We start from the raw sequence: 142293 nt of genomic DNA on the forward strand, positions 1-142293 counted from the left end.
GTGTGTGTGGTATGCGTGAGTGTTTGCATCCATATCTGGATGGGTAGTGTGTGCTGTATATGCCTGCACCACTGCATGTGTTGGGTGTCTGTGGGTGAACGTATGAGATGGAGTCTGTATCAGCTGCAGTGCAGAGACACTGCCAGCTCACACAACAACTACAGTATTACTTAAATGAGGCTCTTTTTAAGGCAGCTTTGCTAATCATCAACTGAATTAGGCCATAGATCAAAGAATGTTTCTGTGCTTCAAAAGACAACAGATTTTTATAATCACAGCAGAAGCGCACTGCAATAAAATAAAATCCTGCACCTCATGATGGACAATGGAAGGAGAAACTGCATCTTTTAAGCGTTTAGATTTACATTTACACGGTATCTTTACACCCAAAGGTCGAGTTTATCTGGGTAATTATGCATATCCGTGTGTTTCAAACTGACAGTCGAGCCCTCACATTGATTGATAAGCTGAAGTGCCAAGCTGAAGTGCCAAGCTGCTGGACCGCCCACCCTCAGACTGCAGCCTCTTGCTGCAGCTTGCTGCACTGAACCTTTCATGAGATGAAATTCTGTGCTTTGAACGGTCTTCCTCGCCAGCCAATAGCTGACAGGCACACTCTCCGCAGCCACCAATCCCGTTCCTGTTGCTAGGGCTATAATAAGTATCCCTCTATTAGTCTGGCTCCTTGCTGCACTGCTCAGACACCTATTGCATCCTGTAAAAAATGAGAGCTTAAAGCACAGGAGGCATTAGGATTCAGCACCAACCTATCTTCCACCCTGTGTTTTAATGCACTGCTACACTTTCAGGGACACTGGTGTCATCTTTATTGGTAAATGTTGGTGACATTACGCATCCCAAGATACACTGTGGCCTACTGATGGACATGTAATTGAAATTCCAGCAGCTGCAAATTCAATTTAGCACTGTCCATGTCAAATTAAAGTAAAACTAAATAGATATTTCTCATGAAATAACAAATAATTCATGCTGTTTACATTAAATATACGTATCCAGTCAAACCAGTTTATTTTATAGATGTAACCTACATCCCTGGAGAAGATTACGTTATGCAGATATGCACAAAACTGAAAGCTGCTCTGCCATGCTTCAATTCTACTTATACACGAACTGCTCTGTCTGATCACTTTCATCGCATGGAGCATTATTTCCCCGAGGGAGGCCAGGATGACAAGGCACAAGTGCTCATCAAGCCATAATTATGTCACCCAAAGGTGAACGCCCTCTAAATCACCACATCGAATTCCTCGTTAGCATCAGTGGACAGCTGCTGTGATGCCACTTTTCAACAGCATCTTGTCTTAAAAGGTCCCGATGATGTAAAAGAAGTGATTAAAAATAAAATGTGGAAGCCAGGTATATTTTGAAGATGGTACAGGTATGGTTATTTTTGTCCTCTTTGAATTTTATGCGCTCTTTCAAGATTGTAGAAGGGTAGTTGTGCACATATCCCTTCCTCTTTTTAGGTCAGATAGAGGAAAACAGATTCACTGAAGGGAAAATGAAGAGTCCATATGCCCTGGACTCAAAGACATCGTCCCACATTTTGTGAAATATGTTCACTTCCTTTCTTGCTGAGACTTAGATGAGAGGATGGATACCACTCTCATGTCGGTTTGGTAAATAAGAAGCCACTGCCAGGAGCCAGTTAGCTTAGCTTAGCATAAAGACTTGAAACAATGCAAATCAGCTAGCCAGGTTTGGTCTGACAGTCACAAAGTCTGTCTATCAGCACCTTAAGTGTTTGTACATTTTGGGTTTTGTACAGCTAAAACGGAGGTGCAACATGTCAAGCTTTAGATGTTCGTTATCACACAGACAGAGCCAGCTGTTTCCCTCTTTTTCCAGTTTTTAGGCTAAGGCTAACTGGCCACTAGCTGACACTTCATATTTATCATACATATATCAAAGTGCAGTCGATCTTCTCTCAAAACTATTGGAAAGAAAGCAAACGTGTTTTTAATAAAATGTCAAAGTATTCCTGCTCCCAAAACTTAATTGTACTGAAAAAAAAAGCTATGATTCGACCTTGTCTTTTGTCATGTTCACTATTTGCCTGCTTTTTCAGTCCAATGAAGTCAGTGTAAAAATACTTTTTTCTAACTTTCTACTACTTTCTAACTTTCAAGGTTTTTCCCAAATTGTGCCTTTTCCCCCTTCTTCTTAGTTTTAGTAAACTTTTTGAAACATCACTCAGTCCAGCGAGAAGCAGATTTTGATAGAAAAATGTCCATCTTTTTTCCCTGAAGCCCTAACAGCTGTTTTTGTTTGACCAGCTGTTGAAGCTGAAGTTTTTTTTAATACAGTTTTGATTAAAAATGATTCAAACAATAAATCAGTTATTGAAAGTGGTATATGTTCATTTTCTGTCAATCAACTAATTGGTTCATCATTTAAGCTGTAGTGTCCTGGTTGGTTTCTGCATGCCTGAAACTGCCATGCAGTGAGGGTCAAATTTTAGCCCTGGGGGCCCCTAAGAGGTTAATCTGACCATGTCTGTGACTCAGGCTTCTCACACTCATCACTGACCCATTCATCATCAACCAAACCTCAAGGCTGTTGTGGGTAGTTCTGGGGCTCTGGGGCCAAAGTGGCAGCTGTATGGACTAGACAGTGGATGGCAGCAACAAGAGAACAAGTTTGATTTCACATATTTCCTGAAAGAATATTTTGTCTAACTTTAAAACAGGATGGATGGCAGTCCACATCCAATCAGGTGTTAGAAAATAAAACCTTCAATCACTATTCTCCTGCACTGAGATCAGACACGATGAGATTGTATTTTTACGTAGCACACCACAGCACACAACACACACTGATAAAACAGACAAACACACGTCGGATTTTGAAAAGTTTATGATCCAACTCAACGTGATCTGCACCTCAAAGACGCAAAGAAGATAATAGCTGTACAGCTCCAGAAATATCAACCCATTAGAGGGAGAAAAGAGAGATGGAAAGAAAGAGGGGACCGATGTAGAAGCAGAGAACAGAGACAGATCTATAAATAGGCCTCCCTGCAGCCTGTGAGTAGACAGTGAAGAGACCAGAGACATCAATGTGACAGCATCTCCACTATAGAGACTATCTGCTTCTGTATGGACCATGGGAGTTCATATCTTCAGTTAAGAGTCTGATTCATCATGTTTTACCCCCCGCTGAGCAAACACGTTACATGACATGGAATTACACAGGTAATACTTACAATCAACTCTGATATCTGAGCTTTTCCTAAAGTCCACGTTTGTTTTTTTTCTCACAGCATTAAGTTATCATAAGACAAAGAGCACTGCTGACTCTTTCAGGCACAAAGACAGCTGTTATGCATGGCTGCAGCAAAATGAATTATTCAGGCTAACATTTAGACTTTGTATTATTTATCAAAAAGTGCCACAACGTTCAGCTGAAGGTTTTAAGAGACTATTTTAGGGAGCATTTGTCCCAAAACATTGCAGGATACATTGCATCTGTTAGAAAAGCTCTCCATCTCCATTAACACTGCTGTCTTTTCATTTAATTATTTGGCTACATGCTTATTGCTAAACTTACATACTGTAGGTGACAATTGATAACTACAGAGGCTTGTGTGATGAACACAACTTTGTAAAAGGTGAATCTAAAATTAAGTGGCCCCCTACCCCACCCCCTCCCATTCTCACAGTTTCGTCACTGCTTCGTGTTTTTTCAAGGCCTCCCGTTGCTGGAGAATCACAGTCACACCATGTTCCCTGACAAAATAACACAAGTGTCCTCAAACTCCATTATTTACACTCTTTTTTGATGTGTTTTTCTTGGAATACATGAGGATAATTGACTTAAATAATCAATGTGCTCGAGGATATACTTTCAGATGATCTTTTTCCTCCTGCAAACATCCTGCAAACTTTCTGCGAAGAACGGCGCACAAGCTTTAGTTGCGAACGCTCCATGTCATGTTAATAATGCTGTTCTTGCTGTACAAAATTAGATGAGTCGCATCAAATGTGAATCAGACCTCATCCTCTGTTGCTCCAACATTAGAGTCACCAATGTTTGGTAAGTGACTTCTTGGAGCCTAGCGTAAAGTGTCCAACGCCTCCTTGGATCCATGGATCCACAGTCAGCTCACTGTCAGAGGAGGTGACCTATCTGTGTGACCTCCTCTGACAGAGCGCTGACCAGGGGGGCGTCTGCAGCGAGGAGGCCTCACACAGTGAAACAGCTATAATGGTGTGCTAAATTTAGCTGCATCTGTATTAGAAAGTGATTTTTTTTTCTTTCCAGCTGACATGTCCATCTGCTCATTATCATGCTTGTCATAGATGTTCTTACACAGGAAAAAATTAAGAATTGAAAAATTGAGAAAGTGAGAATGAAATGATATTACTTGAATGACTGAAATGTAATATTAAGAAGTTTTGGTAGAGTTAGAGTTACCAGTCTGCGTTGTGTGTTTCTGCTCTTCATCGAGAGGTGCCTGTTTGTTCTTTTTAACAGTGTCTTGCCAGTCATGCTTTGTTTTACAATTAGTTCCTCAGGTGCCAACTGGTTGACAAATTATATCTCCCAGTGTTTGTGGGTCTGCCTGAAGTCTGAGCTGGCGACTCATTATGTATGTGGGCACGGGGGATCCCTAACAGTGCAGGGAAGAAGAAGACAGAGATGAAAAAAAAAAAAAAAAGAAAATAGAAAAGGCTTCCTTCACTTTGCAGCCTGGAGGGCGATGTACAGTCCCGTTGACAGCGGGTCAGTGGGGTCAGCCGTGGTGAATAACAGGCACAGAGAAGAGAGAGAGAGTGAGAGAGAGAGGGGACGGTGACGTGGAGCCGGCTGAGGCTACAGGAGTGAAACGTGGCGTGGTGACAGGAATAGAGGGTTAACGGTGAGATCCAAAGGTCAGTGTTTAACTAAATATCTGAGGCTGAACTGCAGCTGGCTCTGGATGTGGAAACTGAAGGGAGTCTGGGTGTGGAACCAGACGCTGAGGCAAAGTTTCCCCTGCCCATCGATGAAACAATGACACCACAGATACTGCCCAGAAACAAAGACCTTATTATGCATTTGAACATACAGAGAATAGAATAGAATAGAATAGAAGAGAATAGAAGAGAATAGGACATTGCATTACTGCTCAGGCAGTGTGAGCTGAGGAAAAAGAGCAGTCATACAGTGAAGTTACTACTCTGTATGAGCGCAGTATTGTGCTGTTGCATGGCAACAGTTTCCACAGAAATCTTTGCTCAGAAACACTCCTCTTGTTCTTCACATAACTGCAACAAGCAGAAAAATGGGCTGACTGCTGGAATAAAAATGGTCTCACCGACCATTTTAGCTTCCAGGGGCTTAAGAGTTGTTTTAATTTCATTCTGACACATTTACAGGGAAACTAACACAGGAAATGTATTGAAAACCTTTTAGTTTTGGGGCTGCAGTGTTTCACAAGCTGTAAGCCACATCAGCATGTAGGATATTTATCTGTGATAATAAAATACGTACTATTCCAGCTTTTACACTGCCTTATGAAGCCTGAGAGCAGTAACAGTGAAGGCTCATAGCTATGCCTTTTATCCTGATTATTAATCATTGTCACAGACCTTACATTGAACCTCAAAAGACATTTAGACATTTAGATACTAATGTTACACTTTACAGTTTCTACAATACAATGTGGTAATGGTGGATTTGAACTAATTAGTTAAATTAATTAATTTTTTTAAGTACATTTAAATATGTTACTTAAAGGTAGATCACCTCATTAAACCACATGAAATCCACTGGAGCCAGAGGCTAGGCTAGTTAGCATTTAGCAGCAGTAATTCACCCGGTTTTCCATTTTATTTCATTAGGCATTTCATGGTGTAATAATTTCTATGGTAAGGTAAGGTATCAGAAGGTCAGATGGTTTTGATTCAACTTTGACCAAATATGTACAGTTGTTATTGCATTTTGCCTTTGTAAGACAGTATAGATATACAACAGCAGTGAGGAATCACCTGAGCCAACAAATGGCGCTAATATAGCTTTGCTAACCAGCCATATTTGTTACATAATTGGCCACTAACATACTGTTGATACGATGTGTTGACATGATGCTTCAATAACTATACTAACTATAGTTTTACACTTTGGGAAATACACATATTAACTTTATGCAGACAATGAGACAAGAAGTTTAACACCACTCTCATGTCTGAACAGTGAATATAAGCCAAAGCTTGTTAGCTAAATTTAAAAACCCGTCGGGCTATGTTTAAATGTAAAAAAAATCATTAGAGGTGCTGGTGGGCCCATTTTGTAACCTTCAGACAATTTACATTGGCCTGGATTGGCTGTTCACCTGTCCATGATTTTACTCCTCCTCTGTTCTACTAACTTCTCTTACTCCAAAATATCCATTACAATTTGATCTACGTGTTTTAATTCTACATCAGCAGCTGCACAATATCTTCCAGTTAAAAAAAGAAACAAAATCTTGGTGCTTGTTGCCGTTCCCTTTCCATACTGTATTGTTGTCTCAGACCTTCAGAGACTTTGTTCCACCTACTAAACACACCTCCAGAGAAGCTTTCAGGCCCACTCTGGGCTGCCTCTCTAAAAACCAATGTGGTAGCCACAACTCAACCTGATAAACCTGAAATTTGTGCTGATCAGGACACTTGGTGTAAAGTAATGCTGTAATGGTGACTGGCAGCGGTACTCTTGCTCAGGGATTTTACATTTTGCAGCATCATGCCTCCTCCTCATCTTCTGAACTGAAACATCTATTTTTGCAGCAAAATCAAAGGAGGGAAGAAAGCAGTGTTGACAATCAGTTTGTATTTGGATAAAATATCTGGTACTAGTACTTTGAGTATTTCCAATTTATGTTACTTTATACTTCTACTTCACTACATTTCATAGGCAAATTTTGTACATTTTACTTCATTACATTTGTCTGATGGTTGTAGTTACCAGTTACTTTGCAGATTCAGATTATTAATTTAAAACATATTCAACAATAGAGGATTATGTATTATTATAGCTTAAGCTACCAACCCGTATATAGAGCAGTTAATGTTAGCTGCATTCGTAAGTATGACACAAATATAGTGTATATTACTCTGAAATTAGTTGTACTGCATAATGAGTTCTTTTACTTTTGGTACTTTTACTTTAGTAAGAATTTTGAATAGAGGAATTTTACTTGTAACAGCATATTTTCCTACACTTTTACTTTTTCAAATCTGCCACTTTGCCACGAAGAAAATATCTGCTAGGTAACTGAAAATAATACAATACAAGAAACAACACCAATTCCATCCCCTCTGTCTGATATCTTACCCTTATAATTCAGCAGGATATTGTCCTTTCGTTACAATTTTACATATTTCAACTTGTTTCTAGCTGCGCAGTTTTTGAGTCAAATATTTTAAATATACAAATATAACAATAATAAGACATGAATTATTTTCCATGTGAAAGAACAACATGATATATTAAGAGATATTTGCATGAACAGCTGGCAACAAATTCGCACCAGCTGTTCGTATGTTCAAACGTCCAGAAGTGTTATCTTTTACGCAGCAGGCTGCTCCACACAAACTACTTTTTACATTGACTACTGACGTAAGTATCTGACCTGAAATTAGACAAATGCTACATATTTTAAAACATTTACAACAATGACACAACAGACCTCAAATTACAAAATGCTGTGCCAATCACATGAGTAATGATAATTAAGTAACTAGCAGGTTAACATAATCGAATATTCTCACTCATTCTAAACTCTATGAATTCTACTTCTTCTGAAACACACATTTATGTCTGCACACATGTATACTGTTTACATAGCTGATTGCTCTTGATTGGACGGACGGATGTTTCCTAGCAGATGATTTACATTTGGAAAGTCTTTACCAGCTGAGACATTCCTCAAGTTTTATTGGATTGAAACTAACTGGTATGAACATTTAATAAATAGTTCATAACACACAATAGTTGTAAATGCACAGTAACAGCTTCGCTACCTCGATTGGGTTGCACCAGATGTTCTTTGAAGTCTGTACCTTAAGTCGTGTACTGTAGTAAGTCATTTTTGCAAAATCTTTGGTCTAACTCTTGTTTATGAAATCACATCTTCTTCTTTGTTACAACTATCACTGAACCTGCTGTCCACACGTCTGCTGTCCTCAACCTCAAGTGTGTGTAGGTCGCTCCATAGCTGTGCACCTTCTCAAGTTCATTATGGTGCTGTATAGTACAATTATGTCCAATTTGTTGGTCCAATAATGTGAGCATATGCTGCAATGTGATGTTTATATGTATGAATTTCATCATAAATACAATGGGGAAATGTAATTTAACAATGTATTTTTTGGATGCTGGTGTTGAACTTTTTTTTTTTTACACTTGTAAAGGAGACTTGTCAGAGCAGTGAGGGTTGTTGCTGTGAACAAGGGCTTAAACTCCTGGTTTATGGCTGATCTCTTTACTTGCAACACAATGCTGCCCTCTACTGGTCCATAGAATAAAGTGCATTTGATACTGAAACAGGCCTTAAAAATAAAACCAGGATGCAGTTTCAGTGTTTCAGAGTGTGTTATGAGAAGTGAGATACATGATGTATCATGTTTTGGATGCTTAAGAAGAACGGTGATGGTGATTTAGAAGTGCGTATTTACTGTCTGACTGTTGCTGAATGGTTAACTAACAATGAGGCGATCCAAGGACAGAACAAAGAGAAAACAATACACAGCTTGCCACACGGCTGCCATCTAGTGTTTCAGCAATAGACAAAACTATCAGTGGTTTCTCCTACAATGATTCAAAATCACTGTTTGAAATAAGGTTTTTTATTATCTTCAACAGCTGTAGGAAAATGTAAAAATATCTTCTTTATAGAGCATATTTACATTTTTAAGAACAATCCAAAGTAATCAAAATAATATTACATCCATTAACAACATATGCTGTCAACAGTGTCATCTGTAATTCAGAGACAGATGGAACAAAATCTAATCTTACTTGCTATCATTTTATGTATTTAATGCATTATATCACATGACTGTTTTTTTGCACTAAAGTGAGAAAAAAACTACAACCGTGTAATCACAGCAAGCAAGACGCAAAAGCAAAAGTTAGGTGGGAATTTTAATCCGTGTCAATGCATACGTGAATTTAATCTGTACACTCTGTAAATGTGTCATCTTCATACAAGTCCTCCAACTCTCCTTCTCTGCTCCCCTCGTTGCTGACTTTCCTGCGGGCGACAAACGCTCGATCATGTTTCTGAAGGTACTAAGTGAGACTGCTGATAGGGAGGAGGAGAAAGGGGTGGGGCGGTAACACTAGACTAAAAATGTCATAGAGTACATGTCCTCCACAGCACAGCTCATCACTTTTTATCCACAGCAACCTCAAGAGGACACAAGACAAACAGGAAACACAAAGCACTCAACAACAACTGTGTGTGTGCGTGTGTGTGTGTGTGTGTGTGTGTGTTTGTGTGTGTGTGTGTGCGTGCGTGCGTGCGTGTGTGTGTCTATTTATCTTCGGTACAGCTCGTTGATGAGAGATTTGCGTTGTCTTGTCTCTCTTAAATCCTCTTAAGGCTGGACAAACAGCTGATGAGCTGTGCTGGCTGTGGAGCGTATATGAGCTCAACCTAAATGCTTTTGAAAAATTTACCTCAAGGAAGGATGAAGCTGAGGCGAAGACCCCAATAAGCCCCAAGAACCACTGCAAGAAGGAGATGTAATGTAAGAGGCCAGAATTTATAATCCGCTGGCTTGCAACACAGTTAATGATAAACACAGATTTTACTGTAACAGGACTGTAGCAGGAGTAGTCAGACAAAAATGGGAGATGAGCTTATTTGTGATTTTGCAGAGAGTTAGATGAGAAAATTGTTTAATGTGAAGCTATCTTAGCTTGGCATAAAGACTAAACAGGGGGAAATAGCACCTTTAAAGCTTACTGATTAACACTAGGCTATATGTGCCTGATTAAAACTAATTTTGTTCTTTGTATTTTTTTTATATTTTCTACAATATTGTAGAATCAAGATATAACATGTTAATTAGTAAGCTTTAGAGGTGCTGACAGGTACTCACAGGCTAGCTGCTTCCACCTGTTTCCAGTTTTTATGCTAAGCTATGGGCTGCAGGCTGTAGCTTCAAATTTACTGAGCAGATAAGAAAGTGGTATCAAGTGGTATCCAACTATCAGCAAGAAAGCATATAAAAGTATTTATCCAATTGTCAAATTCTTTAACCTTCAGCATTTGAAATAATTTTTATTAGTGTTCTCATCAGAGCAATTGTGCCTGTGCCTTTACTGTGCTTCTGCTCCAAAGAACATATAATATTATTATTAATATTATTATTAATACCATATAATAATATGGAGAGCCAAAGTGCTTAATATTAAATAATTTAAAAAGACATTATGAAGTAAATAATCATGAATAAATACAATGCATTTTTAAAACTCAGCTCAATATTGTGAAATGTTATTTCAGCCTGCTTGTTTTCACAGTAACAAAATTTACTGTAGATTATTTTTTAATGAATTTCAATTTGTATTTCAAAATGACCTCTTTTCAAAACTCAGCTTTTAAATTTCACAATGCAATTTTCCCCAATGACTGTTTTATTACATAATGCCTATTTTCATCACAAACTTTTGTCCATCAATGAAGACAAAGAGGGTTGAGCCAGTTTTGTAATTTGCTGTTACTTGAGCAGATTTGATTTTGAAATGAAAACTGCTAAGACCTGCAACACACTCTGTTACTGTGTAAAGAAGCATACAGTCATAATAATAATGATGAGCTGACTTTTTAAAAAAAACTGATTATTACACAATTTTATGGTTGTATTAAAAATTGTGTCTCCACTCATTTGTATTCACATTACTTCATATTGTCATATTTGTTCATTTATTTAACATCTGGGTCTCCATACAGAATGATGTCCAACCTCTGTGAAAATCAGACCAGAGATCAGATTTGAACATAAAGTCATGTATAAATCATGAATTCAACTGTCCCTACTACTCTAGGCAGAAAAGTTTAATGTTTAATCACTGGACCACAATGCCACAAAACATCATCCCTCCAAGAAGATCAAAATGTAAACATTTTGATCTTCTTCTTCAAGCCAGCTGGAGCAGCAAAATACGCCTTTCAAAACGTGAAATATTTATAATGAACTTTCTTTTTTATGCATTCACATACAACTTGAACATACCCTTTGGCATCTTAAGTGTTTTCAGTTCCACCTGCTGTTGTCTTATATTCCACCATTTATGACGGACAGATCATCTCCACAGATGTCACTGTGTGGGAGACACCAGTGCTGCATACTGTAGTGCTGGTGGCATGTGTCTGTGTGGAGGAGGATGTAGCTGCTGCTGCTCCACATCCCTCTTCACACACGGAGGTGTAATTAGCTGTGCCCCCCACGCCCCCCCCCCCCCCCACCACCACCACTACCCCCACCACCCATAGTTAATGGAAAACAAAAGCAGTGCAGTCACTATTACTGCTGCCGCAGGGGCTTCCATTTAGCTTATCAGGGGATGACGAATGCTTTTATCTGCCTGAGTGCGCCACTAATATAAAGAGCAAAACAAAACAAACAGTATAAGAGCTAGTCAGTATTCAAAGATTAATGGGTTTGATATGATGGTAGATTTAATATGTTCAATATGTGAGAGACACGCTGCTCATGTAAAGTTTGTAACTGACTGATCTATTTTTATCCAAGCATCTGCTCGCTGCTTTGTTTTCTTAGAGGCCTAATCGCAGAGCTGGCAGTTTGGCAGAGCGGAGCAGGCAGGATTTGCAGAGTAGGCTACTTACGTAAGAAGACCTCCAGGGGCAGACATGGACCTCTCTGCCCGTCTGCCCTGATACTCAAAGGGATTACTGAAAGATCGCTTCCTCAGCATGGACTTCACCAGAATCTGCAGTGGACATCAGAGAGAGTCTCAGAGAAAAGACATTTTCATACTGCCAATTAAGTGTCCACATCAAAATAAACACTTTTATATGTGAACTTTTTTAAAATATTAAATCCTGTTAAAAAATCTAGTGGTTATGCCTCTTAGTTTTTAATAATATACCACCCTCACCGATTGTTTATTCATGTCTCCTTCATCTACCATGTCATGTAAATATAGCAATGTCACAACTTTATAGCTAAAATTATATTTTTGTGTCCTCTTTGTGTCTTTCCATGTCTGGTTTTTCCTGCCTGCCAAGTTTTAACAGTATCTCACCAGTTTCTTTTGAAATTATATTTCTAAATGTTAGTAGATCTATATACGTTGAGATTCAAGTGCAAGAGATCTGAAGGATTGAGATTCATCTGAGCCCAACAATCTGAGTCATATGTCTTTCAGATAAAAGAGGAACAGGGATTTTAAGAGAAACCTTCAAGCAATCAGCTGAAAGAATGAAAATATCACATCTGAGATATTTCCACTGGAACACTCAAACCAGCAGCTGTGGTTTTTAAAGTGTCAAATAATGACAACACAAGCAACGTTTTCGGACTCACCACAGCGGAAAGGCTGGGGATGAGTTTGATGCTGTTCTGCACCTCCTCCTCAGTGACCTCCACCGCCGTGCAGTGCTCCTCCTCCAGAGGGAGAGGATTCGAGCCGTTCTCTGTCACCCAGGGATGTAGCTGTAACAACACACACACTAACACCTTCATTATGAAAAACTGTCACAGATTGGTGATGAACACATGGTCTTTTGTCTGATATCAATCAGATGTAATTAATGATTTTTCTTTCTTTGTGACCTTAATTTCAGGGATGGTGATTCTTGTTTCTGGGTTTTTATCCAACATCCATCCAATGAGCTCCTTCAGTTCATTACTAATCAGTGGCCTGAGAAAAAAGCAAAATGGCAACAGGGATTAGGAGTTAAAATGCTGCATTAAACTTTTCACAGCAGAATCAAACACAGATGTAAGTAAAAGCATTATTTTATTTTTGGTGTTATTCTGCTTTCTAAATGTTTCCTGGTGTTTGCTTACGTCTCTGGAAAGTCCACTGGTTTGTTCTTGATTTTGTTGTGCAGAGAGACAATGTATTCATCATAAAAAGGGCACTAGAACAGGGTAAACAAAATTAAATGATTAAAATGTTCAAATCAATTGTTGGACTGGCTTTTGATTTTGCACACATTTTGCTGCGAACTTGCTTACCTTCCCAAACACAAAACAGTAAAGTGTGACTCCCATCGCCCACACGTCTAATGCCTGGTAAACAAACACACTAATTATCAGGGATGTGCCATTCCTGAAAAGCTCTCAGTGGGCGGTTGGACAACAATTCTTGATAATTTCTCACAATTAAGCAAAGCCTGATGTGATGAATCACATCAACAACATATGTAAACCAGTGATTACCGCTGTCTGTGTTTCGTCTCACCTTTCCGCTGAAGCTCTGCTCGTGCTCGGCCATCATCTCTGGGGCCATGAAGGCCGGTGTCCCCGCCGTGCTCGACAGGAGGGCGTCCGTCCCCTCGAACTCGTTGCTCACACCAAAGTCGGCGATCTTGACGTGGCCGTCGTCCCCCAGCAGCAGGTTGGAGGGTTTAATGTCTCTGTGGACGATCTTGTGGTAGTGTACTGGACAGAACGAGACATCAGCTCTGTAGTAGCTGTAGAGCAGCTATGAAGAACTATGGTTTAATTGTGGCAGTATATAATATTGCAATGAAAAAGGTTTAGTTGTCTTCAAATGCCTTGAACTGTATATAAATAAAGCAGTCACTAAGCCACCTGCTGTGCATGCACCAGAATGAGTCCCCATTTTTTTAAAATTCATTATTCAATGTAAATCATGAATGTTTTAAAACATACTATAATGTAGATGTACACAGCTATAAAGACATTTAAAATTTTGATTCATATACAGCATTTGCCAGTAATTATAACCTCTCCTTTGAAGACTGAGTTATAGTTGCTGACAAATACATGAATAAACACTTATATCTCCTTACAACTACATTATAGTGTTAGCGCTTATACATTTTGAAACAGGGGGTCTTAAAGTTAAGTGATGCTGTTTTTACTATGTGATATTTATGATTAAATTCTAACTCTAAACTTACAGTACTCTATTCCCAGGACGATGTCTCTGAAGTAAAAGCGAGCCTGCTCCTCTGTGAAAGGGTCGTCTGTAGGCACCTCCATCACCGGGCTGATCAGCATGAGAGGTGGAGAAAGGCAGTAAAGTCATTAAATATTTATACTGTATCTCATGGTAGTATTACCAACTCTTCAAATGTCTAACTGATCTCCACTTGGATTTTGACAAAATACACAAATGCACAAAAAAACATACCCTTTTGGCACCAATTCGAAGGCTTGAGGATAAATAATCAGATTTTGATGACTTCTTGTCTTTGTGCTTATATTATATTATATTGACACATTAGGAGCTAAATTCAGTAACTGCACTACAGATAAATGAGTCTCTTACCCATGTGAAGTCCATCATCATCGGGATCATCAAGCACCTGCAAGACAAGTTCATTCAGGTCTCTCATGTTCTGCACTATTTTTCTATTTGTACTAAAGGAATAATAGTAATGATAGGCCCTGCACGCCCATGGTACACCCAAACAGATTCTTTCATTATTTTGGTCGATTACAGTTCTTCTCGCTTATCAGTTTAACCCGTCGTTTCATATAGTGTGGTGACAACATGTAATTCCCAGTATAGATTCACCACTGTTAACCTGGTTAACCTGGGTTTGCAAGAGCTTGCTTTTTCTTCTCACCTGTCTTTGGTTGTATTCCCAACTTTTTGTTATATTCCACATATATATTGAAAAATACAATGTTTTTGCACACAGATCAATCAAAACCACCCCTTCTTTTCTTTGCATAATTCATTCATTCACAAAAAACTTGAACTTACCATATTGGACCTACACATCATCACCATGTCCCATTTCTTACAGAGGAACTACAGACTGGCCCTCAGACTGCACTATAATCAGTTTTCCAATGGAGATCGTTCAATTTAAACATTTATGGTAAACATGCATGTTGCATGTTTAAATGCCTGTCAGACATGCTGTAAGATAGAGCTGTCTATGGAGCAGTGAGTCACATCTACTGACCTCCACCAGTTTAACAACATTATGATGGTCCAGTTTCTTCAGGATGGCAATCTCCTTGTAGACTTTCTCCAGAGGCAACACGGCTTTAGGGAACGGATCCAGCTGCTGCGAGTTTGATCCTTGAGGAGTCAGGCGGCCTGAAAGTTCACACACACACACACACACACACACACACACACACATACAAAAACATACAGTATCATTAAAGAAATGATGAACACTCATTAGACATTTAAAGTGTTACTAGGGATGGAGATTTTCACTCACGAAAAAATCCACACTGCCTCATCAGCCTCTTCTTTGAAACAACTTTCATTGCCTGAATGAATGAGCAAATAATGGTTGGACAAACTGTAAAGACTTTGGCCATAAATGCACAATTGAAGAGCTTCAACTTACATAGTACTGTTCAGAATCTTCATTATAAGCTAACTTCACCACTCCATACGAACCCTGGGGTGGAAAAACAACAAATGTAAATAACTTAATTAAAATCCTTGGTCACCACCTCTGTGTCACCTAGATTACTTGGTGATCACATGTTTATTGATCACCTTTCCAATCTCTTCCTTCAGCTTATACTGGTTGAGCTGGACACAGTCCTGCAGAAATTGAAGGGAGAATTCAATCAGTGAAACATCTGAGGAGTAACATGTTGAATGATGCTTCTGTCGGTTCAGGACTCCTCACATCAGCATCTGTGATGGACACACGTTTGGTCTCAATGGTGGGCTGTCGGGCCATGCGGCTCCCTCGCTCCTGCAGAGACAGCTTCCTGTCGGAGAGTCGAGCTCTGTGAGAGCTGGTGGTCCTCGGAGCACCCGGCCTGGAGCCATTAGGCGGGGTCATGCGGTTGGCGGCCACGTTCATGGCTGCCAACAAGTCGGCCAGCTCCCCGTGGTGCTCAGAGTCCAGCTCTCCTCTGCAGACAGTGTCGGCACTCATGATGAGTTGTCCTTGTTCACTCACAGTTGAAAGTCCCAGAGGCGGCTTGGAGGGGGCATCACTGCACTGAAAGGTGTGGGAGCAGAAATGACATGAAAGACATGAAATCGCTCACACACTGACAAATAAAGAGCCGCACAGCTGGGTATGCAGATATTTGAAACTTGCCTGAGTAAGCTGGCTTTCTTTTTGTCAAATTTATGTAGAGACAAAATCCAGACACTGAAGCCTGAGAGTCACCAACCAAACAACAATGTTTTAAATACAAGACACCAGTTTCATATTTGCTCATTATTTGTCTTTTGAGTTGAATCTGAGCATGAAGCTTTTTGGTGGCTCCAGAGGAAACTGCAGGACGTCTGATGAACTGCCTCAAATGATGTCACCTGATTCGGCAACAATTGGGGCAGAGGACTACAAGTTGCATTATGGGTAATATAGGTGCCACGTGTTAACAAGGAAGAGGAATGTGTGAAAAAAGATGATGGCTCTTTGGCTGCTTTTTTTTTTTTTTAAACTGTCCTTCATGAGTCTGACAATGTTCGAGTGCAGAACAAGGGGAATGCTCTTTTAAGACAGTAGTTGGCAGTAAAGTACAGACAATTCATAGTTAATGGGACAAAACATGCAAAGCCACTAGTGGTACAGTTCTGTAACAAAATGAAAGAATTACATGTTTCTCTTAAAGGTGCTGCTCACCCGCACAGGTGTTTTCAATTTCACTGCCTAATTAGACCTCTAGTCAGGTTACTATCCAATACTAGCAACTAATAAGAGTGATCACAGTGCAAACTGCCCTGCCCTAACTGTTTGTACACATGGTGTTCACAACATGTATTGGCTTTTTAAACAACACTGAACACACGGCATTGAATGAGTAAGACAGGAAATTAGGAAGACATTGATATTCATGAGCACAACTCACTGCCTAAAATACAGCCTGGAGATCTGAAAAGCTTCTTATGTAACAAAGTAGAAAGCTTTCACAGGCAAGTAAACCCGCAACACTTACAGCCATACACAACACCGACACAGTGTGTACACATACTTAACACATAAAAAATCTGTCTTTGCAATGATGTAAAGCGAGAATAATGGTATAGGCCTATTAAAAAAGATAAACAGCAGCAAATGCCTGCTATTCATCTGAATCCCCTTTAACATATCACACAAATAAAATACTGTGCAAGATAAAATATGAGGTAAATTGTTGACTGTACTCACAAAGTGGAAGTGTCCTGTGTTGAGGGCGGTTGAGGTTAATCTGCATCTTGTCCTTCTGCTCTCAGGAGGGGAAACTCCTCTATGTCTCAGAGCAGGACTTTCACTGATGAGCAGGGAGGGACCTCAGCAGCGCTCGTCTTAAGGATTAACTCGGGCTACATATAGCCGAGAGAGTTATTCTGAGGGAGGCCGGCAGTCTTCACCTGCATGGTAGAGCTGTGTTGACTCCACCGGGCTCCACCCTGGTCGACACAGAAGAAACACTCACAGGACAGAGCTGGACATCAGGAGATAGTACATAGTCACAAACCAAGGTTCACAGCCCCAAGAGACTGTACAGTGAAAAATGTACAGTTTTAATAAAAATAAAAAACAATAATTAAATAAATAATTTGTGTGTGTGTATATATATATATATATATATATATATATATATATGTATATGTGTGTTCATTGATCCATTTAAAGTTTTCAACCTTGTTAACATATCCATATGATGTTTTTTATACAATAAAAGACATTATATGAGTGAAATAAGCAGTCAACACCATGACTGCGTATTTCCACTTTGGAACTGCAGTAAACCAATGACAGCCTCATAAAAACTGATTCAGACAGCAAAGGTTTCATGCATAATTTAATTAAGGAACCAATGCCTTCAACTTGTAGCTACGGGGGGCGTGAAAAATAACAAGTTTACATTAGCACAACCACTAACACTGTGTCAGCCACTGTCAGCTACAAGCTAACAAACAAAGAAATGCTAACTGCGCTAACCGTTCTTATACATCTGTTAGTCACTGATTTTGGTCACAACAGACTCCTCAACTGACTCTGTGTCTGAATGAGGCTCAAACATGCGGCTCTCCGATGTTTCCTCTAACACTAACCATCTTGATACACACTTCTGGCAGTGGGGCAAGAGGCCTGATCCAGTATTTTTTCAATGAGGAAGTGAGAGTAAATGTGCTTCCAGCCCCTGTTTTCCCTTTTGTTCCCCTTTTTATTTGGGAAAACCATGTTAAACAAAGTATTAATCATAACAGAGTATTTTTACATAGTTTAAAACATGTAATTTAAAACATGACGAACTGTAATAGGAAAATACATTCTGATGTCATTTATTTCCATACTGTGGAGGTGTCTACAGGTACACCACTACAATCCTAACATTAAATGGGGGGCTTCCTTGGGATTTTGATATTGTATAGCCTAGACATAAAGCCCACAGTATAATATAACACATAAACAACCAAACAACTCCTGTAAAGGAGAAATTATACAACATAAGAGCAACTGATACTTAGAACCTATGACCATGGATGGATTACGAAGAGGTCAGGGGGAATCTGTAGAGGTGACAGTTGATATTTCTTGTTTGAAAGTCATAGAACTCAGTGAGAAGACACAACATGTCCACAAAAACATACAGAACAATCCTAAACGGAGGTAAAACAACCATGAAGAGACACAAAATGAACTCAAAGGGATGAAAGACAAACAAAATGCAAAACAAAATGACCTCAGAGAGACAAAATGACCTCAGAGACATAGAATGATTACAAAAGATTGAAAATAGCCATAAGGAAACATAAATTTTAAGCCCGGGGGTCCTAGGTCTACAGAAATGTGTCCTATAACGCTCTAGTTGTATCATAGTGAGTTTTCCGACAGTCCTTGAATGCAGCATCAACAGCTCACCTTGCGCCCCAGCAGGATGCATCAGGTACCAAACTTTGAAGAAGCACAGAGCACCCAGAGAGGAGGGCCACTATGTCTCTGTCGGAGCAGTTTTTTCAGTTTGGAGTCTTTAGGACCAGAGAGCTGCGCGAGCTGCTGGAAGATGAAGACAAACTAAATCACATCATCAGGTGTAGTGAGAAGGTGAGTATCTGACCAAGTGAGGCTGCATTTCTTCAATCAAATTTAAAAAATGTATGTATGGAGATTATATTACTTCTTATTCATTCTAGCGAACAAAATGGAAAAATGGTGAATAAGTGTATAAGTGGTGAATATATTTAGATACATTGGGAAGTACAATTTTAAATTGCTTAAAATATTAATTGATATTACATGTGTAAATGCAGCAATGTGTAAATATACTGTATGTGACCATATGTTAAAATAATGTTACAATAAATAGAGTAGATTCAAAAGATCCAGTAAAGGTTTTGAAAAATAAATATTCACCAATTAGAAATGTCTTTGATTGAGAAAGAAAGGAAACCATGGATGTTTTTGATGGTTAAACTATATGTGGTTATTTGCAGTTTCAGGGACTGCAGAGATCTGCAGAGAAGATGCTGATTTCAAATCAAAGACTGGCCAAAGTCAGTCTCTCCCAAAAACCGAAATTTAGAGATGCTAAGTTGCTGCTTGCAATGAAGTACAGGGAACTGGAGAAACTTAGAAGCCTCATTCAGGCCAAACAAGAACAACTTGGTGAGTTTCGAAATATATTCTGATATGTTTTACACTGGCAAGGTTAAATCTGCATTGCCATTTTACTGTATTTGGTCTTTTTATTTAGTAAAAATCCTTAAAGAAAGTTTTTTTTCTCCCCATTTGTAGCAGAAAAATACAGTGTTCATTATGCACATTTGTGTCTCCTGAGAAAGATAAATCATGCAGAGGAGGAATGTGAGGTAAGGATTTTTATCTCTATAGTCTTTAGTCTATAATCTGTAGTCTACTTTAATACTCTATGGTGTTACAATACAGCATTATATCTAACAAGAAGAGAAATGTTAGTGAAGATAAAGAAGAGAGATAAGTATATCAATAAAAACATGTCAGCCTAGTTTTTTCACAATTAAGAAAGCAAATACCAGCCGAGGAGAGGTGTAATTTACCTTCTGAGAATAATGAAATATTTCTCCTGACAGCTGCTGTTTCAGAGGTTTGCGGAGGGGAAAACGCCGCTGGCAGATTTCTTGGATTCTTTTCTCAGCTTGAGGAAACTCCACCACATCAGGTTGATCCTGGTGAAGAAACTCCAGGAAATGATTCGACACAGAGAGAAAACAAGACAAAGACTCAGTGAGATTCACCCTGAAGCTCAAGGTTTCTCAGTGGGCTTTCCTGAGCAGATGCACAATCCCTGCCGCCCCATCTGCAGTCTAACCACAGCTGTGGTCTTACCCCCTTGCTGCCACCCTCCGTTCTTGCCCTTTGGTGACCATGGAAACTTTGCCCAGTATCTACCACATTTACCATTTTGCTTTGATTACGATGAGTCCCTTCGCCCAGCAGTGCGTGGACGAGGCCCCAGATGGCCGACAATACCCGTCCGTCTTCAGCCACTGAAGGTGCAGCAGAGGAGGGATCAACAGGCACCACAGTGAAGTCTAATCCAGTTTGGTTAACAAAGTTTCAAAGACAGTTGATTATTCAAGGGAAGGTCATCCTGCAACTGTCATATATAATTATTATTATTATTATTGATTATTGAAGTTCAAACCACTTAAGGACCAAGTCTGGAAATGTCTGAACTTTTTCAAACTTGCCTTGTCTTAGTGATTTTCTACATTTCCCAAAGTCTTTCAACACACCGCAGAAACAGGTTCTGAATAAATGAACTTACAGTATATGAAAAAAAATGTAAACATATCTATCATTTACTATAACACTGTGGCAGCAGCAATGAACAAATTTCAAATAGCGGCCTGTGGGCAGTAACTGGTCGTTGAAGATAATATTTGCTAATATTAATATTTTGCTCCCTTAGAAAAAGCTAAAGCTGAACTAAAAATGACATAATTTTTAATTAATCTAAAGTAAATATCAATATAAATACAAGGCTAATGTAAATCCCAATAAATAGCACCTTGTAAAATGTTGTGCAGATAATCTATCAATTAAATATTTAGTATATTTTTGCAACACAAAGCATTTTCAGTATATTCATGTTTGAGTCTTTATGTAAGCTCACTAATAGGAATATGTAATCTGTTCTACAATCCTAAAAAACTGGTCTAATTGAAATTTTAAAAAAAAAAAGGAAAACCCTGCAAAAACATTGGTCCCCAGATGTACAATGCTGTAGAACACATACTACACCAGACAACAAAATCAGCAAAGCATCATCAATAGCTGTTGAGCTTTTGTTTTTTGCCGAGTGCAGGAGTTTCTCAACTGAACCGCCGTCACTAGATGTTCATGAGTTTGTAGCTGACAGTGAGAGAACTGGTTCAGCCTGATCACTGCAGTAACAAACAACCACACAGATAGTTACACACAGGTTGTAAATGGCTGATTGCACAACAGGAAAACATACATCATCATCTCTGGTGAGAACGTTTGTGCTTCCTTGACTCGTAAAAAATACCGAACACTGTTGGTTCAGTGAACCTGAACTGCTCACCGACACTCGATATATCCGATCATTAGTGCGCAGAGACTCCTGCCAAAGTCAGCAAAGAAACATTAACTTTTTTTTTTCTTTAAACTCACCATAACCCCTGTTACCCCTAACGTTCACCTGTACGTCTTTCGATAAAAGTAACAGGGTTATCTCGTAAAACTCATCATTTGTTCAGTATCTCTGAATGTTCCCTCCCCACCCACTGACCTGGGCACTCATGAGGTTTAGCCATGGGTGCCATATGGCCCAGAGAAGCTTGCTATACCAACTGAACCATGGAGAAACCTCACTGGCACGACAGGAGATGATTAGCAAGGTGGAGCATGTTCAAAAGCTTTTGTTACACCACAGACTTCAGTTACATCTTTGTCAGCAGCCTCTTTTGTTCCACAAGACTGAAACTGGGCAATTTTCTTGTCTGTCAGCTGATTGTTTTGTGCTTCTCACCTCATTCACCTCCACGTCTCTGCATTGTTTAGCGGGGAACCTGGTTGTTTTTGCACAGAAATAAGTGCAGACAATTTTTTTTATTTTTTTTTATGAGTTTGTAGACCCAGTATTTTATGATAACAGTTATTAAAATGCAGCAATGAAGGCACCCTATGATGAAAAATATATTTCATTAACTGAATTAAATTACTTTATACAACAAGTGTTTTCTGACATTAGACCATGCTCTAAAAATGTGGCCACACATACTGAGCCATATTCTTACTGTAAGCACAGCTGTTATAGAAATCTAGTCTGAAAAGCACTTGGTTTTTCTGTCATATCTCACAGTTAGGGGGAGTTTTATCATCACACTATTCCCCTGAGAGGTCTCATGTAAAGGGGATTATACAGCAGAGTATCTATAACAGCATTCAGTAGTAGAGCAGGTATGGAGTGATGCTTGGTGGGGTTCATTGTGTATAAATGTGTGTCAGTGTTTGGTTGCCTTCCTTTGTTTTTGAATCTGCTCTTTCAAACAGACAAAACAAAAAACACTGATAGATATTTTTGGTTTGTGAAATGTGTCTTATGGATGTGGTTCCAGTGTCCTGTTTTAATTGTTTGAAATGTCTAGAGTACAAATAAAAACTTCAATATCTATACATTATGTATGTTTCACATATTGCACAGTATTAAAAACTAAAATTATCTTCATTGCAAAACCTAAAATTAACTTTGGCAGTATAAACTGCATAGCTTTGGTTCATTTGTAATAGATCTGAAACAATTAGTTAATTAGTCACTTGACAAAGTAAAAATAATCATCAACTATTTTGATAAGTGATTGTTAAAGAACATTTTCATCTAAAAAAAAAAATAAAATCACACATATTCCCAAGTTCCAGATTCTCAGCTGTGAGGGTTTGCTGCTTTTTCTTTGTCTTATATGACAGTAACTGAATATTTTCTTGGGTGTTTGATGTGCTAGCCAGACAAAACAAGTGATTTGATGAAATTGTGATAAACATTATTCACTATTTTCTGACATTTTATAGACTATAAGACTATGTCATTAATTGTAAAAAAAAAAAAAATCAGCAGGTTAATCCATAATGAAAATAACCGTTTGCTGCCATCCTCATTCTTAAATATGCCTATGAAGGACTTGATTTTTTTTCACACTATCATAAAAACAGCTGAAGGCACACATTAGAAGATACAAAAACCCAACCAAGACAAGCTAGAAAACCAGTGATTTACTGTGCTTAAAGAAAGCATCGCCAGCCACACAGATTTCACAGTACAAATATGCACAGGTGTCACCAGTAACATTAGCAATGGCTCTGTTTCTATTCAAATGTCCCAGTAAAGCTGAGCAGACACTTTGATCATGTAAGATGTGTTAACTCACACTACACGTTTTAATCAGCCTTCCTGCGACTTTTCTGCTCACATTGTACACTGTACTCTGAGCACAAGAAGAAAAATACAGAGCTGCAGATTCTGGAAGATACAGACAGTGTTGTCTGTCTGTTCACCAGTGAGTTCGGCCCAATTCTAAAATTAGTCTAGGGCAAATGATCCAGGGCTTAAAAGATTATTTCTATTACTATTAAGAACATCTATAAAATATCGTGTGCAAGTTAGCAAGACGTCGACATTCGTCTTCCCTGCAGTTTCTCTTTGGAGTCTGGCCTCTTAAATAAGATGTAGATTTATCCCTGAGGCAGAACAGGCCCAGACCAGCAGCAGTCACAACCAAACCGTTAGCTTTAATGCTGGCAGTCCTGGAGTTGCCACAACAGTTGTACCACTCCAGCCAAACCAGCAGTCAGAGAGGTTCAGAGAGGAGACTCCCAGGACCGCTGATATCTCATCACAGCTCTCTTAATCTGCTCGTAGCTCACAAACATCACAATGTTCCAGGAACCCAGACGAAGAAAAGAGGGCACAAATCTAAAAAAAAAAAAGAAAAAGAAGAAAAAAAGATGAAATTATGAAAATGGAAAGTTTCATTTATTTTTATTTCGTTGTTAAAGATAGAATTTTTGCAGTATGGATTCTGACATGCTGCAGTACGTACCCCTTATAGAAAGCTGTGGGCCCCTCTTTAATCAGCATGGTTAAGGCACAGTTAATAGCACCGCTGTACTGTCCGGGCACCGAGTTCATGAAGCGCGTTTTTATCACATCCACCGGAGATGCTACGATGGTGGTGCAGAAACCTGCCGCGAAGGCTGCTGTGAAGTGACACGGCATATTGTCTGCGGAAAACAAAATATCTGATTTGGCCAGGGCTGCAGAGAAGATTGTGTAGAGTAAATTTATTTACTACTTATCTATTTATTCATATCACTGTAACTTCACAGTAATTTCTATATCCTACGGTTTCATTCTATTTTATCTTATTTTCCTCTTCTGTTCTGTTTTACTCTTTAAATGTGTTTTTCCGAATGCCTTTTGTGCACTCTGAATTGACTTGTTGCTGAAAGGCACTATTCAAATAAATTTACCTTGCCCTACAAAAAAAGAGCAATGACAATAAGGGGAAATGAGGCTTCTCAATACTGAGGATTTTATTTGAAGCGACTGAGCTCACCTGTCATCAGGTTGTATTTCAGGATGAGCTCTTTGATGATGTCGTAGGTCACCAGCTCGGAGCAGTTTACGATGGCATTACGAGCTATATTTGGCAGACAACCTGAAAAAACAGTTCAACATTTTAAACAATAAAATTCAACCTGAAGAACCTTAAAAGAATAATCCACCTATATGCACTCCTACAACATGAATCAGATGGACAGTTAAAAAAAAAAAAGGGATCCAAATTCGATGCAGCAGAACCAGAGGTTTTGTCGTATTTTCTTCCATGTCACAACCTGACACAATACCCACAATGCAAATCTAACATCTGACAGTTCGCTGTGAGATTCAAGTGTGCTGTGCTAATAGCAGCTAATGCAGCCTGGAGCAGAGATGATGAGCAGAGGTCTGGTAGACTTTTTTCATTTTTAAAACTACAACTAGCGCTAGGCGGTGTATGGTAAAGCCAAGGCTGTCCACAAGACAGAAAACACAGGTGCTGCTCTTTGTAAAGGAGCAGGCACTTTTTGATTGTATACTCACACAACCTCGTGGCTGTTTCTGTCCATATAAAAAACGTATTGGAGGTCATGGACATTGCAGATTATGGACACATGAAAATAAAGGTGTCACGATACAAAGTGGTGGTAATGACTGGAGATCATAAGCCCGAGGACACGTCTAAACAATTAGAGTGCAATGAGCAGCCGGTACTACACAGTCACTACACCCACTATGCGGTACATCTACAAATTTGTGTTCTTATTTCCCCACTTGCATTTACCTTTCCACAGCCCTTTAACACCCTCGTCCCTGGCAATGGTCTTGTAGGCATCAAAGGTGCCGTTGTATCTCCTCACAGAGCCGCTCTCAGGCCGGCGGACCTGAGCCTGGAACCGGACTTTAACCACATCAGTGGGCTGAGCGAAGGCCACGGCCATCGCTCCTGTGGTGCAGCCTGCCAGCAGCCGGGCCCCGATTCCTGCGGCTGTCATACAAGCAACTCGTATTAGACATTTCTCTTCCAGGCAGAGTGTAGTACATTAATCTATCTATCGATGGAGACATAGAGGAGTGAATTAAGTAGAAAGAAAAGTAGAACTCTGGCTGTGGAGTTCACCTTTCAAAATGTCTGTCCTGGTGAGCAATCAACAAGAAATGATGACATGATGCATCCTACATTTCCCTCAGTTCTGAAGCTTCATTTCAAGCATTTGTGTGATTAAAATAATATATCAGACACTATTGGGACACAAGAGCACTGTCTACTCTAAGAACACAGACACTAAAAAGCTTCAGGCAGAACTCTCTCATTAACATTCGAAACTGGTTTGACGTGTTTTGCTTGTTATCTGCAGAGTTGCACTGGATGAGGATGGTAACCAACGAGGTCATCAGGATGAAATACCAGCTGTGTCTCCAGCTAAAAACAACCGAGTTGACACAATGTGTCATTGATGGAGGAGAACCAGGAAAGGCCTCAGGGATCACAGATCTGTTCCCTCACAGAGGAATCTGCCCTGTGTCCCACATCCTGGTGCTGTTAACTGCAAAATGAGCTCATAACATGCAGCTCTGTCTGTTTTAAACACACTCTGTGCATTGAACTAGTCTGTTATAGATTGTAAATAGTTGTTTGATTGGGATTTTCTATTTATCCTACAGTGTAGTGTATTTATCCTACATTTGGGGGCAGTGTTTTAACAGTCTCAAAATATCTCCTTCAATAAGCTCAGTATAAATTGACCTAACTGGTTGGTATTGGAGACACCAAAGGCATATTTCTTTGTCTAGAACATATTTATTTTTATGTATATTCTTTTTGATGAATTCAAAATACTGTATGACACAGTCTGCCTTGCCACACATGCATTTACAGCTTGGACACCTGTCCCAGTTGTCGTTTAGTCTAGTCGCTGTTTTATGTTTGCAACTGCAGGTCAGAATAAGAAATGATTAAAGCAGCAACAATTAGTTAATTAATTAAATTGGTCAGCCAAGATTAATCAGCAACTACTTTAATAGGATGAATATGGCAGCAGAAACAGATTCTTGACTGTGATGGCACATACTTTCTGATCCCCTGCTGTAGACCTGCTTTATGGTGTCGTAAAGGCCGATGCGGACTGAGGAGAAGCTCATCTGTCTGTGCAGCCCTGCCACCAGTCCACTGTACAGACTCCGAGGGCCCTCAGTTTTCACCATGGTGAAGATGGTGCCGAACACACCTCTGTATATCGCCTTGCCTTCCAGCGTGAGCCTGGATTCACCTTGAATCTGGAGAAAACATAAAATGACAAATCAAAGACTTAAATCCCTAAACAGTGTTTGAGCTGAGATTCGTTTTTCAGCAGTTTCCTGGGAGAATCGGGGCTATGACGTTTATATGCCTATTATCAGTTTCCTTTTTTATTGACTGCAAGTGTTGCATCCTTGATTTGACATACACAGCACCTGTGTTAAGATATTCCTGAAGCAGGGCTGTAAATATCACTGAGGCTGACACCAAGGCCATCTTGTTTCTAGGAATCTGGGGAGTTTTATGACCTGAGGAGGTATTTCTACAATAACACATAAATTACACAAGATGAGTTTTTTATGGTGTAATCTGGTACAAACAGCCATAGATTTGTTTTTTTAGGTCCAAAAATAGATGAAAAGTAGAGAATTATATCTGGGCAAAGTGTTCTGACAGCATTGAGACCATCAAGAAGAGAGATCAGTTTCATAAAAACTATGACACCACCAGTTTGATGTGCTTAATCTGAAATAGCTCGGGGTAATTGTTTGGGGGATTGATGGCCTGGCAATAGTGCATCCTCACCTGCAGTCTGACTTTGGCTGTGTCCAGCGGGAAAGTGACCAGGTCGGCCACACAGCCAGCTGTTCCAGCTGCAAAAAACTTGACAGTGGTTGTAGGGGCCAGATCAGCAGTCCCTCCGACAACAACCATGATCAATGACTGAGCCCAAAGGATCAACCAAATCTTATCCACAAGAAAAACACCGAGCGAGCCCGTGTGCGCAGTAAAGCTTTAGGTCCTTCAACGCAAATATCCGCATAACCGATTCATATGTGCTGTCATGATTTCAAGCCTGAGATCAGAAGCAGGTAGGCAGGCTGCTGCAACCAAACTCAAGTTTCGGGTAATGAGAAGTTTGTCTTGGGAAAAACAAAGTCCTCTTTTTGTGCCATTCGCCATAAAAAAGCTCGTAACTATCATACCACTTTCAAATGTTAAAGAGCAACAACAACAAAAAAAGAAACAAACAAAGAAAGAAAAGGAAAACACTACCGCAGCCGCTTCCTCAAATAACCGCACGGCAGCAGCGGCACAAACGCCTGACTGCTGCACAAGCGACATCCGCCTCTTCGGGACTTGTTGACTGTTTTTAAGCGGAGCTGCTGTTGCTGCACCGCCCTGACACACTACATGTTAATAACCCACGGTCAGTTTGTCCCAGTGTCATCAGGAGTCCGACACATCAGCCTCATGTCTTGGGGCGCCTGTTCAACCGGTTCTACGAAAACAAAAACATATTCAGTTACTTATTTTGGGCATATTTTCTGTAGCAGCACATTCAATTTAAAAATGTTAAAACCACTTTTATACATATTTTACACTCGCTTTACTTGCCACAGTGTGAATTAGTTACTTCTGCTTTGTCACTTCTGAGAAACACATTTGTAGTCTTCAACTTGGGCTTGAGGACTACAAATTGTTAACTGGAAATCCTGAGTTCCAAGCTTTGGTGTGGTGTTGAAAAATATTGTTTTGACCATCCAACGGAAGACTCAAGTTGCATCGTGGAACTGACAGAATCCAGTTTTTCTAAAAATCATAGGGTCTAAAAGTCACGATGTCTCTGCCTCTGCTGCATGGACTTCTACCTATTTTCAAATTGTCTTTTGCAGCTACCCCAACGTCACGAAAATGCAATACTGAATTGCTCAAGTACACCTTGCCTATTTTGTATTTTAAAGCCCTCATGTGAAGGTTTGGAGGACTTCTGACTTAAATGACTCCTGGTGCCATCCAAAGAGAAGCAGAAGCATCACCCCCACATCTATTTTAGAGCTCCTTTTACTCTGCTAATAACCCCAATTTCTTTACAAATATGACCAGAAACCCATACAAGTGAAATTAACATACAATGGTGTATATTTCAGCATACCTACAACACCTCAGCTCTCCACATGTCCAGGTATATCATTACACTGAGAAGCTCCTCGATGAGCGGTGCAGCACAGCACACTTCAGATACAGACTGAGAACACATTTTTGTTTCAACATGTAGGTTTTCTTTGAAATGACTTCACTTCACATGTCAGCGTATTTCTGAGCTATTCGTTAAGCCTTCAAACAGAAATGTGCATCAGCCAAATGAAGCACAGGTTCAGACAGTAAGCCAGTAAATCTCAACATAACCTGAGGCATGTTCCAAGAAACAAGTTCGTGTCACAAGCAGAAAAAATCATATACACTATCAACAAAACAGATAAAACAGCCTTTCAGTGTTTAAAACAGTAAACAGCAAATATTTATTTATAAAATTACAAAATGTTACATTTAATTTACATGATCTTTTCACAGTCTGAAACCACAGAGCAAAAAAAATGTGATTAGAAAAGTTTAGCAAACAAAAACTCCACATACTAATCATTCTCATCAAATCGAGCTGCAAATATTTTTGCTATTCTTTCAGTCTCTTTCCTCATGGATGATGGCGACATGTTGGGGCGCTGCGGACGACCTCTGCGATGAGGAAAGCTCTGAACTGGACAGATCCTCCCCTGGAAAGAGATTAAAAACAAATATGAAGAGCTGCAGCAATAAAACTATGAGCCTAAGAATATTATCCTATACTGTGCTTAATATACAGAACTTGGAATAAATGAATGAATAATGGTGTACTAAGATAACAGACTTACAAGGTGCGACTCTAAACAAACAACCAGACAAATTAATCAAAGAACAATAAAGCATGGCAATGCACCACTCATGGACACAAGGCTTTCTTTGGGTAAACATTCATGAAGATTGTCAAACAGGCTTGTTAGGCTTGTCAGTCTGTAGTACACAGTGCACGGTGCACAGTGTTCAGAGTCATTCACCTCCAGGTTCATACTATGAGACATAATAAGTCCAGCTCTCTCCACACACTCCTTCAAACAGGATCCATTAACACCAGTGTGACGCACAAATACTATCTCTGCAGCTGACTGGAAGTCAGCCAGCCGAACTGTCTGACGCACACATCACAGACGACTGTAGGTAAAGACTGTGTGGATATGTTACTGTGCTTTTTGACTTTTAGTTTTTCATACTGTAAAGTTTCTTTTTCTGTGCAGTGCAGTATGAAGTAGAGTCAAGTGACATAGTGACTAAAAATGTAAGGATGCAGCATTTCCAGCCATCCTGTCAACAGTTTGTTGACATATCTGTAGTGCTTTTTGCCAAGACAAAGATATCATCAGTGTCAGAAATTTCCAATATTTCCGACTCTGAACTAAGGTTAAGAGGCTGACGTGAACAGTTTTTCCCACTCGGGAAATGCAGATTTGCCACAGGGGAACTCAGTCAAGTTGTAGAGAGTTTTCAGGGACACTACAGCAAACAGGACACACCCGAGCACCGTTTGGAGCATGAATACTTCTGTATATTTCAGTTTCTGAATTTTAAAAACCGCATAAAATTAAAATAATGAAAAACTTTTTTCACTTTGTAATTATGAAACATTGCGAGTAAAATTATTTGCCAATAAGAGTAAATGTAATCCATTTATCTGTACAAGTGAAGGGATCTGAATATTTTCTGAAGCCACTGTAGATCACCTGAACAACATATATGCTCACGTGGCACTGGTATACAGAATGTATTATTATTATTATTATTTCCCTTTATTTAACCAGTGAAAAGCTAATGACAGTACATATAAACAACAAAACAGATAAACACAACTGTCACACTGCATAAGAACATAAAATATCTGTAATGGCTGAAATGTGATAGAAATGTGCAAAATATCTACTTGAGATGAAATGAAAGGGTAAAGACATGAAAGACATGTACTATGAGTGAAAATCTTGGGCCATGATCATGTTGTTTCATATTTTTATTTTTGTGTTGACAGATTTTTTATTGTTGTATTCATATTTATATTTGGACGTGATGCTTTTATTTGTCAATGTATTGGTTATCTTATATGCTTATATTTATTTCAATTAAGTTAAATGAAGTTTAACTCATGATGTTAGATTTTTTAACACCTGTTGTCAGGTTTTATTGTGTAACTGTTTGATCAGCACAGACACCTGAGCCCTGACTCACTGATAAGGATGGGGTTAATATTCAGGGCAAAGGGGAGTGTTTTGTTCTTGCAATAAAATGGCCACCTCAGACCTTTAATATATCACAGCAGTGTCTCTGAATAGACTGAACTGAAGGTGACGGATGAAATACAAACACATTATTCTTTTGATCTTATAAACTGTTCAAAGTACTTGTACTTCTGTTCTAAAGCTAAGAAGGTGTGGCAGGGGAAAGCAAGCGTTGCTCCATTAACACAGCATTGACACGGAATAAGAGGTAGACGGATGATACATTTGCTGCAGAGTGGAACAATGAACACCAGGTTGGCCCGGCTTCAACTTCCTAACAACAGTGATCCTGGATAGGTTGGCTATTAAACAGCTCTGTCAACTCAGGTTTATTCTATCCTATGGGTTTATCTTTACCTATCCAGCCACAAGCACGTTCATGTGAAATGAGCTCCAACAGTGATACTAGTGGTAGTTATAGTAACAGCGCAAACTGACATTCAAGAAAGTGAAATAAAATAACTGCATAACTAGAATAGAATAAGAAGCAGTAGAAACACTAGAAGTCATTTCCAAATATTAAATATTTCAGGCTGAGTAACTATAACAGATGAAGATTACTGCTCCTTTTTTTTTTTTTTAGCAGAACTAGATAAGCATTTCTGTATTCTTCATGACTAGATTAAGCAGCTGCCTTGTGTTTGATGGATAAACTACATTTACAAGATGTTAGTTCATGAAATTGGAAATGTTTCAGAAAACGGTTAGAGGAGTAAGTAAATTTAGTTTTAGTCAAGGCTCGCTGGATTTGCTGTTTTAGCTGTGTACCTGATTGGTCGATTCCTTTTTGTTTTGTAACTGCACATTTAACCTCCTGTTGAAAACAAAGTTACGTCATGTTATTTAAGCTGCAGTGATGATATAAGAGTGTAAAAGCATCAACACTGTCAGGAATGAAAGAAACTTGAAATGCAGGTGTAAAGTGTCCATGTAATTAACTCTCCCTCTCTGTTAGGAGCTCTGTTTTAAAGTGGACACACGGAAAGCCTGGAACAGCATCACAATTCAGCTAATCTATAAAAATCTATTCCTCTGTATTACTTATTATTTATTGTATACTGTTTCATTGGGAATGACGACTCAGTATTTCCAGTGATGTGGTCAGTGGTTCAGGCTGTTGGCGGGTTGTGATCTGATCCTCTAAAGTTAACTTCAATATCACTAATAGGTCTTTCTTTTAGTTTTTGTAGCACTGAGATTAACATTTTTCTGTTTACATCAACATGATTTTTTATTTGTGTGAACTTTTCAAGGGTAAAACTGTGTGTACAGCTTCTATTTGAAAAACTTCTGTATACATCAGATTATATAACACTGGGTGGACCTCAACCTGTCCATGCTGCATGAATGAGAGTTAAATTACAGTGAACTCAAGTTGGTACACACTGTCACTATCCTTGACTGGCTTCTGTTCAGAATGCATCATGTGCAACGTGATCTATTAATAACGCGATGATTTTGCATGGCAGTGGGGTAAAATTTTAATGAACAACCAATTTCTCAAAAAATTCTTGGAGAAATTAGTATTACTAATGAATTCTTCAAACAAGAATGCATGGAATTCAAAAGTTATAAATAATACCAAAACATTCAAATTTCCCATGAAACAGGAGTGAAAAGTAAAAGGGGTGGAGAGAGGGATTGTTAATGCCAAAGGAAGAGTTGGTGACAAATACTCACTGGGTCACTGGACGACTGGGAGAAGGAAGGAGCTAATTTTATGGCTCTCATAGATGCCTCCAGTTGGTGAGAGGGGAGGAAGAAATTAGGGACCACCACAGGGACACAGCTTAATGTAAAAGGTTAAAAAAAAACATTCATAGAAAGCATGATGGCATCATACAGGCCAGTTAAGATCAAAGACTCATGAGATGAAACTGGTAAATGGTAAAAAAGACATTTTAAAAATCAGAGATGATTTTTACAATTTGAAAAAACTGTCATTCATGCAAAAATATGATCGCTGTGTGCCGATGCCGTTTGTGTACAGATGTTGGCTGTAAATGGACTGTCTAAAATTTGCCTACTGTTCTGTCTTAACACACGATGATTTGGATGTTTAGATTCTCATCCATCACACAATACAACCAGGGAGGTGTCTGATGATTCACAAATTCATTTTACAGCAGCATAACTACCCCAAATATATAAAGAATTATCTTCAGTGACAAGAAGAACAAAGAGTCCTACAACAGATGGTCTGGGGCCCCAGAGCGCTGATCGCAGCATCATGGTGTCAGTCTGGGACAGTGAGACAGCCTAAATCCACAGAAGAACTGTGGCAGGTTCTGATAAATGTATGAAGTTCAGTGAAAAATAAAAACTATTCATGGCAATATTTTTGAAAGTATCCTTACTTTATTTTTAGTGCCTGAAACTTTTGCACAGTAGCGCCACCCAAAGAATAAGTGACAGAGGGTGGCTGCCTGCATCTGTTCCTGTAATTGTATCTGCACGTCAAAGATACAAAAATGGATTTGGAACCGACTGAGTGTTGACTTTCACTCTTTGAAGATGGCAAAAGCCATCAGCCTAAAGTAACCCAATCAGAGTTGTTCAGTCCATTTATATTTCACTTAAAATACTGACATTAAACAAATATATCATTATCATATAAACTCCAGTTTATTAGGAACACCTAGCTAAAACTAAGGCAGGCTTATACGAAAGTCCTGCAACAAATCCTCACTTCATAAAAGGTTACAATGTTCAGTTTGTTTTTGTTTTTGTTTTTTTTTTTAGAGGAGTTGATGCAACTGTATGGTCATTTTGGCAGATGTAGTTTTTGGTGCTGTTGAACTATATTGTGTTGTACAGAGACTTATTTCTGTTATTTAGCCCACCCTCAATGATATAAATGTGGTGAAATAAAATACAATTCAACAGCACCACAAACTCCAGTTGAAGTGACCCCACACTGAACTAGTTTGGTCATGAATCTTTGATCTAACCTGGGCTTCTGAATCAAAAACTAATGTGACAGGCAGAAACACATCAATAAATACCAATCAAGGATACGGTTGGAGCTGTGAACCTTGATCATCCAAGGAAACATCAGGGGGATCTGTGGTGTGCTGTACGGTGGGTGATGGTCTAGCGTCACCTGACCCCTTGTTGGGGCTGTGAGGCCATATTGCTCGTCTCTGATCTAAAGCTTGTTGTGTTCTTTCATCATCTCTCTCTGTGTCTGAAACATCTCCTGCTGATCCATTAAAACTGTCACTTTCCTCTTGTCTAGTACATTTGTGTTTCCTACTAGAGTCACGAGTTTCCAGATTCACCATCAGCCTCTTCTCGTCCTCATCTTGGCTCAGGTCCGGCTCCTCTGGTACCTCAAGGCTCTCCAAAGCAACAATTTCAGGGTCTGACAGGATGCTGGTCCAGGGACTGGTTTTGTCCGTTAAAGAGGTGACCTCATTTAGATGCCTCGGCTTCACGACAACCTCCTCATAATCTTCATCTTCCCCTTCTTCATCATCACTTCCCTCGTTCCGTATGCAGTCTGTTCCATCTTCATCATCATCTGTTTTTTCTTCCTTTTCATCCTCAGTCTCAGTAACTTTGTAGTTTTGTCCATGCTTTTCTTCCTCAGCCTCAGAGTCTGTATGATCTTCAGACATCTTTGGAAGAGGCGAGTGCAGAGGAGACACGTCTTCTTGGGAAGAATTTGAATCTCTGTGTAGACAGGAGATACTCTCAGGGATAGTTTGAAGGTTCCTATCAACAACAGAGGAAGTTGTTGAGTGGCTCTGGGGGTTGGAGGGAATCGTTTCCAGGTGGTGTTCTTGCAGGCCTGTGTGAACAGGATGGTGAAGATTTTAGCCAAGAAGATTTTTTTTATTTAAATAAAATGAAAATAAAATCTTCTCGGCTATAAAATTACAGTAAAAAAGTAAAAAATCACAGGGAAAAACATCAAATCCTCATATTTAAGAAACTAGAAACAGCAAATATTTGACATTTTTAAAAATTACTGTAACAATTATTCCATCACTGTTGAAAAAGCAGGTTAATTGTCCGTTGATCGATTAATAGATGAATTGATTAATCATTGCAACTCTAGACAAAACAATAAATTGATTAATCAAGAAAATTAACCAAAATTAACGTTTAATTAATATTACTATATATTAAATTATATACTATACTATATATTACTATATAAATAGCAGGAGCACTTTCTGAGTGACAGCAATGCAGTGTTGACCTGATTCCATTATTCCTTCTTAAGAGGACTGAAGGAGGACCACTGATGCCTCCTTTTATGGTAGCGGTGTGCAAGCTAAACAGTAGACTGTGTCCACAATGAACTGTGGGTCAACTGCCAAGGCTGGGTAAAGTTTACCTGCCAAGAATGAACTGTAAATGGTAAAATTTTAAATGCTCAAATGATGTATTCACTCAAGACTATTGATGGAAAAAATGGTGCTGAATTTGTCGCATGTGGCTGGTAATTTCATACACATTAAGTGAACACCCTTCATGAATAAGCAGCTCACCACTTATGATATTGTTGACTTCTCCGACTAATTGATTGGACTTGAGAAGAAGCTGAGTTGTGTCTGTCTCAGACTCCCTCTGTTCCTCGTGTATGGTGTGACAATCCTGCTCAGTCACAGACGGGAACATGGGAGTGGAAATTTTACGACTGAAATATCTCTGGATGTTGTCGAGCTCGCTGAGTTTTTTCCTGTAAGAACAAATAGTCCCAGTCAATTCTCGGATGAAAAAAAAAAAATGCATATAATCTACAAGGAAATGATGTCGGTCTGTCTGTCTGAGGACTGATACCTGAGTGCTGAAAACAGGAATGAGCTGGAGGGATTTATGTCACTTGCACTGCTGCTGCAGACAGAGTGAGCTGCTGTTTGCTCCTGCAGACTCTGATGGTAAAGACGTACTTTGTCCATGTGCTCAAAATGACGGTCACTCTCACTGCACCTGAACAGTTGTAAAGATGACAAATAAACACAGCGGTGGACAGTGTCTGGCTACATTTTGGCTGAATTAAAAGGTGTGTCACAAACCTTTCAGGGAACAGTCTGTTTGTGTGGTCAGGTGATGAGATCTTCTGCTCGGGGTAACGGCTGATGTGACAGGGGAAGCTACTGTAGGTGGCTGTGGTATGATAGCTGAGAGGAAGGGCCTGAAATAAAGCCTGATCATCAAACACATTCATCATGTTTAATCTTTAATAATTAGACACTTTTTTGATGTTATTTTTTCTGTATGTATGAATAATTTCTCACCGGTGAGTTTTTGGCAGCTTCTTCATTCACAGTTTTTCTCTGTCCTCGGAGATCTTGGACCCCCTTTAGTGGAGTGACAGACACTTTGAGCTGGCCGTGACACTGACCGCTGAAGTCTGTGATGTTGTACCAACCACACACCGACTGGAACCCACAGAGTAAAGGGGACAGGTCTACAGAGGCAAATCCAAGTACCCTTTCTATTTCTATGGAAGCAAAAGAACCCAAAAGTGAATTAATGTATGAAAACAATCACAGATCAATGTAACACAAATCATGAATTTAAACTGCGTCCTGTACCTCCTTTGTGCCAGACTTTGAACACGAGAGATTGTTGTGGATCAACAAGTATCTGCTTTGAAAGCCTGGAAATTTGAAATAAAACATCAGACTGATATTGTTTTAGTGTACTCTACGTAACAAAGATTTAAGTTAATGTGTGTTATGTAACCTGACCTGCACTCATGTTGATGGTCCCACACAGGGCAGTCAGTGTTGGCTATGACAGCTGTGGACACTGGTTCAGCAGAATCAGCACTGACATATGAAACACAGCAGCATGGTGTCCCTTCACTGCGCTCTGCCAGAGGACAGCCTGCCAAAGAGGTATATGTTTTATTTCATGTAAAAAAAGAAACATGAAAAAAATAATAAATCTCGGATTAAAAGGCTCACCTTTCAGATTCAGGTGCATAGCCCGGTCCACCGTGACAGTCACAGGGAAAGATTCATCCATACCCATTTCTGTATGCTGCACAGATGTGATGTCTGGAGTGGTTCTGGAAGATTTATTCTTGAGTCTGCTTGGTGTGCATGTTTTGAGTGTAGTGGGCGAGGGGGGTCGATCTCCTGTTTCCACCTCTTCTGATAAGAGTTCCCCCTGGTAGTCAGAGTCCATCTGGGTGTCAGCTCCAGCAAATGCCTCCCCAGGGACAGAATCTGCAGTCAGGGTGATGTGCACCCTCAGAGCAGCCCCTTGTAGATCTGCTGCAGAGCGCCTAAACAGCGGGTACACGCCTGTGAAAGCACAAAACCATGATAACACACAGAAATACAGCCATAATTTGACTACAGTAATTATCATCTTATAACACAGTTACAGTAATCATTTCTCACCACTGAGAGTCAGCTTCTGCTTAGGCTTCTTTGCAAGGGAGCACAGATCAACAAATGCTGAGCCAACCAGCCGATCTGTGTCAGTGGGTCTTTTGGTTTTGTCCTTCTTGAAGGCGACCCACACCTGCACCTCCAGCCTCTCCTCTTGTAGATACCACATTAAAGGTTGAGTCCTCCTCAGTTCCAAAGTTCTACTTCCTTCAAAACTCAATGTGGCCTGGCCGTCCTTGCCCTCCATGACGGACGGGTGTTTCATGTGAGAGCAGAAGGCCTCCTGGTCATAAAACTTGTACCTGAAGTAGCAATAGGTGGAGCGCTGAAGCTCACTGTGGCCCGGAAGAAGCAAACAGTGGACTGGTATCCATGCTCTAGGCATTGAAAAAGTAAGAGAGAGTTTCTCCGTGCTTTCTTGCCAGGCTTCTTCGTCATCCTGCATTTCATATTGAATCTGGCCCATTACCCAGCCCAAACCCTGAGCAGCTTTAATGACTCTTTCTCTGTCTGAGTGGTGGGCAAAGTTGATGGCGATCTCTAGACCCCCAACCAAGACGTGCTGGTGCTGAGAAGAATTTGTTTCCTGAGGTATATAAACTCCAAACCAGCCAGAAACACCTTTAAATTTCAAAAAAGAAAAAAAAACAAAACAAGACACACATATATATATAAAAATAATAACTAATATAATAATATAATAATAATATAATAATATAATAGTAAGAGTTTATCAGAAATTGGACCTGGTCCAGCAGTACCTAAGAGTGCAACATACCTGTTCTTCTATGGATGAGATCAACTAGTGGTATCTTCACTGTGCCCAACACCACATCTTTAGGCTTGGAAACATTCATTGCTGCAACAAACAGCACAATATAAATTACGAGTAATACAGACAAGACACTTGAGAATGGCACTCAAAACTAAATTCTTTCAAAAATACTGAACAAATTCAAAAATACATTATGGAATACCTTGATACTATGATGCCAATGACCAGATGTAATACTTATTTGCCATCCTTGAAACAGCTTTATTACATACCAACTATGTAGACTTATATTCATTTGAATTTATCCTGTAAAAATCAGGACAGCAACTAACAGTTTTTTCATTATCGAATAATCGGCATATTATTTTTTAAATTGCTTGTTTTTTCTAAACATCACAGAACACAGAAGTCTAAGAAAACTTGCAAATATTCCCATTTGAGAGAGCAATGGAAATTTTGCATTTTTAACTAACTAATTACTAAACAATCAACCGATTATCAGGTTGTCTTTCCAGCGACTAATCAACTGATGGCCTCAGGTATATTTGAATAGGAATAGTAAAAAATCAAACTTGCTGTCAAAAATTTAAATTACGCATGTTAAATGTCACTATTTTCAGGGCATAGGGCATAATAAGCTCTCTTAAACCTTTGCGACTGTCTCTGTTCCAAACAGTAAAGACAGCAGAAGCTTCTTCCAGCTGCTCAGCCAGGCTGCAGGTTTCTCCGCTGCTCCTCTGAACCAGCAGATCACAGGACACCTCCATGTGGTGGTCAAACTCAGGGCAGAAGGTCCTAGCAGCTGTGCGTGTACACCTCCTCTCACTCTCAGGCAAGAAGGAGAGCTGGACTGTGACATATGTGTTCACCCCCACACCAGCAAAGTAGCTGAATCTATCATCTTGTTCTGATAGCACCCTGCAACACAAGATCATATACTTTCAGTTTGATGCAGTGAATTTTTGATATTTTTGCTGCTGAGACACTTGCCATCAGAACAGTTAATGGAGCTGAAATTTCATTGTTGGTCTTAAAACTTACAGATGAAAATCCAACAGCAATGTCTTTTTCCAGCAACTTTGTATTATGCCTGTGACAAATGTTTTAGCAGAAGCGTTCCAGACAAAATGTTATATTCAATACTTCATAGTTTCCATTCGGAAAAAAAAAAAAAGGTGATAGTGATGTACCTTGATGCTGCCTGCAGACCTGATGCTCTGTGCACTTGAACCACAAGTGTGACAACACGAGAGGCAGCTCCTCTACCAGTCTGTCCTTCAGGTCTCACAGGGCGATTCTTGTACCGGATGCAAACATCTAATAGGCCTGAGAAAAAAACAGATCGGTATGTATATATGTATATATGTGTCCGTACAGTTTGATAATATCGTTGTTCTGTATGTCTGTATACCTGAGGGCTGGGGCTGATGTCCTATGGGACCATCTGTCCTTGGAATCAGGGGTAAGGAGAACATTTGGGCCTCATTAGGATGTTGTCTCTGCATGGTGACCAGGGCACAGAGCTTGGACAATGGAAGCAGTCCTTTGGCCACAAGCTGATCTCTGACATTTGGATAATAATATCTGCAGAGATATATTAATCATTAGAAAACAAGCATGTATTAATACAAATATTCTAAAATTGTAATCTATTAAATTACAATCAAAATTAATATTAACACTGACAGTGTTGCATCAAGCAGTGACGCAATAGATGAACCGTATATTATCAGCCAGTCATGAATTCATACCCAAAATAAAACTGTAATGTTTACATCCTTTCATTTTCAAGATGGTGACAAATGCAGCAAGGAGAATGGACTACAAACTGTTTTGCTAGCTCACAAAAACATTTATTTGTGTGGTGTTTCTGAAAAAGAAACCAGTTGTTTTTCTACAGCCCAGGGAGGGTTAGGGTTAGGGTCTCCATGTACCTAATGTAGCTTCAGGTTGAAAATGTATTTTTAAGGGGTACACATCAGCAACAGTGGTTTGCCCTATATGGCTATTGCATGTATTGCAAAACATTGATGCAGAGGCATAATTCATCACAATTCAGGCAGCTTATAACTTAAGAAGTTATATTTTGGGGATCAATGTCAGGGTTATAATCATCATTTTAGCTGTGAGATACAGTATGTCATGTCAAGTTCAAGTTACATTTAGATGGTTCAGAAGGTTAGCAACCACAAACCTGCACCACACTTCAAACTGGATGCCTCCTCCACTGCTCAGGCGTTGACTGGAAAGAGAGCTGAGCAGCAACCTCTGGACAGGCACTCCTTCAGGAACCAGAAGCACATGAGTCTCAGTGTGGCCAAACGCTGGGTCAGGCACACAGAGAGTGGTGGTGGTACGAAATGGCTTCAGGTTCACACCTGTTGGTGATGAGACGAAGGTTAGAGTAATGCAGAGGGAAGGAAGACTTCTCAGGAGGTTTTAGTACGTTTTTATGTACTGAAATGGCCTTACTACTCTCTATGAGGTTCTGGTCCACTGTTGCAGCAGGGTCACTGTCTTGACAGGGGAAACTGTACTGGATGTAGCAGTCAGCTTCACCCCACACTGTAGACTGTAGAGGTGTCAGCCCATTTACCTTCTCCACTCTTATCACAAACAGATGTTCTCTCATAGTCTCCTCCTGTGGTGCCATCACCTGAGGGAGAAACAAGTGTTTATCTCGTCAGCAATCTCAGTGTGTATTTTTATCCATGTCCACTCACTGGGGAAAGAAAGATGATATGCACTGGTTGAAAGGTTCAACTTTCTTAACACTGACCTTTGTTCGTGAATGTGGCTGGTAATCAAGCAGATGAACTGGTTTCACAAGATGAGACGAAGAGTCATATTCTTCATCCCTCGTGCGCTGGAGGGCAACTATCTGCTCTGATCCTCCGATAGCCAAAACAACCCTAAGGTTTCCTTTACAACTTCCTGAGAATACATCAATGATGGGCATGTAGCAGTCCACCCCTAAAACAGGGTACTGCGCCTGGAGAAGAAGGTGGGTGATCTTTGGATCCCTGGAGGAGAGAAACATGAAGAGAGCAGGGTTACTGGTTTCACATGCAGCCTCACTATGACAGTTTATAGAAGGTTGTGACATTTACAACATATTCTGTGGAGCAGGTATACCACAGCGCACCCCAGAGGGCAGGTTTGGTTTATGTTTTTTTTTTGCTATTGAAGTTGTTTATTACATTTTCCAAAAGAAAAGAAACTAGTAACAAAACAAACATGGCAAAACAAAACAAATCTCAGCATATATAGTAGCTAATCCAAAGCAAATAAGTGAAATCAGTAAAAAAAAAAAAATTGAGACCAAACTTCCCTTGGTAATTATTATTTCTTGCGATGGGACAAATATCATTCATTTTAACCATTCAGCAAAAACAGACTGAGTCTTCCAATGGCAGAGAACAATCCTTGAAGCTCTAATAAAGACTGCCAGTGCATGTTCTAATGTTTGTTTGGATATATCTGGTGGTAGAAGAGAGCTGTCTCCTAAAAAGCACAGCTGGGGAGATTCTGGCAGTGGTTTATGCAACAAGTCTCCAATACCTTTGACTACTTGTTTCCACAAGGGAAATCTCATATTAAATGAATTAAAACAGCCTCTTTCTGTATAATACCTGTGTATAATTTTGTGGTGCAAATGTATTGTTTTTCCTTGACTTACCTAAATGACATGTAGAACTGGTGAAGAGGTAATTTAACGAGGCCCAGGAGTCGATCCTGCCCCGAGCTTCCCTTTTTCTGCCACACTTCAATTACCATCACATTATTCTTCATCCGCTCCAGCAGCTTAGTTGTTAAGGCCACAGGAGTCACCTAACACAAAGGATGGCGAAAAGGTCTTGTGGGTCAATAGGACACTGAATTCACATTGGCTCGCTTTAGCTTAATTTAAACCTTTAGATAGAAGACGCAACCTTTTGGACTAACCTGTACAAAGTTGAAAGAAGGATTTGCCTGACCCCAGCTGACAACAGATCTCGCCATCTCATCGCACCAAAACAGTTTACAATTCAAGTACACATTTGGAGCCTGCAAGGGCCCACAGCTGAAGTTCTTTCCATCTGGCACCATGAGTAAGGTATGCAGCAGGACCTCAGGGTCCTCTTCCACCTGCTGCCATGATTTATGAGGAGATATGTGGAGGCCGAGATGAGGAGTGGGTTCTTTGGAGGGTTTTTGAGGACTCCAAACATTTAGTCTGGAGACTTCTAAAGAGTGAGCAGGTAACTCCTCTCTGCCAGTTTGAACAGGTTGAGATGTAGAGCTGTTCTCTCTCTGTGGACTGAGTGCAGCCTGTGAAGGTGGTGTGTCTCTCCAAGCCAGCTTGCTTTTGCTTTTTCCAGAGGAGAAATCTTTGCCGTCTGTTGCAAGTTCTAATGACACCTGAAAAAAATAACATGACCTCTATGACCGCCACAAGTATCAGGCTTGCAAACATTAATCACTGGGATAAAAAACAGTATATTACCACAAGAGGTCCACTCTCCTGTATTTCACTGTTTCCTTCCAGGCTCTGTACAGGTAAGACGACAGACTGACTCAGCTGCTTGGTCTGCAGCAGACAACACAGTGGGTAAACTGCTTTACCGATGGGAACCGGCTGCAACAAGAGAAGGTAAAACATGGTCATTAGTTCATATAGTGATGAATATTATTGAATGCAGATCTGTTTCTGAGCATTTAACAAAAAAAGGGAAATTATTTATTTGTCATTAATTATTCCACACAACAATCACATTAATTGCAGCCTTATTTTTAGCAGAGGTAAATGACATAGCACATGTCAGAAATATAATAATACTTTAAATAAATACTTTTTAAAAGAAAGCAAAGCGTGTAAATGTCCGCTACAGGTAAATGACACTAATATTATATTAAAGCTGCAGTAATACGTTTGTGTTGTGCAAACAGATGAACATTATAATTTACTCTACCACTGCCACAACAACTTCTAACCACTTAATTTAATAGACCCAAATTTAATAAGCAGTCTGTCACGCACCCTTAAACAACCACTTTTACTAATTTAACCATTCAAATGAGTAATGTTTAGTCCAAAGCTACTCACCTTCTTTTGGTCACTCTTTCGTGAGTAAATCTTGAAAACAAGATCAGTTTTCCACCACTGTTTAAATGCTGCTGTGCTAAGGTGGACAGGAAACACAAAGTGCTGGAGGAACCTCACCGCTTGAAAACAACAAAGGAATGTATGTCAGATGCAGTCACAAACCAGACCCACGGACTGACAAAGACAAGTGTTTTTCACCTGGGTGGATTTCATAAAAGCATATTCTAACAGGTCATACCTCCTTTTGTTACTTTACTGGAAACAGCTCTGGTCACCTCGCCATCTGCAGGTTTATCACGATTATGTCGACTGGAAGTGGATGCCGTCGGGAACACGTATTCAACAAAATAAGTGCTAAAAAAAGGAAGAAAGGAGATGTGCCAGGCTTTTGTTATTTATAATAACAATGATGGTTTTTTAAATCAGATCAATGTAATGTTATATGTTTGCCTACCATTTTTTGCCAGGTAATGGTCGAGGAGGTTTCCCTTTACTAGATGACTTTCTGGGTGTGGTGGCTGTGCTGCCTGTAGGTACAGTCAGAGAGTCGATGGTCACTCTCGCCAATCGGATTGAACTGAGCAAAGTCAACTGCTCCTTGCTCAGGACAGGAACAATACCACCAGCATCTGGAGAGCGCCGATGCTCTACATTTGGACTGGACACGTTGAAAATACAATGAACAATTGTCTTTCATAGTACAAAAAGTTTATTCTGTATATATATGTACACTGTATGTTTTGTTTATGTTTACTTTATGCTATCCCAGTACCTTGTGTGTATCCCATATATCCTGTGCAATTGGTTTATTAACGTAATCAATTTCTTTAAGGAGAAGACATGTCCTTTAAAATAAAGTGCACGTCATTAAATGTTTTTTGGCTACCTATAATAGATGTAAAGATAAAAAAAAAAAAAAAACACCTGTCACCCCTCTGAAAGGAGCTTTTTACAGTCCAAGCGGCATGGATTAAGAAGCACATAAAAGCCCTTACCCTTCACTAATCTTGGGCGGAGAGCATGTCAGCTGTTTTGGCTGATTTTTACTCAAGGACTCTGCCTCTGTGTCATCTGGTCTGGTATCTGGCATCTGAAAGAAGACAATAATGACTTTAAAGACCATTTTGCTTGTCAGTCAAGTAAACTGACTGATATCACATATGAAGCATGTGTTTTTCCCTGACAATCATCAGACAATCTTCTACTTACAGGAGTTTTGTAGAACAGATTTTCCAGTAAGCTCTGATCGTATTGTGGATCATTGAGCTCACTATCCTCGCAAATGCTGCTGTGGCCAGACAGAGATTCAGGGAAGAAGTCCTCTCCATCCCAGAGAGGCAGAGGAGATGTGTTTAAGCTAAAAAAGAAGATGAGGAGCACAAGTCTTGGAGAAAAAAAATTTTAATTTCATTTTCAATCAAATTTGGAAATAAATGTACACATAGGTACCTGCCAAGGAGAAGATCTACAGCTCTTTTGTCCATGTCAGCAGCACAGTCTAAGCCACAGTCTGAGACTACAGCAACATCAGAGTGTTTTAGAGTTGAATCATCATGAAGAATATTTTGAAGAAACATCCCAGAATGAGAAGGAAAAGGCCTGAAGAAACAGAATTTTAAGTATTATAAACTGTGCATTGTGTAGTTTCAACCTTAGATTCAATCTTGCTCTTTCCGTTCCCAGAATGTAGGGCTCCTGTCTGTCTCTAGAGTTAAAAAGACAGCTGCTGGCTGCAGTTTTTTCCCGTCAGGCCCCTTTTCCTCAGGAACAACCTCCCTGCCTTCAAGCCCAAACTTAAAATTCATCTTTATGCCTTAACTTTCAGTTAGCTCCTTATTCTTTCACAACTTCAGGCCTTATACCTGTTAGCATTCTACCACTAGCAGGGCAGCCTTATATAAATCAATTACACCTAGTATATACAATATAGTCAATGTTTCTTTCTGAAAACCACTGCATTATTCTAGATGTTTCTGCTTCTCATTGTTGCCAAGCGCTTGCTCATGATGGAAATTGTTGGGTCTCTGTAATCAGTATTATAAACATGGGATCTCATATGGGGTCTAGACCTCCTCCATATGAAAATTCCCTTGAGATAACGTCTGTTGTGATTTGTAAATAAATTTACTTGAAACTTGAATTGACTTTTAAATTTATATATTAAAAAAATGTTTGTCTATTTATATATTTTACAAGCATCTGAAACACTAACGTGGAAGGTGGTAGGATGTTGTCCTTTGGGAGAGGCAGTGGAGTATCTTTCAGAGCTGGAGCAGAATCCGTGTCACATGTCAAAGCTGATACCACCATAGCGTTTCTAAGCTTGTTCCCACGCTCTAAAATAACTGAGATGAAAGAAAATATCAAATATTAGTTGAGAAAGTGTCAAATTTTTGCATTTGTATTTAAGTACATCCGATGTGTAATACTACAACCAACCTGAGAGGATATCACTGGTTGTTGGTCCACAAGGCTCCTGACTTGAAGGATTCATGACTGTTTGGCTGTTCTGAGATCTGTTTTTTACTGGCATCTGATTCTCGAGTGACTCTTCTTTGCCTTCTTCTTTCTGGGCATTTTGGAAATATAGGTGGTCTTTCCCTCTGAAAATATTACAACCATACATACAAATAGATCATTATACTCAAATTTAAACTTATGACTGGTGAACTCTGAGGCATTTGATTATGAATAGCAATGACATTACATCAACTACTTCAAACCTTGGTGTATTTCCACTGCTGCTCCTAACTGATTCTTTCCCACTCCGACCTGAAAGTGGTCTGAGCTGTGAGGGCACAGTCAGTGTGGCAACTTGTGGTACTTCAACACTGATGTCTGTGGTGGGACCTGAGCTGCTGCTGTCATAGGCTTCAGTGAGGGGCTCCAAAGTAAGTGAAACCTGAGGGAGTAAAAGCAAAATAAGGTAAAATGTGGACGGTCCTCAGAGTGCCAACACAACTGGTGATGGCAATACATTATTATGAATGTTCATTGTTATTTACTACTGCAGGTACAACATTATAACACCTTGAAAAAATGAATGGCTGTTTAATAAAACTTTGATAACCATCCAATTATCTCTGGGGTTTTTAATGGTTTGTTTGTCAATGCCACAATTTTAAATGATTTCAAGGGCCAGATGTGGTGATAACAGACGCTCATGAGTCAAAAAATGCCTGAATCCCCCCTGAACTCTTTACAGATATAATTATGGACACAAAAATGTTTACAGGCTAGTCAAAGACAATTCATTCACATCCAACTTCTTAGTGTCTTGTGCCGTTAAATATTAGGATTTATTTTTGTCCCTACACAGTGAAGTGACAGTTAGCTACAAAACAGCAGCCCTGCAGTTGGTAGAGATTTTTTGTCTTTGTTTAAGGCACTTCAGCATATACATATTGTGTCTTTAGGTTAAGTTTTATTATGCTACCTCCATATTGCAGACTGGGCTAGCACTAGTTAAAATCTAATCCACCATAATTCTGCAAGTAAAACATGATCCCAATGAGTGTTTTTTATATTTTTTGTATAATGAAGACCTAAAAAATTGACGTAAATAATGTTTTGTAACATTCTGTAAACTCACAGTAAAAGCTTCACACAGCAACAGTATGTTGAGAAACACGGCTAAAATATGAGATTTTAGATGTGCAGACTTTCTTAAATGTGTTTAACACATTGTATTACCGATTACCATGATAACCACTACAAATGCATGGGCTTACACTGATTAACCACAGAGTTCCTAATCTTTGCATTGGTCATCAAGTCAGTCAGTTCTACACATAAGTAGTTGGATGGCAGGTGCTTTTCCACAAAGGCAGTGAATTTGTGTTTCCACTCACCTGTAGCTCCCCCAGTTTTTCAGATGTTGGAGATACAAGGGTGTAAAATCCACTAATGGGGTGTGACAGAGAGATATGGGAGATGCCTGCGACCTCAGCCCGCGCAATTGGCAAATGATCCGATTTTGTCAGAACTTCCAGTACCAATGAGCCCATATCTGTTAACGAACAACAGATTAGTTGTAAATTTTAAAATATCTGTTTGCAGCATAGCCAACTCAAACATAGCTTAATCTTCTTAGTTACCTGTAAGATATGAGGTGAACTGCTTTGGCCCGCATCGGATGGCGAAGCGAGTTGTGGTCTTGATGGTCTTCTGTGAGAGTTGTGATCCATCTCTTGGAAAGAAGTGTGTCCCATTGGATGACTCTCCCCACCAGCGAAGGCGGACGAACGTTGCAGACGGGGGCTTGCGGACTGTCCATAACACCCGGTTTATCGTCACCCGCAGAAAGCATCTCAGCTGGCCCTCGACCAGAGGAGGAAGGCTGGTGGAGGGGGACACATCACTGCAGACTGCAAAAGAGTTATTTGGTAAAAGGCAAGACAAAAATGCATACACAGTAAATAGGAACGTCAAAAGTCTCAATATAATGGAACAGGTAAGAATGGTATTTGCTGGAGGTTTTAGCTCCATGTTGGCTGGTATAACAGTCTGTACTGTTCACTCCGCTGGGTATTGTTTTAATATTGTTTATTGACTTCCTGCAGAATACATGATCTTAGCATGTCTTAAATGAACATGAAAAACTAAAAAAGTAAGTTGCTAAAAGCTTTTTTGTGTGATTTTGCAGACAATGGCTATTTTGCGATATACAGATATCTGGAAATATTTTTGTTAATATGTTGCAGTTTCAACCATTATCAACCAGGGTCATTCCATGTAAAATCAACAGAGGCCTCCCGACTGACCATCTTGGATTTGCTTCATATTTAATATTTACATAATATCACTGTACCCAACAACTAGAGTGCAAAATTTCCGGCTTGTACCTTCTTTAGTTTTGGAGATATAGAGGCTTTAAAAAAATGGGTCATGACCCTAATAAAAGCAAGTGTTGCTAAAAAACTGCAGATTGATATGATGTAATAAGCTGTTTAATGCAACAAGTGAACCAGATCTCTCAGCCTCTTTTTGAGCAAAGTTCCATAAGTCATTATTGTTGTTGAACTATTCATGCTACATGCTTGAAATTTTCAGGGATTGTTCTACGCGTTTAGATGTCTTAACTTCAAATACTTCTCCATACTGATGTTTAATGTGAACATTAACTGAAGATCCTGACCCAATGCTTTTATGCATTACACGGCTGCAACATGATTAGCTGATTGGATAATTCCATGAATAAGCAGGTGTACAGGTGTTCCTACTGAAGTGCTTGATAAATTTATATGACTATCCAAGTTTACATGTGGTTTTAGGTACACATGCTCACAAGTATGTTTACTGCTGTTTACTACTGTACCGTACTAATAAAGTAGAGACTTAAAGATGAAAGAAAAGTTACGCTAGAATTTAAAAATGTTTGAGTTTATTTTTCATCTTTGCAGCTTTGCAAGAAAATTCAATGCTCTCTAAAATGAAAGAATTAGGATAGATAAAAATGAGGGAGGGACCTTTAGGCCAAGGTAAACTTACAAAGTATTTTATTTATGACAAAAAGGAGGTTATACGTCGGTTTTCAGCATCCTTTAGCAAAAACTGCTTTACAAGACAACAGCATTAAAAGTAAGGAACATAAACAACGTTGACTACATCGGCAAAAACAGCAACACAAACCGAGAGAGAGCGAGAGCAAATTTTCTGAACAACATAACCAAAACAGCCAACATATGAGGCTTATGTGGCAGTGACAGCTACTTAACATTAGCATTAGCGGCTAGCTGGGCTAACAGCAGTTTACCTTTCCTTTTGATGCTTCCAGCTTTGACCGCTCTCTGTTTTCTGCTCTTCATCCCTCAGTAAATGCGGGTGGTGAACGACGGCCTGGTCAAAACAGTGTCTGAACCGTCAGAAGGCATGATTTTATCACACTCTGTCTAACTAATAATCCGTTTAACAGAACTACTTGAGCTTCACATGCACACATACAAACGTACACACATAGAAACGGCAGCGCGCAAAACTGTATCCCGAGCAACAAAGTACGACCGATAACTTTTGTCCCGCCTCCGCTGCCGCTTCCACGCACAGAGGCATTCTGGGAAACCGAGTTTATTGTGTTGTTGGAATAGAGTACTTTCTCTTCATTGAATGGCCGCTATAGGCGTCAAATAAACATAAAGGGGTGTCGTGACGTGAATTGGAAAATACTCAAGTAGCACCCCACATGTACCTCAAAATTGTACTCAAGTACATAAGTAAATGTAATTAGTTACCACTCTCCTGACCCAAATTTCATCTAAATCAATTCATAATATAATAGACATTCATATTATGTAGCAATTAATCAGTTCATGAATAATATGGTTGTTTAAATAACCAATTACTACAACTATCCCCTATTTATTTAAACTATAAGCTACAGCATATACAGTATAGTTCAATTCTGAACCATAACTACAAAACACGCTGTTATTTTTACTCTAAAGTACATATTATTGGCACATTTGTTGGCAAGGGGAGTAATTAGGAAATAAAATAAAACAGTTAAAACTCCCATAAAACAATAAAGCATATATGCAATTCCATTAAATAATGCTTTTAAAAATTCCAGTGTTATGCTTGCCCACATTGTGTAATAAAATATATAGCACACAGCTTTCAGATGAATCCAGTCTCACCCAATTAAATAAAACTGATAAAAAACAAAACAAACTGTTGTGAAACTTTAATTTGTTACAATAAAAGCACCATGCTCATTCTTTGCCTATATGCAGCCTTCTTTAACATCACCAGCAGAGGGAAGCACTGATCTTTCCATTAGTGAGAGAAAGCTGCTCAGTGACAGGACTAAGTAGTGATTTTCCTTCTTCCTTGAACTTATTTCTGCTTTACTTTCTTTTCTGTTTTGCTAGGCATTTTTTCTGTCAGTCACTCACTCACTGTCTCTATAAAAAAGCTATCACCTAGTTAGCTAATTTCTTTGACAAGTTAGGAAGGTTCCCAAAAAAAAATCCTCTTTTAATGTGCAGAATTACTGTATGTACGTGACAATATGTCGAGGTTGACCTGTGATCCTGTCATGCATGCTTTAGGTAGTTTGGACTATGTTCTTGCTTAGCAACAAGTACCTCTGCAGCCCTGTTTGTTGTGGTAACACTGAGGGCCACCGAGGGCACACAGGACGAGTGCAGAATGAAGCCCTTGGAACTCTGGGAAAAGTGAGGTTTGAGGTTTTTTTGGTCCTGTGAAAATATAAGTCTGACTATGTTTTTCTATCAGTGTAGGTCTAATATTGTGTACTTTCTGTAAACAAACAAGTTTGTGGACTGATACTTTATGTTTTGAGTCAAAATGTAGCTAAACAGTGTTTTTAATGATACTAATCTCATATTAGTATCAGCAGTCAGATTGGACAGAGCTTCAGAATAGCTGGGTCTTCCTATTCATCAGTTCACAGGGAAAATAATTAAGTCCTGCTGTTTAGTGCACACCCTGGAATGTGCAACATGTATCCAGTACATGGCCTGTGCTTATATTGTCTGTGTGTTAGTGTGTGTGCGTTGAATGTCTGTCTGTTTGTGTGAACTGTGGTGAGCTGGAGAGAAGTTATTAGCAGATGTTAGGTTCTTAGGCTCCTCTTTCTCACTTTCACTGCAGCAGGAAGTCCCAAAAAATCACACATTGAGATGCGTGCTGTTTCCTCAAGCTCATACAGTGAATTTGAATAAATGTATGTCTGTATGTTTTAAGTTGGGTTATGACCTACTTAGACATCTGAAATATCTGAGTGGTATGCAGACAGTGTTGGTTGTGTGAGTTCAGACATGAAGTTTGGAACAGACAGGTTCACAATCATTGGGTGTGCAGATGAACATGATTAATGACCAGCCTCTGAAGCTCAAAAAGAGGCTGAGAGATCTGGTTCACTTGTTCCATTAAACAGTTTATTACATCATATCAAATTGAGAGCGTCTCCCACAGGCAGTGATGACCACATCGTTCAGTCAGCTGGGAATAAACAGGCACACTCATAATGACTGGTTCCTTTGACTCATAGCACCAGTCTGAACTGGAGTCCTGAGGTCTGAGATGACCGAACACAGAAGAACTTTAACCAAAATCTCTGTAGATAAGTCATAAAGTACTTTTTTCTACCCTGTAGACTACATGTTCTGCATCTGCTGGTGCTAACATTTCAGAGAAGTATCACTCATACAGTAACAAATGTTCAAACCCAGAAGATTCTAGATGTCTTATGCATCAGTTTATACATATTCATCCTGGCATACTGAGTAGCCCATCTTTGTAAATTTGGCATTTTCAGATTTTAATAAAAGAAAATAAAGTGTTGAGAGTCTGAACAAAGTTCAGCTGTGTTGACTGTAATGACAGACCCTCGAGTGGGCCCAGCATAGGAAAAGAGCTGCATAACATATACGATTTTAAGCAAGCAGGAGGTAAACAGCCTTGCGCAGTTAACTGAAACCAGCACAGTGTGTGAAGGCAGAGGCCTCTCTCCATCTGCAGAATCTGGCCAGTAGGAGCAAGAGAGCATTTGGCCTCTGGGGGCCGATTGCCAACAGCTCCACTCCTCTCGGCAGTGTGCTATCCATGTCCACTGCAGAAGTGTCCGCTGTATGCTCCAGGCTCCCTGGGGCCTGGAGCTCCAATCACAGATGCAGGCTGCCCCTTCGTGGCTCTCACCCTCCCTGCCTGTGTGTTCACTTTTTGGCTGCCTCCTTCTCTTCGCCTTTAAGTGTGCCTCTCAATTGTAGAGGCTGGCTCTTGTACTCAAAGGGGCCCAGCTAATGCTCCACCCCTCTCACTCTTCAGGATTCAGGCTGCAGCGATGTTGGAACTCTTGGCCATACTCATGGATCCATTTGTTTGCCACTGGAACATACAGACAGATTTACAGACAGATTTACCAAAGGTCTGAATACTTCTTCTACCACTGGCAAAGTATAGCCTTAACATTAATTTCTGATAATATATATATATATATGATTGCTAAAAACAACACAGCCACCAAATGCTTCTGCAGCTGCTTTGTGATGATTAATGTCTGTCTGATAGTTTAACTGGGTCCCTAGCACATGTTTCAGCATTGGGAGTTTGCTGGCCTAAGCCAACTGGCAGCAGATGTTTAGCTTCCAAGATGAGCCCTCAATGTCTGAACTGCACTCTGTAACATCTCTAAATGCATAACGCAGCACAGATGTGGCTTCGCTATTGAACAGTTGCTCCTGTGTAACAGCAACACTGGAAAACAACTCGATATTAATGCAATGTTTAAAATAAAACTAAAGTCTAAAGTCATGTGACTTGCTTTTTTTTTTCCATATTTACATCACTTCTTGGCTCCTGTTGACAGCATCATCACATCATACCCTGAATCCACTGAGTCTTACCCCATTTGTCCCCAATAAGCACAGGGCAGCCAGCATGCAGGGTGTCTACGTCTCCTTGACCATTTCTGTGGAGATTCCACCAGAAGATGGCGGCTTTCTGTGATATGAAAAAGAAAAAAACAGGGTTTTGGTCTAAAGTAAAGTTGCAACCAACAACCATTTTCATTATCAACTGATCTCACAATTATTTTCCTGGTTAATCAATGAATCTTTTGGTCTATGCAAGATCAGAAAGCAGTGAAAATGCCCATCGCAGTTTCCTAAAGCCCAAGGTGATTTCATCAAATCTCTTGTTTTGTTTCAGTCAAAAATCCAAAGATATTCAGATTAATATAAAAAACAGAAAAGTAGAATATCCTCACTAATCTGTTATCAAATGATTATTTACTTTACCTTTGTTTATACAGGGTAAGTTGGCTGAGCTTGAATGCTCTTTTACAGCAATGCCCTGTTAATAGTTAAATAGATTACAAAAACAGAGTAACAAAGATGGACAGGCACATATGTACATGCTGTCACAAGTGGGTAGAGAACAGTTAATGAGAGTGTTCTTGCAGTTACAGAGAGGTGTCAAGGTTATTTTTCTGTGTATTACTAATTTATCTTTAATCTTATAATAACAGACACACCTGAATTTCAAGCATAATTAAATATTTAATTAGTCATTTGATCAGTTTATCAGCTTCGGTTATTTTCTGTATAAACAGCCAGGAAGTGAGATGTCAGAAAGGTGAAAGGTTAAACCCCAGGGATGGCCTGTTAAACCTTCCACGGCAGCTCATTTATCAGCCCAAAAACAGCTCCGACCTCCACTGACGCTCAACTATACAACAGCAGTATTGTGGTTAAAAAAATCTCATGGCTGATGTTGCTATGATCTGACCTTTTGGCATTTTGACAGCTGCACCAGAGAATGTGAGAGAGGTGAAAATAATCTAGCTCCAGGCAAAAATGACATGAAGACAAAAGAGGCTACTTTTAGCTTATCTCAGACACCCGCACAGTGTGTTTACCTCCACGACAGGAGCGCTGAAGTTGGCGTAGATGAAGGCTGTGGACCCACCTGCCTCGACAGAGCTGAGCTGTGGAAAAGGACATTCCTTCAGAGTTGTGTCTTGTGTTTATGTGCCCGTGTTATGAAAAACCAATCAGTCTGCTGCGCTGTTTTCAAAGTCTCACAAAAAGAGATTCCTTTTGTTATCACTATCCAATTTTACTCAGATTTTCACATTGGTTTCTTAATGATAATCATACGAAAAAGAACAAATAAGATATTCAAAGGCAAAATTATAGAAGCAGACTGTATGATGAAGGTCAGAGACAGTCAGAAAATAGAGTTTGGTTTATGTTTGCCGCATGACAGAACATCTATAAAAGTGTAATTTAGGCACCGAGGTCAGACCTAGGCAGGTTGTTCCAAAGTCTTGCAGCTTTTGTGGCAAGAGCCTGACATCTTTGTTTTTAATTTAGGCTTTGGATCAGCCAACAGGAACCAAGAACCTGCCCAAGAACCTCTGGCTGCGCTCTGGGTCATACAGGGTCAGAAGATGGTCAGAGTAAGAGTTTACTCACGTATATCATAAAGGTTGCCACTCGATTCCCAGTTTTCAGTTTGAACACGGGACTTGAAGGTGACTGGTTACATGCAAATGCAAACAGACAATAGAAAGCAGCAGTAATTCATTATAAATATAACAACAGTCAACATGCAAAGTCTACAGAAATATAAAAAGTGTTGCAATTTGTTAAACAGGTCTAATAATCAACTTACTGTAGCATGGTCAAAGTGAGGCTCATAATGGCCACCAATCCCATAATTCACCACTTGGAGGTACTCGCCATATGGATGCTTCACGTTCAGACCTGTGAGCATAGAGATCCTCTGGTCCAGCTTCCCAACGATGGAGTGTGCTGAGTCCTTCAGCCATGCACTAGAAATAAGACATATTTATAAAAGTATCTATCATTTACATACGTAAGTAATTTTTGCTGCAAATGTGTGGAATTCAATTTGCACTAGGACTAACCCTCTAAACTTGCTAATACGAATTAAATAACTGATAATAAACAACATACCATAAACAAACTGTTAGAAGTTACAAAGTATTGTAGGTTATTTGTACCTCTTGCTGATGCGATAGTCTGCTGTCGCTTGTTTCTCTCCGGCTGCCACCACAGACCTTGTCAGCTTGTTAGCAAAGACAGAAAACAGCATCTTACGTTTGTGATTGTTACAGGAACCAAGCTTTGATGTCCAGCTGCAAGCACTGACAAAGTCTGAGTAATAGCACGAAAATATGCTCCAATGATGTATCCAAAATGAAAACAGAGCAGATCAGACAAAATAATCCAAAAACGCCACGCTTTAGATAACAAATCATCATTCTCGACTTGCAAACCATCAAAAAGGATGCCGAGATGAACAGATTTCACCAATGTGCAGATACACTACTTTCTCACGGATAATAGTTTCAAGTCTCCTTTTGCCTCAAAGTAGACCTCAAATTCTGAGTCTAGACGGGGGTCTGGGGGATCCAGATGTTTTGGACCAAGTATTCCCTACTTAAAATTGAGCCTCTGTGATTTATTTGGACAGCAGAATCGTCACACTGCACTCTGCTCATGTTATACAGTTTGAAGTTGGTACATAAGCTACTACAGTGTTATATTCAGAGAAAAGGTAATACAATATTCCTGGTTAATTTTGCAGCTCAAACTTCTGATAACATCCAGGTACCTTATGACCACCAGAGACATTACTTCATTCAACTCTAAAGGACTGACAAAAACCATTTCAAAAGAGGTTAAATACAAATAAAAAAAGAGTAAGTCAACTAATTATTTCACACATCAGTTAATCACAAAACAGACTTGTGTTCTTGTTGGTTCTCCGGCACGAGCAAAGTGTAAACCATGCTCATGGTTAACCAATGCTGCTCACTGCTCCAAACTAATACTGTACCCTGGGCCTGTTTTCAATCAACCCACAAGCTGACACGATGATGAAATAAGTACGTGGGTTTCCATTTGAGCAAAGGATGGAAAAGTCATTGAACAATGCCAAAACCTCACAGAAACTATAAGGCAGCAGTTGAGTTAGCCCACCAAATATTCCCTAAAGTTATTTAGTCAGCATACTGTGAGCCGCTTTCATTAAAGTTTCATTTTAGATACTTGTGTTAGATAAATGCTGAAGCTCAGTGATAGAGGACTGAATATTTACCAGAGGAGCCCTGCAGGGTCATTTGGACAGTTTGAGACACCCTGCCAAGTTTTCATAGTAATGTATCCCTCATTCCTTTACGCTGCGCTAAATGTTTGGAAGCAGATCAACTCTTCCTCCATAGGGTCTTTCCAGGATCTTTCCATCAGGAAAAGGTTCACGGTTGGCTTAGACCCCAGCAGCCAGAGAACCACACAGCAGAGCACATTACCAGGAAATATATGCAAAAGTAATATTTACAAAAATAATCCCTTTTGACAGACACCATTCCTCTGGATAGGAATTCATATTAGCACGGAAAAGTTTAATGAGCAAAATGTGCTGTACTACTGTTGGTCGCGGTGGAGCTAAGTGTTGAACTACTTTATATACTGGCAGTCTTCCCTGTAGTGGAGTGACACTAATAGTTGCATAAAACGAAAATACTTAATTACAATACTTGAGTAAATGTCCAAAGACCACAAACTCTCAGTTGCAGGTAAATAAATACACAGCTATGTTATTAGATCCTTCAAGTCAGAGGGCAAGAAAACATTAGACACAGTGCCGGTGATGAAGATGTGGTGGATGACCAGTGATGTCTTGTGAGTATTGTTCTTATTTCAGTCAGCAGAAATAAAGTGCTGAGTCCATGCTAACCCACAGCTCATGTCATGGAACAACAGTAGTTGCCCTTTTATATACTTCCTGTGGGTTGGTCTATAAAAGGCGGACTTAAGAAAGTTTGAGGACAGGAGCTATAGAAGATATCTCAATTTGAGATTGCACTTTAAGTGAAATGACAACTTCTTAGCCCTGCTCAAAGGCTGACAATTTGATTACACTTTTAATTCCAGGAAAGCAAACATCTGGGATAGAGGAAAATAAAAATGTGTTAGGAAACATCCTAAAATAACCAGTAATACCAACAAAGCCAATCCTAACAAATTCACAATATATTCTAAACAGACTGAACATGGACAAATAAAAAACCCTGATCCTGGTCCTGTTCAAAAAGACCTGATTCTTCAATGTGGAACTAAGACACAGGGTGTTTACATGGCAATAGCCAAATGTTAACTCGATTCTCTACGATGATTCATCTGTTTATTGATTTCAACAAACTGAACAGACTCTTTTGAACTTTTGCTGTTGCCAAGAAAAAAACTTGATGACCGAATTGGAATAACTGACATATTGGAAACGCACCATATCTTTTTTTTCACCCATAAATTATGATAAAAATGCACAGCGCCGGCACTTACTCCTTGCTGGGCGATCCTCTTGACATCTTCAGTTTCTGTGTCAGTGATGAAGTTGTGGTAGAGGACCACATACGGCTGCAGGCTCAGCACTTCACGTCTTACTGGCAGCAGTAGCAGCCCAGGATTGTCGTTGGTGAAGTAGTCACAGAATAGTCTGGGGTTTTCAAAATGCATTGGCTGTGAGGAGAAACAGGCATCTGAAGTCCATTAACAAGATCAAAACAGGAACCTTTTCTTTTTCAACCACAAATTACTCCTAGCATTGTTCTGTCCCCACATACGCCTTTTTATGGCCAAGGAAACTCCCATCACAAACTTGGATCTTGATGAGCTCTTTAATATGGATGAAACTGCGTTTTTATCAAATACTTGACGAATTACTTGGAGATGTTTAAATGACAATGAAAACATCTTAGTTTTGTGGGGATAAAAAAAATGCCCATTTTGAGCATTATACAGTTATATGTTTTGCAGTATTAGATTATTACAACAGAAACACAAACCATTTTACAGTTTTCAGTCTTGGTCCAGACTGAAATATCTCAACAACTAATGGATGTATGGACTGCTAAAGACATTTCATAGTAACTACAGGATGAATCCTACAGACTTTGCTGATCCTCTGACTTCTGCTTGTGATTAAGAATACTCTGGTTGTTGTATTAAGGTCTCCCTGATCCCTTCCATATATTTGTCTAACTCATGGCATGCGTACAGAATGATTAATTGTGATGAATACCTGAGAGCCTTGGGTCTGGCAGAGTCTCTCATAAGTGTCCCTGGTCCTTACATGTTTGGTTGTGGGTCTCCTCAACCCACTGACCCTGGGTGGACTAGCAGCGACCAGCAGCTTCTCATATTTCTCAACATTCTGCAAAACTCTTCCATTCATTGGATCTGAGAAGAAACAAATGAAGTGCAGTCAGGGAGAGAAGGCACACTGTTCACTGAAGCAAAGATACAACCTGTGAAGAAGGTTTTTCAGGGACTGTTTATGCAGCACAGGAAGAATTAACAGTAAAAAACAATTTGACTTAAAAGATGTACCGTAATGCAGTAACTCCTGAGATAGACTCAGAGCGTAGGAGACGTTTCCTGTCTGAAACAGAGAAACGAGAAATTCAGAGCAGTCCAAACCATCAATCATCTTACATTCTTCGTTTTTTTCTAAATGTCCTTCTCCCTACTTTAAAGTGAGAGAAGGCCAGGTGATCCAGGGCGTCCTCTAAAGTCCCTTCATTCTCAGGGCTCCACTCGCCTCCGGTTCCCCTGAAGAGACGCACCGACTCCTCCAACCACTGCACTGAGTGGTAGTAGTCTTCCTGCTCGTAGGCCACCTGTGTAAAATAACACCATGGTTACTTTTAATTATTACTATATAGCAATTTTAAGAGAATTTGTCTCTGCAATGTAGGCCCAAATGCCAGCATAATGTTGCATGAATGGCTGCCAGAGGTTTTGAGATCTGAGATGATTTTTAGTAAGAATTGCATCCATTTAACAACAGTAATTCAAGTTTTGAGCTGGCATCAGCAGCCAGAATCAGACCAGTTTCTTCTGCCAGTTCTATCACGTCATGCAGCTGGGGTAATTTTGTCACCCTGGCATGCTGGACATAGGCTGCCTGTGGGCCAAGCCATTTTGGCTACTTCAACTTCAATGGAACAGAATTACAAAAATGGCATTTTAGAGTTGGTGGCAAGTAGCAGGAAAGCAGAAATGTGATGTCCAATACATTGATTAACCAGCACAGACAATGTGAGACTTTAAAATGTGAAAGTATCCTATTGGATGAATTTAACCTTTTAATTTTGGACCTTTTTTCGAGATACATGTGATAGTTTCTAATGCTTCTTGAACGCGCTTCTGTGTCGTTAGCTTGTCTTATCACTGATCTTAATTCTTCTGCTGTACCCAAGTCTCTCTTGCAAAAAGATCTTGATCTTAATGAGAATACCTGATTAAATACAATCTTTAACAAGAGCAGCTTTATTTAACCTAAGCACTATTTACAAGATGTGGTGTAACAATGACTTGTATTATTTTTGAGAGTGCTGTAACAGTGAAATCTTGATTTTCGACACATTTGACGTCTTGATCTTACAGTATGTAGTGTATGGCTGTAACTAACAATTATTGTCATTATCATTCTCATCATATCATTCTCTGTTATTTGTTGAATCATTTAGTTTATAAAATGTCCAAAACCCCAAAATATTGATTGTATTGACAGATTACACATTTTTGGGCGTATTACTTCATATTTATACAGAAAAACTTCTTCAAAGCCTTTTCCAGAGCCTTTTCCAGAGGGAGCGGCATAAAATGTGATTAATTGCCTGAAGTGACATTATTTCAGTCAGAGTCAGTTTGCTCTGAAGACTGCAAGTTTGAAAATGAAAAAAATCTGGGGGTGTGGAGTTAGAAAGAAGTGAACTCACGATACAACTGTCGCCTGAGGCTACATTAGCTGCTTTTTACATAGCACACCCAAATCTGTGACCTAATTGTTGGCGGTCAAGTTGCATTGTAGGTGCCCGGTTTTGACCAGAAAGAAGAATGCGTGGAATAAAAAAGTCGACGTCTGTGGTTCTGCTGTATCAACTTTGACCTTTTTAATCACCCTGGGCTCCTCAGTCAAATACCCTGCGGATGAAGATACATGTCTGTTGATCAAGGGACGCCTTGAGCAGTAATTTTACATGTATGTCATGAACACTGGCTACAGTCTCCTTTGCTCTTCACCTGGTTTCAAACCCCTTTTGGAGCTGACTTGACTTGATTAAGTGGGTGCTGACTAAAAGCCTGACAGCACCCACATGGGAACTGGGTGGCGTGTGGCTCCTCCCATCACAGATTATATCCACAACCCCTGCAGACAGCACACAGACAAAAATACCAGTGTAGCATTTAACCCCCCAAATACACACACACACACAAACTCACCACTCAGCTAATCAAACACACGGACTCGTCTAAACTCCCACTTCACAGAATCACACCCCTTAATTTGGGAGCTGTTAGCCTCTAAAGCAATGGGCTAAAGAACCAGTGAATTCTTTAAAAATAGTTCATATTCAGCAGATTGTCTCATTGCCTGAGGGAAGCTTCAGACAGCTTTAAAATTTCTGCTTTAGCTTTAATCAAGTTTCTGTTAACACAGCATGTTGGTTTTCAAGAGAGGTTTAACAGCCATATAAAAGTATTTGCAGGCAGCTCTTTTACTGACAACACCCCAAAAGCTAAGCATCTCCGTTTACAGATTGTCTCATATATAATCCCAGCCGCAGTGCAAGTGAAGGCAAGCTCTGCTCCTCACTCCAAACACTCCTTAAGGTTTGCTGTGTGAGATAATGTCTTTTCCATACAAGAGGATGTCTCTCCCCCACATTGCCCTGTCCTCACACATCACCGCTGTACATAAACAGTGGAATCTACTGTGGGGAAACCTTTTTTTCTTTTTTTCATACTTGTAGAATAGCATATTCATTTTCACATGAAATGGATTCCCAGGCACGCAATGGGAAGAATTCCACTTTTTCCAGGCTGACGGTCTGTACACAATGACTGACAGAGCTTTGGGTTGGGATGTTAATCAGGGAGGGAAATTTTTCACAGCAGCATCTTCAAACATCTCTCAATTTCATTCGTTGACATGGGCAGTTGTAGCTTATTATTAGTCCAAAAAGTGACCCACAAGGATGACAGACGTCCCAGCACTCTTACATCACATGTCCTTTGCTATATTTTAGGGAATGGAGAGGTGACAAATAAGCAGTGATGGGAATTAAGAAAGTACATTTACTAAAGTTCTATACTCAAGTACAATTTTGAAGTACGTGTACTATACTATATTGTACTTTTTACTCCACTGCATTTATTTAAGAGCCATAGGTACTAGTTACTTTGCAGATTAAAAACCAACACATGTTGAAGATTAAGCCCTGTGGTCCCTAACCTTTTTTGGCATGTGACCCTTTCCAAAAAAAGCTGTCTGTTGAGGGCTCCTTATCACATTTCAGATGTCTACGAGTTGTTTTGAGTTCCACAAATGAGTGATTTCACCTCTAAACTTCCCAAAACTTTCTCATTAATCATCCCACAACCCCACAGATTTGTCTTGTGACTTGATGGAGGGCCCCAAGCCCTAGGTTGGAGCCACTGTACTCACCTGGCTAACTGTATATAAAATAGTAAAACCTACCTCCAAAAAATTATTCTGAAGAAAGCGTACTTTTGACACTATAAGTACATTAAGCTGATAATACTGTAGTGTAGTGAAATGTGGTATATTTAGATTGTTGTATTGGTACTTTTGCTTAAATAAAGGTTCTGAGTGCTTCCATTACCATTAGAAATAGGTTTAAAACTATGTTATGAAGCAACAAAGGAAAATAATGGATTGTGTACCTTTCCAACCAGAAAGCAGTCATCACCAGACAGTGGGACAGAGACTGTGGGCATGTAGATATCAATAGGCTTTCCATTAGAGACTCTCTGGAAACGACCCCTTACGAGGCTCGTAACTTGGAGAGCATACACATCCTGCAGCCTCATCAGCCCCTTGGCGGCCCCTTGGAGGTCTTCCAGTTTGGGCAGATCGGCCTCTTTGTCCTCGTAACCGGACCTGAGGGCTGGACAGCAGAAAGCCAAAAGGTGAACTGGGTGGGGGGTGGGGGTTGGTGACAGCAGAGAAGAGTGGGGGGTGTTTAGTTATCACCACCAGATGTGTCTGTGAAGCAGGCAGTGAGCCAACCTTGTGCGTTCTCCAAGGCTTCGTTGCTGTAGACGACATTCAGCCACTCTGAATGCAGCCGCTTGATCAGGGTGAATGCCACCAGAGGGTTTGCCATCGCAGTCCCCGGGCCTTTGTAAAGTTCAGTGTGAAGGTCAGACACTTTGACATAAAATCTGCGTGAAAGAACATAAACTGAGGTTACAAAAGGAAAGAAGAGACCAAGCGCTCAGTCAGTTTCACATGTAGTCCTGGGAACCTTAAGGTGCTCCTGAAGGTCTAAACACTGGTCATAGAAAAGAAAACGACCTTCGGGCAGAACAAGAGGAAAAGTTGTATTAAAACCCTGTATTCAGGCAGGTGTACTGGTTTAAAAATGTACCAGTTTTGACCTCACTGGGTCTTCATCAGTGTGGAAATAGTCAAAATACATTGATTACTCAATACAGACAATACACTGGAAATAAACTGATTGCATGAAATGAAATAACCCACAAATATAGAGAAAATAACTAGTGTAGTGATATCAAAATATTATAAGAAAAATAAAGAAATAACCATTAAATCTCATCACGTAGTATGATGCAGTCCCACAAATTCTAATAAAACTTAGAATCTAGAATCTAGATTTTCAGAAAAGAAAGATGGAAACCTGCATCTTATCACATGAACTCATAACTTCTGAAATAGCTGCCATTTTTTTCAAATTTGCAACTCAGCACACTTTACAGAAGCTCAGTGTGTTCCTAGACTTACTTTATCTATTCATCTATGATTGCCTTATCTGCTTTTATTTCTTTATTTGTTTTCATCTGCTTTATTTGGTGGAACAGCATTTCATTTAGAAGAATGACTGAACCTTGAATCTTGGTAATATTTCCATTCTCACCATGTCACAACAGATCAATAAAGCTGATGTCTGAAATGACTCTTTTTCCAACTCCACACCACAAAAAAAGCCACCACAACTGAGCTCCTGTCTTAAGTGTCATGGCTCCTCCATAAAACTCGTGGCAGTGACTTCCACACAGAAACTGTTGAATCATGAGCATAAATTTGGTGGGAAGTGACTTGATAAGTCCTGTTCCTCATCAGTCATTCTCTCTCCAACATAATGAAAGTTTCTGGGCAAGAGAGAGAAGATCCTAAAAGCCGTTCTCCCTTCACAATTTATTGTCTCAGGTCATTGGTATAATTGCTAATTTCTTGGGATGGAAATCAGGCCTCCAAGATATGAGGTTTAAATGCAGGCTTCCCAGCTGTGTCTCTGACGTGACCATATCCAAATAAAACCTCCACATATGCTCTCATCATCATGTGCAAAAACTTTGTTCCATTATTATTCACTGTGTAGAGCAGCTCCAAGATCGGCCACTGGATGATATCATCACCACAGAGCAATTAGAGCGGATCTTTCCTTTAATTGTCCACAAATATATTACAGCTGCAGCGCTGTCTCTGACGCTTGGGCAGCCACAAATCTATGGGGATATCAATGAAAAACTGTCACTTCACGCATGGAAATGGAAAAAAGCGCTCATCCCTCTGAAGTGTGATCATCATGCATCATCCTGCATGTCACTCACCGTTTGATGTCCTCCAGCCTCTCCAGCTCCTGGTCAATATAAGTTCTCAAGTAATCGATCAGCTTCCGTTCAACGCTGATCGCCTGCTTTACGTTCAGCAGCGATGTATACATTTCTCCTGAAGACGCGGGGAACACAGCTACAGTCAGGAGAGCCCAGCTGAAGTAAACACGTGGAAGACAATTCATCTCCAGTGCAGGAAATAAACTTTGAGCTGTTCCCGTTCTTCGACAGCAGCTGCGGTGTCTGAGGCCCTCTCACTTTTACTGAACTGCAGCACCGAGGATCTTCAGGATTTGCTCCTGGCGCCCCCCACCCCTTCCTCTCCCCTCCCCTAACCTCCCCTCCTTCTCTCTGTGAGAATTTAACGTGTCTCTACAGTCCACATGAGGATCTCCCTCAGATCTGGGGATCAACTTTCACTGACCAGCCTGACTTCAACCAAATCAATTAGTTTCTCATCTGTGTATTCACCCAACAGGTTTATATTTCCTCTATGATAACATCATAGAAAGCTTTATGGAGTCTGGGTCCAGCGCCAGTTTGTGGTGCTTGTTTCTGATTGAAATGAACCTGGCTAAATACAAATAAATATATGCCACCTTTATATATATAGATGTTTTTTTCAGTTTAAGTTTAATGCTTTGAAGTGGGTGGCTAAAGTAAAACATTTGCTTTCTTAAAAAAGAAGTTATGGCTGTATATAAGTATTAAGCGACACCTGCAGGCTGCAGCTCTGTACAACAACCAGACTGTAGTGAGCTCTACAGTATAGACTTTTAAGAAAACAAATCTGTAAATCATTAAGGAGATTATTATTGGGTGTAAGATGAAACCACTACTGGCATCAGGATGTGATTGGCTGCACAGTAACAAAAACAACCAGTTAACAAGGGATTTACAGGTGACCACTTTAATATTTTTACCCAAAACAAACTTTTAATATTGAATTCACAAGAATGTGCAAAGAAAGAAAAAAGAGGGAAAATTAAAGAATAGATATCTCTAGACCTCATAAATTATACTTATCAACAATATAAATATAAAATCAGTACAAAAATGTTTTTTACACATATTTAAATTATGATATAAAAATTAAATTAAATTAAATTAATTTAGTTAAAGGATTAAAAATAAAGGAGATATTGGCTTGAAGTTAAATTCTGTATTACTGTTTATTTGGATATTTATATTGTTGCAACCACACAATAAGTATCCTTACAAAAAAACCCCACCACTCTTGTAACACAGTTTTGGCAAACTTTGATCAAACAGGATAATTTGTATGTATTTGCCTATGCTTTCAGGTGGCAGTTTTGGGAACACACTGGTTTGTGCATGCAAATATTAGTGTGTTAAGTAATCCATAAATCCTGCATGATCAGCACTGCATGCTCAACGAGAGAATGAGATACTGCATCCCAGAGCAGCTGCAGGTATGATAGATTAAATTCATTCACACGACTGAGTAACCTTTATTGATGCTGCTGGCACGGATTTACCAGCACTGCCTGCATGGTTTATATTTAACAGCAGTGGATCTATAAAGGTGTTGATCTTGTCCCAAAAAGTGGTGCTGTAATTGATTTCACAGGGCAGCAGAGGGCACAAGAGACTTAATCAATTCCTGGTTAATTCTTGTTCAGTGCTGAAAAATTGTTTTCTCAAAGTATCACAAATGCTTTAATAGTCTGTAAATCTATAGATCAGAACAATATGATGTCCTGATGTCCTCACTGACACTCCACAAGAAACGATTCAGCAGGTGAAACAATTCCCATTTTAGTTTGGCCTGCAATCAGAAAAACATGTTATAACTGACATCACTGCTTAAGCCTTTACATACCTTCCAAGGCCTTTTATGGAAGAAATTTGACTCAGTGCTTTTTAAAGGATGAGTTCACAATTTGTCAAATCTGTCTTAATTCAGTAGTCAGGGCCCATATTTCTTTAGAGAGAACTTTATAATAAAAAGACTAACTTTGACAGATACCACATTGATCTGTCTAACTCAGATTGCTGAAGCTTCATACTCTATTACAGATGCTTCAGATGAACTTTGAAAGAACAAAAGGTTTCTGACCTCGAAAAGGAGAAATAATCACAACACACACACACAAACACACACACACACACAAACACACACACACACTGCTCCTAATGTTCATATGAGCACCTGAGTTTTGTTTAAAGGCAGTTTTGAAAAATTGTCAAGCTATCCTTTAAGACTTGTTTAGACCTGCACCAGAGATCCTGTTAAAACATCACAAAATACATCCTATGATATTTGTGCATTATGTTTGAGAGATCAATTAAAACTAAATCAGTGTGTGGCTTTGACTTTTTTTGAGCAGCAGAGGAATGTTTTCCCAATGTAGCCCCTGAGGTTCTGATCTCTAAAGCCGTAGATGAGCGGGCTGAGAAAGCGTGGGATTAGCATGAAGCAGAAGTAATTAAAAAAGGCGACGTCTTCTGGTAGCCAGTTGGCGTTCAGCACTATGAGACTTTCAGTGATCGGGTGAGTGAAGGCCAGCATACACAGCAACAACTGAAAGCCATGGAACAGCACAGTGTGCATGGCTTTGCTCACAGATTCTTTGTCCTGTCTCAGCTTCCTGGTTTCTAGCAGGATTCTCACATATGTAAAGAGGATGATGACAGCCACTACTGCAAAGAAGAGCACATTTAAAGCAGCTTTGAACAATTTCTGGATTGGAGATGAGTTGACGACAACAGTTTTGCAAAGCACAGGGGTAGAGAGGACATCCACAGCAAGATCAAGTTCCCCAATGGAGTATTCAATGATAGGGAAGATACAACTGATGAACCAAACAGACAGAATAATGATCCAGATACGGTCTGAGCGCCAGGTGGCCGGCTGTTGAAGCGGATAGAAGATGGCGACATAACGCTCCAGTGACATGGTGGCCAGGATTAAGGGTGTGTTCTGGAAAGTGGCAGTGGATATGAACAGAAGAGGAACACAGTACACAATAGCAAATTTCACCTGACCCATGACACAGAGGAAGAGCACCACAGAGGACAAGAGCTGGAGGGTGTCATTGATCAGCATGTAGGCAAACAGGATGTAACGGGACGTCTCCAGGAACTGCCTGTGAGTCACAAAGATGTGCAGCATAACAGCAATGCAGCACAGGAAGATAACGAAGAAGGGTATTGTCACACACACCTTGATGATGACAGACAGGCTTCTCTGGGATGTTGCATTGGCTGGAAGTTCAGTCAGGTTCTGCATTTTGCAGCTGTGCACTGGAGCACACCTGTTAAAGAAAAATCATAATTAAAAATCCATATACAAATGAGAAATACAATACATACATAAAACTTGCATATAACACAACTCTAGTTGAATGTCAACCCCCTTAGATAAAAGAACATGATAATGAACTGTTTGTATTACACATCCAACATTCAGAATAAAAGATCACTTCACTCACCTAAGAATATCCTCATCAGTCAGAAGAGTTCAGATATCTGTTCTTCTTATCACATATTGTGTGTTTGACGTACAACATCTCTGGGAGGCTCTTCCTCCAGAGATACATTGGTTTCAGGCTGACGTCACAAAGCATCATGTTTCTCATTATCAACAGATTTCAGTGTGGAGATGGACTAATGAGCTGGTATTCCTGTTCATCAGGATTTATGGTAGGAAGCTCTAAACCTAATTTTTTTTGATAGATGACGGTTTAAGCAGACACGCAAGAAGTAAAAACAAAGTGATGAACCCATGTGAAACATAAAAAAATAAAAAAATAAATAAAATAAAAAATCAATAATCCCATTTTATTCCAAATAATAAAATTGCAATTGCTGCAGATGAAAGATATTAAATGCATCACTTACATCTCCAATCTATAAAGAGTGATACAATATCTATGATTATAGTATGCCAATTTACTACTATATTTACTACTATATTTATCTAATGTCTGTTTAATTTTGCAGATTCAGATTTTATACAAAACATCTGATGAGGTTATGTTTTTTTTGTAATTGATTTAATATGAATAACGTGTATGAAGTAACTAGTTCCGCTTTTGTGGCTACAACATTAAAATACTACTTTCATAGTAATACATCAGTAATATTAAGCAAATTGTCACGGGTTAGTGGTCAGTAGGACCAAAATGCAGCCAACACAGGGGGATGGGTTGCAGAATGTTTAATTAACAAAAAGAACTTCAAAAAACAGGCACAGGGAACCACAGGGGATGACAATAGGCAACCAGAACAAAACAAGGACAAACCCAGACATGAACAGGAGACGTGAACCGATGAAGACAAACCCAGAAATCAACAGACGAACCAACATAGACAAAGGGAAGCACAAGGACTATATAGACAAGGGAGGCAAGGGTGATTGAACGCAGGTGAAACACATTAGGGCGGGGCAGACAATCACCACAGACACAGGACCAAGACAGGAAGCAAAAACACTGACACACATGGAAACCAATTACAAAATAAAACAGGAAGTGCAAAAAGTCCAAACAAAACAAACAAAAAGTGTGCAAACCATGACAGAACCCCCCCTTAAGGGTCGGATTCCAGACGACCTTAAAACAGAACACTAACTCGGGCTAGAGGACGGATCCAGGGGCCAGTGGACAGCATCTTCCGATGCTCAGGGGCAACACACGGCAACTCAGGGGGACGGCTCGGAGGCCTTATGGACAGGCTGGGCAGTTCAGTGGGGCGACCCGGAGGTCGGGCAAACGGACGGAGCCGTTCTGGAGGCTGGCAGCGAAGACGGGGTTTCTCCGGAGGTCGAGCCGGAGGATGGCGTCGCCCCTCTGGAGGGCGAGCAGGAGGACGGCAGCGAAGACGGGGTCTCTCCGGAGGTCGAGCCGGAGGATGGCGTCACCCCTCTGGAGGGCGAACAGGAGGACGGCGACGCCCCTCTGGAGGGTGAGCAGGAGCCGACCTGGTACCAGGGGCAGTAGTCAGCTGGACCACCGTCAGGACACGAGGAACAGAGATCGGCCGGACCACAGGAGGCAGCACAGAGTCAGGGACCACCGGAGGCGGCACAAAGTCAGGGAACACCGGAGGCAGCACAGAGTCAAGGCCCACCGGAGGCGGCACACAGTCAGGGGCCACCGGAGGCGGCAAAGAGTCAGGGGCCACCGGAGGCGGCAAAGAGTCAGGGGCCATTGGAGGCGGCACAGAGTCAGGGACCACCGGAGACGGCACGGAGGCAGAGACCACCGGAGGCGGCGCCCCGGCAGGAGTCAATGACACCAAGAGCCATGTGGGCTGAGTCAGGGCAAGAATCAATGGGGGGTGGCACCCTGGCAGGAACCAGGAGCGGAGGTGACTTCACGGCTGGAGCCAGGAGAAGCGGTGACGTCACATCAGGAACGAGGGGAGGCGGTGACGTCACATCAGGAACCAGGAGAAGCGGTGGCATCACATCAGGAACCAGGAGAGGTGGTGATGTCACACCAGTAGCCATCGTCGACGCCGCTGGATAACACAAAGCAGCGGCCGTAGACACCACAGGAAAAACGGGAACAGTCATCGACGCCACTGGGGAACACGGCGCAGCAGCGGCCATAGACACCACAGGAAAGACAGGAACAGTCGTCGATGCCGCTGGAGAACACGGAGTAGCGGCCGCCGACACCACAGGAAAGACAGGAGTAGTCGTCGACGCCGCTGGAGAACACGGAGCAGCGGCCGTAGACACCACAGGAAAGACAGGAACAGTCGTCGTTGCCGCTGGAGAACACGAAGTAGCGGCCGCCGACACCACCAGAGGGACAGGATTCAGCCGGACCGCCGACAGGACACGAGGAACAGGAGTCGGCCGGACCACTGACTGGGAACCAGAGTCAAGAGTCAGCTGGTCCGCCGACAGGACACGAGGAACAGGGGAGACTTTGTCCAGCCCACCCAATTCAGGAGCCAGGGAGGAATCGACCAGGACCCCCGACGCTGAGACAGCTGATGCGCCAGCCGGGATGGTCGACCCGGGAAGTGGGGCAGGAGCCAACGAAACACCAACTGGAACCCCCGACGCTGGAACAGCTGATGCGTCAGCCAGGGTGGTTGGTGAAGGCTCCTGCCCACAGGGGAGTAGAGGCTCTGGACATTGGGGTAGCTGGGGCTTGGGCTGGAAGCTGGGGACCTTGGACTTTGGCTTTGGCCGGAAGCGAGGAACCTGGGGCTTAGGCCGAGGCCGAGCCTCCCCATGGCGACGGGAGCCATGATTACCTCGCCTACTGTGGCCTCCACGAAATCCCCTGAAAATAGCAAGGCGAGTTCCCCCTGTAAGACGACTCGTCAGGGTCCTCCAGGTCAGAGTCCGAGAACGGGTCAGCCAGCGTGCAAAGAGGCCTGCTGACCGACAGGGGTGGTGGCTGGGAGGATCTACACACCCCCAAAAAAGCCATGAAGCTGGCGTAGGCCGCTGGGTCCATATCTTGGTTGGTTCGTTCTGTCACGGGTTAGTGGTAAGTAGGACCCAAATGCAGCCAACACAGGGGGATGGGGTGCAGAATGTTTAATTAACAAAAATAACTTCAAAAAACAGGTTACCACGGGTTACATGGAAACCAATTACAAAAATTACAAAATAAAACAGGAAGTTCAAAAAGTCCAAACAAAACGAACAAAAAGTGTCTGCCATAGCAAACCATGACACAAATAATACAATATCATGGTGTCACTTTCTGAAAAGCCACTATTTATAAAGAGTATATAAGTTGTAATTGATTGATTTATTAATGTTAATATCATACTGGAGGAGGATTTTCCACAACCTAAAAGTTGTTCTTATAATGACTTATAACTGATCTCTAAAGCATTACTACATAATCCATTAACCATTATCAGAAAGTGTTCAATGTATGAGCACTTCCATGTTTGATACTGGTGCAGGACAGAGTGAATTCATTCAATTTGACTGTGACTGTGATTGTACTGTACTGTATCGTACTTTGTACCAAGAACTAAATGTTTTGTTTTAGTACAAAATATTGGTACATTACTAGCATCATCCACTCAGGGGAACAGTTCATGCTAAAATGTTAGCAAACAGTCAACTACTTACACTTTCATCAGTGAACCACTGAAGACATGTTTCTGTCCTCTTGATGAAAGTAAGCTCAATAGTCACTCCCCCTTTAGCTCAAGTTTGGTCTCACCAAACCAATAGCAACTTTGGTTTGGTGATAGGCAAATTGTGTTGTGTAAGTATAAATATATTTATACGCATGTGTGTGTGTGTGTGTGTGTGTGTGTGTGTACATTATTTTTTCCATCCCATATAATAAAAAGCCAAGTTGAGAAGTTGAGTGAAAATCTAAAGGCAAATGTGCCTACATATTGATAACCTCATATGTAATACTAATGCATGAGGACAGCAAAATTTCCTTTCAATCTTTTTTTTCCCCCCCCGAGTGCATTGACTCAGCTGAACCTTTTCCAGTTGGAAGGGGGAGCTCTCATATTGATTGTTGGCACTGTGATGAGATAATTCTGCTGAGTGGACACTTTTAAAGCGAGCTGGGTCAGTGGTTCCAGCTGTGTCTTGTCTAATGCAGTTTGTGAACTGTTGACCAAAGTGTTTGCCAGTGTCCTTCAGTGCTTTTTCCTTTAGATTGTAGAAGTCAGTGGAGGTGACAGCTTATGAGCTGTAGATGTCACTGTTAATGAAGATAGATCTCTTTCGAGATAAGTATAGCACTGCAGGATGAGCAAAATAGCTCCTGGGCCTTATTACAGAACTGTCTGTGTTGCAGAGATTATATTTGTAACAGGTATCACTACTGCTGAACTATAGTTACTATAGTGCACCTTAACACTCATGAAAGCATCGGTGTCACAAAGATATTTTCCAAAGGTCTCTGGTGGCGCAAAACAACACAAAAAGAGGAAAACATGGCTCATAATTTGATGTTTGTCAAAGATATTGTGGAGTGAGCAAAGAGGAGGGGAAGAGTTTTCAGAGAGTGCAGTAACCTGTTGGTAATACACAGCAGTGAGGACATTGACAGTCAATTATTGTTTACCCAGGGAAACTGTCCTAACCCTGACGAGTCAGCAGAAGTACTGAGCCCTGCCAGAATAGGAGGCCAAAGCATCTCAGCTCTGCACTGTTCGGAGACGTTATGCGACTGGAAGTTCTTTAAATTGACCACAAAAATGTCTGGTAACACTTTATAAAACTGCCCACGATTTACAGTGGAAGTTCATTGTATGATAAAATACTTACTGGTTCTTACTGGTGGACAGTGGAAGAAATCAAGACTGTAGGGAACAAGTGGACAATTTAAAGGAAAGGGGAAATAAACTATACGATAAGTATTGTAGTAAATACTGGGAACCTGAGAACAACCACACATATTATAACCCACGAACCTTATTATTATTCAAAAGAAATAAAATAAAAATTACTCACATAAAAGATAAGCCATATTTGATCCACCTGCATCTATATTATTACATGACTTTAGTATGTTACAGTATTTCCTCCTCAAATGACAATAGAAACCACAGCTGTGCATTTGAGAAAGGTATGTATGAGCTGCAACTCTGCTGAACAAACATGGCTGCTGCAATGATGAGGTATTGGGCTATAGTACAATGTGTGGCTGTTCTACCCAAGGTTATTAAAACTTTTTCTGAATTTCAGTTTTGTTTCCAGTAACAGGAAACAGGAAAGGCGGGGAGAAAGGGGGGTTGAATGCAGCAAAGGGCCCAGGCTAGATTCAAACCCACGCCGCTGCAGTAAGGATTCAGCCTTGATATGTGGTACATACTCCGTTAAAGTACATTTTATTATCACGCCTGCACGCCAGCGACAGCTGTGGCGCAAGCCATTTTCAGGTCATCCAACTGTCTGCCCGTCCCATTCTTTATTTCAGTAACGCCTTGAGGGAATTTTTTCAAATTTTGTACAAACGTTCAATTGGACTCAAGGATGAAGGACAATGCACCAGGTTAGAGGAACAATTTACAGCATTAGTTATCTGAGAATCTTATTCATATCCAAGAAAAACTGATGTTGTAACTTCAATTTCTCTAACTGAATCAATATCGAATCAAATCGAATCGAATTGAATCGGGAATCGAATTGAATCAAATCAAATTGGGACCTTGTGAATCCGATTTGAATCGATTCAGGAAATCAGAATACCCAGCCCTATGAGGTACAGTTGGAGCGACATGCCATTTTGCACCTTTATGAGGCAAAAACATGCCCCTAAATTTAAATCACTGATTTGCAGCATCATCTGCCTGTACCTTAATCTTATAAAAAAGTACAAACATGTACCCTTTTCTGTCAGCAATGATTTTATACCTTTAAAATTAAAAGCAGGAGAAACTTTGCACTAGATGTGCAAAGTTTTTGAGAGAACATTATTCTGTGAGGCAGGTGTGGGATGTGGGATCCAAAGTGGCAATCAGTTTAGTGCCTTTAAAATTAAACCAAGGTCCAGAGTTATCACCCTACGGACCGTTTCAGAACCTTTTCAGAAAAATGTACCTTTAGGTACAAAAACGACACCCCTTTTCTCTGTGTGTGTGTCGGCGTCTAATATGTTGAGAAGGCTATAAAAGCTGTAGAATGGACTCGCTCAAATTATTGAGGCTGTTCATACATATGGAGTCAGTGATGTTGGCTAAGGTTAAGTTAAACCTCAGACACATAAACAACTTGGGTTACGGCCACGTGCATGGCAATATAATGATTTAAGTCAGGGTTAAAGGACGTTTGGTTGTGTGGTTGAACATATGTTACCTGAGGGAGAGGGAGGGAGAGGGACTGTCTTGTTGACAGTCGTTGTAAAGATTCTTTTGTTTACATATTTTTTTAATAAAGCTGTTAAATATATTAAAAATGTATTTCAGAGCTCAACGAGGATGTACTGTGTGACTTCGGCAGAGCATGATTAGAGAACAAGTCCCATATCCCCAGTTTAGCAATTAACAGACTAGCTGATCATTAACATTAAGCTCCTGAGTCTAATTGTGCAACCTCAAGTTGTCATTTGTTTGGCAAACAAGTTCACTCTAGTGGGAGCACCTCACAGGGGCTCGCCAGCCCTTTACGCAAGTTTTGCGTCAGTAATCAGGACTGTAGGGGATTGGACCAAAATCTGTGTCCAAAACAAACTTTCTGCTTCTGAACCCCAGCGGATGCCACCTCAGCAAGTAACTTTTTTGAAGGCTATCAGACAGAATCAACGCGATTTCCAAACTTTTGGCAACAAGAGTTTTAGTGAAATATTAAATGACAGAGAGAAATCTAAGCTATTTTCAGTGAAATGAATAACAAAAAAATGAGAACACGGGTATAGTAGAGGATGCAATCACACAGACAAAGACAAAGACATAAAGGAATTTAGCACAACTTCAGTGCTGTGTGTTAAATGTCTCATCATCTTGTACGCCCATATTCACCATACCTATGTAATGTAACCAATGAAACCAATGTGACCAGAGATATTTAAAGTTAGTTAAAGTGCCTGGCCTGAACAAACAACATGAAATCAATCTGAAAAACAGCTCCTTCTATGAATGGGCACCACAGCTGGATGAGACAGAGCAACAGCTGGAAAGCTTGAAGAATTAATGTTCTGAGCCCTTTCCTTGTTGACTTTTTATCATCTCCTGATGCAGCTTTCATTAATCTAACATAAGTAAACACAATCATGATACACATGATCATGAAGTAAAACTGACTTATAGCTGACGTAATGTGATCCATGGATGTAACCTCTGTGATGTCACCCAAAGGATTCTGAGGAGCATGTGTTGAGCCGAGACTTACATGCCGTTTGTGGCAAGCATACGTTCGCCCACCTGACACTCAAAGCGATAAGCCCTCAATTATGCATAACTTTGAATCTTAATAAAATTTAAATGGCTGAGTTATATAAAATTCACCCCCGTACAGTTGTCATGAAGGGGGAAATTAGCTAGAGAGACCAAAAGCATTTATTGTACCAGGCAGTAAACATGTTTATTTCTACTGTCAGTTTGGACATTTTATTATGAGAGTCTATGGGGACTGACTCACTTTTGGAGCCAGCGTCAAGCAGCCATTCAAAGAACTGCAGTTTTTAGCATTTCTGCGTTGGAGAGGTTGCCACTTGGCAGCTCTCCATGGTGCAGGGGCATGCAAATGGCCACATAGTGCTCCAGGGTCATTGCTGTCAGGGAAACTGGTGTGATTGTAACATACAGAACATGAAACAGATAATGATACACATCCCAACTTGCACTGTGAATCAGTCCGTGCTGTCAGAGAGTAAGATAATGGCAAAACAGATGTGAAAGGTTGAAAAAAAAAAGGTTATAATGATCAACAAGTTGATGCAGATAAAAATCATCACCAGGATCTGCATGATAATGACCTCCTGTCGTCCAGGAGACTCACCACCAACCAGTGAGTTGTTATCTGCCATTTATTTTCTAAGCAAACAAAAGTTTTTAAGTCACTGCCAAAAGTCAAATCAAGTGTCATACTCTAATGCACCTGTCAATAGAAAATTTGATTTTTGTTACAAAATGATAAAAGTTGGGGAGGTCACATGGACAAGACCAATATAGCAGCTTAACGAGAAGGTTCCAAGAAACTGTACTGTGCTATTTTTCTGAGTAGAACCTCAGTGTTGATATGTCAAAAACTCCTGCAACCAGCAGTGTGATATTTTCACTTGGCCATGCAAGCTTGGTACTAAAACAACTTTGCCAAATCCATTGTGTGACTCGCAACCTAGCCCAATGGCTAATGTAGCAGGAGTCCTAAACAAGCTGAAATTACTCCGAGTGTTCTTCGGAATATTGACACTCGTCAGACTGACATGTTGCATTGATATGCAAGCAGACAAAAGTAAAAAGATTTCCTCCAATTCAATGCATATTAAAGAAGCTGAACGCTGCATACACAATCCATGAGTCTTTTGTTCTTTGGTGTACAATAGGGTCCAAGGGCCAACAAACACTCCTTAGACTTCATCAATGACCAGTTTTGGGGAAACTATTTTGAAAGCTGAATTTTGCAAGCAATTACTTCCCACTGGAAGAAGTTGAACTACAGAAAAGATACCCAAGGGAGAAATCCAGTTTAGTGAACTAAAACTATGTAGAAAGAGTAGTTGAAACTACTTTGTAAAAAAATTATGAAATTGACAATGTAAATTTGATAGGAAATTATAACAAAATATGATACAAAAAAGTCACATGCCAGTTTATTGCAAAAAGTGCCTACTTTTTCACAGGTTTTATGTAAACCAAAAAAATTAAATACCCACTATTCATGGGAAAGTGCTGGAATGTTAGCTTTGGTTTGGTAAACAATAACTGCTCAAGTATGGCCATGATAATTCTTCCTCAGCCTGAGTTTCGGGAGGTTTATCCATGATGATGTCACATTTTTTTTTTAAATTCCAAGAGAAATAGTTTTTCTGTTGCGAACCAAGATGACGAGACATCACACCTGACGGGGTCAAGATACAATTTGTTGATTTGTTGTTGCGAGTTATAAATTGATAAATTATATTTTTGTATATCCTTTTCTTTTAAATATGCCCAGTGCATCACCCCTTTGTTCAGCCCATAGAACTCCAATAATCTAGTTGATTTTATTTACATATTTCACAGTTGATGTTTATTACACCAGTATTCTAAAAGGAAGTTCACACCAAGTTGAAAGTGTATGGTTTAGGAGCACTGATTCTTTGTAAGACACGCTGAGTAGTTCCTCCTCAATATTGTCGATCAGCGTTCCTCAAAATTTCTACTTAATGCATGCCACGCTATTTAGAAAATATTATGCATTTTAGTTGGGGAAATGCTTCGTCAGACAGTGTGTAAACATGTGTATGTTTATGCATCTGTTTGGGTGATGTTGGGTGTCTGTGTGTATGTGCACTTACACTTGAATCATCCTATTTCTATGTTTTTCTTTTTTAAATGTTATGCTCAATAGTCATGAGATAGCGCTAACACATGCGCAAAAGAGATGTGACGCTATAATGACAGGCGACCGAATGAAATGGACCGTTACCATGATTCAAAGTTTTGGTATAATCTATGCACATAAATAACATACAGTAGGTCTGGTTGGTTTTAGACATTATAAAGTTAAATATTATAACTTGTAAAATGTAATTTCTAAAATATGCCTTAAAGTCAAAAGAAAGAAGGAAAGAAAAAAAAAAGAAAGAACATTTCTGATACAAATGGTTTAAATTACTGGACCTCCAGCTGGGCCTCTTTCTCATGCTAACATATACTCACACACAAACAATAGAGAGACAGAAAGAGAGTCAGAAAAAGAGAGAGCGTGATAGAGAGAGAGAGTATTGGTCAAACAACCAAAACAGATCAGGTTCTGAGGCCTGTACATAATTTCTGTCCCTGTTGGCTTTTGCAGATAACACCATATACGCACATTTGCAGGCAGAGTCAACAGATCAATGCTTTTACGCAATGAAATGGCGCTGAGGCCTTACAAATACCCACTGGACATCACAGTTTGCAGTCGTCAAGCAGACTAAAAGATTTCCAGCAGCAAACAAGCTTTTTTCTCTGATTTTACAAAGACAAGGCAACAGTGGGCTGATTAGGTCGTTAGAAATTAGTTCGGACTGCAGAAAATAGAAAACCTGCAATCACCAACTCATTTTACATAGATCATATCAATACTTTCTTCTAGTGCAGCAGATCTAAATAATCTGCAAAATGCAAGCTGTTCGTCAGTGTTCAGTGTGTGCCAGCCGTGCGGCTAGAGGATTTCTGCAAAATCAGACAGACATTTCACTGCTGCGGACCAGCAAGAGTGTTCTGAGGAGAGGAGCAGCCTGCATCCGTGTGCTAAGGTTGGTTATGAATAATGGGCAATGTCGTAGTATGCAGTTGGAGCACAGTCTAGATCTTTGCTGCCTATCAGAGTTTAAGTTTCAGCAACTTTTTCTCCTTGTGTTTGAATAAGCTCTTTTTCAAGTTTCATTTCTTAAACATCACCTGAAAGATTGGCAGGCAAATTCAAACCTTAGGTTTATAACTCACAGCACTACAAAACTTTAAGGTGAAATAACAATGGTCATGACTGTATTAACCCGCATATATCCTTTCCTAATGTGTCTACAGCAGTTCTGAGGGTGTCGTATTCAGCAGCAGGAAAGCTGGAGTCCAGAATTCAGGGGAATGGACAAACACTGCACACATGAGCATAGCACCTTTAAGTGTTGCCCGTGGGCTTTGTGCTGTCCCTTTTACACAGGTGGGTTAATCTCCTATCAGAGACACTGTAATATAATTCATATTTTGTACATGCACAAACTGAAGGAAGATATTAAAATGCTGAATTTACCCCCTTTTACTCTGTTTGTAGCAAGTGGAAAACCTCTCCCATGACTCCCTGATCAGAAGAGCAGCCTCAGTGGTTACAGACAGTTCAAGTACATTCCTCTCCCAGACCACCTTGGCTCTCATAGATGCCCTTACGGATTATTCAAAGGTAGGTTTTCATCTTTTGTGAAACATTTTTCCATATCTTATGATGATGCCAACCTCAATCTGAGATTTTCATCCATCATTGGCAAAAAATATTTTCACAGTATGTGTTAAGAAAAAGTTTAGAAATTTACAAATCCAGACTTTGGGTTGAAGTCATAGGAGTAAAAAACAAAATCTGCTCAGTGCTGTAATTTGATTAGACACTTCTCTGATCATGTGTCATCAACCATGTTTCATTGACATTCTCACAGATACAGTACTTTTTCTCTATGTTTATCATTTTAAGTTGCTCTGTATTTTTCCTGACTGTCTGTCCTGCTTCTGTGTGCTAACAGGCTGTGCACACACGCATTGCTCTCCAAAAACGCTATTTGGCCTCAGTGGGAAAACTGACCCCAGCAGAGGAGGATTTGCTCCAGCAGGCGATCAAAGGCCAGCGTGCAGAGGTTAGTTTCTGCTGTTGTCCCCTTTGGAGAAAAGTCTTTGAAAACAAAACTAAACCGAACTTAAAGCAGTCAGTTTTTCCTACCAGAATTATTACACTTTGCATAAACAACTAAAAAGATATATTTGTGATATAGAGTTTGTCTCATCTCTTTTCACCTGACAGGTTGGGGACAGACTAAATGAGTGCAAACGTTTTGAGTCATCCTGGATCAGTGCTGTCAACTTGTGTAAACTGGTGGCTGAGGCAGCGTACACTTCAGGTGAGTAAAATGTGTGCCTTCATATGCTTTGATATAATGCTACTGCTGTATTTCTAATGATGGAATGATGAAAGGATTAAAATCATGTTTATATCTTAAATATTTATCTAATTGTGTTTGTATCTGTGTGTTCCCAGGAGCTGAACATGCCTCCATCACGGTGAGGACAAACATACAAGTGGCCCAGTTGCAGGTGGAGGAGGCACAGAAAATGTCAGTGGACGCAGAAAAGAAGCTGGCAGAGACTAAAGTAGAAGAGATTCAAAGGATGGCTGAATATGCCGCCTCTTTAGAGGATAGTGAGGAGCATGAGGTGCACGAAGCTTATCTACGAGAGGACTAAGAGAAATAGACAGATGTTGGACAAAAGAAAAAAATAATGCCACAGTGCTGTTCAGTTTATATTGATACAGATTCAACTTGAGCTGTCTACGTGTTATTTCCCTATTTTGTTGCTCTTTCATTTTGAGCCTTAAAGATGTTCACATTTGCATTTAGACCAAGAAAGTGACATATTGAAAAGGGAAAAAAATAAATTGCTAACAAGTCATTTTTTACTATTTCATGAATCATAAGTTTTAGACCATATGTTTCATTAGTGAATGTGAGCTGATTTTAGAGCTTTTGGAAAACGATTATCAAATCTTCAGTATCTATTGTGTGGCAGTTGGGTTTATCTAACATTGGAACAAAATGTTGTTTATTGTATGTTTTTTTTTATAAAAGTATTGTTTGTATCATTGTTTTTTCACTGTTCACATATCAGTTAAAATAAAGTGAATCCATGTCTATTTAATGTAATATAAATGTTGATGGGTCCTTGTTTGTTGCCATTTCATAGAATCCTATTTTATCCATATCATATATCCTAATTTACCATGATATGACTTAGTGGTAGGACAGATCATGGTCAATTCACAACAAGAAGTGCTTAAAGCCAAATCTTATCTGCCTTTGAAATGTTGCCTAAAAAATAATAACTTCTGTAAAAGCAACAAAACTTGATTTAAAGATACAGATAGATATTCAATTTTACATAAAGCACAACTTATGACAAGACGTGAGTGTTAAGTCCCTGGCCGTATCATTGACCTGTGTCCGGATTTTGACTGGACCGCAACAGAGGGGAAGTCTTCCCATTGGCCATTGCTCTTAGAAGTGATTTGGTTCTATTAAGGGGAGTGTTGCCAACTTAGTGCATTTGTCACTATATTTAGAGACTTATATGGCCATATAAGTCACCATATGGCTGGATTGTGTATGGGCATGGGGCTACACTTCTTGTCACAGGCAGTCACCCAGCTGTCCTGGTTTCCCGGCTGCAGGGAAGCAGAGTAGTGCATCCAATACACTCAGCAAGACACACACCGAGCAAGAGAGAGCAGGAGAATGTGGGGGGAGAGAGAAGCCATTGGTAACTGTTTAGATAAAGAAACTAGCAAATCTCATATGTATCTAGTCTAATCTAGTATGTAAATGTCAGCAACTAGAAATGATACAATATGCTTACTGCAGCATGTTAGCACAGCAATAAAAGCCCCCTTAAGAAATAATGGGTTTCTGTCCCATGAATCACTAGTGACCCAGTGATCCATGCAGTGTTAATAATCGGCCCTACAGACTGTTCTGAGACCACAATTCATCATCTTGGGCTCTGTTGTCTTATCCAAAATCCCAAATTTACACTTTAACTATTTAGAAAGTGAATTGCGAACATAGACAGTTACTATTTCAGTTATAGTATGTTTTAATGAAATTTTAATTTCAATAAATTAAATGCAATTTCTGTTAGAAAATTATTATTCTAACTTGTCAAATAATATTTCTTTTAAACAAGCCAATAGAGGCATAGTGTTTCAGTGCTTGAAAGAAATTTTCATCTCTGAGGCCATAAATTAGAGGACTCAGACATCTTGGTGCAAGATTAAACATTATGTAGTTAAAGTATCTGACATTGACAAATAACCTGAAATTAATCTGAAGTACCGAAGTCTCTATGAATGGGCACAGCAGCTGGATGAGACAAAGCAGCAGCTGGAAACCATGAAGAACCACTGTTCTGAGCCCTTTCTTTGATGACTTTTTATCCTCTCCTGATGCAGCTTTGGCCACTTTCATTATTTTAATATAGGAGAAAACAATAATCATGCACATGACCAAGAAGTAGAATTGTTGCACAGCTGAAGTAATATAATCCTGCCATGCATAAAAAGTAAACATTTGCACCGAACATATCTGATATTGTTTATAGAAACTAAGAGACGCTGATGCAAAGAAAGTGGAGAGAATAACGATGCAGGGCACAGAGCTGATGCCATGAATGATGAGAATACAGTGCACAGTTCTGCGTGTTGAGCACAGCTCTCCATGGCGCAGGGGCATGCAAATAGCCACGTAGCGCTCCAGGGTCATTGCTGTCAGAGTAACTGGTGTGACTGTAAGATACAGAAGCACCATAAAAGAAATAATGACACACAACCAAACTTGCATGGTAAAGCGAAAATAGCTCAAGATTAGCAGGATATCAGAGATGAATAACATCAAACTATCTGACAGTAATGTAACAGCAAATAAGATGTAACGTGTTGTTGTGTAGAAGCACTCTTTCTTAAAAAAGGTGACGATGAGCAACAAGTTGATGCAGAGAAAAATCATCACCAGGATCTGCACAATCATGACCTGGTCATTGATCTGTCGTCGCAGAGTCTCACCACCATCCAGTGAGTTGTTATCTGCCATTTATTTTCTAAGAAAACACAAAGTTTTTGAGGCACTGCCAAAAGTGAAATCAAGTGTCATTCTCTAATGCACCTGTCAACAGAAAGTTTGATTTTTGTTACAAAAATCAAAGTCCAATGTCAAGCCTCTCTGAATACAGCAGTTTACCAAACCCTCCATGTTATTCCAAAGATGAATCTCTTCTGCTGAGCTCTGTGCAGCCTTCTGAGAGACGGCTGTGTCTGATGACTTAAAGACTAGTACATCTAAAAATAAAACTCACTGCTCACTACACTGTCATCATCACCACTCACTGCTAGTCACCCTCATTAGCTATCTAAAGTTGGTGCTGCAGAGACCGTGTAGTGACCTCAAGGAGTCATAGAAATTGTTTTTACCAAAGACTTAGGGTGTTTTCACATCTAATGTTTGTTTGCTCTGGTCTGATTCAGTTGCTGAGTTTGTAAACTTGTAGCATTTTCCCCTTGGTTTGGTTTTCTTTCACGTAGAGAAAAACTGAAGTGAACCAGAATGCATCATTACAAACCACATGAGAACGTTTACTTCTGCTTATTGGTCAAATTGTCTGATGGGAGCAGGAACGACACAGGAAGCAGGTTACAGGAAACATCTAGCTCAAACTTGTGAGTTCACCTGCTAGTGGGGTCGGATCCAGTTCAGAACTATTTCACATCAAAAACGAAGCGTTCCTGAGTTCGTTTGGGATCGGACCGAGACCACCTCCTCGAAATGGTCTCGGTGTGATTGTTTTGTTGCGCACCTGAGTGCGATTACTGTTTTCACACCTGCCCAAACGAATCAGGGTTTGGTTTAACCGGACCAAAAAGCACAGGTGTGAAAGCATCCATAGTGTTGTATTATTGTAAAAAGTACAAAGTGTGCTGTTCCTTAAAAAACGAGGATGTTCTATAGAATAAACAATTAGATGATTCATTTCTATGTTAATCATCATTGAGTCATTTTAGCTGTTTACAGCATTACAGATACTCAGTTTTCTCATTATTGTGTCTGATTGGTTATCATCATGGCTTTGCATCATCATTTACAGGTGTAGCCTTGTACAACTTACAGACTGCTTTTTCACAACCATATAAGTTGTCTGTCCCTATCCTCTGATGTGATGCATAGCAGCATCCACTCAAATAATGCCCCTGCGGTGGCAGGCGCATGGACCTTTGTCGTCATAGTTACAATAATAAACATGCGGTTGAGGTTGTGGAATGGTGGCTGCTTCAAACAAGACGCAGATAGCAGTTTCCTTTGTCACAGTCTTGTGTTTTGCGGAGGGATCCACAAAACACACAGGCCTTGGCTCAGGAGATAGAGTGGGTCGTCAACTAATTGGGAGGTCGGTGGTTCTATTCCCAGCTCCTCCAGTTTGCATGTTGAAGTGTCGTCGGGCAAGATATTGAACTGAATTGCCCCCCGATGTATCTTGAGTGAGCTGTACGTTTATCTGTGTGAATGGAGTTTGTAGTGTAAAGAGCAATGTAAGCACAGGCCATTTACCCTCCATCCACTCCAACCTTCACCTAATGCAGACTCTATCGCTCTATACTACATCACCTGACTTCCCCCTCTGCTTCTGTCATACTTACTGCTGCCTAACAATAGAACATAACTATGGTTTGACATAAGCTGCTTGCACTGATGACCAATGAGCATGATTTCACAGGAGAACAGCCTCAGTAAACTGGCAGATAGGGATATAGTGCGCAGTGTAATTCATAGAGAGTAAGTTTGGATCCAACCTTTAGAGTGTCATAGTTGGAGAAGCACAAGTGAAATTAAAAACATTAATAATGGCTCAATTCTCAGTCAAATGGCACATCTACAGTAAATGTGTATGAAACATTTATTAATGTTAATTAGTAAAACCTGTGCTCTTCCAACTATGACTAAGTCAAAATGTCTGATGTGAAAAAGGCCTGTAGGCTCTCACCCACTACAACCCTGAGCAGGACAACTGACAATGGATGGACAGATAATAATACAACATAGGGCTATTTCATTTCAGTGGATGAGAAACATGACTGATAAGAACATACCAAACATGTTTATTACAAAGCAGGTATATTTTAGTCATTTCTGCTGAATGAGGGTATTTGAAACGCAAATGCAACTTAGATACTAAAAGATACCAAATAACCATAAGCTTTTATTGTTAGAACAGCTCTCTTTTTAACACATACCTAACATTAACATTTGTAACTTGGTTATTTGCTGCACAGATTAGCAGCATTTAGAGAGCAAAGACTTGTTAAGTACAGTCATGCAAAATAGACAAGAGCAAGATATAAAAAGTTAAACTGTAGGTTATACTTTACCATCAGACATTTTATTGTATGTGGAGTTAAAGGTTTGTTAACTGTGTTTTCATCATAGGAGTGAACATGTAAGATGGTTAAAACATAGTTAAAACATGCCCCTAAGTCACAAGTAAAGAGAAAAGGAAGTGAGGCTGTTCTCAGTTACTGAACAAGGTGTAGCTTTTCAGTTCAAGAAAAAACTTTTCATCCCTGAGGCCATATATGAGAGGACTCAGGCATCTTGGAGCAAGACTAAACATTATATAGTTAAAGTACCTGACTTGAACGAACAACATGAAATCAATCTGAAGGACAGCTCCTTCTATAAATGGGCACCACAGCTGGACGAGACAGAGCCACAGCTGGAAAGCATGAAGAACCACTGTTCTGAGCCCTTTCCTTGTTGACTTTTTATCATCTCCGGATGCAGCTTTGGCCACTTTCATTATTTTAACATACGTAAACACAATTATGATACACATGATCAAGAAGTAAAACTGACTGATACCTGACCTAATGTGATCCTGCCATGTGTGAACAAAGAATATCTCCATAGAGCATATTTTGAATTGTGTGTAGAAGCTAAGGGAGACTGACGCAAATAAAGTGGAGAGAACAACAGTAATAGTTACAAAGCTGAGACTGTGGATGATGAGGATGCAGTGAATAGTATTGCGTGTGGAGCACAGCTCTCCATGACGCAGGGGCATGCAAATGGCCACATAGCGCTCCAGGGTCATTGCTGTCAGAGTAAATGGTGTGACTGTATAGTACAGGTACAACATGAAACAGATAACAACACACACCCCAACTTGGATTGTGAAGCGAAAATAGCTTAAGATGAGCAGGATATCAGTTACTACTAGTATCATGCTGTCAGACAGTAATGTAACGGCAAATAAGATGTAACGTGTTGTTGTGTAGAAGCACTCTTTCTTAAAAAAGGTGACGATGAGCAACAAGTTGATGCACAGAAAAATCATCACCAGGATCTGCACAATCATGACCTGGTCATTGATCTGTCGTCGCAGAGACTCACCACCATCCAGTGAGTTGTTATCTGCCATTTATTTTCTAAGCAAACACAAAGTTTTTTAGGCACTGCCAAAAGTAAAATCAAGTGTCATTCTCTAATGCACCTGTCAACAGAAAGTTTGATTTTTGTTACAAAAATCAAAGTCCAATGTCAAGCCTCTCTGAATACAGCAGTTTACCAAACCTTCCATGTTATTCCAAAGATGAATCTCTTCTGCTGAGCTCTGTGCAGCCTTCTGAGAGACGGCTGTGTCTGATGACTTAAAGACTAGTACATCTAAAACTAAAACTCACTGCTCACTACACTGTCGTCATCACCACTCACTGCTAGTCACCCTCATTAGCTATCTAAAGTTGGTGCTGCAGAGACCGTGTAGTGACCTCAAGGAGTCATAGAAATAGTTTTTACCAAAGACTTAATGTTGTAAGTGTACAAAGTTTACTGTTTCTCTCATAGATGATTAATTACTATGTTGATCATCACTGAGTCATCTTAGTTATTATTACTGTCATTCACTTATGCTGTTCGCATTACAGATGCTCATTATTGTAAAAAGTACAAAGTGTACTGATTCTTAAAAATGCAAATGCTCTACAGACGAAACAATTGGATAAATATTAATTCAGACAAAAGCTGTTTAGAGTATTACAGATGCTCAGTTTTCTCATTCTTGTGTCTGAAAAGTTTGTAATTACAAACAAAAGCCAAAATATCTGATAATATTGTAATCCTTACAATCAAAATTAACTAAAATTTACCTAATTTAAACACCTCTATGCATAAAATTTGGCATTTCCCATTTAATGTAATAAAATACTCCACATCTATGTTGTTAGAATATATGACAGATCTTCAGCTGTGTTACATACATGGCGTTTGCATCATCAGCCCTTGTGAGTGTGGCATTTTGTGTATACAAATTATATTCATTATTGTACCCTTATCATTTTGGATTGTAATTCATTCCATATTCATTATTTTCTAAATATGAGTTGTTTTTTAATTTGTAAAATATTGCAGATATTTTTTATGTTATGTAAGAACATTGTTATTCAAGTCTGATAAAAATCATCCAAATGACTATAAGTTCTTTCTGTTGTGACCTCCAGCTGGTCCTCTTTCTCATGCATGCACACTGCATGCAATAGAGACAGTGTTGGTCAAACAACCAAAACAGATCAGGTTCTGAGGCCTGTACGTAATTTCTGTCCCTGTTGGCTTTTGCAGATAACACCAAATACGCACATTTGCAGGCAGAGTCAACAGATCAATGCTTTTACGTAATGAAATGGCGCTGAGGCCTTACAAATACCCACTGGACATCACAGTTTGCAGTCATCAAGCAGACTGAAAGATTTCCAGCAGCAAACAAGCTTTTTTCTCTGATTTTACAAAGACAAGGCAACAGTGGGCTGATTAGGTCGTTAGAAATTAGTTCGGACTGCAGAAAATAGAAAACCTGCAATCACCAACTCATTTTACATAGATCATATCAATACTTTCTTCTAGTGCAGCAGATTTAAATAATCTGCAAAATGCAAGCTGTTCGTCAGTGTTCAGTGTGTGCCAGCCGTGCGGCTAGAGGATTTCTGCAAAATCAGACAGACATTTCACTGCTGCGGACCAGCAAGAGTGTTCTGAGGAGAGGAGCAGCCTGCATCCGTGTGCTAAGGTTGGTTATGAATAATGGGCAATGTCGTAGTATGCAGTTGGAGCACAGTCTAGATCTTTGCTGCCTATCAGAGTTTAAGTTTCAGCAACTTTTTCTCCTTGTGTTTGAATAAGCTCTTTTTCAAGTTTCATTTCTTAAACATCACCTGAAAGATTGGCAGGCAAATTCAAACCTTAGGTTTATAACTCACAGCACTACAAAACTTTAAGGTGAAATAACAATGGTCATGACTGTATTAACCCGCATATATCCTTTCCTAATGTGTCTACAGCAGTTCTGAGGGTGTCGTATTCAGCAGCAGGAAAGCTGGAGTCCAGAATTCAGGGGAATGGACAAACACTGCACACATGAGCATAGCACCTTTAAGTGTTGCCCGTGGGCTTTGTGCTGTCCCTTTTACACAGGTGGGTTAATCTCCTATCAGAGACGCTGTAATATAATTCATATTTTGTACATGCACAAACTGAAGGAAGATATTAAAATGCTGAATTTACCCCCTTTTACTCTGTTTGTAGCAAGTGGAAAACCTCTCCCATGACTTCCTGATCAGAAGAGCAGCCTCAGTGGTTACAGACAGTTCAAGTACATTCCTCTCCCAGACCACCTTGGCTCTCATAGATGCCCTTACGGATTATTCAAAGGTAGGTTTTCATCTTTTGTGAAACATTTTTCCATATCTTATGATGATGCCAACCTCAATCTGAGATTTTCATCCATCATTGGCAAAAAATATTTTCACAGTATGTGTTAAGAAAAAGTTTAGAAATTTACAAATCCAGACTTTGGGTTGAAGTCATAGGAGTAAAAAACAAAATCTGCTCAGTGCTGTAATTTGATTAGACACTTCTCTGATCATGTGTCATCAACCATGTTTCATTGACATTCTCACAGATACAGTACTTTTTCTCTATGTTTATCATTTTAAGTTGCTCTGTATTTTTCCTGACTGTCTGTCCTGCCTCTGTGTGCTAACAGGCTGTGCACACACGCATTGCTCTCCAAAAACGCTATTTGGCCTCAGTGGGAAAACTGACCCCAGCAGAGGAGGATTTGCTCCAGCAGGCGATCAAAGGCCAGCGTGCAGAGGTTAGTTTCTGCTGTTGTCCCCTTTGGAGAAAAGTCTTTGAAAACAAAACTAAACCGAACTTAAAGCAGTCAGTTTTTCCTACCAGAATTATTACACTTTGCATAAACAACTAAAAAGATATATTTGTGATATAGAGTTTGTCTCATCTCTTTTCACCTGACAGGTTGGGGACAGACTAAATGAGTGCAAACGTTTTGAGTCATCCTGGATCAGTGCTGTCAACTTGTGTAAACTGGTGGCTGAGGCAGCGTACACTTCAGGTGAGTAAAATGTGTGCCTTCATATGCTTTGATATAATGCTACTGCTGTATTTCTAATGATGGAATGATGAAAGGATTAAAATCCTGTATATATTTTAAATATTTATCTATTTGTGTTTGTATCTGTGTGTTCCCAGGAGCTGAACATGCCTCCATCACGGTGAGGACAAACATACAAGTGGCCCAGTTGCAGGTGGAGGAGGCACAGAAAATGTCAGTGGACGCAGAAAAGAAGCTGGCAGAGACTAAAGTAGAAGAGATTCAAAGGATGGCTGAATATGCCGCCTCTTTAGAGGATAGTGAGGAGCATGAGGTGCACGAAGCTTATCTACGAGAGGACTAAGAGAAATAGACAGATGTTGGACAAAAACAGGGAAGAAAAAAAAGTCTAAGTCAACGTGCTGTTGATTTCACTGCGATACAGATTCAACTTCAAAAGCTATGAGCTGTCTAAAGTTTATTTCCCTATTATGTCTATGTTCCTTTTTTAACCTGTAAGATGTTTACATGTTTACATTTATACAAAGAAAATCTAATATTGAAAAGGGAAAGAAATAAATTGCTAATTCTTTACTATTTCATAAATCACTATTTAAGAGCATATTTGATCAATGTGAGCTTGAAAATGATTATCAAATCTTCAGTATATACTGATTGTGTGGCAGTGGGTTTTATCCAGCATCCAAACAAAATGTTGTTTATTGTATGTTTTGTTGTAACGAAGACAGTCTTTTTATAAAAATATTGTTTGCCTCTGTTTTTTCACTGTTCATATAATGGTAAAAAAATAAAAGGAAGCTAAATGTATTTAATTTAAAATACATATGTTGATGGGTCCTTGTTTGCTGCTATATCATATAATAGATATTCTAACAATAATCTATGAGACGAATGCACAATGCCTCATCAATATGATCAATACAAACAGCACAGAAATTCTATAAAGATGCATTACTTAAGCAGGAGGTTGAAGCAACTGTTGCATCTGGATATACAGGATGTCTTTGTCCGAGTAACCTTACCAAAAGCTCTTTCAATAACTGTGTGCTCATGATCTCATCTTTCCAGTTCCTGTCTCAGTTGTCCTGTCTGTTGAGGCACCAGTTAGAGCTTTAGCTTGTTGAGGTGGGGAGACTCCTTCACCTTGGGGTTCAGATATGGCAGGCCTTTCCTTCTGAGTTTGTCTCTTTTGTCCATGTTAATATTAACGTCCCCCAGCAATGGTCTCTCTAGGACTCTATCTAAACACTCGTCAGAGCCCTTGTGTATGTATGTGTGTGTGTGTATGTATGTATTTGTTTATTCGACACCTGACATCATTAGATTCAACAGATTGACCCAACATGAGATGGACTCTCATCTGACTTCGAGCCAGGGCCACGCCCTACAACACACAAAAAGGCCAAAATACTGTTTATGCCTTTCACAAAAAATACAAGGAAATTTTAAAGCCACGCAATTTAAGCTGTGGCAATCCTGAGGCATACATTACCGCCAGTATATTATGAGTCAACAATCAAATATGTGTATTTTACATGTTTACCTATTCACAATCGCCCACTAAAATATGCAGATAATATTAATTGTAAGAATTTATGGTGTATTATTTCTGTAATATCACACCTTATATTATAGTGTAAAAGGATTTGACATACTATATAGCAGCTTGGAGATGCACATGTACATTGACATGTCACCAAGCCTTGTGATGTTGAATGATCACTCAGTCTGTAAAGATTGATTTAAAAACAGAAACTCTGTACATACTTTAAGTATATTAAACAGCAGGTGTCTTTTTCGCTTGGTCTTGTAGTTTTAATAACGTGCATCTCATAAATTTTCCATATGTTTTGCAAAACAAACAAATCATAGAACATTTTAAATAATATACATATATTAACAGTAATGGCACAGAGAGCACCTATGAGGTATAGCAGCATTTACTGTAAACACAGTCTTCCTTAAGAAGTAAGCCCCTACCTCTCATGAATTGTTACTAGGCTGAAATGCTACAGGGGTCCATAATCCCTAATAATAATAACAGAAACAAATTAACCAATTGAGGCAGCATTTGACCAACAATTCTACCACTACTGCTCCGCGAGGTGAAACGTTTTGGTCAACAGAGTCTGGTTGCGGTATAACAGCTGCTTCTGGTCAAACAAAAATGATCTATCTCTTTAAGAATCCTTTCTATGATGCTGTCCCTCATAATAACAATCTCAGGCTGTCAGTGGCAAAAACAAGCACTTAAGTGGATTTACTCTGACTATTGTTTACATTGCCATTCTTGCTCAATACTGCACCAATTCCAAAGATTTTTGTTCCTTTCAATCATTTACACCAGAAAACATGGGAAAATAAGGTCCCAAGGTCCAATAATTGTCATTTTACTATTTAGAAAATGAATTACAAACATACAGAGTTATTTCCAATATGTTTTAATGAAATTAGAATTTAGTAAATGAAATGCAATGTGAATTTCGGTTAGAAGATTATTAGTCTAACTTATCAAATAACATTTCTTTTAAACAGGCCAATGGAGGTATAGTTTTTCAGTGCTTGTGAAAAAATTTCATCTCTGAGGCCATAAATGAGAGGACTCAGACATCTTGGTGAAAGAAAAAACATTATGTAATTAAAGTACCTGACTTGAACGAACAACATGAAATTAATCTGAAGTATCCAAGCCTCTATAAATGGGCACAGCAGCTGGATGAGACACAACAGCAGCTGGAAACCATGAAGAACCACTGTTCTGAGTCCTTTCCATGTTGACTTTTTATCCTCTCCTGATGCAGCTTTGGCCACTTTCATTATTTTAATGTAGGCGACAACAATAATTATGCACATGACCAAGAAGTAGAATTGTTGTACAGCAGACCTAATATGATCCTGCCACACATGAACGCTAAACATTTCTAATGAACATATCTGATATTGTTTGTAGAAACTAAGGGATACTGATGCAAAGAACATGGAGAGAATAACGATGCAGGGCACAGAGCTGATGCCATGAACAATGAGAATACAGTGCACAGTTCTGCGTGTGGAGCACAGCTCTCCATGGTGCAGGGGCATGCAAATAGCCACGTAGCGCTCCAGGGTCATTGCTGTCAGAGTAACTGGTGTGAGTACAGAGCACAAAACCACAAAAATAGAGATAATGACACACAACCAAACTTGCATGGTAAAGCGAAAATAGCTCAAGATTAGCAGGATATCAGAGATGAATAACATCAAACTATCTGACAGTAATGTAACAGCAAATAAGATGTAACGTGTTGTTGTGTAGAAGCACTCTTTCTTAAAAAAGGTGACGATGAGCAACAAGTTGATGCAGAGAAAAATCATCACCAGGATCTGCACAATCATGACCTGGTCATTGATCTGTCGTCGCAGAGACTCACCACCATCCAGTGAGTTGTTATCTGCCATTTATTTTCTAAGCAAACACAAGTTTTTGAGGCACTGCCAAAAGTGAAATCAAGTGTCATTCTCTAATGCACCTGTCAACAGAAAGTTTGATTTTTGTTACAAAAATCAAAGTCCAATGTCAAGCCTCTCTGAATACAGCAGTTCACCAAACCCTCCATGTTATTCCAAAGATGAATTTCTTCTTCTGAGCTCTGTGCCGCCTTCTGAGAGACGGCTGTGTCTGATGACTTAAAGACTAGTACATCCAAAAATGAAACTCACTGCTCACTACTCTGTCGTCATCACCACTTACTGTTGTCCTGCTCATTAGCAATGTGTTGTTAGTGCTGCAGAGACTATGAAGTGACCTCTAGGAGTCATGATTTGTTTTATTGCTTTCTGCCTGCTTCACAGTTGCACCCAGATGTTAAGGCTTGAATCAGCTAATCTCCAGCTTGCACTCCAGTCAGCTGGCCCCTGGCCTGCTTGCCACCAGTCTGCACTCGTTGGGTAACCTTTGCCTCGCCTCCTACGTTCTTGTCTCCAGTCTGCTCAGCTAGCCCTCCAATCCTATCCTGAACCCGAAAACCTTGAACAGTCCCCTTTTCTTGGGTCTCGCCATTTTGAAGGGAGGTATGTAGGGGTTGGGGGTCCCTGGAAAGAAATGTGGGTCTTCCCGCATAGACTCAGCTGCTGAGCTCCAAAGAAACTCTATCTGTTGCCTCAGAGATTCATCTGCCCAAGGCCACAGAGCCTCTGATGCACAGTGATTCAGAGCCTGCCCTGCCATAATCAATGCCCAGCTAGACCCTGAGTAGACCGTCCCCACCAATGTCTTCTCTGTTCCTACACTGGGGGTCCTAGCCAATTGGACAACATCTGATTTCCCCAATTTAACTATTTACAGGAGAACCTGATGTCTTACTTTGAATCATTTATTGAAGGTTGCTCAATCAAGGAGAAAAGAGATGAGCAATATAAGCCTATTATGTTGTTATCCTTATGCCATGTCACACTTACTAAATGGTCAAATCAGGTTATTCTTCATGGAACCATACAACACCCATGCATGTGTTAAGACTTTTGGATAGGTAATTCTAAACATTAAATCACATTTCCCTAAATAATATTGTCTGTAACTATAAAATAATTTTGTCCTTTTTAGAGAAGATGTGTGTGAATCATGACCCTGTGGGTGTTACGGTTTGGGGATGTAATGTGTAGTGGACATACCTGACTTGGCATCAGTCACAAGCCATTAAAGATGTTCATAGTAAGGACAGGTCGAGTTATGGACCCATAAATGTGACCTTCTTACTCTTCTCACCATCAAACTATTAAATTGATAGGAAACAAAGAGAAAGGATGCTTCTGTCACAAACAGACCAGCTTTTAGCTCATCAGAGAGATGTATCAGACCATGGGTCAAATGGTCAGCTCCAGAGGATCAACAAATAGACTTTGAAGTAAAATTGGAGTAAACAACCAGAATCTCCATTTTGTAACAGTGAGACTCTTTACCGAAATGTAAAATAACGAAATGTAATATATAGATTTGAAGACAATATCCTTCATGTGACCATACTGTCAGCATCCTTCACACAATGTAACAGACATTATGGACATTCACAGTGTCTTTATCACTACTATTATAGTGAAAGGGCTGCTATGTAATCCACATTTATTTACCATTAAACTTCAGGATCGATTAACCACTTTGCATTATGTTAAATTAAGATTTTGAAGGATGTAATATGAGTGGAGTTTCAGCAAAGGGTCTGCAGCTACAGAGCAACTCACAGTGGGCGAGGTATTAATATTTTGCTCATGACCTGGCTGATGTCGAAAAAAATTATTGTTTTAACCACTAAAAAATCATTTGTAGACATAGTAACATTAGTAGTACCATTTAGTAGTATAGCAATTGCCCAATTCATTGCACAGTTCATTTTATCAGCTGTTGCTTGTTCTGCTCCAATTTCCATCTTAATGGTTATCAGAAATATACTCAGTAGTTAGCAGTATACTTAATAAATCTTTTTATTTAAACTCAGTCATTGTCCTGTTATGTTCCTTTGGAGTAGAAACTGGAATCGAGAAGTAATCAGTCAAGATCATATTAATCAATAATTCAAAAGCCAACTTCAACAACCCTCAATCCCACCAGCTTAATTAAATTACTTCTTGAAGATTTTTGACTACAGTTTACATAGACAAAGTTGACAAACAACTATCTACAGTATACTATATATATCACTGCAGGACTGACAGTAAGATTACCCAGTTTATAAATCAGCAATATAGACAAAGTGATGTTTAATTAAATTACATGCTGCATCTTCCATCTAAAGCCAAAGGTGCTAAACTATTTATAAAAACTTCATGACTGATGGCTGCTAAGAACCTCACTGATTAGTCTAATTATTCAAGCAGTCAACCGTTAAGCTCATTCAACATCTATACTTGTCATTGATGAACAATTACATACAAACAGTGACTAACTGTTACTATCATTCAAATGTCAAATAATATTTCTTTTGCACAAGCCAAAGGAGACATAGTTTTTCAGTGCATGAAAGAAAACTTCATCTCTGAGGCCATAAATAAGAGGACTCAGACATCTTGGTGCAAGAAAAAACATTACGTAGTTAGCGTACCTGACATTATAAAATAAAATATAATCAATCTGAAACAAAGCAGCTTCTATGAACGGGCACCACAGCTCGATGAGACAGAGCAGCAGCTGAAAACCATGAAGAGCCACTGTTCTGAGCCCTTTCTTTGATGACTTTTTATCTTCTCCTGATGCAGCTTTGGCCACTTTCATTATTTTAACATAACAGAAAACAAGGATGATGCACATAATCAAGAATTGGAGTTGATATACAGCTGATCTAAGATGTTGCTGCCATATGTAAAACATAAACACCTGCACTGAACATAACTGATATTGTTTGTAAAAGCTCAGGGATGCTGATACAAAGAAGGTGGAGAGAATAACAATGCAGGGCACAGAGCTGAGGCAATGGATGATGAGGATGCAGTGAATAGTATTGCGTGTGGAGCACAGCTCTCCATGGCGCAGGGGCATGCAAATGGCCACATAGCGCTCAAGGGTCATTGCTGTCAGAGTAACTGGCGTGACTGTAACATACACAAGTACCACTACACAGATAATGATACACAACCAAACCTGAATAGTAATATCAAACTGGATGAAGATAACAAGGATATTAGACATCAATAACAGCAAACTATCTGACAGTAATGTAACAGCAAATAGGATGTAGCGTGTAGTTGTGTAGAAGCACTCTTTTGTGAAAAAGGTGACGATGAGCAACAAGTTGATGCAGAGAAAAATTATCACCAGGATCTGCACAGTAACAATCTGGTCTTTGATCTGATAGTGCAAGGACTCACCACCAGGCAGTGAATTGTTATCTGCCATATATCTGATTTCTAAGCAAACACAGAGGAAGTTTTAGCCAGTGCAATAAGTCCGTTAAAGAAACAAAATGATGTATGTCCAATTTCAATCTTCTGTGAAGTGATACAATTGTGGATCAATACAGCCGTTTCCCAAATCCTCTATGCTGTTTCAGAGAGTAATATTGTCTGCTGAGCTCTGTGCAGCCTTCTAAGAGGGCTGTGCATGATGATGACTTTAAAGGCTAGAACATCCAAAAATAACACCAGATGAAACTTCACTTCACCAGTGTTGTCTTCGCCACATAAAACTCTAGTAGTCTCTCTTATTGGCTGTCTGTAGTTACATAGACGGAGTACTGCATATTCTAAAGTGACCTCAGAAGTTATGCTCATTCAATTTACTTCCAAAAGAGTATTATTATTCAATAGGTCCTGTTTTCCTAAAATTATTAATCACAAGTTGTGACTAAGAGTAAAGGCCTATGCATATCTTCTATTTAAACATGACTTCGAACACTTTTACAAACAATCTGCTTATCATGATTTGTGACTCTTTTAGTCGGACAGAATTATTCTAATTACTAATTTTGAGTTGGCCTTGAAATTACTTTTATGAAGGGTTTAATGGCAATACAATCTGACATGACCCTTTCTGTAAATTCAGGGTGAAAGGACAATGCAAATGAATTATCTTGTCTTCTTAAAGAGAGAGATGTACCCTGGGCTAGGGCAAGGAAAACAACATTAGAGCTTGACTTCTCTGTATTTCAGTCAACTCAGAAAAGGATGCATATATCTGTTTAAAAAAGCTATGAATTAATTTTATCTCACAGAAATGATGAAAAGCGTAAATGATCCAAGGTATTTTTTGGAAGAATGTGACATATTCGGGTACTGTGGATTGCAGTGAGCTCCCATTACATAATGCTGATGGCTCCCACTTCCTGACTGATAAGACAGATATTATGAATAGATTTACCAAGCATTGTACACCAGCAGGCTCTCAATTTGACTCTTTTTGAACCTTAAATGTAGGAAATGGTAAAATTACCAATAGTAATGGTGAAACAGCTATAGCCTAAAACTGTTATGCAGGTTCATAAAGCACTTAAAACACTTAACTACAGCCTACTGGTGGGCCTTGAGACCACAGGAGTATATATGCTCCCAAATATCATGTTACAGCAATTTTTCACCTTAAACTAGAGAATGAGTGCTTTCCAGCAAGCTCCTGTTTGTCCGTGTGAGTCACTTACATCAGCCGATCAACTAATATGTAAAGTTAGGAAGGTTTTGGATACTCTCACCATTTGTCTGGCGCATTGCTACTCTTCACCTGTATGTATATCGATCAATTTTCTTCCACCATCTTTGCTACTGACGTCTGGAGGCACGTCAGTGAATTGGACATTCCTACTAGCGCCAGTGTGTGCTGTCATGGCCAATCAGAGTGTCTGGATGAGGCCACAACTGTCATCTGGTCAGCCAGGGAGAGTGAAGCGCCACTAAAGAGAGAGGCTGCAGAATGAGGGTGGTTTTATAGCTCTGAGCACGGCAGGCCCATGTGTAGCTCATGCAGCTGGTGACCCTCCATTCAGCACCTGTAAAACACAGCTAAAGAAAACAAGGACACCCAGGCCCTCATTTATCAAATGAACGTACGGCAGAAAACCGTGCGTACGACCGTTTCCACGCAAGCTTCGGAATTTATCAATTTGGACGTGAGCGGACGCTACGATCAGATCTCACGTCAGGTCTGAGCTCGTGTATGCAAATCTGGATTTGCGGTGCAGCAGAGCAAAATCTGTCTGAGTCTGAAAATAATTATTAAACAAACCTCAGCTGTCATTAGCATAAACAGTCACATATTTAGAACAGATCAAAACGGATTCTTAAAACAAATAAAACAAGATAAAAAAATTTTGAATTTTAAAAAAGCCCACGTTTTTTACTGATACCACTTTTTTGTACAATAAAACAATATGATAGGCTAAATAGCCTAACATGACATCTAATTATTGCACATTAAAATTTGAAATAATAATAAATACAAGCAGAAATGTGTGTTTGTAAATTAACTCATGGCAAAATTGTGTAATTGTTTTTTGTTTTTTCCAATGGGTATGACACAACTGGAACAACAATTAAAAGCATCTGGTGAGATAATCATTGTTGCAATGTGGTTGGTCAGATGTTTACTCACTCCCTTATTTAAACAGATGCTTTAACAGTTATCAAATCATAACGATGGCAGATTTACTCATTTTGGAGGAACAATACGCGCGTGTCAGACGTGAGCGCGTTTTCAGAGACCGCAGGGATCTCCAGATTGCTGGGTTTCCAAATTTGGTTGGAGCAATTGATTGCACTCATGTGCGTCTGATGGCACCATCCATGAATGATTACGCATTCATCAATCGCAAAAACTATCACTCTATAAATGTACAGGTGATTTGTGATGCCAAGCTATCACTTTTAAACATGGTGGGCAGGTGACCGGGGGACACACACAATTCTTTTATTTTTCAAAACAGCTGTGTTGGCGCGCGGCTGCAGGAGGGGGCACTGCAGAGCCAAACTCATCTCCGTTACCCTCTTTCACACAGCGGTTTTATGAGCTCCTTTGATCCCACTCTTCAGACTGCCAAAAAGCACATCCTTATTTTGCGCCACCTCGGATGTCAGGATGTCGATCTCCATCTCTGAAAAGTTTCGTTTTTTGCCAGTAACTCTTCTCTCCATGTTTGACCTTAGTGGGCGAGGCCTCCAAACCAGGAATATTTAAGGGCGTAACATGTTAATGACGATCGAATTCAGCCGCCGCATTTATCAAGACCCGATCATTTGTACGCTGGGATTGGTCCGATACGAATGTTTCATGAATCACACGTGGATCCTATCGTGCGACCAATTCTGCGCTCAGATCTGCGCCTGTTTTCACGCAAGATTGATAAATGAGGGCCCCAGTGTCTGGGTGGTAGGGGTCATCCTCCTTGTTTAGACTGACAGACTACTTTAACACGACACCAGATTCTTAGGTTAAAACAGCAGGTACAGTGATGATCTTGAGGCCACAAGTCTGTGCAGCCATCTCAGCGCTGGAGGCTTTAAAAATCGACATTTGAGAAGCCATGTTTCCACTCCACCCCAGGATGCAGGTAAAATTATGCCTCACAGACAGGATGAGCTCAGCTAAACACCTGGTCTAACTCACCAGAAGATGGTAACCAGTGAACTGCTCTGCTCCTCCATGTTATAAGTACACAGTGTAATTAAGACAGAATGAAATCAATAGAAAATGGCTGGAATGATTTTATTTACATCTATTAATATTCTGTTTCGGGTTTATTATTCTTCCGCCAAATTTCGGCGTGTAACTCGTCTCGCAGCTTTGAGAAAACCCCGGTAATATATACATCAAAACGTGCGTCTTGATCCCGAAAGGGGTGCTATGACTTTTGGTGTTAAAATTCCAATTTTTCTCAAAGTTATTCCCAAAAAACTGGGAATAAATAATGCATTAGAAATGCATTGGAATTTTCTTTAGAAACCCACCTTTTTTCTACAAAATTGCACCTTTTTTCTGAGTCACCCAGCTCTCTCATACCTGCACGTAGAAATGTGATTCAAACTATAAAATGGAGGAAAACTTCTGCTCTCTCAAAAAGACAGGAACTGTTTTTACATATCATGTAAACTTTTCAAACTGTGAGCACTCAAAGGAGGAGTGCAAATCACTTTTTCTTCAAAGTTAGAGTGAAAGCGTCAGTTGGCTAAAGTGCGTGAAGCAGTAAAAAATAACCTTTATTTTTATTTTTAACTCGAGCTCGCGGCCAAACCGTAAAAAGGAGACAAATAATTCTTTCTGAAAATGTAGACATAGTTGTTGGGATTCATAAAATGTAACTTTGACAGGCATGGTCTGCACAAAATTTAAACGGGGGTGCCGAGTCCGGCAGCAATACCTGTCTCACTCTCATTGACACCTAATGTAATCGTCTTTTTTTTTCAAAAGAATCTCACTCTGTCTTCGCACTGAGCTTACTCACTCATTTTAAGGAATATCTGAATAAAATAGAGACTGTAGAAACTTCTGGCTTCAGTGTCTGGCACGGTCTTTTCGGTTTATGAAAAGAAGTAACGGTTTTCTCATAATTTGCAGTTGTTTGAAGCCATGTAGAAGCCAAATTCTGGGCAGATTTTCACATTGCCATGGCAACGGCAGCTCCTGACCTGTGTGCGTGCGTGCGTGCGCCTAGCAACCAGATAACCAACTCTCCAAGCTCTGCTAGCTTTACATTAGCCGCATGTTAGGTCTTAAATTACATCTTAAATTACATTTAGTTTACTTCCAATACTTTATTCTTATACAATAAGTCCTGCTTTCAGAAAATTATTCAAGTTGTGACTGAGGCCCAATCCCATTCCTCATTTTTACCCCTACCTCTTAGCCCTTGGAACTGAGTTACAAGGGGTAGTGGTTGAAATCTACCCCTACAAAATGGGACACCCCTTAAGAACATGATACATCATAAGAAGCAGTGCATTCATGCATTGTCTAAATAACGGCAAATCACGTTGACATTACCATTTATTCGATTGAGATTGAAAATCATGGACAAACGTGATTCTTTCACAACTTAAATTTCATGCATAAATTGATCAATTGATAAAGAAAACAAAAAAACACTGATATATTACCAGGCTATTGTTAGCGATGCTCTGTAGGGAGCCCCAACAGTCTGCATTGATATAGGAGAGGTAAAGTTCAGCAAACTTGCTGCTGGGTGTCAGTTAAATTTAGGTTGTCATATGCCATCAAATGGGGTGGGAGTGCAGCATTAAAATATGCCAAAATGTGGGATTGTCATGCACAAATCAGTAATAAAGATGTAACATTAATGTTAGCTAACGTTACCATCAGCTAGATAGCTACCGAGATATCAGCATACTACTAGCAATTTTTTATTTTTTTGTGGCTTTTATGAAGAAAAGGACCATATTTCATTGAAACAACATTAAACTAAGGCAATACAATAGTGTTCATCCTTTTTAAATCTTTCTTAACAGAGAAAATACATTTGTGAGTTTCTTTGGTCGCTTGGGTCAGATCCACGGCCATCTTGCCAGTGATTTGCAAGACATTCTGGGAAATATCTCATGACAGTCCGTTTGAAGTGTGCCCCTGAAAGATCTTTGGTTGAAGGGCCAGTTAGCTATTACACTTCACCCTACCCCTCTATCTCAACAAGAATCAGGACACCCTACACCTCAACATGATCACGCAAAACGGAAAGGTAAGGCTAAGTGGTAGGGGCAAGGGGTGAAATGGGATTGAGCCTAGGAATGAAGGTCTGGGCATGTCGTCTTTTTAAACATTACTTGAAACGGGCTCTTTATGTTCATCTGTTTATCTTTGAGTGGGACAGAATTAGTCTAATTGCTGATGTAATGATGAAAATGTTGATGAAAATCAGTTTTGAAATTCAAATAATATTCTAACCTTGTTTTCTATCACATTTTAGAAAAACACGTATTACACTTACAGCACCCATGAATTAGTAAATGATTTTATTGAGTCACTGGATAATAAGGAATATAGTGCAGTACTGTTTGTTTATGTAAGAAAGGTGTTTGACACTATAAATCACTCTATACTGCAAGAAAAGCTAAAACTGGTTCGAAAATTAGCCCAAATTATTTCAATTATAATTTATAATTATCACAGATACTGTGGTTTTGTGGAAAATACCTGGCGGCCCACTGACTCACTATCTGTGAGCATGAGCCGACTAAGCCCAGTTCAACATCCATGTGTGATAAACACTTGCACACCAACAGTGACTAACTGTGATTCTAATTTGTCAAATAGTATTTCTTTTACACAAGCCAAAGGAGACATAGTTTTTCAGTGCATGAAAGAAAACTTCATCTCTGAGGCCATAAATGAGAGGACTCAGACATCTTGGTGCAAGAAAAAACATTATGTAGTTAGCATACCTGACATTATAAAATAAACTATAATCAATCTGAAACAAAGCAGCTTCTATGAATGGGCACCACAGCTCGATGAGACAAAGCAGCAGCTGAAAACCATGAAGAACCACTGTTCTGAGCCCTTTCTTTGATGACTTTTTATCCTCCCCTGATGCAGCTTTGGCCACTTTCATTATTTTAACATAACAGAAAACAAGGATGATGCACATAATCAAAAATTGAAGTTGATATATAGCTGATCTAAGATGTTGCTGCCATATGTAAAACATAAACACGTGCATTGAACATAACTGATATTGTTTGTAAAAGCTCAGGGATGCTGATACAAAGAAGGTGGAGAGAATAACAATGCAGGGCACAGAGCTGAGGCAATGGATGATGAGGATGCAGTGAATAGTATTGCGTGTGGAGCACAGCTCTCCATGGCGCAGGGGCATGCAAATGGCCACATAGCGCTCAAGGGTCATTGCTGTCAGAGTAACTGGTGTGACTGTAACATACACAAGTACCACAACACAGATAATGATACACAACCAAACCTGAATAGAAATATGACACTGGGTGAAAATGACAAGGATATTAGACATGAATAACAAGAAACTATCTGACAGTAATGTAACAGCAAATAGGACGTAGCGTGTAGTTGTGTAGAAGCACTCTTTTTTTGAAAAGGTTATGATGAGCAACAAGTTGATGCAGAGAAAAATTATCACCAGGATCTGCACGATAATGACCCGGTCTTTGATCTGCTTCTGCAAGGACTCAGGAAAAAACTGTGAATTGTTATCTGCCATATATCTGTTTTCTAAGCAAACACAGAGGAAGTTTTAGCCAGTGCAAAAAGTCCATCAAAGTGTCTACATCAAAAACAAAATTGGATTCCTTATACAAAATATATGTTCACTTTCGATCTTCTGTGAAGTTAGATGATGGTGGAGTAAATACATCAGTTTACCAAACCCTACAAGCTGCTACAGAGAGTTATTGTCTGCTGAGCTCTGTGCAGCCTTCTGAGAGAGAGCTGTGCATGATGATGACTTTAAAGTCTACAACATCCAAAAATAACACCAAATGAAACTTTACTTCACCAGTGTTGTCATCGCCACATAAAACTCTAGTAGACTCTCTCATTGGCTGTTTGTATTTACAGAGACGGAGCACTGCATATTCTAAAGTGACCTCAGAAGTTGTTCTCATTCAAGTTTATTTCCAATAGAATATTACTATACAATAAGGCTTTCCAAAAAATACTCAAAAGGAAAAAAGGTCTGGGCATGTCTTCTTTTTAAACATGACTTGAAACACTTTCATTAACAAGCTTTTTATGTTCATCTGTTTGTCTTTGTGTGTGCGAAAGAATTAGTCTAATTGCTGATGCAAAGTTGGCATGGAATTACTTTTATGAAGGGTTTAATGGCATTACAAGCCAACATGACCCCTTCTGTTAATTCAGGGTAAAAGGACAATGAAATCTCTGGTTTTCAAATGAATGATCTTGTCTTATTAAAGGGAGAGATGTAGTCGGGGCTAGGGTAAGGAACACAAAATGCTTCAATGAACCAAGGAAGTTTTGGAAAAATGTGACATATTCTGGTAAAGAAGAGATTTTTGAAGATGACCTGTATGATTTATCCTCCCCTTGTTAGCTGGTATGGAGAGAGGAAAAGAGTCCTTGTATTGAGTACAGTCACAGAGTTTGTATTTGAGGTAAGTTTATTGCTAGTTAGAAGTACTCTACATGAAGTTAATGTTGGCATTAGATGTTGTGCTGACATTGACGCCTGTCAGCTATCCTTTGGCCTGCTGGCCACCAGCCTCATGCGTTGAGTAACATTAAAAAAAAAAATTTCATCTTTAAGGTTCCTGGTAGCTGCCACAAAAGAACCATGACAGACTTGATGAAACTATTCATAAACTCAGTCTAACATTTAATTGTGTGGCCAGTTATAGTTGACCCAGGTATATAAATTTGCCATCGTAGGAACAGTTATAAGGTAGTGACCTTAGATTTGAGAAGCCATGTTTCCACTCCACCTCAGGATGCAGGTAAAATTATACCTCACAGACAAGATCCACTCAGCTAAACACCTGGTGTAACTCACTAGCAGCTGGTAACCAGTGAACTGCTATGCTCCTCCATGTCACATGCACACAGTGTTATTAAAGCATAATAGAAGCAATAGGAGGTGGGTGGATTGACTTTATTTGTAATGTTTATAAGTGCTCCAAAAAGTAGATAAAAACAGATTTCATATTCTCATAAAGGGCAAAGTTCTTAGTTTCCATTTACAAAATATACACCATACTTCAGCAAACCCTCAGCATTGCAAAATTATTAAGGAGGTATAAATCATATAATATAATAATTATATAAATTTGAGTTTGGGAAACATAAAATGCAAGTAACTATTAATTTTACATTTCTCTCCAGCCATTTTGTGAATGAAAGCCAACAACAAGGACCCTCAATCCCTCCATCTTAATTGTATTGCTGATTGAAGATTTCTTGAAGATTTTTTTTCACTGCATTGTACATAAACAAAGTTTACAAACAAAATACCCATATTATAAGTGTCACTGTGTGACTGTAACTAACATTATCCAGTTTATCACTCACAGGAAAACAGCAACTTAGACTCAACAACATGAACACAGTGGTGCTTACTGGAGAATTAAATAACATGCTGCATTTTCCATATCAAGCCATAACTGTGCTGCACTATGTATATAAACTTCATGACTGATGTCTGCCAAGCATCTCACTGTTTATCATTACTCATTACAATCTCATGCAGGACCTGATACTGATCCATCATCACAGATACTGTGGTTTTGTGGTAAAACACCTGGCAGCCCACTGGCTTATTATCTGTGAGCACGAGCAGACTAAGCCCAGTTCAACATCCATGTTTGATAAACACTTGGACACAAACAGTGACTAACTGTGATTCTAAATTTGTTAAATAGTATTTCTTTTGCACAAGCCAAAGGAGAAATAGTTTTTCAGTGCATTAAAGAAAGCTTCATCTCTGAGGCCATAAATGAGAGGACTCAGACATCTTGGTGCAAGATAAAACAATATGTAGTTAACATACCTGACATCATAGAATAAATTATAATCAATTTGAAACAAAGCAGCTTCTATGAACGGGCACCACAGCTGGATGAGACAGAGCAGCAGCTGAAAACCATGAAGAACCACTGTTCTGAGCCCTTTCTTTGATGACTTTTTATCCTCTCCTGATGCAGCTTTGGCCACTTTCATTATTTCAACATAACAGAAAATGAGGATGATGGACATAATTAAAAATTGGAGTTGATATATAGCTGATCTAAGATGTTGCTGCCATATGTAAAACATAAACACCTCTACTGAACATAACTGATATTGTTTGTAAAAGCTCAGGGATGCTGATACAAAGAAGGTGGAGAGAATAACAATGCAGGGCACAGAGCTGAGGCAATGGATGATGAGGATGCAGTGAATAGTATTGCGTGTAGAGCACAGCTCTCCATGGCGCAGGGGCATGCAAATGGCCACATAGCGCTCAAGGGTCATTGCTGTCAGAGTAACTGGTGTGACTGTAACATACACAAGTACCACAACACAGATAATGATACACAACCAAACTTGAATAGTAATATAAAAATGGGTGAAAATGACAAGGATATTAGACATGAATAACAAGAAACTATCTGACAGTAATGTAACAGCAAATAGGACGTAGCGTGTAGTTGTGTAGAAGCACTCTTTTTTTGAAAAGGTTATGATGAGCAACAAGTTGATGCAGAGGAAAATTATCACCAGGATCTGCACAATAATGACCTTGTCATTTATCTGCTTCTGCAAGGACTCAGGAAAAAACAGTGAATTGTTATCTGCCATATATCTGTTTTCTAAGCAAACACAGAGGAAGTTTTAGCCAGTGCAAAAAGTGTCTACATCAAAAACAAAATTGGATTCCTTATACAAAATATATGTTCACTTTCGATCTTCTGTAAAGTGACACGATGGTGGAGTGAATACATCAGTTTACCAAACCCTACAAGCTGCTGCAGAGAGTTTTTGTTTTCTGAGCTCTGTGCAGCCTTCTAAGAGGGCTGTGCATGATGATGACTTTAAAGGCTAGAACATCCAAAAATAACACCAAATGAAACTTCACTTCACCAGTGTTGTCATCGCCACATAAAACTCTAGTAGTCTCTCTTATTGGCTGTCTGTAGTTACATAGACGGAGTACTGCATATTCTAAAGTGACCTCAGAAGTTATGCTCATTCAATTTACTTCCAAAAGAGTATTATTATTCAATAGGTCCTGTTTTCCTAAAATTATTAATCACAAGTTGTGACTAAGAGTAAAGGCCTATGCATATCTTCTATTTAAACATGACTTCGAACACTTTTACAAACAATCTGCTTATCATGATATGTTACTCTTTTAGTGGGACAGAATTAGTCTAATTACTAATTTTGAGTTGGCTTGAAATTACTTTTATGAAGGGTTTAATGGCAATACAATCTGGCATGACCCTTTCTGTAAATTCAGGGTGAAAGGACAATGCAAATGAATTATCTTGTCTTCTTAAAGAGAGAGATGTACCCTGGGCTAGGGCAAGGAAAACTACATTAGAGCTTGATTTCTCTGTATTTCAGTCAACTCAGAAATGGATGCACAAATCTGTTTAAAAAAGCTATGAATTAATTTTATCTCACAGAAATGATGAAAAGCGTAAATGATCCAAGGTATTTTTTGGAAGAATGTGATATATTCGGGTACTGTGGATTGCAGTGAGCTCCCATCCCATAATGCTGATGGCTCCCATTTCCTGACTGATAAGACAGATATTATGAATAGATTTACCAAGCATTGTACACCAGCAGGCTCTCAATTTGACTCTTTTTGAACCTTAAATGTAGGAAATGGTAAAATTACCAATAGTAATGGTGAAACAGCTATAGCCTAAAACTGTTATGCAGGTTCATAAAGCACTTAAAACACTTAACTACAGCCTACTGGTGGGCCTTGAGACCACAGGAGTATATATGCTCCCAAATATCATGTTACAGCAATTTTTCACCTTAAACTAGAGAATGAGTGCTTTCCAGCAAGCCCCTGTTTGTCCGTGTGAGTCACTTACATCAGCCGATCAACTAATATGTAAAGTTGGAAGGTTTTGGATACTCTCACCATTTGTCTGGCGCATTGCTACTCTTCACCTGTATGTATATCGATCAATTTTCTTCCACCATCTTTGCTACTGACGTCTGGAGGCACGTCAGTGAATTGGACATTCCTACTAGCGCCAGTGTGTGCTGTCATGGCCAATCAGAGTGTCTGGATGAGGCCACAGCTGTCATCTGGTCAGCCAGGGAGAGTGAAGCGCCACTAAAGAGAGAGGCTGCAGAATGAGGGTGGTTTTATAGCTCTGAGCACGGCAGGCCCATGTGTAGCTCATGCAGCTGGTGACCCTCCATTCAGCACCTGTAAAACACAGCTAAAGAAACAAGGGCACCCAGTGTCTGGGTGGTAGGGGTCATCCTCCTTGTTTAGACTGACAGACTACTTTAACACGACACCAGATTCTTAGGTTAAAACAACAGGTACAATGATGATCTTGAGGCCACAAGTCTGTGCAGCCATCTCAGCGCTGGAGGCTTTAAAAATCGACATTTGAGAAGCCATGTTTCCACTCCACCCCAGGATGCAGGTAAAATTATGCCTCACAGACAGGATGAGCTCAGCTAAACACCTGGTCTAACTCACCAGAAGATTGTAACCAGTGAACTGCTCTGCTCCTCCATGTTATAAGTACACAGTGTAATTAAGACATAATGAAATCAATAGAAAATGGCTGGGATGATTTTATTTGGAAAGTTATAAGTGTTCCAAAAAGCATATAAAAACAGATTTCATATTGTTAAAAAGGGCAATGTCTTCAGTTCTATTTACATAATATACACCACATTTCAGCTTTAAATCAGTATTACAAAATTATTAATAATATATACGTACATACACACCCGTGTTAGGGCTTCTGGTGCAAACACAGACAGATAAAATTTTAGACAGCAGACGAAATGTGTAAGACCTTTTGACAGAGGGGAAAAATTCAGAAGCATCAGATTTCTCACTATTTACTGTGTGGAAATCATGTGAGATGATGAAAGACGGTTCAGGAGGAGACCCGCTTGAAGAATTTACTGAAGCTTGATCGGTCAAGGAAAAAAGAGATGAGCAGTACAAGTTAACAGATAAGGTGGAATGCTACCTGTATTGTCCTAATGCCACATCACACTTACTATATGTTCAAATAAGGTGATTGTTCATCACACATCCTCATCACACCCATACATATGTAAACTATTGGGTAACTCATTTTAAATGTGAAATTATGTTTACCTATAAGTCACATTTTGTGTAACAATGAAATGCTTTCATCCTTGTTGTGTATAAATCATGATCCCGAGGGGTGTTATCATTATGGGGTGTTATGACAATTTACCAGAAACTCTTGTCCTATCTCTGCGGGTCTGTGTTAAACCCTTGATGCTAAGGTAACTGCCAATGGGGACTGGGCACTATCGGCTATGGTAGAAATAAAGAATGAACTATTGCCTACAATAAGGGACCTGTGTGTGACCTGTGGAAAAACATGGCCTAATACTACATAGAAACCTAAAGACCTAATGATAAAGGAAAAAATACAGAAATAAAGAAAAACCATGCTGTTTCTCAAAGATCACTATTTAATACCATGAACCAAAGAAGCATGTTGCATTGGAAACAAAGAAGCCAAAAGCAACGACCCTCATTCCCTCTATCTTAACTGAATTTCTTCTTGAAGATGTTGACTGCAGTTCACGAACAACACCCATATTATATGTGTGGATGCGAGACTGGCATTAAAATGAACCAGTTTATCACTCACAGAAAAATTAGGCAAATTACACTCAACAACATGGAGACAGCCACCAGGTACCTCAGTGATTATGATTACTCATTACAATATCAATATTACCTGATAATTATCCATCATCACAAATACTGTGGTTTTATGGCAAAATTCATGAGCACCATTAACCCAAGTTCGACATCCATGCCTGTCACAGATAAACACTTGCACACAAACAGTGACTAACTGTGATTTTAATTAATTAAATAGTATTTCTTTTGCACAAGCGAAAGGAGACATAGTTTTTCAGTGTATGAAAGAAAGCTTCATCTCTGAGGCCATAAATGAGAGGACTCAGACATCTCGGTGCAAGAAAAAACATTATGTAGTTACCATATCTGAAATTATTAAATAAAATAAAGTCAATCTGAAACAAAGCAGCTTCTATGAACGGGCACCACAGCTGGATGAGACAAAGCAGCAGCTGAAAACCATGAAGAACCACTGTTCTGAGCCCTTTCTTTGATGACTTTTTATCTTCTCCTGATGCAGCTTTGGCCACTTTCATTATTTTCACATAAGCGAAAACAAGGATGATGCACATAATCAAAAACTGAAATTGATATATAGCTGATCTAAGATGTTGCTGCCATATGTAAAACATAAACACCTCCACTGAACATAACTGATATTGTTTGTAAAAGCTCAGGGATGCTGATACAAAGAAGGTGGAGAGAATAACAATGCAGGGCACAGAGCTGAGGCAATGGATGATGAGGATGCAGTGAATAGTATTGCGTGTGGAGCACAGCTCTCCATGGCGCAGGGGCATGCAAATGGCCACATAGCGCTCCAGGGTCATTGCTGTCAGAGTAACTGGTGTGACTGTAACATACACAAGTACCACAACACAGATAATGATACACAACCAAACTTGAATAGTAATATGAAACTGGGCGAAGATGACAAGGATATTAGACATGAATAACAAGAAACTATCTGACAGTAATGTAACAGCAAATAGGATGTAGCGTGTAGTTGTATAGAAGCACTCTTTTGTGAAAAAGATGACGATGAGCAACAAGTTGATGCATAGAAAAATTATCACCAGGATCTGCACAGTAACAATCTGGTCTTTGATCTGCTTCTGCAAGGACTCACCACCAGGCAGTGAATTGTTATCTGCCATATATCTGTTTTCTAAGCAAACACAGAGGAAGTTTTAGACAGTGCAAAAAAGTGTCTACATTAAATACAAAATTGGATTCCTTATACAAAATATATGTTCACTTTCAATTTTCTGTAAAGTGACACGATGGTGGAGTAAATACATCAGTTTACCAAACCCTACAAGCTGCTGCAGAGAGTTATTGTCTGCTGAGCTCTGTGCAGCCTTCTGAGAGAGGGCTGTGCATGATGATGACTTTAAAGCCTAGAACATCCAAAAATAACACCAAATGAAACTTTACTTCACCAGTGTTGTCATCGCCACATAAAACTGTAGTAGTCTCCATCATTGGCTGTTTGTATTTACAGAGACGGAGCACTGCATATTCTAAAGTGACCTCAGAAGTTGTTTTCATTCAAATTTACTTCCAATAGAATATTACTATACAATAAGTCCTGCTTTCCAAAAAATACTCAAAAAGAAAAAGGTCTGGGCATGTCTTCTTTTTAAACATGACTTGAAACACTTTCGTTCACAAGCTTTTCATGTTCAACCGTTTTGTCTTTGAGTGGGACAGAATTAGTCTAATTGCTGATGCAAAGTTGGCATGGAATTACTTTTATGAAGGGTTTAATGGCATTACAAGCCAACATGACCCCTTCTGTTAATTCAGGGTAAAAGGACAATGCAATCCCTGGTTTTCAAATGAATAATCTTGTCTTATTAAAGGGAGAGATGTAGTCGGGGCTAGGGTAAGGAACACAAAATGCCTCAATGAACCAAGGAAGTTTTGGAAAAATGTGACATATTCTGGTAAAGAAGAGATTTTTGAAGATGACCTGTATGATTTATCCTCCCCTTGTGTGCTGGTATGGAGAGAGGAAAAGAGTCCTTGTATTGAGTACTGTCACAGAGTTTGTATTTAAGGTAAGTTTATTGCTAGTTAGAAGTACTCTACATGAAGTTAATGTTGGCATTAGATGTTGGGCTGACATTGATGCCTGTCAGCTATCCTTTGGCCTGCTGGCCACCAGCCTCATGCGTTGAGTAACATTAAAAAAAAACCATTTCATCTTTAAGGTTCCTGGTAGCTGCCACAAAAGAACCACGACAGACTTGATGAAACTATTCATAAACTCAGTCTAACATTTAATTGTGTGGTCAGCAGTGACGTGCAGTCAGGGGAGGCCATCATGGAAAGAAAAAAAAAGTAAAAAGAAAAAAAATTAATTAAATTGTTATATGTATACAGTGATTATACTATAAAGTTATTTTCCATTTAACTTCACCAGTTTTAGATTATTTTTATTCAAAATCGCTGAATTTTGACTTTTACCGTTCAAGTACTGAGAAGAGACTTGCGGTGAGGCAGCAGCCAGCTGAGCCTCACCATGGATTGCGCAATGGCTCGGCTAACTGCTGGCCTGCTGTGCAGTGAGACCGTATTGCTATCTCTCTGTATGTCGCTATTAAAATGTTCAAACACTTTTGCTATATGAGTTATATTATAAATTTCCATAGTTTAGTTAGCTGAGGTATATAATGTACAGTGTATTTTATCAACAACTGTATGTGTGTAACGTGTTTCTTGTGCTGAGCAATCATAAAACGGCTGCGAAGACGCACTGGGTGAGGCACGCAGTTCTCCTGCCTCATGGTAGAGGGCGCTAGTGATCCCAAGTCAGTGCCTCACCAGCCATGAACCTCACCGCACGTCACTGGTGGTCAGTTATAGTTGACCCATGTATGTAAATTTGCCATCGTAGGAACAGCGATAAGATAGTGACCTTAGATATGAGAAGCCATGTTTCCACTCCACCTCAGGATGCAGGTAAAATTATACCTCACAGACAAGATCCACTCAGCTAAACACCTGGTGTAACTCACTAGCAGCTGGTAACCAGTGAACTGCTATGCTCCTCCATGTCACATGCACACAGTGTTATTAAAGCATAATAGAAGCAATAGGAGGTGGGTGGATTGACTTTATTTGTAATGTTTATAAGTGCTCCAAAAAGTAGATAAAAACAGATTTCATATTCTCATGAAGGGCAAAGTTCTTAGTTTCCATCTACAAAATATACACCATACTTCAGCAAACCCTCAGCATTGCAAAATTATTAATGAGGTATAAATTATATAATACAATAATTATATAATTTTGAGTTTGGTAAACATAAAATGCAAGTAACTATTCATTTTACATTTCTCTCCAGCCATATTGTGAATGAAAGCCAACAACAAGGACCATCAGTCCCTTCATCTTAATTGTATTGCTGATTGAAGATGTTTTCACTGCATTGCACATAGACAAAGTTTACAAACAAAATACCAATATTATAAGTGTCACTGTGTGACTGTAACTAACATTATCCAGTTTATCACTCACAGGAAAACAGCAACTTAGACTCAACAACATGAACACAGTGGTGCTTACTGGAGAATTAAATAACATGCTGCATTTTCCATATCAAGCCATAACTGTGCTGCACTATGTATAACAACTTCATGACTGATGTCTGCCAAGCATCTCAATGTTTATCATTACTCATTACAATCTCATGCAGGACCTGATACTGATCCATCATCACAGATACTGTGGTTTTGTGGTAAAATACCTGGCAGCCCACTGGCTCATTATCTGTGAGCACGAGCAGACTAAGCCCAGTTCAACATCCATATTTGATAAACACTTGCACACAAACAGTGTAACTGTGATTCTAAATTTGTTAAATAGTATTTCTTTTACACAAGCCAAAGGAGACATAGTTTTTCAGTGCATTAAAGAAAGCTTCATCTCTGAGGCCATAAATGAGAGGACTCAGACATCTTGGTACAAGATAAAACAATATGTAGTTAACATACCTGACATCATAGAATAAATTATAATCAATCTGAAACAAAGCAGCTTCTATGAACGGGCACCACAGCTGGATGAGACAGAGCAGCAGCTGAAAGCCATGAAAAACCACTGTTCTGAGCCCTTTCTTTGATGACTTTTTATCCTCTCCTGATGCAGCTTTGGCCACTTTCATTATTTCAACATAACAGAAAACAAGGATGATGGACATAATTAAAAATTGGAGTTGATATATAGCTGATCTAAGATGTTGCTGCCATATGTAAAACATAAACACCTCTATTGAACATAACTGATATTGTTTGTAAAAGCTCAGGGATGCTGATACAAAGAAGGTGGAGAGAATAACAATGCAGGGCACAGAGCTGAGGCAATGGATGATGAGGATGCAGTGAATAGTATTGCGTGTGGAGCACAGCTCTCCATGGCGCAGGGGCATGCAAATGGCCACATAGCGCTCAAGGGTCATTGCTGTCAGAGTAACTGGTGTGACTGTAACATACACAAGTACCACAACAGAGATAATGATACACAACCAAACTTGAATAGTAATATGAAACTGATTAATGATGACAAAGATATCAGACATGAATAACAAGAAACTATCTGACAGTAATGTAACAGCAAATAGGATGTAGCGTGTAGTTGTGTAGAAGCACTCTTTTGTGAAAAAGATGACGATGAGCAACAAGTTGATGCAGAGAAAAATTATCACCAGGATCTGCACAGTAACAATCTGGTCTTTGATCTGCTTCTGCAAGGACTCACCACCAGGCAGTGAATTGTTATCTGCCATATATCTGATTTCTAAGCAAACACAGAGGAAGTTTTGATGATGGAATTTGATGATCACTTTACCAAACCCTACAAGATGCTACAGAGAGTAATATTGTCTGATGAGCTCTGTGCAGCCTTCTGAGACAGGGCTCTGCATGATGATGACTTTAAAGCAAAGAAGATCCAAAAATAACACCAAATGAAACTTCACTTACGAGTATCATCATCACCACTAACACCAAGTCTCTCTCATTGGCTGTCTATAGTTAGATAGTCAGAGTTCTGCATACTCTAAAGTGACCTCAGAAGTTTTTCCCATTCAAATTTACTTCCAGTAGAATATTAATTTTCAATATGTCCTGTTTCGCCACGCTCCAGACAGACACACATAAAAATAGGCAGGGGAGGGCAGAAAACACAGGTAAAAGCTAGTCACGGCCTAGACCATGACAAGTACTGCTCTGAGTTTGGCATGTGGGAAAGCGTTCTCTTAAACCATAAACCTCTTGAAAAATTGCCTCCCAGCTAGCCTCCATAGGGCCTGGACTTCGGAGTTGCCCAGGGTCGAGAAACCTGGAGCGTGGTGTTTGGAGGTAAGGCTTACCTGATCTGAACATGATTGATGTTTTGTTGTTGGACCTATGTACTAGTAATGGATTGGCGACAACAAACACCATGTTTGAGCATAAGGTGGTTCAAAAGTATAACTCGTAACAGAACACCTAAGACCTAAGATCAATGAACGACATAAGGCTCTGGACATTGTAGGCCTGTCTTGGCTGACGCACCTCTTCAATGTTGCATCCAGGGTGGGGACAGTGCCTGTGGACTGGCAGACTTGGGTGCTGTTCCCCGTTTTCAAAAAAGGGGACCGAAAAGTGTGCTTGAACTAACGGGTTATCATATTGCTCAGCCACCCAGGGAAAACCAACTGTTAGGCGTCCCCAGGGTTAACGCAGAACATGCTAGAGAATTTATATATCTTTCCTGGCCTGGGAATGTCTGAGGCTCCCCAGGAGGCGGTGAAAACAATGCTGCGGAAAGCGACATCTGGACTACTTTTTCTGACAAGCTGCGGCAGTGAACTGACCCCAGATAAGCCTCAGAAAATGAATGGATGGTTGGCTTCAAAGTTTTACTATTGATGATATCTTTATGAAAATGTTTTATTCTTTCTTTTTTGACTCTGCCCTCACATTCCTCTTTGTCAGCTAGTACGGGTCACTTTACCTAAAAAATAAAGAGATTGCTGAATGTTGAATTTATTGATCACTGGCCTCTTAACTTATATTGTTTTGTTAAGTTTTATTAATTGTCCATTTATTCTTGTAAGTCTGTCGGTTGTGTAGTTACTACTGACTGTACAACAAATTGCCCCTCAAACATAATAAATACCATTCTCCTCCTTCTTGCACTGGCCTGACGTACTCCTGTACCACAACACCAGATTCGTAGAATACCACAACAGGCACCACTGAACTTGGGGCCACAGGTCTGTGCAGCCGCCTCAGCAATGGAGGCCTGAAATTTGCCCATTGTAGCTCCATGTCTCCACTATACCCCAGGATGCAGGAAAATTATACCTCACAGACAAGTTCAGCTTAGCTAAACACCTGGGGTCAGATGCTTAATTGATGTGTACGCACAAAAACCCCGTGGACACCATTTCCCGTACATGAATTGGTATTTATAAACACAGAATGTATGGTGAGAATGTGTGCACCTCACACATTCCTTTGACCACGCATACACATGGTTTTCCAAAGCAATCCAAGTTACAGTGAAATTAAAATACAAAATAACACGAGTCGCAGTCATTATTATCATCATAAGTTTTGCCATTTTACACAGCAATAACAATTTTACATTTTCTCATTTGAGAGACGCTTTTATCTAAAATGATTAACAAGAGGCTTTAACAATTCATAAATGGAAATAATTATGTTTGTGTGCTCAATGTTTCCTTTAGCACCGTTTAGTGTCTTATAGTGTCTTCTTTCATTTATGGCTAATTGTGGAAGTGGAAATGAGGCTCGTGCACATGTGCCCAATTTCTCAATGGTTGAGAATTACAAAGCGGAACCATGCGTACGCACGGCTTTGTATTTCTGATGAAAATAATTTATATTTATTATATATAGATATGTATAGATCTATACAGATATATATAAATATCGTCTCGTCTTGTCGTCTCCCGCTCATCCAGATCCAGGTTGCGGGGGCAGCAGCCTCAGCAAAGAGGTCCAGACAGCCCTCTCCCCAGCCACTTCCACCAGCTCTCCCGGAGAATTCTGAGGCGTTCCAAGGCCAGCCGAGAGATATAATCCCTCCAGCGTGTCCTTGGTCGGCCCCGAGGCCTCCTCCCGGTGGGAAATGCCCGAAACTCCTCCCCAGATGCCCGAACCACCTCAACTGGCCCCTCTCGACATGGAGGATCAGCGGTTCTATTCCGAGTCCCTCCCGGATGACCGAGCTCCTCACCCTATCTCTAAGGCTGAGCCCGGCCACCCTGCGGAGGAAACAAATTTCGGCCGCTTATATTCGCGACCTCGTTCTTTCGGTCATTACCCAAAGCTCATGACCATAGGTGAGGGTTGGAACGTAGAACAACCGGAAAATCGAGAGCTTCGCCTTCTGGCTTAGCTCCCTCTTCCCCACAATGGACCGATTCAGCGCCCGCATCACTGCTGACGCCGCCCCAATCCGCCTGTCGATCTCCTATTCCATCCTACCCTCACTCGTGAACAGGATCCCGAGATACTTAAACTCCTCCACCTGAGGCAGGACCTCCCCCCGACCCGGAGCGGGCAATCCACCCGTTTCAGGCTGAGAACCATGGCCTCAGACTTGGAGGTGCTGATCTTCATCCCAGCCACTTCACACTCGGCTGCGAATCGCCCAAGCGGGAGCTGAAGGTCGGTGCTCGATGAAGCTAAGAGGACCACATCATCCGCAAAAAGCAGAGACAAGATCCTCCCGCCACCGAACCCAAACCCCTCCACCGCCCGGCTGCGTCTAGAAATTCTGTCCATAAAAGTTATGAACAGAACCGGTGACAAAGGGCAGCCCTGACGGAGTCCCACCCTCACCAGGAACAGGTCCGACTTACTGCCGGCTACACGAAACAGACTCACACTCCTTTGGTACAGGGACTTGATGGCCGCTAACAAGGGGCCATCCACCCCATACTCCCGGAGCACCCCCCACAGGGAGCCCCTGGGGACACGGTCGTAATCCTTCTCCAAATCCAAAAAACACATGTGGACTGGATTGGCAAACTACCATGCCCCCTCCAGCACCCAGCGAGGGTAAAGAGCTGGTCCACAGTTCCACGTCCAGGACAAAAACCACATTGCTCCTCCTCGATCTGAGGTTCGACTACCGATCGGACCCTCTTTTCCAGTACCCAGGCATAGACCTTACCGGGGAGGCTGAGGAGTGTAAATCCCCAGTAGTTGGAACACACCCTCTGGTCACCCCTCTTAAAGATGGGGACCACCACCCCAGTTTGCCACTCCAGAGGCACTGCCCCCGATGTCCACGCAATGTTGCAGAGGCGTGTCAACCAAGACAGTCCTACAACATCCAGAGCCTTGAGATACCCAGGGCGGATCTCATCAACCCCCGGGGCTCCGCCACCACGCAGTTGTTTCACTACCTCGGTGACTTCTGCCCCGGAGATTAGATCATCCATCCCCAGGTCTCTTGATTCTGTTTCCTCCACGGAATACGTGTTGGTGGGATTGAGGAGCTCCTCAAAGTATTCCTTCCACCGTCCGACTATATCCTCAGTTGACCTCAGCAGCCCCCCGCCCTCACTGTAAACAGTGTGAGCGAGTTGCCGCCTTCCCCCCCTGAGGCGCCGGACGGTTTGCCAGAAACTTTTTGGAGCCGATCGATAGTCTTCCTCCATAGTCTCACCGAACTCCTCCCACGCCCGAGTTTTTGCCTCAGCAACTGCCGCGCCTGCGCTCTGCTTGGCCCGCCGGTACCAGTCAGCTGATTCCGGAGACCCACAGGCCAACCACGCCCTGTAGGCCTCCTTCTTCAGCCTGACGGCTTCCCCCACCTCTGGTGTCCACCACGTGGTGGTCAGTTGACAACTCTGCTCCTCTCTTCACCCGACTGTCCAAAACATACGGCCGCAGGTCTGATGATATGACTACAAAGTCGATCATAGACCGGCGACCTAGGGTGTCCTGGTGACATGTGCACCTGTGGACATCCTTATGTTTGAACATGGTGTTAGTTATGGCCAAACTGTGACTAGCAAAGAAGTCGAATAACTGAACACCACTCGGGTTCAGATCGGGCAGGCCGTTCCTCCCCACCACACCCCTCCAGGTCACGCTTTCATTGCCCACGTGAGCGTTGAAGTCTCCCAATAGGACACAGGATAGCACCCGTCCCAAGGACTCCAAAAAGGGCGGGTAGTCTGAACTGCTGTTCGGCGCATAAGCTCCGACAACAGTCAGAACCCGATCCCCGACCCGAATGCGCAGGGACACAACCCTTTTGCCACCGGGGTGAACCCCAACATACAGGCAGAGAGCCTGGGGGCCACCAAAAAGCCCACCCCGGCCCTCCGCCTCTCCCCCGGAGCAACTCCAGCAAAGAAGAAAGACCAGCCCCTCTCAAGGACTTGGGTTCCGGAGCCGACGCTGTGTGTTGAGGTGAGGCCAACTATATCTAGCCGGTACCGTTCCACCTTTTCCACAAGCTCCTGCTCCTTTATATATATTTATATATAAATATAATAATTATATTAATAATATCTTGTTTTGTGCATACACATGGTTTTAGTCAGACATCTACACAGACCCTGCATCTGGCCACTGGTCTAACTCATAAGTACAGTGTTAGTAACACATAATAAAAACTATAGAAAATGGATGGATTGACTTTATTTGGAAACTTTACACATTCCAAAAAGTAGATAAAAACAGATTTCATACTGTCATGAAGGGCAATGTCTTTAGTTTCCATTTACATAATGTACACAATAGATCAGCTTAAAAACCCTCAGCATTGGAAAGTCATTACCAAGGTCTAAATGATATATTTAATAATGAGAGCATGTAAAGTTTGGGAGACATAAAATGCATTTTACACTTCTTCTCAGCCATTGTGTGAATGGTCTAGTGCTAGGGCTTCTAGGACAAACATCAACTGACAGAATTTTAGACAGCAGAGGAAACATGTCAGACCTGTTGACAGGAAGACTTCCTGCTTGAAGCAATATCAACTCAACAACACGAACAAAGTGATGCTTTATCGTTACTCATTACAATGAGTAATGATAATCAGTTTTAGGACCTGATACTGATCCATTGTCACTGATACTGTGACTGACAGTGACTAACTGGGATTCTAATATGTCAAATAATATTTCTTTTACACAAGCCAAAGGAGACATAGTATTTCAGTGCATTAAAAAAAAATTCATCTCTGAGGCCATAAATGAGAGGACTCAGACATCTTGGTGCCAGAAAAAACATGATATAATTACCATACCTGACATTATTGAATAAACTGAAACTAATCTGAAGCAACGGAGCTTCTATGAATGGGCACCACAGCTGGATGAGACAGAGCAGCAGCTGAAAGCCATGAAGAACCACTGTTCTGAGCCCTTTCTTTGTTGACTTTTTATCTTCTCCTGATGCAGCTTTGGCCACTTTCATTATTTTAACATAACAGAAAACAAGGATAATGCACATAATCAAAAACTGGAATTGATATATAGCTGATCTAAGATGTTGCTGCCATATATACAATAAAAACAGTTCCACTGAACATAACTGATATTGTTTGTAAAAGCTCAGGGATGTTGATACAAAGAAGGTGGAGAGAATAACAATGCAGGGCACAGAGCTGAGGCCATGAATGATAAGAATGCAGTGAATAGTGCTGCGTCTGGAGCACAGCTCTCCATGGCGCAGGGGCATGCAAATGGCCACGTAGCGCTCCAGGGTCATTGCTGTCAGAGTAACTGGTGTGACTGTAACATACACAAGTACCACAACACAGATAATGATACATACCCAAACTTGAATAGTAATATAAAACTGGGTGAAGATAACAAGGATATTTGACATTAATAACAAAAAACTATCTGACAGTAATGTAACAGCAAATAGGATGTAGCGTGTAGTTGTATAGAAGGACTCTTTAGTAAAAAAGGTGACGATGAGCAACAAGTTGATGCAGAGAAAAATTATCACCAGGATCTGCACAGTAACAATCTGGTCTGGGAGCTGCACCTGCAAGGACTCACCACCAGGCAGTGAATTGTTATCTGCCATTTATCTGGTCTCTAAGCAAAACAGAGGGAGTTTTAGCCACTGCAAAAAGTCCAAAGTGTCATTATCAAAAATCGAAAATTGGATTATTGGTACAAAATGATAAAAGTCCAATTTTAATCTTCTCTGAAGTCATACAATAGTGGATTATATACCCCATCTTAACAAACCTCCCACATACTGTTCCAGAGAGTAAAATTGTTTGCTCTGTGCAGCCTTCTAAGAGAGGGCTGTGCATGATGATGACTTTATAGACTAGGACATCCAAAAATAACACCAAATGAAACTTCACTTCACCAGTGTCGTCATTGCCAATACTGTAGTCTCCCTCATTGGCTGTCTATAGTTGGATAGATGGGGTGCTACAGTAACCTCAGAAGAAAAACAAATAAGAAAATAAATGTAAAAAGTTAGATAGATACTAGATAGATAGATAGATAGATAGATAGATAGATAGATAGATAGATAGATAGATAGATAGATAGATAGATACTGTGAAAGAAATATAATACATCAACCCTGGCAACTGTTGGGTCTGAGCTCTACCTCATGAGCTGGACACCAAATATGTTGGATTTTGGTTGTTTATCAATTTATTGGCTATCATAAATTAAGAAAATATTAATATTAATAATATTAATATTAAAAAATAACTTCAAAATTAATTAAAGTTCACAGGGCACCAGCCTAAACTAATAGGCAAATTAGCCAATATGGGTTTAATCTCAATTTATTACCATTAATCTGGAACTCTGATTAACCATTAGCTTACTAACTATAACCAAATTACTAAATCAACAGTAAGTTACAGTTGAAGGTTTGGAATTCTACCGAGTAGAGGTTGGTAATATTCACGCTTGTGCAACATTAAACACACCAGTAGTTACTTAAAGACATTTATTTACAATGGAGCAGAGTATAACACAATGTCTAATCTAGTATATACAGGTGTGTGTGTGTGTGTGTGTGTGTGTGTGTGTGTCTGTGGGGACACAGACAAAGGCAAGATGGCCGACTCAAAGTGGTCACTGTGACCTCATGACCTGAACAAAGAAGAATACACAAGATGGCGGTAAACAACTCGGTTCTAGAACTGAGACGTACTGCTATGTGTGTGAACATACGAGTACTCGAATAACTGTATGACTGACCACAACCTAAGCAAACATTACAACAACAAGACATCAATCAACAAGTACATTAACAAAGTTAAGACTTCTGCTGCTTAGCTATGCTGTGCTATGCTGTGCTGGGAGAGGTTAGGCCCAGTCAGTTAACGTTACCCAGTCCTTGGAACAAGCAAAGAGGTCCTTTCCAGTGTTGTTGTAAAATCCAGTGAGTTGGGAGGTTTCCTGGTGGAGTAAAGTCCTGTCTGGCTGTGTTGCTTTGCTGTTATCTCCTTTGTTCTCCTCACAGAGCTAGCTGTTCCTTGCTAACTCTGCTACGACTCATGTTGCTTATAAAATCAGCTAGCCTTGTGTCGTAGCTGCTGATTCTGAAGAGGATTTGGTTCATTCACAGTTAATCCGAAGCAGGTCGCTGCTGTAGAGGAGAAGAGCGTTTGCAGGCTGCTGGTAGCACGCCGGCGAGAGAGAGCTGGTTTCTCAGGTAGCAGAGCTGACTTGGGCTGGGGCCTTGTTGCCCTTTGAAGAACCGAGATTAGAGGGCTGGAGCTGCTCTCCAGAGCAAGCCAATAAGGGAAAAGAGTGAGAAGAGGTCTAGAAGACTGGTTTTGTTTGGTGACACCCTTGGGGGTCACATGTCACACACTGACCCCCGTGGGGGGAAGGATCGTCCCCAGGTGTGAACGGTGAGGAACTGTGGAGTGTGAGTTCCTTTGTCCAGTGGAGCAAAGAAACATTTGGTCTATTGAATGATTGAGTCCCAACACAACTCACTTGTTGATAGTAAAACCAATATCAAGCAGACCAAAACAAAAAAAAAAAAAAAACATAAAATAAATAACAGATTTCAAAACAAAGTCTTGTGTCTATGTAGATTTTTGGGTTATACACAATATTTCAGAGCACAGATAATGTAGACAGACCTCTGACCTGTCCAGCCCATTGCTGTTAAACCAGAAACACTACGACTGCACTTCGCCAAAGAGGTTCCGACTCTATTACAGGGGCACCAACCCAAAGATGTGACAGATCCGCTTTACCAGTTTGCATGGCAGCTACCAGCTCACTCTCTCCACTGCTTCTGTGTGTGTGCTCTTTAAGTGCACGTAATGACATTGCTCCTTGAAGTTGTTCGTGTCCTCAGTCCGAAGAGAAAGCCAAACTCGACTGACAGTGGAAATCGTCTTTTAATAACATGTTTACCCAAAAACCTGCTTATACCTGCTAATATTGGTGGAGAAAGGGTATAAGTTAAAGGTATCTGAGTGTGGCATAGCAGCCAAGGCATGGTCTTTCCCATCTATATATAGAAAGTCTCTGAACCAGCAAACTGCTCAAAATGACGCAATTTCTTGCTAAACAGAATGTGGCACAATAATTGTTTTATCTCCATTATACTGGAAAATTTTTGGGGAAAAAATCGTAATCAAAAGAAAAAAGAGCTGGCTCTTCCCCTTCCGGTAGATTGCTTCCGTGTTCAGGGAACAGTCCAATTTACCATCCAGGTGCACACCTAGGTATTTACAAGTGTGCACCACCTCAATGTATTTCCCCTAAATGTTGACTGGCTGAAGGGTGGGCATTGACCTCCGAAAGTGGATGACCATCTCCTTGGTCTTGCAGCTCTTCAGAAGGAGGCAGTTCTCGTCGCTCCATCCACTGAAGGCCATTGCCAGATCCCTGTACGCCTCTTCCTGCCTGATACACACCACAATAGCTGTGTCATTCCAGTATTTCTGCATGTGGCAGGACTCATAGTTGTATTTACAGTCCGTCTTATACAGGGTGAACAAGAATGGAGCCAGAACCTTCCCCTGTGGAGCCCCAGTGCTGCTCATCACTGTCCCTGAGACGGTTACCTGGCCTGACGTACTGCGGTCGTCTTGTCAGGTAATGTATGATCCAGGATGTGAAGGAGGGTTCCTCCCCCATCCCTTCCAGCTTGTCTTTAAGAATTGGGGGTTTGATGCTGTTAAATGCACTTAAAATGTCAAAGAACATAATTCTCATGTAACCACCTGGCTCATCCAAGTAATAAACGGCCCGGTGGAGCATGTAAAGGACGGCATCATCCACTTCAGGATGTTCCTTTTAGGCAAACTGTAGGAGGTCAAGTGCATGTTCAACCTGTGGCCTCAGTAGGTGGAGAAGCAGCTGTGCCAGGGTCTTCATGATTTGTGATGTGAGGGCCACTGGTAATTTAGGTACCGGAACAACACATGATGTTTTCCACAGGACCAGGACCCTCCCTATTTGTAGACCTAAGTTGAAGATCCCCTGGAGAGGCTCAGCCAGCTGGGCTGCAAAATCCTTTAACAGCCTCAGACACACACCATCTTGGTAGTGTAGCCTCTTGAGGACTGCCCTCACCTCTTATGCTGTAAAGGACAGGAGACTTGACCCAAATGTGGAGGGAGTTGCAGCTGCAGTGTCAGGCTGTGAAGGAGATGCCGTCAGAGAAGCTGCAGCTGAAGCAGTGGGTCAGAGAACAGGTGAGGCTATGTCAAAGCTGTTGTAGAACAGGTTGAACTCATTGGCCTTTACCTGATGTTGCCTTTCTGTTCTCTATATAGCCAGTGATGGTCCTCATCCCTTTCTCTCTGGTAGTGTTGTGCTGCAGCTTCATCTCTGCTTTCCTTTTGTAGTCCTCCTTTGCCTGCTTTAATCTCCTCTTCAGCTCGTGTTGCACACACCTGAGCTTCTCCATGTCTCCATCCCAAAAGGACTATTTTTTTTGGTTGAGGAGGGTCTTGATGTTACTGGTGATCCAGGGTTTGTTGTTAAGAAAGCAGTGTACAGTCCTTTCTGGTATTACAGTGTCCATACAGAAGTTAATGTAGTCTGTGGTACATCCAACTGTTCTATCAAGGTCAGGGTCCTTGCTGTTATTATTTTACTGTGACTCCAAGGCACAAACAGTACAATTCAGTCTGTGCACTCAAAGCAGTCCTTTAGAGACTCACTCGCCTCCAGGATCCAGTTCCTGAATGAGTGGGTGGTTGCAGCCTGCCTCAGTACACAGGGTTTGTAGGAAGGCTGAAGAAAAAACAGATTATGATCTGATCTGCCAAGCAGTGGTAGATCTGAAGCAGTGTAAGCCTCCTTGAAGTTTGCATACAACAGATCAAGTGTCTTATTTTCCCTTGTGGGACACTCAACATACTAAATGAAACCAGTCAGGTGAGAGGTGAGATTGACATGGTTAAAATCACTTGATATTGCAATGAGTGCATCAGGGTGCAGGGTCTGTACTCTCCCAACAGTCTCGAGATGTCACATGCGACTACAGGCTTTGCTCGTGGTTGAATGTAAACAACAATGGCGACGATGTGTGAGAACTCCCTCGGTACATTGTACAGTCTAAGACCAACTGCCAACCATTCAATATCCCAACAGCATATCTTCTCCTTAACTGCGATATGACTCTATTGCTCACACTGGTTCTACAACAGTCTTCCAACTTTATTCTTTCCACTTGCTCTGGCATCTTTGTCCACTCATACTGCAGTGAAGCCGGGGAAATTCACACAACATATTGTAGCGTACATACGTGGCCTGGCATCAGTCACAAGCCATTAAGGAAGTTCATTATAAGGACATGCAGAGTTACGGACCCCCAATTGACACTTTGCGACTCTTTCCACCATCAAACTATCAGATTGATAGGAAACAGAGACAAAGGACCCCTCTTCCACAAACAGACCGTGCTTTTAGCATGTCCGAACGACACAGAACCAGACCAAAGGTCAAAGGGTCAGCTCCAGAGGATCAACCAATGGACACCAGACAACTGGAGAATATAGGCAAAATCTCCAGTTTGTAACAATAAGACTCTGTCTAATGATATTTGATTGTTTTTTGTATAGGACAAGTAACAACAAAAGGACTGATTAACACTAAGGTGTGAATCCTGGCCTGTCTCTGCCATGCATGGACACACACACAACAACCTCTCTTCCTCTGTTCCTCTCTAGATAAGAGTCATAAACTACAACCCACATTCCAATCCTGGGTAGTGACCAGCAGAACTCTCTTCACAGACACAGATCAAAGGATGAATGTAAAATTAAATCTCTAACTTTTCTGTAACTCATGAGATGTTCCTGTGCAATAGTTTAATCCCAAACGTCTATCCCATAGAATGTTTGAAATGTAACATGTAGATTTTAAGACAATGTCCTTCATGTGACCATACTGTCAGCATCCTTCACACAAGGTAACACACTACATGAATTCTAGAATGTGCATATTATTATTATTACTAGAAAATTCCAGGGAAATTTTGAGTGCCACAGGGGCTACTGCCGGGATGAGTACATGATTTATTTCCAGTGTTCAAAAGTCACCCTGATCATATTCTGGTTTTGAGAAATGTCTTGATATAAAAGACTCTGATATAAAACAATGTCACGTCCCTCCATCATGTATTATGTGGGAAATATCTCATATTCTGTCTTGTTTTTTTTTTATAAAACAAGAGGCAACATGTCTTCAAACTGGCATTTAAAGGGTTAAAATCCTGAAAACTAATAAACATTTGGTAGGTTTGAGCAGAACTGAAGTGGTTTAAGAGATGTATGCAAAAAAAAGCAGAAAAAAATATTGATATATGATGATTTTATAGCATTTTCTTTGTGTGTCCTTTTTTGGACGCGAGGAGCCCCAGAGGGTACAAAATGTGTTAGCAGTGTATAATAGACCTGTAACAGTAACTGACATTAGATTTTAAAAATATGTAAAAAAAGACACTTTCTTGCAGAAATCCATACCTTCAGCTGTAACACAGCCAAAATGATCAGCAAATCAAAAAAGGAAAGTAAAGAAAACGGCTAATGTAAAGCTAGCAGAGCTTGGAGAGTTGGTTATCTGGTTGCTAGGCGCACGCAGGTCAGGAGCTGCCGTTGCCATGGCAATGTGAAAATCTGCCCAGAATTTGGCTTCTACATGGCTTCAAAACAACTGCAAATTATGAGAAAACCGTTACTTCTTTTCATAAACCGAAAAGACCGTGCCAGACACTGAAGCCAGAAGTTTCTACAGTCTCTATTTTATTCAGATATTCCTTAAAATGAGTGAGTAAGCTCAGTGCGAAGACAGAGAGAGATTCTTTTGAAAAAAAAAAGACGATTACATTAGGTGTCAATGAGAGTGAGACAGGTATTGCTGCCGGACTCGGCACCCCCGTTTAAATTTTGTGCAGACCATGCCTGTCAAAGTTACATTTTATGAATCCCAACAACTATGTCTACATTTTCAGAAAGAATTATTTGTCTCCTTTTTACGGTTTGGCCGCGAGCTCGAGAGAAATCCATACCTTCAGCTGTAACACAGCCAAAATGATCAGCAAATCAAAAAAGAAAAGGGAAGAAAATGTCCAAAAAAGGACAGAGGGTTAATAAATCCCCTGAGGGTTAATAAATCCCATGAACCACTATTTAATTTACCACTATTATGTTTTTTTCTGTGCTAAATTTAACATTACTGGGGAGGAGAGCAACGTGACTAGAAGTGACAGCGAGAGAGGGCTAGTAGCTTCTCCTCTCCTCTGTCTCAGCGGAGACGTCACAACTTCATTCACTCTTTTAACAAAACCAAAAAAAAAAGCAACAAAGGAAGCAGTAAATGGACTTACATATCGTCACCTTCCTAATGCCACATTAATAGAGAATCAGTAGAGAATCCAGTAAAGTGGGGCTAGAGGGAGGAGTGAGGAGATGTGCATGCCTCCTCAGCATAATTCTTAGTTGCTTTGTTAGTTGAGCTTTATTGTTGACAGAGTTAAAGGTTATTTTGCCTAAGTCACAAGGCATGTTCAAAAATTGGCCTAAGTCATTTATTGCTCTTTTGTTACATAATTGGCATACACTGTTATTAGTATGTCAACAGTCATCTGTTGTAATGACCTTTTTGAGTGAAATCATTAATAAATGTTATATATTCAATATTTTGTTGAGTTTTTTGTGTTTCCTGAAAAACCTGAAAAAATGACTTATGCCATTATTTTAAGAGGGAGTCGATATTTAAGACCTAACTAAATGTAATTTAAGACCTAACATGCGGCTAATGTAAAGCTAGCGGAGCTTGCACACATGCACACAGGTCAGGAACTGCCGTTGCCATGGCAATGTGAAAATCTGCCCAGAATTTGGCTTCTACATGGCTTCAAACAATTGCAAATTATGAGAAAACCGTTACTTCTTTTCAAAAACCGAAAAGACCGTGACAGACACTGAAGCCAGAACTTTCTTACAGTCTCTATTAGAGATCGACCGATATGGTTTTTTCAGGGCCGATACCGATACCGATTATTAGTAGTCAAGGAGGCCGATAACCGATATTTGGAGCCGATATTTATTTGCAATAAAAGGGAAAATATTGGCGTGAAAATTTTGAATAATGGAAAAATTCCACGTAACTTTGTTCAAATGCCTTTAATCATATGTTTATTTAACAGCTTTTCAGATTTGCAACATGTTAAAGTTTTTTTTTTCTTAGACAATAGATATCTTTGTTTTAAAATTCTAACAAAAAATGCAGGGAGCTCCCAGGCTCAGCAGCATGTCTTATAAAGTTAAATGAAAACTTAAACAAATAAATAGCTCACTAAAGTTTTCTACAGTAAATAAAGTTTTCCAAAATTTCAATATAACTGAAATGTTAATCTTTCACTTATCTTTGTTTTAAGTTCAAACAAAAACAAAAAGTGCTAGGAGTTCCCAGGGTCAGCAGCATCTCTTATAAAGTTAACTGAAAATTTAAATAAATAAATAAATAGTTCCCTGAAGTTTGCAGTTTGAAGAATGCAGTTCATGTAGGCTTTATGATGCAGTTACATTATGTCTTAAGTCTTGAACAGCAATATCCTGCTCCTCTCTACAAGAAACTATCAAAGACAGATTCAGGACACACTTCATCTAACAATATGTCATTTTCTGCTGCTTGGGATCTCTCAATCAACACAGAAAAAGGTAAAGTACTTGGTAGTTAAACAGCCATTATTGCCCTACAGTTTTCTCTCAGACAGACGGTACTTGCTGTCAGTTTCTGCAGCTTCTCATGTGGCTTACACAAACACAAACACACACACACTATTCACTAGCCATCCCCTCAACGTGCTTCCCTGCAATCTCTCTCTCTCTCTGTGTCTCTCTTTCTCACACACACTTCTTACTTTTATAACTATTTCAGTATCAATGTTATCAGTAACCTTGTTTCAAGGGATTAAACACTAAATAGCCTAAAGCATCTTCACTTTAATAATCAGTGTTTATCGTAGGAACAGACAGCTGCCGCCAACGTATTGGGCCTCACAGTAACGTTAGTAGTCGTGAGTTGTAGAGTTTCTCATGTGACTTCCACACAAACACACACTATTCTCTACCATAACAGACATTCTCCCCATTGCTACAGTCTGCTGAGCATCTAGAGCCGCGGACCGATGGGTTAACGTTACGCTAAAAGCTAACCAGCCTTCACCTCGACGGGCTTCCCTGCAATAAAACCGGACATATCGATATTATCAGCAACCTTGTTTCAAGTGATTAACAGGCACGTCTGGAGGGACTGCGAGCGAGCAGAGCTGCCGCTTATGTTTATATAACGTTAATGGGCTCACAGTAATCTTACTAGTAGTTGTGAGTTGTAGAGGACTGGGATTTTTATTACAATTTCGGGAAACTCTGCTGCCTTAACTTACCTTCAAAACAAGTATTTGCTCTCCGGACCTTCTCCACCGTGTGTGTAAGGACTGTTCATGCACAGCTTACACTGCTGATTGGCTGTTACCGTGGCTCTGCTTGTAACCAATCAGATGGTGCTGTGGGTGGGACAATGCTGGCGACAGAGTAGTGACAGCAGACAGAGAGGCGCGGCTGCATCAGAGCCAAAATAACCCAGTTTTAAATTGATCTCTTATCGGCTGTCGAATTTTAAAAAAGGCCGATGCCGATATGCGTCAAAATGCTGAATATCGGCGGCGATAATCAGCCCGGCCGATAATCGGTCGATCCCTAGTCTCTATTTTATTCAGATATTCCTTAAAATGAGTGAGTAAGCTCAGTGCGAAGACAGAGTGAGATTCTTTTGAAAAAAAAAGACGATTACATTAGGTGTCAATGAGAGTGAGACAGGTATTGCCGCCGGACTCGGCACCACTGTTTAAATTTTGTGCAGACCCTGCCTGTCAAAGTTATATTTTATGAATCCCAACAACTATGTCTACATTTTGAGAAATAATTATTTGTCTCCTTTTTACGAGTTGGCCGTGAGCTCGAGTTAAAAATAAAAATAAAGGTTATTTTTTACTGCTTCACACACTCTAGCCAACTGACGCTGTCACTCTAACTTTGAAAAAAAAGTGATTTCCACTCCTCCTTTGACTGCTCATAGTTTGAAAAGTATACATGTTATGTAAAAACAGTTCCTGTGTTTTTGAGAGAGCAGAAGTTTTCCTCCGTTTTATAGTTTGAAATCAAATTTTTACGTGTAGGTATGAGAGAGCTGGGTGACTCAGAAAAAAGGTGAAATTTTGTGGGTTTCTAAAGAAAATTCCAATGCATTCCTAATGCATTACTTATTCACAGTTTTTTGGGAATGACTTTGGGAAAAAATTGGAATTTTAACACCAAAAGTCATAGCACCTCTTTCTGGATCAAGACGCACGTTTTGATGTATATATTACCGGGGTTTTCTCAAAGCTATTCTAGCTGTAGAGGAGTGCCTCGGAGCTGAGCACCCCTGGCACTAATTAATAATTAGAATTTTAGACAGCGGAGGTCAGACTCTGCTCCTCCGTGACATTCTTGTGTAGCATGATTGTCAAGCGTATTGTCATGAAGGGCAAATTCTTTAGTTTCGATTTAATATACACCATAATTCAACTTATCATCTCACTCACCTCACCTCATCATAGCAAAATTATTAATGAGGTATAAATTATATGAAATATAGCCTATAATAATGATGATGTTGAGTTTTAGAGAGATAAAATGCATGTAATTATTGATTTTACAGTTCTTTTCATTGTTCAAGTAGTCCAGTGCCAGGGTTTCTGGTACAAACACACACTGACAACAGAGAAAACATGCGTTGACAGAGTAAACAAATTAGATAGCGTCTGATTTCGTAAAGCTGACAATTTATACCATGAAGCAAAGAAGCATGCTGCCTTAAAATACAAAAGCCAACATCAACAACCCTTATCCTTCATCTTAATTAAATTCATGCTTGAAGCAATATAGACTCAACAGCATGAACATGTGATGCATAAAGGACAATTAAATAAAATGCTGCATTTTCTATCCAAAGCAATAACTGTGCTGCATTATGTATAATAACTTCATGACTGATGGCTGCCAAGCACCTCACTGATTATCATTACTCATTGCAATGTCATGCAGGACCTGCTGACTTGTTATTCACAAGCACACACCCATTGAACCCAGTTCAACATCCATGCTTGTCAAAGATAAACACTTGCACACAAACAGTGACTAACTGTGATTCTATTTGTCAAATAACATTTGTTTTATACAAGCCAAAGGAGACATAGTTTTTTAGTGCATGAAAAAAAACTTCATCTCTGAGGCCATAAATGAGAGGACTCAGACATCTTGGTGCCAGAAAAAACATTATGTAGTTAACATACCTGACATTATTGAATAAAATAAAATTAATATGAAGGAAAGGAGCCTCAATGAATGGGCTCCACAGCTGGATGAGACAGAGCAGCAGCTGAAAACCATGAAGAACCACTGTTCTGAGCCCTTTCTTTGATGACTTTTTATCCTCTCCTGATGCAGCTTTGGCCACTTTCATTATTTTAACATAACAGAAAACAAGGATGATGCACATAATCAAAAACTGGAATTGATATATAGCTGATCTAAGATGTTGCTGCCACATGTAAAATATAAACACCTCCACTGAACATATCTGATATTGTTTGTAAAAGCTCAGGGACGCTGATGCTAAGAAGGTGGAGAGAATAACAATGCAGGGCACAGAGCTGAGGCAATGGATGATGAGGATGCAGTGAATAGTATTGCGTGTGGAGCACAGCTCTCCATGGCGCAGGGGCATGCAAATGGCCACATAACGCTCCAGGGTCATTGCTGTCAGAGTAACTGGTGTGACTGTAACATACACAAGTACCACAACAGAGATAATGATACACAACCAAACTTGCATGGCAACACGAAAATAGTTGAAGATGAGAAGGATATTAGACATGAATAACAACAAACTATCTGACAGTAATGTAACAGCAAATAGGATGTAGCGAGCAGTTGTGTAGAAGCACTCTTTCCTAAAAAAGGTGACAATGAGCAACAAGTTAATGCAGAGAAAAATCATCACCAGGATCTGCACAATAATGACCTGGTAATTTATCTGCTGCTGCAAGGACTCACCACCAGGCAGTGAATTGTTATCTGCCATATATCTGTTTTCTAAGCCACTGTAAAAAAGTCCATGAATGTGTCAAAAAAAATTAAAGAAAAATTAGAATTAAAAGAAAATTTGATTTTTTTTTTAATACAAAATGATGATCTTCTCTTAAGTGATATGATGGTGGATTAAATACAGCAGTTTCCCAAACCCTAAATGCTGCTCCAGAGACTAATATTGTCTACTGAGCTCAGTGCAAGTCTGTGTATGATATTTTAAAGGCTAGACATCCAAAAATAGCACCAAGCCTCGTTCATTGGTTGTCCATAGTTGGATAGATGGAGTGCTGCAGTGACATCAGAAGGTGTGCGAATATTATTATTCAATAGGTCCTTTTTTCTCAAAATTATTCATCACAAGTTGTGACTAAAAGTAAAGGCTTTGGTATGTCTTTTATTTAAATGTGATTGGACACACTTTTGCAAAGCAGAATTCTATCATGATACGTCTCTGAGTGGAACAGAACTTGTCTAATTGATGATATGCAGTTGGCTTACTCTTATGAAGGATTTAATGGCATTACAAACCAACATGCCCCCTTTTGTAAATTCACGGTGAAAGGAAATTCACCGGTTTTCACCTGAATTATCTTGTCTACTTAAAAGGGCATTAGATAAGATCCCAAAATTGGTTGTTTTTAGCACCATCGTGGCAGTGAAGTGACGTGCACACAGAATTCTGTTGCTCGCTCTCATGGTCATGGTCGTATTCCTTCCTCAGGTCGCTGAGGTCCACCTCTCCACCATCAGAGTCCTCCTCGCTCAGTTGATGTATCATCATCAAAGCCTCATCAACGGTGTATCTTTGGCGTTTTCTTCCTCTCTCCATTTTCAGATCTTTTTATTTTATAGGCTAGCTAGCTTTTACTTAATTATGGAATAAATAACGAACATAAATAACAAAGCTTCTTCTTCTCTTTCTCTCCTTGGATAGGTTTTTTGTCAAATGTAGCTAAATAATAGACCAGCGAATTATAAAGCGCAAAAACAAATGTATTTTACTTAGTTTATAGAATAAATAACAACGATAAATCACAAAGCTTCTTCTTCTCTCTCTCTCCCCAGGATATGTTTCTTGTCAAATGTAGCTAAATAATAGACCGTAATAATAGAATCATAAAGCGTGAAACAAACCCCGCGAAATGTATATATTATGTAACAAGTCAGCTGCGCTACTTGTGACCGCAGGGCAGAGAGAGGTATAAATGCTCAGAAATCCTTTGTCTTTTATTGTAGCACCTTATGGGCTTCAGAATATATTAAAAACACATATTTAGGAAAAGTCATGGGCTGAAAGGCTCGTAGCTTTTGTTTAAACAGAGTTATTTAAATTTTAACAACCCAAACGGTCTGTCAGACCGTCTCCGCGGTTCTAGTGTTAACCAGTAGAGGGTGCTATTGGACCGGCTAACTCAGTATTATGGTTAAATATATTACTGTTGGTTGGTTTATGTTAGTATTATTGCTGTGTATGTACACGAGAGTATTGTGTATATTTTTCTGTTTATGTGAAACATTAGATCATTATTAAGATGATGATGTATAATATGATTTATTATTGGTATTTCAGAACTGTGACAACACTGAGTGTTCAATAAATCACCGCAGTCATCAGATCTGCCAGCAAAAAAGTGATATCCTGTCATCATTCCTGTGTCCTGACCGACACCGCATCTTGTCTGCTGTATAACCCTAAACAAGCTAGCAATAATCCTTACCTCACAAACACTAATTTTTCAGCGTAATACAATAGACTTACTTTCAACTAACTGTACTGAATGGTCTCTGAGTTTGTTGAGACAATGACAATCATAAACTGATGTCAGTTATAACAGTCAGTCAATCAAATGCTATTCATATAGCCCAAATTCACAAAAAATTCTTCTGAGGTGGCATTACAACCTGTGCAGGTGATGACAGAGTTACAGGTTATGAAAAAAAACATCCTGTAACATAGTCTAGTTTCTACTAATTTACTTTGTTGTAACCTAAAAATACACTTACAATGTTTATTTTACTGTTACTGTCAATCATACATCAAATAGATAGGTGCTGCCTCAAGTGAAAGTTTGAGTATCTTGGGGTATTGTTCATGAGTGACCGTAAAATAGAGCATGAGGTTGACAGATTGGAACAGCATCTGCAGTCAGTGTCAACAACAGGACTATATTTCATAGTACGCACAAGTACCGCCGATTCGCTAGGCCTACCTTTAGGTTTCCCCACACGCACATATGTCTACTCATCAAGCGAGAGAGCCAGAGAGCAAGAGAGAGAGAGTGAGAGAGAGGGAGAGAGAGACATTGATTTGTGTATTTTACCGCTAAAGATATGACAACACTATAATAAAACTCTGATTAAACTACCACATTAATTTCAAAGACCAACCAACAGGCCTGAAAAACACCTACAGCAGTGAAATAACAGGCTACAATATACTAGTAGGGCAGGGGGGAGATCTCCAATAGTACAGAAACAAGGTTATTGACCCACGCAAACGTCATGACTATGAGATGCATCTGCGGAAAGAACCAATGTGACCTTAAAATCCATCAGGCCAGAATGAAATGAAAGGAGCAGGAGAACAAGGTGCAGTGCTCAGGCCCTGAGCCTGGTGAGACACAGGAGGAGCCCGGCCAGGAGGCAACCCACAGAGCCCAGTCCCTCCATGCACCAGAGCCTCCTAACCATTGCAGAATAGTTAAACAGCAACGGATTAAGTGGCCTCCAGCCAGCAACCGCAGTGCATTGCTGCAGTTTGACGAAGACGTGACCAACATTATTCAAGCTACAACCAAAGCAGATGCAGACAGTTGACTCCAAACAATGACTTCCATCATTGTCAGCTACGGCTCTGAAAGGTTCAGCCACACTAAGAAAGGTAACACCAAACCAACCACCTACACCATGAAATGCAGGGCTACCAGACTACATCATTTGCAGCAGGAGCTTTGAACCCTCAAAAACCAATACAAGAAATCCATGGAAGAGGAGAAGCAAGCCTTAGCTGACCGACGAAACACCCCAATGAAAGGGTTAAAGACCCTCCGCAGAGAAGAGTGGCACAGGAGAAGAAGAAGAGAGAGAGTCAGGAAATGGGCTGCTTTCATTGCTCATCCCTTTGGCTTTACCAGCTGCTAGGGGACAAACGCAGTGTCTGCTTCGTGTGCTAAAAAGATGAAGTAAATTGTTTCCTCCATGATACTCTGAGCAACCCGATGAGGGATCAAGATCTCAAACCCAATGACGCCCATATCAGTCCAGCCCCCCAAAAAACTGAGTTTAATCTGAGGGAGCCAAGTCTAAAGGAGGTTGAGGAGGTCATTAAGGCAGCATGCTCAGCCTCTGCCCCAGGTCCTAGTGGCGTACCCTACACTGTTTACAAGCACGTTGCAAAGCACCTCCTACACCAATGGAAGATGTTGAAGGTCATATGGCGAAGGGGGAGAGTTGCTGACCAGTGGATGTGTGCAGAGAGATGGTGGATTGCCAAAGAGGAAAAGCCTCAGTCAGTTTCGGTCAATCTGGCTGCTGAGTGTTGAGGGAAAGTGTTGAGTGTTTTCAGCATTGTCTCCCAAAGAGGCGAACTTGTCGTGCTATGGTTGGATGAGGCCACTGCTTATGGGTCCATACCACACCGACTGGTAGAGCTTGCACTACACCGCCACCATGCTCCCAGAAGGACAAGGATCTGATCCTGGATTACTATGATAATTTCAGGTTGAGGGTCACATCTGGGTCACAAACATCAGACTGGCTTGAAAAAGGATTAATAATGGGCTGTACCATATCTGTTTTTCTTTTTGCCCTAGTCATGAACATGGTAGCCAAGTTAGCCGAAGATCAGTGGTTTTCTCAACAAGTGGATGGGCTTCCCCCACAGCCTCAGCAACACAACTCTGTATGGGACCAATAACATTTTGCAGCTCCCGTTCAGTGATCTCATTGGTTTATGGATGCACGCACAAGAGAAGCCCTACAGTACAGGGACTCCAGGGACCAGAGGGTGTCATCAGTGGGTATTGAGGTGAAGACAGGGCAGAAATGGAGGGCAGAGAAAGCATTGGAGGTGGCAGAGTCACGCTTAAGGCAAAAAGCGCTGGTGAAAGTGAAGTGCAATTAAGTTTATATTGCATCAACCCGCAAGAGACGCCAGCAGATAACACATCTACCTACGACCGCCTGCAGAGAAGCCTACCAGAAATCAAGAGTTCCCAAGACCTCTCCTCCTCTCCTGGCAAACTCCACCAGAGCTGAACCGCTTAGACACCGGCAGAATCCGTCACCGCGATAACGGGACACAGCCTCCAGGAGAATCTACCTAGATCCTGCGTCTCCAGGGTTACCACGGCAACCTCAGCCACCTGGGTTCCAGCCAAGGATCTCCAGCTAGAGCACAACTCACAGTAGGCCAGTCTTAACCTTCTGCTCATTAATGGGTTGTTGTCCTAATATCATAATATTTAATTATCAAATCTCATTCGTAGATGTAGTATCATTAGCTGTATAGCCATAGTGTATAGGCATAAAATATTCTCTGCCACCATTGCCAATTCATCACACTGCTCATTTCATTATTATTTTCATCTTTATGATTATTACACATTGCATTTTCTCTGTTGATAATATCTTAGTTAATAAACTTAAGTTATTTAACTTATTTATTTTTGAAGTACAGACTGGAGATCCATTGAATTGAGTCATGGCTTCTGATATGAGATTGATCACATTAATCAATGAAGTAATTCATTGTTGTCCTCCCAGCGGACTGGTGCCCCGTTTCAACGAAAGCAAATTCTTAATTGTGGTGTTCACGCTACAATAGATATATCAATAGTGCATACTGAACACACAATTGCTGCAAATATGCCATTGTGGGGAGTAAGAGACACGATGATGAGGGCATCTGGGACAATCCTTACCCTCAAGGATTGATGGAGAAAGTGGAGCAGATTGCACCATCTCAGGCCACCCCAGCTGAACCAGTGGACGCTGGCATCCAGGCTACAATTTTGCTTCACTGAGACAGTAAAATGAATTGATACATCTGTTGCAAACAGATGACAGGCTTGGCGAACTTGACTATTTAGAAAAAATATTGTGTTTACTCGATTGATGAAACAGTTACTGTGTTTCTATAGAAAAATACAATTTTGCTTTCACTGAGAAAATAAGGCTCGTAGGTTTAATGTTTAATGTGTAAGGTATGTGTTTTATTGTTTACCCAAGTATTGGCTAAGCTGGGGCATCGTGTGGCGTAGTGGTCGAAGCAGGCGCCCCATGTGTAGAGGCCACAGTCCTCGCTGCAGTCCGCCCCGGCTCGAATCCCGCATTGTACGGCCCTTTACTGCATGTCATTCCCACTCTCTCTGCCTACCCGTTTCCTGTCTCTCTACTATATACTGTCCAATAACGGCATAAAAAAAAAAAAAAGTATTGGCTAAGCTGGAACAGTTGAAGTCTAATTGCATGTATGATATTTTTATTGTGTAAGATAAGCGCACTTTGTTAGAACAATATAATTCTAATATCATTGAGAGTTTGGAAGTGGAACAAATAATTTTCAATATTTTAAGTATTTGTATTCAGTCTACACTTAACTCACTGTGATTCATCTCATGCAAGTATCATCTCTTTGACTGACAGAAAGCAAAATTGGTTTACATTGAGTCAGATTAGTATATAAAAATATTTTTCCACAAAGGGGTAAAAGCAGGTAAAGAAACATTACAGAACACCTTACTGTGCTTTCTCTGAGCTGTGGCTTTTAAAATAAATGTTTGAATAAAGTCACATAAGTCGGAATGACAAAAACACTTCTGCTTGGTGAAGTCCTGATGTTACATACTCCATTTCTCAGAAGGGCTTATACCTTATGTGGCTTGTTTAGCCTAATAGACTCCTTCAAATCTGTGCAGCCACCTCAGCAATGGAGGCTTTGAACAATGATAACAAATACATGGTATAGGAATAATAAGGTCCATCATTTCACAAGTATGTCATATTTGTTGATAGGTGTAAATGCTACAGTGATGTATAATCAATATTATATATAACAACAAGAACTGCAGCAACAACCTGAAAAACATAGTCACCTCAAATGAGCAATCATGCACAAATACAACAACAGTGCTGTCATTTAAATAGCCGTGAAATCATAGCATGCTTACAGTAATAAACCAGTTAAATAAAAAAAAGTTAACAACAGACATGCTCAAATATATCTTTTAAACAAACCACAAAAGATGTCATTTTTCAGTACATGAAAAAATGTTTCATCCCTGAGGCCATAAATGAGAGGACTCAGACATCTTGGAGCAAGATTAAACATTATGTAGTTAAAAAACCTAACATTAATGAATAACCTGAAATTCATTTGAAGTACAGCAGTTTCTATAAATGGGCCCCACAGCTGCATAAGACAGAGCAGCAGCTGAAAACCATGAAGAACCACTGTTCTCAGCCCTTTCCTTGTTGACTTTTTATCATCTCCTGATGCAGCTTTGGCCACTTTCATTATTTTAACATAGGAGAAAACAATAATGAAGCACATCATCAAGAAGTAAAACTGATGCACAGCTGACCTAATATGATCCTGCCATCTGTACAAAATGAACATCTCCACAGAACATATTCTGTAATGCTTGTAAAAGCTAAAAGGAGCTGATGCAAAGAAGGGTAAGAGAACAACAATGCAGGGCACAGAGCTGAGGCCATGGATGATGAGAATACGGTGCATAGTGCTGCGTGTTGAGCTCAGCTCTCCATGGCGCAGGGGCATGCAAATGGCCACATAACGCTCCAGGGTCATTGCTGTCAGAGTAACTGGTGTGACTGTAACATACAGAAGCACCACCGCAGAGATATTGATACACAACCACACTTGCAGGGTAAAGTGAAAGTAGGCAAAGATGAAGAGGATATCAGACATGAACAATAGCAAGCTGTCAGACAGTAGAGTAACAGCAAATAAGATGTAGCGAGCAGTTGTGTAGAAGCACTCATTTTTGAAAAAGGTTATGATGAGCAACAAGTTAATGCAGAGAAAAATCATCACCAGGATCTGCACAATAATAACCCGGTCATTGATCTGCCGCAGTGAGAATCCACCTCCAACCAATGAGCTGTTATCTGCCATCACTTTTCTAAATAAACGCAGAAGTTTTTGCATTTTTGTGAAATGTTAAATTGTCAATATTAAATGTATTTGTCAAAGAAAAATTTGATTCTTTTAACAAAAGTACAAAAGTCAGGCTTCTCTGTCGAGCTTTACCAGACCTTCCCTGTAGTTGGATAGCATTAAGGAAGATATTTTCAAAGACATATGTTGAGGTCCTTGCAGTGCTCTGAGAGAGGGTTGTGAATTGAGACTTTATAGGAGCGTAACTTTGCTCATTAAAGTGTAATCATGCAAGGTTTTCCCTGGCCGAACTGGAGAGGGTGGGGCATGGTTGGGTAGGGGTGTGGGTGTGGGTGTGTGTGTGTGTGTGTGTGTGTGTGTGTGTGTGTGTGTGTGTGTGCAATATTTATGTTGTCATTATCTCTCCAGCCACTGCAGGTCAAAGCCAGTCACGCTATGCTTTTGAGAACAATGAATAAAGAGTGATGTTAAAATCATGTAAACGTCGGCTTTAATACCCTCGTTACTTGACAAGACAGACTTGGTACTCTGGCCTTGACTCCTCTCTCGCGCTCTGATCCTCTCCTTCACTGGCACCTTCCACTTGTGGCTGAGAACTAGGCCTACTTTTTGTCCTGACAAATTAACCATATCTTGTCAGTAACATGAATTAACATTTTTTCCCATATTAGAAGAACTAATGATGTCTGCACTCTGCACTGTTTCACCTGTCCTCGCGATTCTCATACTCGCAAACTCTCTTTTTAAAATAATCTGTGATTTGAGACATATAGGCAACAAAAACATACGTGATGGGATGTAACGTTAATTTAGGGAAACTTTTCAAGAAGCTGGGTGTGCTTGATTTTGTCCCATTAATTTTGAAAAAATATAGAAATGAAGCACCATTGAAAGCAACAACAGATAACAGCTGTCGCAATTCACAAACAATAATGGCAAACATTTCAAGACATGAACATTTAGATGACATGTTGTTAATATAAAGTAACCAACTGAAACGCACTCTGAATTCTGTGTACAGATCCAGATGCCTGTCTTTGAACTGCTTAGATATATTTCAAATGTTTCCGACATCTACGGTACTGTAGAAAGTACTATCACATTTTCAGAATTTTGACATCGGCTTGGTACCGAAGTATAAGTTCTCAAATCAATCCTAGCCACCAGTGAGGTTCACTGGTGCTAAGGCAGAGAATTCATTATTTCGGGGTGCTACAGAATAACATGTTGGTAGTTGAATATAGGGCTGCCACAATTAGTCACCATAATTAAATATGTTAATTTGATGTATTCGTTTTTTAATTTTTTCCAAAACACTTCACTTCGTTGTAACACATCTGTGTGTTCAACATCCCAACAAGCTGTGGTGAAATGAGTAAACATGGACCTGCCAAACCTGTCAAACTATTTAACATCGATAACGTTAGCCTGACTTTACATTATTTGCAAAGCTAGCTCTACCAGGCATTTAAGTTGGCAAAGTAATAAAATTATATCGTCCATGTGTTGCACATTGGTTAACATGATTTTTCATAGTATTGTGCTGCAGAAATAACGTTATCTCGACAGTCACTGAGAATTATGGGTGCCTTCCGTTAAAATAAACGTGACAATAGATGAGGAGGACACTGACAGAGACTGACAGTATTTTACATCACAACTTTAGTTTCTGTCATTTTTTATTAAATAATTGAATGAAATTCATGAATGTTTATCAGTCTGTATAAGCACACCTATCACACCATATTAATCATAAAAAGCACGGTTTTAAACTTCTGTACTGAAACTTTTGCCTTGATAATACAGCCCAGTGCAGTGTAAGTGATATTTTCTAAATATATGATCAAAGTTCCAAAACTTAACGTGAAATTATATAAAAATGCTCCCCGCAAGTAAAAAACCAGATTCCTGAAGGTAACCTGTCCTTTCATTTTCTCAAGAAAATTTGATGAATTGTTTTCTTCATAGCCGATTAATAAGTTGAATAACTTGATGAGTTGGTGAGTAGGGAAATGACCATGTGCAAAGCGAAAATTGTGTGGAAGCATGTGAACTAAGCATAACACTATTATAGTATTCAAAATATTTTCCCAAGGTTGACAGGTCTGCAAATGAAAAAGGATGTAAAAAAAAAGTCTGAATTGTATCTTTTTTACTGTATGTAGATTTCGAAAAGTTCACGATAAATAAAGATTATTGTTATTATATTATTATCTTGACGACACTGTAATCACAGCATGCTTACCATAATAAACTACTTAGTTTAAACTAGTTAAAATCATTCTTAAAACATGTTTGTGTAAAACTGAATTACAGACATGCTCAGCAGAATTAAAAATGTTTAATCTCCCTTCTCAAATATTTCTCCTGGATACATACATTTTCAGTACATGAAAAAATGTTTCATCCCTGAGGCCATAAATGAGAGGACTCAGACATCTTGGAGCAAGATTAAACATTACATAGTTAAAGAACCTGACCTCAATAAATAACCTGAAATCAATCTGAAGCACAGTCGTTTCTATGAATGGACGCCAAAACTGGATAAGACAGAGAAGAAGCTGGAAACCATGAAGAACCACTGTTCTCAGCCCTTTCCTTGTTGACTTTTTATCATCTCCTGATGCAGCTTTGGCCACTTTCATTATTTTAACATAGGAGAAAACAATGATGATGCACATTATCAAGAAGTAAAACTGATGCACAGCTGACCTAATATGATCCTGCCATCTGTACAAAATGAACATCTCCACAGAACATATTCTGTATTGTTTGCAAAAGCTAAGAGAGGCTGATGCAAAGAAGGTGAAGAGAACAACAATGCAGGGCACAGAGCTGAGGCCATGGATGATGAGGATACAATGCATAGTGCTGCGTGTTGAGCTCAGCTCTCCATGGCGCAGGGGCATGCAAATGGCCACATAACGCTCCAGGGTCATTGCTGTCAGAGTAACTGGTGTGACTGTAAGATACAGAAGCACCACAATAGAGATAATGATACACATCCAAACCTGCAGGGTAAAGTGAAAATAGGCAAAGATGAAGAGGATATCAGACATGAACAATAGCAAGCTGTCAGACAGTAGAGTAACAGCAAATAAGATGTAGCGAGCAGTTGTGTAGAAGCACTCCTTTTTGAAAAAGGTTATGATGAGCAACAAGTTGATGCAGAGAAAAATCATCACCAGGATCTGCACAATAATAACCCGGTCATTGATCTGTCTCAGTGAGAAACCACCTCCAACCAATGAGTTGTTATCTGCCATCACTTTTCTAAATAAATGCAAGTTTCTGCAGTTTTGTTAAATGTTAAATTATCAATATTAAGTGTGTTTGTCAAAGAAAAATTGTATTATTTTAACAAAAGTATAAAAGTTCATGTCAAGCTTCTCTGCCGAGCTTTACCACCCCTTCCCTGTAGTGGCATAGCATTGTGGAAGATATTTTCAAAGACAAATTTTGAGATCCTTGCAGTGCTGAGAGAGGGTTGTGAATTGAGACTTTATAGGAGCCACAGAAACACAAACAGAGCAACAGCAGTGGAACTTTGCTCTGTTTGTGTCATCATTGCTACTCTCTGGTAGTCTCCCTCAGGGGCTGAACCCGTCTGTAGATGAATCCAGATGTAAACCACCCACCATTACAGTGGTAGAATCTCACTTGTTAACCACTGGCAACACAACAATGTTTGTAAAGGATTTCTGTTTTTAAGCTCCCTTGCCAAGAAATTTTTCATTGAGTTTTTGGAAAAAATATAGAAATCAAGCACCATTGAAAGCATTGCTTCAACAGTCCCTGCTCTCGCAGTTCCTTAACGATAACAGCAACATTTCAAGACATGAACATTTAGACAACATGTTACTTATATAAAATTACCAACTGAAACCGGATACCTGTCTTTGAACTCTTTAGATAAATTTCAGGTTTTCCTCCTTTCATTTGAAATGTTCTGTGACTCTGTTTGCATACTGGCTTTTGGTTGTTTATAACTTATAAACCTATAACTTAAAATATCTCCATACAACAGTCTAGGGGTGTTTCTTTTGTTTTTTCCACAAATTGCATCTGACCTGTTGCTGCACTTGCTGCTGCCACTCTACGTGTTGATAGCGTTTACTGTGCCCAGCTTCTTCCTATGTTCAAGTTTGTTGTCACAATACAACACTTGTAGGTTTATTATACTGTTCTTGTTAGTTCCAGAAGACTCACATCTGCAGTATCTATGACATCTATGGTACTGTAGAAAGTACTGTCACATTTTCAGAATTTTGACATCGACTTGGTACCGAAGTATAAGTTCTCAAATCAATCCTAGCCACCAGTGAGGTTCACCGGTGGTAAGGCAGAGAATTCATTATTTCGGGGTGCTACAGAATTATATTTTAGTAGTTGAATGGAGGGTTGCCACCATAATCTATAAATATTAAATTGGCATATCTTGGCATTATTTATTTTTTTTTTTTTAAAAACACTTCACTTCGTCATAACAGATCTGTGTGTTCAATATCACAATATAGTGACTGCATCATGACGTCAGTGGTCTTGGTAGTCAGATTAGCCATCGCAACTACAAAGAAAGTCTGGTTGGATGCCGAATTATCAGGCCACTGTCAAATGGGGTGCCACTTTGGTCAGCCAGTGGACCATCAAGACATTCATGTAGTTCTTTTTTTTGCCGGCCTTTCCCAGCCTTCTCTTTGTGCCTGTCATTCAGGGTGCAAGTCAGTCTGACCATGCAGTCTCCACCATCAGAAAACCTCACCAATATTATTGCAGCACTTGCCTGATAAGAGCACTAGCCCTTCCTTAGCCATCTCTCCTTCTTGACAATCTTATTGTTATTGTAATTCTTATGTTGTGTAGTATAAACTGCTGTCACAAAGCCCTGTAATCGACTCCACTTCACTGCTGGTCACTGCAATAATCTCTCATCAATAATCTCTCGTCTCCAGTCCCAATTAATCCCCTGCATGCCCCCTGTTGCTAAATGGCTGGT

The 142293-nt window shown here is 40.0% G+C and overlaps 19 protein-coding genes across 21 annotated transcripts; 2 read left to right on the plus strand and 17 right to left on the minus strand.

Moving 5' to 3' along the window:
- Window positions 1-8871: 8871 nt before the first annotated feature.
- Window positions 8872-17535, minus strand: camkk1b (calcium/calmodulin-dependent protein kinase kinase 1, alpha b). Its single transcript, XM_056374521.1, has 17 exons — window positions 17300-17535; window positions 15821-16141; window positions 15685-15732; window positions 15530-15583; window positions 15398-15449; window positions 15131-15267; window positions 14485-14521; window positions 14347-14368; window positions 14114-14202; window positions 13429-13628; window positions 13203-13256; window positions 13032-13105; window positions 12795-12882; window positions 12546-12674; window positions 11846-11949; window positions 9670-9720; window positions 8872-9241 (listed from the first exon to the last, which is right to left on the minus strand). The coding sequence occupies exons 2-17, from the start codon at window positions 16073-16075 to the stop codon at window positions 9160-9162; spliced, it is 1476 nt and encodes a 491-aa protein (XP_056230496.1). The 5' UTR covers window positions 16076-16141; window positions 17300-17535; the 3' UTR covers window positions 8872-9159.
- Window positions 17536-23338: 5803 nt separating this feature from the next.
- LOC130167226 (mitochondrial uncoupling protein 2-like) lies at window positions 23339-28115 on the minus strand. Its single transcript, XM_056373197.1, has 6 exons — window positions 27505-28115; window positions 26753-26957; window positions 25465-25668; window positions 24697-24798; window positions 24181-24361; window positions 23339-24053 (listed from the first exon to the last, which is right to left on the minus strand). Exons 1-6 carry the CDS (start codon window positions 27631-27633, stop codon window positions 23939-23941), a joined length of 936 nt encoding a protein of 311 aa, XP_056229172.1. The 5' UTR covers window positions 27634-28115; the 3' UTR covers window positions 23339-23938.
- Window positions 28116-29198: 1083 nt separating this feature from the next.
- On the minus strand, window positions 29199-49248 carry c2cd3 (C2 domain containing 3 centriole elongation regulator). Of its 2 annotated transcripts, none has more exons than XM_056374730.1 (33): window positions 49034-49248; window positions 47376-47645; window positions 47130-47287; window positions 46002-46180; window positions 45718-45881; window positions 45491-45623; window positions 44728-44877; window positions 44488-44635; window positions 44274-44368; window positions 43733-43936; window positions 43517-43632; window positions 43279-43397; window positions 42679-42810; window positions 42138-42593; window positions 41872-42023; window positions 40972-41215; window positions 40665-40848; window positions 40387-40570; window positions 39604-39776; window positions 39383-39518; window positions 38842-39110; window positions 38196-38276; window positions 37427-38038; window positions 36986-37327; window positions 36767-36905; window positions 36611-36675; window positions 36311-36516; window positions 36089-36207; window positions 35853-36002; window positions 35561-35751; window positions 34080-34854; window positions 32742-32850; window positions 29199-29474 (listed from the first exon to the last, which is right to left on the minus strand). In XM_056374730.1, the coding sequence occupies exons 1-33, from the start codon at window positions 49083-49085 to the stop codon at window positions 29337-29339; spliced, it is 6645 nt and encodes a 2214-aa protein (XP_056230705.1). In that variant the 5' UTR covers window positions 49086-49248; the 3' UTR covers window positions 29199-29336. The 2 variants fall into 2 exon arrangements, with proteins under 2 accessions (XP_056230705.1, XP_056230704.1); XM_056374729.1 differs by having other exon boundaries at window positions 36089-36219.
- Window positions 49249-51157: 1909 nt separating this feature from the next.
- Window positions 51158-63761, minus strand: p4ha3 (prolyl 4-hydroxylase, alpha polypeptide III). 2 transcript variants are annotated; one of them, XM_056374437.1, is made up of 14 exons: window positions 63435-63761; window positions 61870-62024; window positions 61524-61747; window positions 58301-58450; window positions 58161-58212; window positions 57853-58010; window positions 57114-57290; window positions 54770-54834; window positions 54418-54577; window positions 54219-54281; window positions 53660-53728; window positions 53040-53094; window positions 52647-52743; window positions 51158-52128 (listed from the first exon to the last, which is right to left on the minus strand). In XM_056374437.1, the coding sequence occupies exons 1-14, from the start codon at window positions 63620-63622 to the stop codon at window positions 52107-52109; spliced, it is 1635 nt and encodes a 544-aa protein (XP_056230412.1). In that variant the 5' UTR covers window positions 63623-63761; the 3' UTR covers window positions 51158-52106. The 2 variants fall into 2 exon arrangements, with proteins under 2 accessions (XP_056230412.1, XP_056230413.1); XM_056374438.1 differs by lacking the exon at window positions 53040-53094.
- A 1996-nt stretch (window positions 63762-65757) lies between these two features.
- or95a1 (odorant receptor, family 95, subfamily A, member 1) lies at window positions 65758-66690 on the minus strand. The gene has a single exon (XM_056374236.1). The coding sequence runs from the start codon at window positions 66688-66690 to the stop codon at window positions 65758-65760; it is 933 nt and encodes a 310-aa protein (XP_056230211.1).
- A 10257-nt stretch (window positions 66691-76947) lies between these two features.
- Window positions 76948-79447, plus strand: LOC130167693 (diablo IAP-binding mitochondrial protein-like). Its single transcript, XM_056374114.1, has 6 exons — window positions 76948-77293; window positions 77565-77697; window positions 77809-77934; window positions 78269-78379; window positions 78544-78640; window positions 78778-79447. The coding sequence occupies exons 1-6, from the start codon at window positions 77157-77159 to the stop codon at window positions 78981-78983; spliced, it is 810 nt and encodes a 269-aa protein (XP_056230089.1). The 5' UTR covers window positions 76948-77156; the 3' UTR covers window positions 78984-79447.
- Window positions 79448-80452: 1005 nt separating this feature from the next.
- On the minus strand, window positions 80453-81379 carry LOC130167753 (odorant receptor 131-2-like). Its single transcript, XM_056374238.1, has one exon. It carries the CDS (start codon window positions 81377-81379, stop codon window positions 80453-80455), a length of 927 nt encoding a protein of 308 aa, XP_056230213.1.
- Window positions 81380-83846: 2467 nt separating this feature from the next.
- On the minus strand, window positions 83847-84755 carry LOC130167754 (odorant receptor 131-2-like). Its single transcript, XM_056374239.1, has one exon. The coding sequence runs from the start codon at window positions 84753-84755 to the stop codon at window positions 83847-83849; it is 909 nt and encodes a 302-aa protein (XP_056230214.1).
- Window positions 84756-86058: 1303 nt separating this feature from the next.
- On the plus strand, window positions 86059-88564 carry LOC130167694 (diablo IAP-binding mitochondrial protein-like). Its single transcript, XM_056374115.1, has 6 exons — window positions 86059-86396; window positions 86668-86800; window positions 86912-87037; window positions 87372-87482; window positions 87647-87743; window positions 87881-88564. The coding sequence occupies exons 1-6, from the start codon at window positions 86260-86262 to the stop codon at window positions 88084-88086; spliced, it is 810 nt and encodes a 269-aa protein (XP_056230090.1). The 5' UTR covers window positions 86059-86259; the 3' UTR covers window positions 88087-88564.
- A 1690-nt stretch (window positions 88565-90254) lies between these two features.
- On the minus strand, window positions 90255-91181 carry LOC130167757 (odorant receptor 131-2-like). Its single transcript, XM_056374241.1, has one exon. The coding sequence runs from the start codon at window positions 91179-91181 to the stop codon at window positions 90255-90257; it is 927 nt and encodes a 308-aa protein (XP_056230216.1).
- A 2500-nt stretch (window positions 91182-93681) lies between these two features.
- LOC130167758 (odorant receptor 131-2-like) lies at window positions 93682-94608 on the minus strand. Its single transcript, XM_056374242.1, has one exon. The coding sequence runs from the start codon at window positions 94606-94608 to the stop codon at window positions 93682-93684; it is 927 nt and encodes a 308-aa protein (XP_056230217.1).
- A 5845-nt stretch (window positions 94609-100453) lies between these two features.
- On the minus strand, window positions 100454-101380 carry LOC130167760 (odorant receptor 131-2-like). The gene has a single exon (XM_056374245.1). The coding sequence runs from the start codon at window positions 101378-101380 to the stop codon at window positions 100454-100456; it is 927 nt and encodes a 308-aa protein (XP_056230220.1).
- A 2165-nt stretch (window positions 101381-103545) lies between these two features.
- Window positions 103546-104472, minus strand: LOC130167761 (odorant receptor 131-2-like). Its single transcript, XM_056374246.1, has one exon. The coding sequence runs from the start codon at window positions 104470-104472 to the stop codon at window positions 103546-103548; it is 927 nt and encodes a 308-aa protein (XP_056230221.1).
- Window positions 104473-107742: 3270 nt separating this feature from the next.
- LOC130167762 (odorant receptor 131-2-like) lies at window positions 107743-108669 on the minus strand. Its single transcript, XM_056374247.1, has one exon. The coding sequence runs from the start codon at window positions 108667-108669 to the stop codon at window positions 107743-107745; it is 927 nt and encodes a 308-aa protein (XP_056230222.1).
- Window positions 108670-111377: 2708 nt separating this feature from the next.
- Window positions 111378-112304, minus strand: LOC130167764 (odorant receptor 131-2-like). Its single transcript, XM_056374248.1, has one exon. It carries the CDS (start codon window positions 112302-112304, stop codon window positions 111378-111380), a length of 927 nt encoding a protein of 308 aa, XP_056230223.1.
- A 5359-nt stretch (window positions 112305-117663) lies between these two features.
- On the minus strand, window positions 117664-118590 carry LOC130167767 (odorant receptor 131-2-like). Its single transcript, XM_056374254.1, has one exon. It carries the CDS (start codon window positions 118588-118590, stop codon window positions 117664-117666), a length of 927 nt encoding a protein of 308 aa, XP_056230229.1.
- A 10631-nt stretch (window positions 118591-129221) lies between these two features.
- Window positions 129222-130148, minus strand: LOC130167768 (odorant receptor 131-2-like). Its single transcript, XM_056374256.1, has one exon. It carries the CDS (start codon window positions 130146-130148, stop codon window positions 129222-129224), a length of 927 nt encoding a protein of 308 aa, XP_056230231.1.
- Window positions 130149-136370: 6222 nt separating this feature from the next.
- Window positions 136371-137294, minus strand: LOC130167691 (odorant receptor 131-2-like). Its single transcript, XM_056374112.1, has one exon. The coding sequence runs from the start codon at window positions 137292-137294 to the stop codon at window positions 136371-136373; it is 924 nt and encodes a 307-aa protein (XP_056230087.1).
- A 2357-nt stretch (window positions 137295-139651) lies between these two features.
- On the minus strand, window positions 139652-140563 carry LOC130167692 (odorant receptor 131-2-like). The gene has a single exon (XM_056374113.1). It carries the CDS (start codon window positions 140561-140563, stop codon window positions 139652-139654), a length of 912 nt encoding a protein of 303 aa, XP_056230088.1.
- Between the last annotated feature and the right edge of the window lie 1730 nt (window positions 140564-142293).

The sequence above is a fragment of the Seriola aureovittata genome, chromosome 4, assembly GCF_021018895.1.
Source record: "Seriola aureovittata isolate HTS-2021-v1 ecotype China chromosome 4, ASM2101889v1, whole genome shotgun sequence".
In the NCBI taxonomy this organism is placed as follows: domain Eukaryota; kingdom Metazoa; phylum Chordata; class Actinopteri; order Carangiformes; family Carangidae; genus Seriola; species Seriola aureovittata.

Coding starts and splice junctions, on each gene's coding strand:
- LOC130167764 (XM_056374248.1), bottom strand. CDS start 112,304: ATGGCAGATAACAATTCACTGCCTGGTGGTGAGTCCTTGCAGAAGCAG.
- LOC130167768 (XM_056374256.1), bottom strand. CDS start 130,148: ATGGCAGATAACAATTCACTGCCTGGTGGTGAGTCCTTGCAGCAGCAG.
- LOC130167767 (XM_056374254.1), bottom strand. CDS start 118,590: ATGGCAGATAACAATTCACTGCCTGGTGGTGAGTCCTTGCAGGTGCAG.
- LOC130167762 (XM_056374247.1), bottom strand. CDS start 108,669: ATGGCAGATAACAATTCACTGCCTGGTGGTGAGTCCTTGCAGAAGCAG.
- LOC130167691 (XM_056374112.1), bottom strand. CDS start 137,294: ATGGCAGATAACAGCTCATTGGTTGGAGGTGGATTCTCACTGCGGCAG.
- LOC130167753 (XM_056374238.1), bottom strand. CDS start 81,379: ATGGCAGATAACAACTCACTGGATGGTGGTGAGACTCTGCGACGACAG.
- camkk1b (XM_056374521.1), bottom strand. CDS start 16,075: ATGAGTGCCGACACTGTCTGCAGAGGAGAGCTGGACTCTGAGCACCAC. Junction 15,584..15,684: donor TGAAGGAAGAGATTGGAAAG/GTGATCAATAAA, acceptor TTTCCACCCCAG/GGTTCGTATGGAGTGGTGAA. Junction 13,629..14,113: donor CGTCCTGGGAATAGAGTACT/GTAAGTTTAGAG, acceptor CGTTCTGTCCAG/TACACTACCACAAGATCGTC.
- p4ha3 (XM_056374437.1), bottom strand. CDS start 63,622: ATGAATTGTCTTCCACGTGTTTACTTCAGCTGGGCTCTCCTGACTGTA. Junction 57,291..57,852: donor GCCAGACCCAAGGCTCTCAG/GTATTCATCACA, acceptor TTCTCCTCACAG/CCAATGCATTTTGAAAACCC. Junction 52,744..53,039: donor CTTACCCTGTATAAACAAAG/GTAAAGTAAATA, acceptor TTCATATCACAG/AAAGCCGCCATCTTCTGGTG.
- LOC130167760 (XM_056374245.1), bottom strand. CDS start 101,380: ATGGCAGATAACAATTCACAGTTTTTTCCTGAGTCCTTGCAGAAGCAG.
- LOC130167226 (XM_056373197.1), bottom strand. CDS start 27,633: ATGGTTGTTGTCGGAGGGACTGCTGATCTGGCCCCTACAACCACTGTC. Junction 24,799..25,464: donor TGTTAAAGGGCTGTGGAAAG/GTAAATGCAAGT, acceptor CTGTTTTTTCAG/GTTGTCTGCCAAATATAGCT. Junction 24,362..24,696: donor GAAATACAACCTGATGACAG/GTGAGCTCAGTC, acceptor TGTTTTCCGCAG/ACAATATGCCGTGTCACTTC.
- LOC130167692 (XM_056374113.1), bottom strand. CDS start 140,563: ATGGCAGATAACAACTCATTGGTTGGAGGTGGTTTCTCACTGAGACAG.
- c2cd3 (XM_056374729.1), bottom strand. CDS start 49,085: ATGAAGAGCAGAAAACAGAGAGCGGTCAAAGCTGGAAGCATCAAAAGG. Junction 44,878..45,490: donor AACATCCTACCACCTTCCAC/GTTAGTGTTTCA, acceptor CTGTTTCTTCAG/GCCTTTTCCTTCTCATTCTG. Junction 36,220..36,310: donor AAGCTGCCAAAAACTCACCG/GTGAGAAATTAT, acceptor TTTGATGATCAG/GCTTTATTTCAGGCCCTTCC.
- LOC130167757 (XM_056374241.1), bottom strand. CDS start 91,181: ATGGCAGATAACAACTCACTGGATGGTGGTGAGTCTCTGCGACGACAG.
- LOC130167761 (XM_056374246.1), bottom strand. CDS start 104,472: ATGGCAGATAACAATTCACTGTTTTTTCCTGAGTCCTTGCAGAAGCAG.
- LOC130167694 (XM_056374115.1), top strand. CDS start 86,260: ATGCAAGCTGTTCGTCAGTGTTCAGTGTGTGCCAGCCGTGCGGCTAGA. Junction 86,397..86,667: donor GCCTGCATCCGTGTGCTAAG/GTTGGTTATGAA, acceptor ATGTGTCTACAG/CAGTTCTGAGGGTGTCGTAT. Junction 87,483..87,646: donor TCAAAGGCCAGCGTGCAGAG/GTTAGTTTCTGC, acceptor TTCACCTGACAG/GTTGGGGACAGACTAAATGA.
- LOC130167693 (XM_056374114.1), top strand. CDS start 77,157: ATGCAAGCTGTTCGTCAGTGTTCAGTGTGTGCCAGCCGTGCGGCTAGA. Junction 77,294..77,564: donor GCCTGCATCCGTGTGCTAAG/GTTGGTTATGAA, acceptor ATGTGTCTACAG/CAGTTCTGAGGGTGTCGTAT. Junction 78,641..78,777: donor TGAGGCAGCGTACACTTCAG/GTGAGTAAAATG, acceptor GTGTGTTCCCAG/GAGCTGAACATGCCTCCATC.
- LOC130167754 (XM_056374239.1), bottom strand. CDS start 84,755: ATGGCAGATAACAACTCACTGGATGGTGGTGAGTCTCTGCGACGACAG.
- or95a1 (XM_056374236.1), bottom strand. CDS start 66,690: ATGCAGAACCTGACTGAACTTCCAGCCAATGCAACATCCCAGAGAAGC.
- LOC130167758 (XM_056374242.1), bottom strand. CDS start 94,608: ATGGCAGATAACAATTCACTGCCTGGTGGTGAGTCCTTGCACTATCAG.